Raw genomic sequence first — 144,179 nt, forward strand, 5'->3', positions numbered from 1 at the left:
CTTCAAAAATAAATCGTTTTTCAGTTTAAAGTTTCTAAACTTAGAATTCATTTTCCAATCTTTGCATGTGTTTAGGTGGTAATATTTTCCTCTAGAATGCTGTGAATCACTTACTTACAATTTCTTTCCTGATTCCCCTTTCCTCCATCAGAGGTGACCTTCTCACTGTCTTCATTCCCTTGAACTGGACATACCATGGGCACCGGGGCCATGTCTGTTGTGTGCAACTGTAGCCAGGTGTGGTGAACATAAGAGGCAGCCAGCCATTGCAGAAAGAAAGAAAGAATGAATGAATGAATGGGCAGTCCCTTAAAAATGAGGAAGTAGGGTATTCTGAGAGACTAAGGCGAAGTTCTCACTTAAGCTCACTTCCTCTCTGCCTCTTTCCAGGGACATTCCAGGACCCCAAGTCGGCCACACTCACAGGAGTGATGTCACTGTGCATTGAAGGTGATAGCCTGGCTATGGGGCTCTCTTTTTGGTGCTCGAGACTTTCTTTTCCTTCCCTGTGGTAGAGGTTGTGAACTGATACAGCACTAACATTCCTGTAACCAACTTGCTGGCATTCTCTGGACTTTCCTCCTTCTACATGACAGTGTGGAGTGTGGTGAAATTCAGGTTGGAGCTTAAAGGGAAAGAAGGAGCTTTGAAAGAAGCAATGGCTTTAATGATCAAGCTGCCTGGGTCCCCACCCAGACTGTCCTTTACTAGCTGTGTGAACTTGGCAAAGCTAGTTACCCTCTCTCTACTCCATTTCTTCTGTCAAGGGTTGATAATGGGTAGTAAATGTTTCATAGGGGTGAAAACAAGCTCATGCTTGTGAAGCATTTTACACAGTGCCTGGCATCTATAAAGTGCTTCTCCTTATAGCCACTTTGCTCATCCCCTCCCCTACTCTAAGCATTTCTTCAAGTCTTTCTTTCTCAGTAAGACCTCCCTGAGCATCATACTTCATATCTCAACCTGCTCTGCCCATGAGCCAATTGGCACTCCTAATCTGCCTACCTTGCCCTTCTTTCTCCTTGGTCCATAGCATTTCTGTAAATATTCTGATATGTTACATTTACTTTTTAATGTCATCTATATATTTAGAGATAGAATAAGGGCTGAGATGGGAAGAAGGCTACTTTTTATGAAATGTTTGTTTTTCCCTTTCAGAGATTAAAAACAAAACCTCTCAAAGCTAAATACATCCCTATGGCATCATAGCTGACGCTTCTGCTGAGCTTTAATTTAAGCTTCAAATCGCCCCCACATGGTAAGTAAATACCAGATAAATATCTGGTGACTTTGTAATGTCTTTCACATTTTCTACAAGTTCAGCTCCTCCAATCCCAACTATGGTCACTGTTAAGCATAGATGATATCTACATTGTATTTATACCCATAAACAAATAGTCTCAGGGCTCTACTTGGATTAAAAGTGTTAGTAAGTACTCTCCTTGGTCTTGGACTATTGTGTGGAGAGGCCTATTAGGGAGCACAGAGATCTTACGTGGCACACTTTTTACTGAATTGTCCTCTGAATTCCTCTAGGATTGCAGTTATGCTTACTTGGTGTTCTCCCTGCGGCAGCATGAACCCCTTTTTTGTAGTCCCTCTTATGGATAGTTGGGCCACAGGGACCAACCCTTCCCCCTCCATCTCTTTTCATACACTTATTTCTTTTAATACTCCTGTTTTACTAATGCAACAACATACGCCACCCCTTTTTCACCCTATTATAGTGTCATTTAGAAACCTACTTCTAATACCCTTTCTTTTTGGTCATAACAACTGAAACTGAGTTTTCCTTCGTTACTTTATTTCTGGTAACCTCCTGCAGGGGGGCTTAAATCTTATTTAATCTATATACACATTGTTGAAACTTCTATTGAGGTTTAATTTAAACCATGTTTCACTCCCACAAGACAAATAAATACTAGATAAATATCCGGTAATTTCTTACTCTTATAATCCTTTGGTGTTCCCTAGAAGTTTGGAGCCAACTTAGAGTTTGGTATATTTCTTCCAACATCCAGTTCAACCTTCCTTGTACTTCTCAAGTGATAGTTCTATTTTATAAAGATTTTCCAATCTTCCTGACACACTGTAATTTCTTCCTTTAGTTTAATATATTCATTTAAAATGTTGCCCCCTCTTAACATTCTTACTATCCACTTATACCTTTCTCTTTTTAGTCATCTCTAGTGTCTTATAATGTTGGTTTATTATTTAGGTGTAGTGAGGCCATACGATGAGAAGATAACTGCCATTGAAAAGAGTGGGACAACACTCTGGGACAACAGAGGTAGTGAAACGTCAGGACACCTGCACCCCAATGTTCACAGCAGCAATGTCCACAATAGCCAAACTATGAAACGGGCCACGATGTCCTTCGACAGCTGAATGGATAAAGAAGATGTGGTATATATACACAATGGAATATTACTCAGCCATCAGAAAAGAACAATACCCACCATTTGTTTCGATGTGGATGGAACTGGAAGGTATTAGGCTATGAAATAAGTCAATTGGAAAAGGATAATCATTATATCGTCTCACTCATACGTGGAATATAAGAAATAGTGAAAGGGATTATAAGGGAAAGGACAACTGAGTGGGAAAAATTAAAAAGGGAGATAAACCATGAAAGACTCTTAACTCTGGGAAACAAGCAAAGGGTTGCAGAAGGGGGAGTGGAAGGGGGGATGAGGTAACTGGGTGATGGGCACTAAGGAGGGCACTTGATGGGGTGAGACTGGGTATTATACTATATGTTGGCAAACTGAATTCAAAGGAAAAAAAGAGAATAATTTCAGCAGGCTCTGAAGAGCAGAGGTTGTCTTGAGTTGTCTGGTCCCCCACTATGGAATGATTAGGGCAAATAGATCTTGGCCTAGAGTGTAGGGACAGATAAGTGAGGTGATTGAGGGGTATGGGTTTTGGATGAATTGGTTTTCATATGAAATGAGAACTTGCAGGAAAGTCCTTTATAGTCTCTAAGAATTGGATAGTCAGGGGAAACAGTCTCTCAAGGAGTTGCAAGGCCCCAGATGTCAGAACGTCAGAGAATACAGAATACAAACAGGCATGGTTAGTATATCCCGTCTCCTAGATTCTTTTTTTTTTTTTTTAATTTTTATTTATTTATGATAGTCACAGAGAGAGAGAGAGAGGCAGAGACACAGGCAGAGGGAGAAGCAGGCTCCATGCACTGGGAGCCTGATGTGGGATTCGATCCTGGGTCTCCAGGATCGCGCCCTGGGCCAAAGGCAGGCGCCAAACCGCTGCGCCACCCAGGGATCCCCGTCTCCTAGATTCTCTTCAGATCTCTTAATGATTGGATTTCTTTCTTCTTCCCCACTTAATAATCTCCTTCTCATTTCCCACACAGTTAACTTGATATTCTATTTTCACACTCGGGAATTCAACTCTCCACCAATACTCCCACCCTGTCAGTGCCAATGGTCACCATATTCAATTAAACTACCATGACGAAGCACTGGATTAGATTAACCATACTTCACACACACTTTGGATCTTATTATCTGAAATTTCCCTTACTACCTGCATATAACTGGTCCTCCTTTATCTCTCTTTGTTTATTCCACTCAACAAGTTCTTTATGCTTATTCAAGCCTGTGATTCCTGGAAATTCTTTTAATCCATCCTCTCCATTTTGAGTTCAGGGACTTCTCCAATCATTTCCTATCAATTTCCAAATGTTATTGATTAACCCACATGATGTCTTCAGTTTAGCCTTCTATTCTTACTTTTTTCATGTAGTTTCCCTCCAACCAGAATCAACAAGCTTATTCCTTCCTCTCTCTGTATAGCATATACATGGCTACTGGATTAATCTTCCCTAAATATAATTTTTGTTATGAGACTACTGCACAAAAGCCTTTATTGACTTCTTTACATCTATTGAATGAAGAACAAACAGATTATTCCAGGATTAACGGACCTTTATGGTATGGCTTTTTGCCCTTCTTTTGTAGGAAATTTGCTTTGATATTCCCTTGCCAGTTGTGAACTTTCTCTCCAAAGGATACGTAACTCTATGGAGGCTTTAAGTATTTGCATATCATTAGACTGTAAGCTTCTTCATTACAGAGGCTTTATTTGTAACTATCTTTGTATTTTCCATAGTGATTAGCAATAAACTTTATAAATAGTTGGTGTTAAAGATTACTTTGAATGAAATAGAATTTCAAATTCTACATCAAGAATCTTAGTACTTCAGCTAAATCCTTAATTAGGTGCCATTTTTAAGAAAATAAAGGTGTTTTTAAATAAGTAATTGAATATATATACCCAAGAAATTACTCTACAAATGTTTGTTTGAATCAAACGCTTAAACAAAGTCCCAAATTGCCACATGTATCTTAGTTTGCATTATTATATTTTGTACTATAAGTTCTCCTTGTGCTTTTGGATGGTACATTTAATGCTTAGAAAAGGGTTAAATGAATGCTATGTGTTGTATCCAAGGAGGAGGGAAAGTGAGACAAATTAAGTTGTTTATATAAAAGCCAAGAAAATCCAAGACACAGAAAAAATCTAATACATCATGACCTCCCCCACATTGCAGGCTTTGAGAGGGTGGCTACATTATCTTGCTTGGAGACAGTGAGGGGGTAGAGAACAGTGGAAAATCTGATTTATGATCCTATATTGAATAGCCAGGCCACTCCCTAGATTTCTACCTAGCAGGTGAGAGGAAGTAGAAAACAAAGTCATATACTTTCAGAAGTACAGAGGTTCTTAGAGGTCATTTGGTTCAATCTTCTGCCAGTAGCAGGAGTCTTTCCCAAGTGCCACCGACATATGGCTTCTGTTGAACATCCCACCGAGAATGATGATTGCTCTATTGAGGGATCTCATTTCACTTTAGGACAGAACTAATTATTAGGAAATCCTTCTTTCTATTGAGTTGAAATATGCTTCCCATAACTTTTACCCAGTGGCCCTTATTCTATCCTCTGGAGTAACACAGAATAGATTTAATTCATCTTTCTTATAATTGCCCTCCAAATAGCTGAAGCTCACTATCATGTCCTCTATCAGTCTTTTCTAGAGGCTAAATAAAAATCTCTATTCCTTACATAAATGACAATTCCAAAGCACTTTATTTCCTTCTTGCATTTGGAATTTATATCATGTCAATTAGCATATTAATTTGTGTGCATTTCCACTCTCTTTCTTCGTCTTTGTCCTATGCTGAACTGAATTGGAATTTTTTTTCTCTGAATCTTTTATTCTCCTAGCCACCTTTCTGAAGATCCGCCCTCCGTCTTTAATATTTCCTTTAAATATAACTTCCAGAAGAGAAAGGGGTCAGGAAAGCAATGCAATCTCTTAAAAGAATGTCTTTCCAATGCTTTTAAAGGGAATACATTGATATTGTGGTAGTTAAGACTATGATGAAATTATTTTAGAGGAGTAATGAGGAGATGAAACCATGAGAGACAACACAGAACATGAAGTCTGGAGATTTTGAGGAGGGCTTCCTTAGGCAGCCTTCCAGCCCTGATACTCCCTCTCTTTCCCTCCTGGCTGGGCTCTAAGGCTCTGGCTCTCCTTCTACCTAAATTATAGAAAATCTGGGGTGACTGTGACTTCTCTTGATCTTATCAGTGTAGTTCTCTCAAGGCAGCCTCAAATTACAATTTGATTAATAAAATGAAGCAGATTTTCGTGGCTTATAGAGAGTACAGAGGTCAACTGGAGCCTTTTGGACCTGACCTTCTGAACCTCACTTTACGTAGTGGTACAAACTGGTGAAATAGCCCAGAATACTAAATAGAGTGTCTGATTTTTATTCCTGCTAAATTTTATCATGTCATTTTTCATCTCTCTCTCTCTCTTTTATTTCCATTCCCTTAAGAATCTCTTATGGCTTGATTCTGTCCTCCAGCGAAAATTTCTGTCATCTTTCATTTGATAAGTATGACATTTATGTCTTAATCTAAACTTTAGATAAAGTTATTGAATAGGATAGAACCAAGAATTAGACCCTTAGGTCTGTATTTGGGACCTCCCTCCAGACAGACGTGGGTACTTTAATCAATATCTTTTAGGTTCCAATGTCCTACCCTTTGTGAAAACATGTAATGGTATTATCAGCCAGCAAACATTTCTTCGTTTTGCCCAAAAGGTGTCCTAAGAGCTTTGTTACAGCTTTGCTGAAGTCTTTGGTAAGATTGTATTGTCTTATCAAATTTCCTTATCACAAAGAGAAGAGAGTGTATTTTGTCTTAAGCTCATGCTAGTTCTTAAGAATCATCACATTTTTCTTTGTGAGTATACCAATATTCTCATTAGCTATTGGTATGGGTGTGTTGTAAAAGACATGAACTTGATTAGTCTATAATTTCCAGAACCTTTTTCATTTAAAATTTTCATTTTCATCTGGTATATTTGCCTTCTTGAATGTCTCAAAGACACTGACATCATGATAATAACTCAAGATTCACTTAGTACCATGATTTAACTTAATGTGGGTTGGAAACATTTATTTAGCCCTTTATTATTCATCTAGATTTCAAAGTAGTTCTAGAAAGATTCCCATGTTCTAGAACAGTACTATCTATTAGAACTTTCTGTGATGTTGGAAATGTTCTGTATCTGCGCTTCCCAAAACAATCCTGCTAGTTACATGTGGCAATTGAAAACTTGACATTTTACTAGTGCAGCTAAGGGACTGATATTTAAATTTTGATTAATTTTAACTTAACTTTAAATAGCCATATATGGCTAATGGTTATCATATTAGACAACACAATTTTAGGATTTTAGGCTTTTTATTAATAATAACATTTCCACAGAGGCTTCTCTCTTTTGTATTGGGATAATTTAATTATAATATCAGATTAAAAAATTTTCAGCATGCTTCTCATCAAGGAATTACCTCTATCTTTTCATGGAGATGTTTAAAATCTGCTTTTCTTGGTATATATAGATATCTTTACCTTCTCCTCCTCTTCAGACTTCCTAGAACAAAAATTTTAAGATTAAGAATGGCATTCAGAAAGAGCCATTCCATACACAGATGGTTGAAATTTTGCTAAAAGGAATAGGAGTAGATTTTTCTCTGTTTTATGGCCATTCTTCATACACTTCTCCTGTCACCATCCTAAACATCACTGTCTCATTTAGCAGAGGATGAGCTCTTGAAGTTTCAGGGACTGAATGTAAGTCTGGAGAGGCACATCTTCAACTGGAAAAGTGCAAGATGTTAACAAGAAATTAATGCTTACAACAGTAACACAGCCCTTAAATAAATTATTTAAAAGGTTGGAGACACAGAGTGTTATAAAGATAAATTAATGCTTTTTTGAGGTCTGATACAATTAGAACTGGAAAGATTTTTACACAGAGGTATATTGGGAAGATGTCACTGGTATCCACATTTTTGACTTTGTAGTCTGGTTGTTACACTGGCATGTCATGACTTTAAGGTTATGTGTATGTATGTGTTTCTCTCTATATATATAGATGTGGGAAACAAAGGCAGAAGAAAAATTATTAATTAAGTAATTTCCTCACTACTTAGAGCCCATTGACAAGTCCTCGAAACAGACAGTGATATTCCTCTAGAGACTCAGCTGCCTTGATGTTAATACTTTGCTAAGAGCAAAAAGCAATTTTAGCCTGATCCTCCAGGACCCTGTAATCTACCTTAACATTTAAAAATTCCTTTGGAAACTTCCTTTATCTCACCTCTGTTCACCCACCCCAAGATACATGTTGGCAATCATCCTCCAAGCATATGACCTACTGATATATATCTGAAGAGTCTCATGACTAAGGTTTTACTAGACAGTAATAAATGACCTTTTCCCAACAATACCTAGCTCCTCAAGGTCCTGTATCCTTGCTTCCAACATTCCTCTGAGACTTATGCTATCCCTACCCCCCTCCCAATTTGAAAGTGTATAATGGGCCACTCCTCATTGTTGTGCCCAAGATTGCGAATCCGGGAGCCCACACCGATGCAAACACACGAGGGTTTATTTACAAGCTTGAGCTTGGGTCCAAGTACACCCGACACAGCAGAGCAGGGACTTGGACCCCGAGACTCAGAGGCTTGGCAGCTTTATAGGGGCCAGTGGCCAATGGGATACACAGAAAGTTGCACAGTCATGTCGGTCCACACGCAGGTGGCCAATTGGATTACATCTTACCCTATAGTATCCGTTTGAGCTGGCCTATTTGGTCAGAATTGGCGCGCAGTTTTGGCGGGCACAAGGCAGGGTTACATTGTTATGAGCCGATTTCCCATTAGGGTGTGCCCAGCGGCTGGACTAGGGTGGGGCAGCGCCTTAAGCAATAAGCAGGTTATGTGGGGGTCATACAGGAGGTGGCAGGTGTAGCACAAAATGGAGTTAGTCCTGCTCTGCTTGTCCAGGGGTAGGGGATTTTTGTTAAATTTCCTGGGTCCCACACTCATGACCCTGGTGCAGCTCTTTCTGCCCATGGGTCCTCTCCCCGTGCTTTAATTAATCATCTTTTTGCACCAAAAATGTCTCAAATATTCTTTCTTGGCCATTGGCTTCAAACCCAAACGTCTTTCCTACATCATATGCCGATGCACAGAATCATGTAAGATGTATAGGCAAATTTGTATCTACAATGTCTATGTTTATTCCTACCTCTGAGTTTGTATCCTACATTTTCTTATTAATAATTAATTCTTAGGACAGGAAAACTAGAAGGATCCCCAGGATTTGTTAACTGTTTTTGAAGCTGTGGAGTGAAGGAGGGACTGGATACTTAATTCTCAAAAATGTGTGGACTACTAACAGTGAACAATAATAATAGCCTGCCTTTGCTGGCTTACCTGTGAAGAACATCTTGCCATGTTCAGCTTCTTCTGGGGTGACTTCTCTGTGGAAATAGAGGTTAGGTTGGTCTGACAGGCACAGCTCACTCATTCAGTGACTCACAGTGATAAATCTGGGACACCAAACGCTCTCAACCTTCTTTTTTCCTGACAGATTTGAAAGATTAGCAAAATGACCAGGCCAATCCCCTAAGGGTATTCTGTAGAAATAAGGTATTGGTCAATGACCAAGCGTTTTGAAACAAACAAACAAACAAACAAACTCCTAAATAAAGTACTCAGTGTTATTTTATGCCTCTTGCTACACAAAGCCCATTTACAGGCTCAATTCCCTTAATTCCCTTGTTTTTTTTTTTTTTTTTTTTCTTTTTCTTTCTTTTTTTTCTCTTGACACAGTTGGAAGAGGAACAATTAACTCTGACCATTGTATTCTAAGTAATTACTGATTACCCCATACCTTCTCAGGAAATTATACAGAATGGGAAATAAAACCAAACAGTGACCTGTAGGTGGTTTCTAGTGTTTGTAGCTAACAAACTCTGCACCCCAGCTCTATTTACGCTGTATTGCTTAACTGTCCCTAGCCAGTGATGATGGACGATAGTACTTGAGTCCAGAGAAAGGAGCCCTAAGGCCCTTGCCGCATCACTGAGCTAATGAACCCTGAACTTGTTTAAGAGAGAGCAATTAATTCTTAGACCAGCTTGGCCACAGAGACTTCCAGAGCTGACTTTTCTTTGTGTCCTAGGACCAACCACTTCATATCTACCCTTGTAGGGCAAACATTTATAGAGCAGGAGGGAAATAGGAAATGTGGGCGAGCTCCCCAGCCACCCAGTATCTTTATTTTCTGCTTGATCTCTTTGGTAAATTCCCCCCAAGAAGTGGGAGTTCTCCATCCTCTTAATGAGGAGTAACATCACCTGCCTGCCTACTTTTCTTCCTCTCTCCTTTCTTCCCTCCCCACTCACTTCATAAATATTGATGGAGTATCTACTAGGGGTCAGGCACTGTGTTAGATGGTAAAGAGTGGCAGCATATGCACCCTGAAATATATTACTTACTTCGGCATAGGGATTATTTTGAGCTAAAGACACTAGAAACACAGCAGGTGCAAAGAAAGGCATTCTAATCTTCCCTTTTCTGTCTGAACACAGGAGATTAAAAATTCCCATGTGAAAGATATTCTCCTTGTATTGGGGGAAAAGAAACATTCCTCAGTGGGGAGCCAAAGCCGAGAGAATTCTGTACAAACAGACCTTGTCAAAATAATTCTTACCTTCCTTTAGTCTTCGGAATATTTTAGTTACTTTTCCACAATTGCCTCTCTTTGTTCAATGCCGTATAAAAGCATTTACGTTTTGCCACTTATTTGGACTCCCATGTCACATAAAATTTATGTAAATCTGTGTGCTTCTCTTCTGTTAATTTGTTTTATGTCAGTTTAATTCTAAAGCATAGAGGAAAAACCCTAAAAGGGTAGAGGGAAAATTTTTCCTTCCCTACAGTGGTGGTGGTGACATAGGGATAAATAAGGCGACTTCCTGAAGCCAACAGTCTGCACTATTGCTGTGCCTTTCCTAAATTGTGCACACACCCCCACCACCCTTACCCCAAAACAGGCTTACTGAAAAAAGATGTAATTTCAATAGAGGGAGGGAGGTTTACTGGAATCAGGGGGGAATTTTGAGACAGGAGGAGAAATCCAAATGGACGAAAGGAGGCAAGGCAATAATGGCTTCTAAGTAACACATTTAAAGTTTGGCTGCTTTTGTGTTAAAACCATTAGACATGATTAACACTCTGGTAACTCAGTAAATAAGAGCTTTAGTTCCTTTGAAATAATTCTGGGTGGTGGGTGGAGAGAGCAGAAGGAGAAACATAATTAGGGGGTAGGTGGAGTGGCAGGAGGGCCCTTTCTAAGTGTTTACTTGGTGGGGGGGGGGGCGGTTTGCTTTTTTAACATGTAACTCAGCCAGTCTACCCTTCCATTGTTACATGCTTAATGATGCTTTATTCTTGTTCCATAATTGAAGGAGATTATAGTTTAAAAGTAATATTTAAAAATGGATTATCAAAATGTATACTGCTTATTACGTTGGCTCAGTACATTGTGTATATAGGTTGTAAAGCATTTTAGGGATTAAATTGTAATTAATTTTTTATCACTTTAATTTCTTCTGTGATTTCTTATGCTCCTTTGCCTGCATATATTCTCTAACAGGAATTTTCTAAAGATACCTGAATATTTTTTTCCAGCAGCTAAGAAATATCTTTTGGTAAAACTCACATAGAAACAACCCAGAGGAAGATATGGTAACAGGGGGAAAAGAAACAGTTTTCCTTGACAAAGTTCCTTTTGTATATAAATTATGTTTATTGTAGGGTTGCTTGAACTAGCTGTTTAAGCTAGATTTTACCGAAAAGTTGGATTTGGGGAATTGAGTGTTGGTGGAATTTGTCTGCATAAATATGTAGGTAATAAGCAGGATGCACACTGTAGGCACTCAATAGATATTTACTGAATTGGTCATAAATGAGAGGTTTCCTCACCATGACAATTACTTTTTCACTATAATATATTTAAATTGAGGGCTTTGTCGGGTTAATGCAGTATTCTAATGGCACCCTAGAAGGGTGTTGTGTTGTGGATTTCTATAAAAAAAGTAAATGCCCAATTACTTAAAAGCCAAAACACCATGTCCAAACATTAAAAGAGATTCCATTCAAACTGGATATTTCTGGAACATCTGATTTTAAACAAACAGCCTTGATACCTCTATAATTATTTTTACTGATAATGTTAAGTTTTACCTGAGCCCTGTGTTCTTGGAAAAGAACAAAGAGGGGATCCCTGGGTGGCGCAGCGGTTGGGCGCCTGCCTTTGGCCCAGGGCGCGATCCTGGAGACCCGGGATCGAATCCCACGTCGGGCTCCCGGTGCATGGAGCCTGCTTCTCCCTCTGCCTGTGTCTCTGCCTCTCTCTCTTTCTCTCTCTGTGACTATCATAAATAAATAAAAATTAAAAAAAAAAAAAAAAAAGAAAAGAACAAAGAGTAAGAATCCTCCCACCCTTTGTGTTCCTGGAAACGATTAATCCAAAGAACCATCTTTCCTCATCTGACCTACATAAGACTCATGGATACCCCCCTTGTTTGCCCACGATAAGGCCAGACACAGACACTTCAAGTTTCCATTCTTCACCTTTTAAATGATTAGCTAAACTGTTTTGTTCCCACTCATTAACCGAAGCAAAATGCTTGTTAACTAAGCTTTGGTCAAGGCTCCCTTCTCACACTTTGCTCTACTTCTCAGCCTGAGCCTGTATGTAACCCTTCCTTAATGGCCTGCTATGGTCTGAAAGTTTGTATACTCCCCAAATTCATATGTAGAAATCCTACCCACCAACGTAATGATACTACAACGTGGGTGCTTTGGGGGGTAATTAGGATGAGATGAGTTCATGAGGGGGAAGGCTTCATGAATGGGATCAGTGCCCTTAGAAGAGTCAGGAGAGAGCTTGCTTCCTCTCTCTGCTCTCTCTCCTGTGAGGATACAACAAGAAGTAGGCAGTCTCCAAATTGCAGCAAGTTCTCACCAGACTGGCCTCCCGAAATTACAGCCTCCAGAACTGTGAGAAATAAATTTCCATGAGCCTCCTACTCTATGGTAGTTTGTTATAGCAGCCGGAACAGACTAAGACACAGCCTCTCCTGAGACTGGCCTCATGGTAAAGCATTCTCTCATCTATGATCCCATAACACCATCTTTTCATCCCACTTCCCCATATCTGGTTCTTTGTAGCCTTGTTTACTCCTACCCCATAAAAGAAGCATCCTTTCTGCCTTACTCTTGAGATGCTTATAGATGTTATGGTCAGAGTGTTCTTCCTACTGTAATAGCCCCCCTTCCCTATTCCAATAGCTTTCCCATGTTTACCACTTGCAATAATCCTTTCAAACAGTCTCTCCCTACCAAGCCCAAATTTATCTTTATTTGACATCACTTACACTTGTTAGATACCATATTCCAAGATGCTCAGACAAATTAAAAAATTTCCTGAGGGCTTTCAAGAAAATAAACCAGTCATGAAATTTTTCGTGCTGCTTTCAATGTTTTAGAATACATTAAGACAACAGGGTTACCAAAACTCTAGTTCCTCTTGTAATCTATACTTGGAAACTTCCAACCCTCCCTCTGTCTAGCTCATATTTTGTTTCCTCTCTAGGCTCAAAATCTCTGTGCATACTTTCTTCTTGGAAACAAGCCTATTGAATAGATCTTAGGCACTGAGGATTTGTTTCTAGTTTTTATTATTTGACAGCAACCCCTGAGGTCTGTGAAGTGAAGTGATCTCTAATTTTGCTAAGGCCTCATGCTCTGTGAGACTGTATGGTTTGGGAGTGAGAGATTTAGCCATCTGAATGTAGCTTTATGATCTGAAAAAATGTTGAGAGAAATAGTATTTTAGATGTGTTCACGTATTTTTGGGATTCCTTTGAAATGTTGGCTTTTTGCTGTTTTCATTAGCTTCTCCAGCTCTCGGGATAGTTCTTGAGATACTGTATACACTTAGCAGCTATTTCCTCCAATATATTATTAAAAACAACCATATCTTGGGGACTCCTGCTGCAGATCTAGAGATAAAACAGTTTTGTGGCTTTCCTCCCTGGGTTGATGGCAGAGTGAACAGATAAATAAGGGAGGTAGAATTTTTCCTCCTAACTCTCTTCTCAAGGTCAGAGCAGGAAGAGAGTGCCTGTACTCAGCAGAGCATTCTTCATGTGGTTGTTACCTATCCCGTTGGGCTTAATTCTGTTCTTAATGAGCTGCACACCTGTGTCCCTGGCTGGTTGCCCTCCACACAGTGGGAGGAGGCAAGGGAGGGTGAATTCCTCCTTCATCCTGAGTCCTAGGATTTAGAGTTGTGCCTGCCTGTATTTTGTTGAGCATCCCAAGTGTGGGTGGTATTCTGAACATCTTCCCATTATGTTAAGCAGCCAACACCAGCTTTTTTATGCAGATTGAGGTTAAAGACAGTGAAATTTCTCAGACTTATCCAGGCACACCAGAGCCCCAGCAAATTTCCTAACTGCACAAGGAAATTGTGCCTGACTTTTTTTTTCTCTCTTTTTAAAATTTCCTGTTGAGTGAATGCTTATCTAACTCAGAGAAGATGGTGGTAGAGCCCACCAAAGACTTGGGCTTCAGAGTGAATGGGTTTACAATAGAGAATGCAAAATGAATCCTGAAAGCTGAAAGACTTTTATCAGCCCCTCATCTTTTGTGGGGAGTCTTTATAAGGGTCCGGGGTCAGGAGGGAGATGGACAATAACAACTCAGATTTCTATTTGACCATTATCTCATTTCAGAAAATGGCTGAGTGAATTTTTATTGGCTACAAGATGTATTTGGGATAGTAGAACTCAAAATGCAGCCTTTGAAAAGTGTGCAGAATTCACTTCAGGGGGCCATGGGAGTATCTTAACGAGTTAAACAGTCCTTCCCTGGAGAAACTGAGACTGAGGGATAGTTAAAAGAGTCCTGTAGTGGGCCATATCTGAAGACATAGGCCAGACATATTGAAATGTGGAGAGCAGAGAAAGCGAGTCAATGGTATGACTCCAAGATCCAAAGTCTTAAATTGACAGGTTAGTTGTGGCTGCCGGTTGATGTTTGAGCTTCTCACATGGGCAACTTTATGTGGCATCCTCCAGGGTATGAAGGGGATCAGAATATGCCATCCCCAAATATGTCCCTTTGGCATAAGGATTATTTTGATTTGAAGGCAATAAAGCAATGCAGAAAGAGGTCTTAACTCTTTCCCATCTCCCTAAAAGCAGGACATATATTTCCCTTCGTGAAGTTCTCTCTTTCCCTCCCACCCCTTTCCCACACCAAGAGAAGAAGAACCCTTATTGCTGGAGAGAGAAAGTAGGCACTGAGATAAGTCTGCATAAGCAAATCTTACTAAAATAACACTTATCTTCTATTAGTTTCCCCAGTATATTTACCTTCTCACAATTACTGCCCCTAAAACACTAAGCCCCCTTTCCTTTGTTGTATCACTTCTCACAAATGTATTCCTCTTTGTTAAAAATGATATACAAATCCCCAGATCTAACTGATTCTTTAGGTCTTCACTTCTTTTCTATGAAGGCCTCCATGCATATAAAAATTAAAATATTAACATCAAATAAACTTTGTATGCCTTTTCTCCCGTTAATCTGTCAGTCATCAGTCTAATTTGCAGGCTTCATTTACAGAGCCTAAGAGGGTACAATAAAGAAGTCTTTCTCTCCCTCTCCTGCAGGTACTATCTCAAATCTATCTCTCATTTTTCTCTATGAACTTCTAATTTGCCTAAGCCATTGGTTACCAGATTTATTTTATCCTGTCCTTTTATCATCTTATCAGTAGGCACAGAACTCCACTATATGTATATTTATTTGTATATAAATTATATACTGGTAGTGCTGCCCTAGTATTTCTGTGCATTATAAAACACACATAAAAATAGAAATGTTAAATAAAAAAAATCAGTATTCTGGTATTCTTTCCTCACTCCCCGGTGGATCTTTGAAGCTTCATTTCACTTTGGAGAACCTGCTCCAAGATGTGCTTCTTTCAAGAGCCAGAGTGAACTATTTGAGATGCAAATATAATCCTATCACTCATCTGTTTAAGACTAAGATGGCTTCCCTCTGCATTATGAATGAGATCCTGTTCCCAGAGGTCGCAGAGGCCCTCCTACCCTGTTCCAATCTGACCTGTTACCTTCTCCAAGCACTTCTCCACTCCTCTGGCCCTGGTTCATTAGGGTCCTGCCATCTTGGTTTTTATTTTAGCTGTTCCAAAGCTGCAAACTCATGACTGTCACCGAGTTTTCCTGTAAGTTGGTTTGAAAGCTTTTACATCTATTCTTCCCACGAATAATTTTCGCTCATTCTTTGAATATCTTCTTTCATGTCATTTCTTCTAAGAAAACTTTCCTGACCAGCTCTCTCTTCTCCCACTATCCAAATCAGTGTTCCCTTTACCAGGCTCTCATCTCATTCTTAAGTTTTTTTCATGACACTTATTATGATAAATGCACATACTTGTGACATTTTTTACTTCTTCCAGTAATTTCTATATGCCCTGGGGCTGCACTTATTTTTTTTGAGAATTTTATCGTGGTGCCTAGCACAGTATTTGACACATAGTAGGTATATGATGCAATTTTGATAGTTGAACAAATGAATAGTGACCATAGTTTCCAAACCAAATATCATGGGATGTGGTTTTGGGGGACAGGGCCCAGCCTCTTTGGAGTAAAGACTCTTCCATAAAATCTAGGATATAGTACTGGTGAATTTCCTCTATTCTTGTCAGCTATATGTCAAGTTGGGATTTATAGCTATTGTGATATGAATGTTAGACAGAGATTATATCCAAACAATGAACACATTGCAGAATGCTGTAGGATAGTGCTTCTCCTTCTCAATGTGCTTATCACTTCCTCAGTTGTAATGCTGCCATTTTTGGCAAGGAGCTGCTGATGCTACAAGTCCAGATCTCACTTTTATTTAGTTGTCCTGATTAAACAATAACCCAGTGTTCCTAAATTATTCACAAGTCTCAGGCATTGCTGAGGTCTAGCAACTGTCAAATATGGTAATTGTCAGCCAGACAGGAAGAAGGACCCCATTTAAATGTATGCATTTAAATGAACAGGAAAAGCAGAACTGGAAAAGTGACCCCATCCCTTCCTTAAGTGCCCAGGCAATTAAATGCATAATGGATTTCCCCAGGGGTCCTGTGCCAGCTGCTCCTTATCCCCCTCAAACAGAAAGGGAAATGCCATTGCCCTTGTGATCCAGGGCAGAGGGTCTGACATTGACTGAATGAGTGTCTATAGTGTTTGGCCAGTGCTAACCTGCATAAACACATGTGATGGAAACATATTCTAAAATACAAATTGGGGGGCTTTTTCCTTCTTAAATTACCTCCTGTGATAATCAAGTTTGCTGGGCCTTCTCTATCCCAGCCCAGACAACTGTATATTGCTTTGAGGGGGACAAGGAGGCCACTATACAGTCAGAGCACAAGGTCAAAGAAACTTAGTTATTCACTTATTTCTTTAATAAATAATTAATATAACCCCTAAATTGTACTGGGGATACAGTGCACTTAAAATATTGTCCCTACCTTGTGAAGCTTACATTTTACTTGCATAGATAGACAATAAACAGAAACTTATAAGTAATCAATATAACTGCTGTAACAATAATGATAATTAATAATCATATCAGGCTAAAAAGAACATGAAGTGGGTGAGAATAGATACCTCATTGAATAAATGTCATTTAAATAGTATTGCCAGATTTAGCAAATAAAAGTACAAGATGTCCGGTATGTACGTACAAGCGCCGTGCTTACACTAAAACATTATTCATTGTTAATCTTAGGTTCAAATTTAACTGAACATCTTCTGTTTTATCTGCAACCCTACACTTAAATCGTGTCTTGAATAATGAGAAGAAGTTGGCTATGGGAAGCCCTAGAGAGGGAGCTGGCAGGCCGGGAATTCACATGTGTAAGATGCCTTAAATTAGGAACCAAGAGGAGAGACTGAGGATACGGGTGGTGTAGGGCCTGTGAGCCATGTTATGGGTTGTGGATTTTATTTTAGTGGGAGGAAAATCACTGAAAAAGTCACCTGGGAACAAGAGTGATATTTTCTGCTTTTTGTTTTAAAGATATCACTCTGACTTCAGGGTTGAAAACAGCCAGGAAGTAAGAGAAGAAGATACAAGGGAGGAAAGCAACTCTTTCTTCTACCCATCTCAGGATCATTGGGGCCTGTCAGTTAGATTGACAAAAGGCAGATCACAAGAGAAGAACAAATAGAAGTTTATTGCACGTGTCGCACTTACACGTGGGAGTACTCAGAGACTAATAATTCAAAGGAGTAGTTAGAAGCTGGGCTTTTATGGCATCTTAACAAAAAACCATACATTTGTAGAGAAGTGACAAAGACAAAGGAAAAGGACTTTGACCTTCTAGGGGTGGCAAATCAAGGGAAGGCAAATATATGAGAGAAACTGATGAAACATAAGGGTTGTTTTTAGCAAGATTGGTTTTGTAGATTATTCTGGTGCTGTCCTTGGGTTAAGAGTCTAGTCTGGTGATTCAGAATTATCCTGCCTTTCCTGATAGGGAGGGAGAAGGCAGATAGTTTTCTTACTTCTTAATTGCCTTCAGGTGAAATGAATCTTTATGCTGAAGTGACATATTTTGAGGTCGCATATTCTGTACCCCTTCCCAGAAAAACAAGTGGAGGGAGTTATTACTTGATGGTGGGACTTGAAAAAGGGTGGGCCTGGTGAAAGTGATGAGAAGTACTTAATCTAAATACTTAGATTTGGTATATCTTTTAGAAGTATACCCAATAAGAATTACCAGAGGATTGCATGTGGGGTGGTGGGAAGAGAAGAATCATGCATCTTTCCAAAGTTTTTTGGCCTAAGCAATCATTTCAAAATTTGCTAATGCCCGCAGGAACGACAAATTTTTATTCAAATTTCTACAGGAGATTTCCCACTTTGGCATCAGATAGAAGATAGGCTGGGGAAGAACTGGGGACAGACAGGGAGGAATGGCCACTTGAAACGGAAAGATCTTAAGACTGATGGATTATTCATCATCAGGAACCATATCCAGGGAGTTATATGGAATCAGAGTCACACTTGTCCTTATTGTAGTTTTCTGATGAGAAATTGATAAAAGTATCAGTTGGTAACAGGTAGCATTAGTGAAGTATTTGCTATATTTTCTGAGACTTGAGTTCTGGGATTTAGCTCTGCATGCAACCCATCCATATGAACACCTATTACATCCAATGGTCTGGGACACTCAGAGTGATTCTCTCTCTCCTTTGTCCTAAATATTTTAGAACTCCATAATGACAGTATGAAGGCAAAGCTGCCATAGCAATGGTATGGCAGGCAGGTTAATAGTCCATGAAAAATGTTCACATCTGACTCCTCAGAACCCGTAAATATGTTATGTTTTAAGGAAAAGGGGGAATCAAGTGGCCGATGGAATTAAGGTTGTTAATAAACTGGTGTTCACATAAGAAGATTTTCCTGGATTACCTAGGTGGGTTCATTATAATCACCAGGGTCCTTTAAATGTGGAAGATGAGGACGCCTGGGTGGCTCAGCGGTTGAGCATCTGCCTTCAGCTCAGGGTGTGATCCCAGGATCCAGGATCAAGTCTCACAACAGGTTCCCTGCAGGAAGCCTGCTTCTCCTTCTCCCTGTGTCTCTGCCCCTCTCTCTCTCTGTGTCTCTCATGAATAAGTAAATAAATCTTAAAAAAAAAATAAATGTGGAAGACGGAGGTGGAAGAGACAGTAAGTAGTAAAGTGATATGGGGAAAGACTCTGAAGTGGGAGAGCTGGGTTCTTGTCTCATGGAGTGGAAGAATAAATTTTGTGGACAAAGGAGAAGGAGTAAAGCAACTGAAATTTATTAAGCAAGGACGCAGAAAAAGCTCTCGGGAGTGAGGGGGTCCTGACAATGTTGCCAACATGAGCCTCCACTGACAGACTTTTATTTAGAACTGACCAGGGAGCTTGTGGCCTTATCATTCTTGTGATGTCTTTGAGTGAGGACTCGTGATAACATCTTTAATAGCTTACTTCTTTGGGGTCTGGTTATTCTTTGTTGGTCACAGATGACTGTCATAAAAAAGACACCTTCCCCATCCATACCCACACCTAGGGCAGGGTGATCTGGTTTATTCCCTTATCTCTGGTTTCCTTATACCTTAGCATTTTTGGGATTTCTGTAAGCCTGATCACATAGCCCCCTATCTCTCTCTCCCTACCTAGCCCTGCCTGTCCCTTACTCAACTTGACTTGCCATTGCCGGCTTTGGAGATGGAAGGAGGCTGTGAGCCAAGGAATGTAGGCAGCCTGTAGACACTGGAAAAGATGAGAAAGTTTTCTCTGAGAGGTCCCAGAAAGGAAAGAAGCCCTGCTGATACTTTTATGCCAGTAAGACCCTTTTCAGACTCCTGGCCTCTATTACTAAAGATACTAAATTTTGTGTCATTTTAAGCCATAAAGTTTGTGATAATTCATTACAGCAGCCATGGAAAATAATACATTGACCAACATAGATGTGGATAAAAACAGCCGGACGACTTTCCTCAAGGAGAGCAATGATAGGACATGTTTGTCCTCTTATACACAGTCTTCAAATCTGCTCTGGCAGAGGGAACTGAAAAGGAGATAATTAGCTAGATGATGAATGGAACATTAAAAAATGTCATAGTTCTTCCAATTTCCCAAATTCTGGCCTCAGTTACCAGCTACTATAGACTGTATGTTTGTGAACCCCCAAAACTCATGTTGAAATCTTAACCTCCATTATGATGGTATTAGGAAGTGGGGCCTTTGGGAGGTAATTAGGACATAAGGACAGAATCATGTATGGGTTAAGCGCGCTTATCAAAGAGGCCCTTGTCCCTTCTACCATATTGAAAACAGCGAAAATAGCACTGTCTGTGAACCAGGAAGCAGGCTCTTACCTGTCACCAAATCTGCCAACATATTGATCTTGGAGCTCCCAGTCTCCAGAATTGTGAGAAATAAATTTTTGTTGTCTATAAGCCACCCAGTTTATGGTATTTTGCTATAGCTGCCCGATCTAAGGCTAAGACAGTAGCTTAGCTTTCCAGAGGGAATCAGAAGTTTTGGGGGTTTGATCTGTTCTACGCAGAATGCTGACTTTTCTGTGACTTCTACTCTATACTGTGACTTCCACTTCTACTTCTATACTGTGAGCTCCTTCAAAGGGCAAATTACGTCTTATTCAACAGTCTTAGCCTAGTGCTGAGCAAATGGTTCTTGACAGATAGAGGAGTGAACGAATGAACAAATGAATGAATGAATGCATCCCTTTCCTTTCAATTTTGACAAATGAGTATGGTAGGCCAGTGTGGATACCAACGACTGTGTATTGGAAACTCACCAGTGAAGCTTGAATTCACGCAAGTCATTTTGCAAGGCCTGATTTGACAGATCCATTTGTTATGCAAGGTCATATTGTTGTAATTGTTGTGCCTTAGCATAAATATGGTCCAGGGACCAAGCATTAAAATGCAGTAAGTCCTTGGCATCTAATCTCTTCCTTTGTTGCTTGACCTGATCTCTGACAAGCAGCCTGCAGCCCCGCCAGACTGCTGTAAGAATGACAGCTTTGGCTCACAAATGGGAGCAGGAAGACGTGAGGGGTGATACGGTCAGTCGGCAGGGGAGACTGGAACTTAGTTAGTTGGCTGGGAGGATGGGGACAGAGGGCGAGGCAGGGCAGAGTGAGAGAACATTAGGAGAACTGTGTGAAGTCGTGGGTTGCTTCAGGTTAAATCCGAAATGCATTTGTTCAGTGATTGTTTACTCTACTGGATGCTTTGTGCCAGGCACCATGCAAAATACCCAGAGGGAGGGAGGCTACAATGAATAATCACAGCTGACGTTTACTTCCTTCTTATTGGGTGTCAGGCAACGTGTGAGCGAGTTAAAAGCAGTATCTCATTTAATCCTCCCAACATTTCTGCGTGCAGTACAACCATGACACTCATTAAAGTGATGAGGAAAATTAAGCTTGGTGACAGTAACTGGCCCAAGGGCATCCGGTAAGTGGCCAAGCTGGATATACAAAACTGAGTTGGAATCAAAAGCCTATTCTCTTAACGACAGTGCATATTGGCCTGGCCTTTAGTCACTGAACCTAATCCTCAAATTGCTGCACTTGTATCCTAGCAGAGGAAATAAGATCCACACATACAGAGGCTGTAATATGAGACAAAATGGGACAAATGCTGTAAGAAAGGAGTGAGCTCAGCATTATGGAACACAGAACTGCTGGGAAGGCAATTCAGACAGGATTTAAGAAGCAAGAGTAAGCAAACAACAGTGGTAGTTCTTGAGTGTCTACTATGCGTCAAGGGCTTTACCTTCATTTACAAAATATTTCCTGAGCTCCTACTGTGCATCTGACACCCTTCTAAGTACTTGTGATCTATTATAAAAAAATAAAATAAAAAAAAAAAGAACAAAGAGATATCTCTGCCTTCTTGGATCTTGTGTTGTAACAGAAGGAAAGAAACACTAAGGTATAGGCTATATAGATACTGTTATTATTCATGCACACGCACATTTTACATGTCAGACAGTGTTAAATGTAATGGAGAAAGAAAAAGTGGAAGAGGGCAAGAGATACCCTATTTCATGAGGTATACTTGTTCCTGAAAAATCTCATTGAATCCTCACAATACTTTTGAGGCAGGTACTATTCTTATACCCTCTTTTCATTTTTTTGTTAAATTTAAATTCAATTTGCCAACATACAGTATAACACCCAGTGCTCATCCCATCAAGTGCCCTCCTTAGTGCCCATCACCCAGTCACCCTATCCCCCCACTCACCTCCCCTTCCACAACCCCTTGTTTGTTTCCCAGTTAGGAGTCTCTCATGGTTTGTCTTCCTCCCTAATTTTTCCCAATCATTTCCTCTTCTTTCCCTTATAATCCCTTTCACTATTTCTTTTTTTTTTTTTCCTTTCACTATTTCTTATATTCCACATATAAGTGAAACCATATGATGACTGTCCTTCTCCGATGGACTTATTTCACTCAGCATAATACCCTCCAGTTTCAACCACGTCGAAGCAAATTGTAGGTATTTGTCCTTTCTGATGGCTGAGTAATATTCCATTGTATGTATAGACCACATCTTCGTCTATTCATCTGTTGATGGACACTGAGGCTCCTTCCACAGTTTGGCTATTGTCGACATTGCTGCTATGAACACTGGGGTGCAAGTGTCCTGGCATTTCGCTACATCAGTATCTTCGGGGTAAATACCCAGTAGTGCAATTGCTGGGTGGTAGGTTAGCTCTATTTCTAACTTCTTGAGGAACCTCCACACTGTTTTCCAGAGTGGCTGTACCAGCTTGCATTCCCACCAACAGTGCAAGAGGGTTCCCCTTTTTCCACATCCTCTCCAACTTGTTAGTTTTAGCCATTCTCACTGGTGTGAGGAGGTATCTCATTGTGGTTTTCATCTGTATTTCCCTGATGTTGTTCCCCCTTTTCAGATGGGGAAACAGGCTTACAGAGGTTAACCCATTTGCTCAAGAAAGTAATGGAGCTGAGAGACCAACTTGGCAGTACAGACCTAAGGACCTGAATCCTCAATGCCTATGCTATTTTCACTCTCTAGAAGGCTTTGAAAATTTTCTCCTTCTCCTTCCAGAAATTACAGATTAGCAGGTTCTGCTGTCGGATTCCACTTGACTTTCCTAGAACTTGCTGAACTGGGAGACACTGAGAGTCCCTTCTGGTGGGCCCAGCTCAGCCTCAGCTGTGGAGTCCCCACCAAAAGCTATACAAGCCTCCACAGCTTTAGCACCTACCCTCTGCCAGCCAGAAGCCACCTCCAGAACAACAGAACCACATCCATATAGCCTCAGGGCTTCAGCATTCATCTCTCCTGCTTTCTTCACCCTTTGTCACGTCTCCTGAACCATATTTGTACCTATTAGGCTCTTTGGAACTGGGTTGTGGGCCAGGAGAGGCCAATGCAGGGACTGGCTTTTGAATCTGGGCTATTGCTCTCCAACTTGAGGATGAAAAAGCTCTTCCTGTCCTTTCCTTCACCATAGTCCAATAAAAGTCACCTCCTATCAGGAGCTAGAAAGAAAACTGAATTTGAGAGCTCTAATTAGTGTCACTATGTGCTTTTCTGAAAAGTCTTGCATTTGAAGACCCTGCCTGGTGTGGTTTCTGAGATCCCTTCCTGTGTTATAATTAATCTTTATAAATGTGTACTTTTTGTTGAGATTTATAAGCTGCTCTGGGCTAGCCTAAGGCAAGATTATCAAGTAGTTGATATTTTGATTCATTCACCAAACTCAATATTTTGTCATTCAATTCTCAGTACCCAGTAAGATAGGTACCATACTAATATTCCCATTTTACGGATGACAAAACTGAGGTACATGGAGGTTAAGTTGCCCAAGGTTAAATTACTAGAGAGTAGTAGGGCTAGATTAGAAACTGAGTGCTGTCATAGCTCATATATTTATAATGTAATCTCTACATGCTGGGGACACATCTAGATTAGAGATCTCTGATTCTAGGAAACTTATAGCCTAGTGGGGAGATGGGGGGAGTAAACTGAAAATATTAACAAGAGGCCATTTCTTAAAAGAGATGGGGGAGTAAACTGAAAATATCAACAAGGGGCCATTTCTTAAAAGTAAACTGAAAATATCAACAAGGGGCCATTTCTTAAAAGCCATTTCTTAAAAGCAAATAGATCTGGTATAATAATGGGAGACAGCATCCAGGAGAACCAGGAAGTTTTCTTCTTTCTCACCCACATAATATTTGTCTCTCTGGGCACATCATGTACATTGTATGACTCACTCTCTCTGCAAAATCTGTCTGGGTGTTTTCTATCTCCTCATAATTTTTTAGAGGATCATGTTGAAACATGTCCAAATGAGGTTAATCTGTTGCCCTAAACTCTAGCTATCTGTTATGGCATAACAAGCTACTCCAAAATGCAATGGCTTAAACAACAACCTTTTTATTATCTATCATGATTTTCTGGGACAGTAATTTAACAGGACTTGGCTAGGCTATTCCGTTCTACCTGGCAGAGACTCTGGTCATGGGGTGTACACAACTGGTGTCTGAACTAGTATGGAGGGTCCAGGATGGCTTTGTTCACATGCCTGGCATCTTGGAGGGACATCTGGAAAGCTGACCTCCCTCTTCATGTAGTCTCAGGACTTCTTTATGTGGTCTCTCCAGTAGGTAGTCAGAATGCCTACATGATGCCCCAGCTATGAAGGGAGACCATGGTTAATGCTGCCAGTTCTTTTAAAGCTAAACCCAGAACTGATACGATGTCACTCCCACCATTCTTCATTGATTAAAGCAGCTAGCTACAGGCCGGGCCAGGGCCACCTCTGGATTGAAGGAATGTTAAAGAATGTATGGCCATTTTTCATCCACCATTCTTTCTAGTTGACTTTGCCTTGAATTTGCATAAAGGATTCAATGTATTTTTTTTTTTTAAGTTTTAATTTAAATTTCAGTTAGTTAACCTACAGTGTAATGTTAGTTTTAGGTGTAACATATAGTGATTTAACACTTCTATTCATCATCTGCTGCTTATCACAGCAAGTACCCTCTTTAATCCTTATCACCTATTTAACCCATCCCCCACTTGTCTCCCACCTGGTAACCATCAGTTTATTCTCTATAGTTAAGAGTCTGTTTCTTGGTTTGCCTCCCTCTCTCTTTTTTCTCTTTGCTCATTTGTTTTGTGTCTTAAATTCCACATATGAGAGAAATCATATGGTATTTGTCTTTCTCTGACTTACCTTGCTTAGCATAATACTCTTGAGCTCCATCCGTGTCATTGCAAAAGGCATTATTTTATTCTTTTTTATGGTTGAACAATATTCCATTGAATATACCACAACTTTTTTATCCATTCATTAGTTGATGGATACTTGAGCTGTTTCCATATTTTGGCTATTGTGGATACTGCTGCTATAAACATTGGGGTGTATGTATCCTTTTGAATTAGCATTTTTGTATTCTTTGGGTAGATACCTAGTAGTGCAATTGCTGGATTGTAGGCTAGTTCTATTTTTAACTTTCTGAAGAACTACCATACTGTTTTTCAGAGTGGCTGTACCAGTTTGCATTCCCCAAAAGGGTGTAAGAAGGTTCCCCTTTCTCCACATTGTTGTCAACACCTGTTTTTTCATGTTGTTGATTTTCGCCATTCTGACAGATGTGAGGTGATATTTCATTGTGGTTTTGATTTGCATTTCCCTGATGATAAGTGATGTTGAGCATCTTTGCATATGTCTGTTGGCCAGCTGTATGTCTTCTTTGGAAAAAATGTCTATTCATGTCTTCCACCATTTTAATTGGATTATTCATTTTGGATGTTGAGTTTGATAAGTTCTTTATATATTTTGGATACTCACCCTTTATCAGATATATCATTTGCAAATATGTTCTCCCATTCCATAGGTTGCCTTTTAGTTTTGTTGTTTCCTTCACTGTGCAAAAGCTTTTTATTTTGATGTAGTTCCAATAATTTATTTTTGATTTTGTTTCTCTTGCCTCAGAAGACATATCTAGAAAGAAGTTGCTATAGCCAATGCCAAAGAAGTTCCTGCCTGTGTTCTTTTCTAGGGTTTTTATGGTTTCAGGTCTCATATTTAGGTTTTTAAGGATTCAATGTATTTCTAATAAAGTGTTTTCTCTCTGAAAACCATTTGAAGCTGAGATGCCAGAGCCTTTAGTAAATATTTGCTGTTCAAATAAGACAACTAGACTTTCTCAGAGCAATGACTATATAGTGATTGTCTTTTAATATACACACTTTAACTGAATTTCTGGATGAAATTGTGAGAAGAAATGGGGATACTTAGATCTTCCTTGCATTTTTGGCAGAAGGACTCAGTGGTTTCATAGCTCACCAGCTAAAGAGCAGGATGGAGAAGAGGCAGGTTTGGGATTCATTGTGGGTTGTTGAAGGAAAACTGTGGAAAGATGCTCAGAGAGAACATGGGCTACATTCATTCTGATAAGAGGAGCTGTGGAAGGATTCCTGAGAAAGATGAAGACATCAAAGATTGACAAAATAGGATTCCCAGAGGCAGCACCAGGTAGATGACAACTTCTAGAACAGTTCCTAGGCATAATATAAGTACACAGTAAATGTTTATTTAATGGCAACAAAACAAAACAGTGAAGAGACAGGTGTGGAGACAGCCTAGATCAGGGGCCTTAAAGGGAGCAGACCTGGGAATAAAGGACCTCTTTGACTATTTTGGGAGAATTAAATGAATTATTTGAGTAAACCAGGAATGTATGCTTAGTAATAGCAGATACTCAAAAAAATATTAGTTTCTATTTTTTTTCTTCAAAAGTAAAAAGACAAAAGCTTTGCTTTGGCTCTAAGAATAAGTGGAAAATAAGAAGAGGACTAAAGGATAATTTTACTTTTGTGGGTTAAGATTTAGCACAAGCCTGTCCAATAGTGCTTACTGCAATGATGGAAAGGCTGTACATATGCATAGTTCAATATGGGAGCCGCTGACCGCATGTGGCTATTGAGCCCTTGAAACATGTTAGTGTGCCTGCAGAAGTAAATTTTACATTCTGTTTAATTTTACTTAATTTAAATTTAAGTTTAATAGTCCCTGTAGCTGGTGGTTACTATATTAGACAGAAGGATTTATTTAATGCTTATTTAAAGCAGAATCTATAATACAAGATGGTACTCATTAACCTCAGGTATATACCATTGGTACATTGAAATTTTTTCACATTCTAGCAAAATTCAAGTTTTTTATTGAGTTACATTAAGGAGGTAGGAGAAAAAGGTTATGTTTATGGCTAATAGGGACTGAATGTAGAGGCCTAAATTTAAGCTCAAAACACCACAACTGATTATAATACTGGCTTTCCTATTCAATCTTTGATGTCAATCTTCAAAACACCACAACTGAAGTAATTTAGGGACCAGCCAGTTGCTCTGGAAAAGCAAGACTTTGGAGTATGTCAAGAACTATTTATCAGAATATCATAGTTTGGTTTAGCAAAGAAGTTCAGAGTGCTTTCCAGACAGCAAATTGAGTGAAATAAGTATTATTTATATTCACCTGGCATAATTTGTTATTAGACTTTTTTCCAATGGCAGTAAAAGAACTGGAGCAGTTAAACCATGTTCTCCAGGGTACTCGTACTACTGCCAAGAGCAGAAAACTTTCATCTTCCAAAGTCTCAATCAGCCAGTTTCTCATCTGCATCCCATAAATCATCAAGAAGGAGCAAGCTCATTATCTCAGCACTAGGGACAAAAGTCTTTTACATGACACTGAACTTCTGACTACTGCAAAACATGGCAGCTTGCCATCATATCTTTAACAGGTGTGTTGGCCCCTTTTACAGACTGGGCCCAAAGTTGGTGACTTTGGCCTGAAATTTCAATTGTGTTATGTATTGTGACTTGCATGGGCCAATGTCCAAAGCTAATTGGGTCTAGTGGTCTGTGGAGTTCTCAGATGTTTGTAGTTTTAATAGTTTTGGGGAAAGAGAAATGAATCTATCTCCCTCTGAAAACATCCTCCGTTTAGAGACTAGGAACTAGGGAAACTTCTCTACTTTACTCTGGGAAGATGTTTCAATACGTCTACTCCAAAGAGCTGGGTAGGAGCTCCCAAGTACAGGCTGTTGTGCTTTCTTATACCTCCACCCTGTAGTTCTCTTTATCTAATGGAACTAATTAGGTTCTGGAACCTTCCAAATTACAAAATATTTTATTCCTGTGTCATATAGACTTTCCTATGATTATTAGTAAGATAATTATTTTCTTAGGAAGGTCTCAACTTTTATCTCCCTTTCTAGGGACGGAAATACTAGGAGTATTACATGGAGGGTGCTCTAGAAATGGACATTCTTTTATTTCCTGATCAAGAAAAGATAATTTGGTAGGAATGAAAAAGGGTATACTCTATAACAGGTATGGCAAACCTTTCCAGTAACAGGTCAGATAATACATATGTGTGGCTTTTGAGCCATGTGATCTCTCATTACTATTCAAGTCAGTAGCAAAGGCAAAGACAATATGTAAAAGAATGAGTGTGGCTGCATTCCAATAAACTTTATTTATGGACACTGAAATTTGCATTTCATGTGATTTTCACTTGGGATGAAATTCTTCTTATTTTGATCCTTTCCAAATATTTAAAAATGTAAAAATCATGTTTCATTCACAGACTGTTAAGAAAACAACAAAACACAAGTTGGCAGACCAGATTTGGCCTGCTCTAGTCTGCTGACTCTTACTCTTTAAGATGCACACATAAGTAACTAGAGTGTAAATATTTCATAAAAATTACTATAGATATTGATGGATCCAGCCTTTTAGAGTTGTAAGACAATTTACATTTGCATTTTTATATGTAGAATTCAAAACCACAATTTATTTATAATGAACGTCTTTGTAAGAGTATTTTAAAAACAGTGAAAGACAAACAAAGCCTATTTTTGTGGCACAGTGGAAAGATAACTGATCAAAGTTTTGGGAGTCTAGGATTTTCCACTCACTTCTGACATTAAATAAGGACTTATTGCATTGGATTTGCTCTTCTCTAAAATGATTATAATACTGGCTTTCCTATTCTCCTAGGCTGTTGTGAAATCCAAATGAATTTGTGCTTCTAAAAATTCTTGGAAAAAAGATCAAGTGCTACATGTGTGTAGAGTAACTTGCCAGAAGTATCCCAAAGTTCTTGGGCTGGTACAGTATATAATTTCTCTCAGTAATTGTATGAGAAAAATATTTTCATATAAATGGATAGATATAGACGGATATTTTTGTGTTCATGCTGTGATGATCTAAAGAGAAAATTGATCTACCATGAATATTTTATCTTTTAGTAACACTAGCAATCTTGCCATATGTGAATCTTTTAAAACCATGCTACAAACTGCTGTTTCATTTAGAATATTAGATTTTCTCTGATTTATCCCAAACAAAAATGGACAAAGGAATGAAATATGCCTGCGTGCACTTTATGCATGGGAGGATATAGAAGACAGTGGGTTGAGGATTGGGTTGAATAAAGACAAAGGCCTCCATATAAATGGTTCTTCCTAATATCAAAAGGTTACTAGTTGACAAATAGGAAAGACATCTTTTTAAAAAATTTGTATTTAAATTCAATTTAGTTAACATATAATGTATTATTAGTTTCAGAGGTAGAATTTAGTGATTCATCAGTTGCCTATAACACTCAGTGCTCATTCTATCAAGTGCCCTTCTTAATGCCCATCACTTAGTTACCCCATCCTTCCACCCTCCCTTCCCCTCCAGCAATCCTATTTGTTCCCTAGAGTTCAACTTCTCTTATAGTTTGTCTGCCTCTCTGACTTTGGAAAGACATCTTCTTTAGCCTTCTGCTGTTCAGAGAGATATTAGCAATTAATGATAGTGTGTGTGTATGTGTGTGTGTAAATGAAAGGACATATACAATATAGTACAATGGGGGAATAATTTCAAGGGTGAAAAATGTTCATCTTAAAATCATTCAGTTTGTTTAATTTTAGTTTAATCGATTTTGTGAAAGACTTTTTTTTTTGGCTGCCAAGAAATAATTCAATGAAAGACTAGAAAACATTATGAGAAGGGTAAATTTTTGTTTGTGTTTCTTAGAATATGAAATCACTTGTCGCCTAAATAGAGAGTCTTAATTAAAATAGATGAGAAACCAGGGAAGCGGAGGAGAAAGACATTTAAACATATTTTTCTTGTGTAAGATTTTTCATGTTTTCTTCATAAAAATTGAATTTCCCTTCTGGGCTTTGCAGTATAGTTTGTATAATTATTTTGGAGAAATGAGAAATATGAGAAGGAAAATGGAGTATTTTAGAACCAACCCCAAATAGATGCTACATCTGGCTGATTTCAGTTAACTCTCCAAGCACTACTATAATGGTGTAGATGTCACAAATTATGATGATGCAATGCTTTATATTTCCCATTTCTGACACTCGTTTTCACAGTGCTGGCATCTCTGGCCACTTGTTCTTACTCTTTCTGCTGTATGTATACTCACATTATCCTTATACTTTTTAAATTCTTTCATTTTTTTATATTATTATACTTGTGTTAATAACACACCTACCATTTTCTAATTTGGATGTATGTGTGTGATATCAGAAGTCATGCTCAAGAAATTTGACTTTGGATAAGACCAACCTAATGTTTCTCTGTAGTCTGTAGTCTAATAAAAAAGCCCTTAATAGTGGGTCAACACTAATGAAAGCTTTTCTCAGTAGGTATATATCACAGAGTGTTGGTACCGTTGTTGCTAGGTTCAAATTTACTTAGAGGAGACCATAACACACACACTGATATCAGATTCAAGATTTTTGAGTATAGAACTTGTAGGGACTATAAAACCTAATGATGCCAAATAAGAGTTCAGAAACCTCATCCACTCTACCATCTTGTTATGTCAGAAACCCCTGAAGGAACAATTAAATAGTACAAAAAGAGCATAATATCTTAAATCCCAAGTCCTTAGGCATTTTGAAAATTAGAACCAAAGTTAAGCTCAAGGAATTGGTGGTCAGTCTTGGATATTTTTGTAGATACTGGATTCAGTCTATTAAGATCAATGTAAATTGCCTGTGTCATGGAAAGGTGGTACTACCCAGGGGGTGTGAACTAAGCTCTGCAGTTAAACTTACCTGGTTTTAATCTTACTGTTTTCTGTACTAGCTGAGCAACATTGGGAAAATTACGATAGTCTCTGAACCTAAGCTTCTGCCTCTTTAAAATGGGGATAAAAATTGTATCTTTCTGAGAAAATCCAATGAAGTCAATCATATATTTATCTGATTGTACTTTATATTAGTACTTAATACAGATAAGGATTTATACAGTCCTGTACCAAAATAATCTCAATAAGTATCATTTTTTAGAAAGATTTTATTTATTTATTTGAGAGAGAGTGAGAGCCAGAGAGATCACAGAGGCAGAGGGAGAGGGAGAAGCAGATCATCCCTGAGCAGACAGCCTGATGTGGAGCTCAATCCCAGGACCCCAAGATCATGAACTGAGTGAGCCAAAGGCAGATACTTAACTGACTGAACCATCCAGGCACCCCTCAATAAATATCATTAAATATTTTAAAGATAGCATACAGTCTTTCTAGGAGAGTACAATATAAATAAATGAATTAATAGACAGATAAGAGTTATGTTTTCAAGAAGGTGATGGTCTTTCTGCAGACTGAAGCCCCAACCTCAGGAACAGTTTCAGGATCAGCAGACAAATGCATATCATTAAGGGTCCCAAGAATAGATGTGCTCAATTGGAAGTGTATTAAGGAGGAGTGAAAGATCACTGAGGAATAGAGCGTTCTAGGAAGGTTTCTTGAAGGTGGTATTTGCTCTGGGTCTTACAGAATTTAATAGACAGGTCAGAGACAGAGAGGACATTGAGGTAGGGCATTTTAGATGGAGAAAGTAGAAACCTTGCCTAATGTCTAACTGATGTGAAAAAGTCCCTGCTTTTAGACCATGATCCAGTAGCAGTCATGACAGGGCTTTTGAACAAGATGGTTAATCCAAAGATGGAAAAATTGGTTCCCTTTTAAGTATTATGTATCTAGAATCCAAATTCATGAGCCCTGAGTTTGAGAATAAGTTTGGCTATTGACTAGTTGTGTGACATTGAGCAAGATTCTTAACCCTTGTTGTTTCAATTTACCCACCTGTTAAGTGGGGGTAACAGTATCTCTTTCAGAGGAAAGTTTTAAAAGTTAAATTTGGTGTTATAAACGGAGATGCCTTGCTTAGCACTTTGTAAATAATTAAGTCCTCATTTAATGATACTCTTTCAAGTCTTTACTCATACCCCCAACCCCCTGCCCAGTCTCCTTGCTTAGGCACTGATTGCTTGAGGCAACCTATTTAGAAAGATTTAGGATTTACTTCATTTAGTCTTCAAAGATAATAGCCTTGGGGCACCTGGGTGGCTTAGTCAGTTAAGCTTCTGACTCTTGATTTTGGCTCAGGTCATGATCATCAGGCTCCATGCTCAGTGCGGAGTCTGCTTGAGATTCTCTCTCTCCTTTTCCCTCTGCCCCTCCATGCTCACATATTCCCTTTCTCTTACCCTAAAAAAAAAAAAAAAATAATAATAAATAAATAAATTATTTTTTAAAAAAGATAATAGCCTATGTTTTTGGAAGGTTTTGGCATTTAGATACAGCCTCCAATTCATATCATCTTATACTTACAACACTTTTATAAAGTGGGCAGAAAATTCCAGAAAGGAGATCCAGCGGAGTATATAGGGATTAGCTCCTTGAGGGAGGAGTCTAGACACCTTCACTTCTAGTGAAGGTATCTAGAAAGACATAGGCCTTTCTCACTTTAGCCCTGAGGGAATTTGACTAATAGCCTTCTTTCTTTCTTTCTTTCTTTCTTTCTTTCTTTCTTTTTCTTTCTTTCTTTCTTTCTTTCTTTCTTTCTTTCTTTCTTTCTTTCTTTCTTTCTTTCTTTTTCTTCTTTCTTTCTTTCTTTCTTTCTTTCTTTCTTTCTTTCTTTCTTTCTCTCTTCTTTTCTTTCTTTTTTTTCTTAGAGGCGAGAAGGGGCAGAAAGAGAGGGACAGAGGCTCCATGTCCAGCACAGAGCCCAACATGGGGCTCAATCTCATGACCCTGAGATCATGACCTGAGCCAAAATCAAGAGTCAGAAGCTTACCTAACTGAGCCTCCCAGGAGCTCCTTTTTTAGCTTTTTGTATGCTGAAGGGTTCAAAGATGGGGTGTAAAGGATAACTGCTTTGGGAGGTACTTATTTTATTCCTTAATCAGACTTTTTAAACTTTAGTCCCTTTTGGCTGCAGCTACGTGAAGGTTTACTTAGAAGAATTCGTAAAACTTTAAAATATATATCTTATAAACCTAAAGAATCTGTACTAGAAAAGTGCATGCAGAGATACACCTCATATATAACCAGGGCTCATCTCATTCTCTTTGGGCTGGCGTTTCAGTGAATGGGCCAAGGGGAATACACATTTGGTAGGTGTTGCACCCTTGGGAAGACCAGAAGGCATCTGATATAACCAAAGAGAGCAGCATACCTATGCTGGGTTGAGCCTTCAGGGCTGGCAGTGTCCTTGGAGATTGCCTTGTGCCTCCATGCTGATCAGTTCATTTTCTTCCCAGGGTGGGCCTTGACAAGTCATTTGTTCACAGAAGACACCTCCAGAGCTAACCTTCAGCATTTGCAACAGAGGATCCATTCTCTGAAGGAAATACATGCAGAATCTATCTATGCTTATTATAGAGGAAATGTTCTGTGCTGAGAGGACAAGGAACAGTTCTTTCTCCTTTTTGCTCTCATGCACGCAAACTCAGAGCCACCCCCACCCCACGCTCCCTGTTGTTTCTCGGGGGGCATGCAGAGTTGTTTACTTTATTACATTATTTATATTTTCAGATTGTTCTTGGGATTAATTGCTATTGAAGCCCAGATTTAATTAGCATAAACTTTAGTAACAGCTTAATATAAATTAAATTACAAGCCATTTCTCTTTGAGAAATATTAGGATTTATTAGTGGTCCCCCCAAAACCAATTAGTTTGAACGGATACATTTCAGCATTAAGGGATAGAGGCAGCTTTGTGTGCTATTGTTTGTAATTATATCGAACAAATTTCCTCCCTCCCCTCTCCTTTTTTTGTGTCTATTCTGGTGATTAGCCTGGGTAGGAGAGCCCTGTCTTTTTGCCCAAGGCCTTAGGAAAGCAATAATGGTCATCAAGAGAGAAATTGGCTCCACTGAGAGACAGAGGAGGGGAGGGAAGGGAAACCTGTGAATAAGGAAACCATTAGGTCACAATTCAGGACTCAAAAAAAAAATGTTGATGTAAAGAGAAATGAGCATTTTAAATCCGAGAAGTATGAAACGACTTTCTCATAAATCTCTAAATGGCTAAAGGAAACCGTAGTTAAGTTATTCCTGTTTGTGCTGTGGGCTAGGAAAAAGACAGTGCATGCTCTGTGCTGTTGCCAAATTAATCTTCTAGAAGGAGAGCGTGATCATGTCATTCCCTTGCTCAAGAAGGGACAGTTATGGGAATGGGCCTTGGAGTCAGACAAGTGTGAGTCCCAGTTTTGCCAGTTGTCCATTTGACCTTGGGTAACCCAAGGACAACTGTTGTTTCAGTTCTTCCATATGTAAAAGGAATAATGATAAAGCCTTCCTCACAAGGTTTTTGTAAGGACCTTATGAACTAATGTTGGTGAGACTCAGCACTGTGGCACATAATGAAATCAATCAGTGTTTGTTGTTATTAATAGAGAAGGTGCATTTTTCTCGGCATGGGACATAGGGTCTTTCATCATCCTGTGTCTACCTGTCTTTAAGCAGGTCTTACCCAACTTCAGAACTGCCAGTGGCTAGGAGAGTCCCTAGAAAATGCAGATACAGTCCTCCTTATGATAAGATGAGGTTTGTAATTTTAAGTCCAGGTGTTTGTAAATCCACAGTGTTTTAAGAAGCTTGCAGAGAGGCCACCAGTTTGGCCTTGAGTTTTCCCGTATGTAAAATGGAGGAGTTGGATGAGATGATTCACCAGTAGGGCTCTCTCCAACCTAAAAATGTTATGATTTTATTTACTCTATTTTAACTTCATTGTTGTCATGTTTCCATGATGCCAAACATCACCCACATCAAGATTGGAATATGAGCCAAAACAGTGATATTTTCAAATACCAGATGTATTGTATTGTATGGAAAGAGTATTTTTTCTGTTTTCCACAGGGTGCCTGACACTGGACTATTCTTTCCTGTGAATTTGACAAGGGGATGATGACCAAAATGAAGCAGATGGTTGGGGGATTTAAAAGAGGTAGTTAATCCTTACATATTTTTACATTATATACCTTTTTGAATACTCCTTCCAAGAAAGTAGGAAAGGCAGATTTCCAGCTTTTATCAATCGTCATCAGTGGAGCTACCCTTTCCTCATGGAAGACCTTGGAGAGAGTGTTGACACCAGGATCACACTCCCTCTTAAATGAGAGGTGGGTCATTAGTCATGTAGGTGATAGCTTCACAAAATTGCGGGAAGTATTCATTTCCAAATCTGTAGCTGATCTCATCTCTAGAGGTGTGCTGATGAATCAGATGAGGCGAGCGTTTTCTGGAACCTAGAGTAAATAACTAATGTTGAGTAAATTGCCTAAATTACTAAATGGGACACTGAATTCCTTGAAGAATTGAATTCACCTCATGTGAATGAGTGAGCAATTTCTTTCAGCAGGTAATTTATTTAACAGTAAGCTCAGCCAGCATATGGTAATACAGGTCAAATCCTATTGTAGGAAAAGAATTTGCATTTTAAACGTCTTTCCCATTTCTAAGCCAGTGGCATGATTCGCACATCTGAGTGCCTAAAACCAGTAAACAAGTGCTTTGGTCAACTGCTCCTACGTGGATGAAACAGCCTTAGTTCCCACGTAATTCTTTCATTCTTTTGGTAGAAGTATTGAATGAATTATTTTAGAAAGTCTTTTTTGTGTGATTCAATGTGATCTTTAATTCAAACTAAAGAGTGAGAAAGCCAACAGATACAAAATATGGATTATAGAATGAATTTAAAGAAATTGAAGTAAGGCGGCTTTATTTTTTTACATTTTGTGAGCTGGTATATTTGAAACCTTAACTGATGCCTCTCACCCTGATATTCTTTGTTGCTCCAGCCCTTCACGCAATTTGAGCTTTAGTTAGAAGATATAATACAAGTAGCACCTATTTTTATAGTACTTACTATATGCCAGACTGTGCTCTGAGTACTTTACATTTATTAGTCCATGTAATCATTACAAAAGCCTCAATGTTAGCCTCATCCCTATTTTGCAGTTGTAGTACCTATAGAAGGCACAGAGACATTAAGCCATTTGCCCAAGATCACACAGCTCGTGAGACCCAAGCAGCCTAACTCTAGCAGTTAACCTTGTACCATGTTTGTCAAGCTTGAGCATTCATCAGAATCACCCAGAGGACTCCTTGAGTTACAGATTGCTGGGAGCCACTCCCAGAAGTTCTGAGTCAGTAAATCAGGGGGAGAGCCTGAACATGCATATTCTAACAAATTCCTGGGTGGTGATGATGCTACTGGTCTGAAGGGCACATTTCAAGACCACTGCACCATCCCTCTCTCTAATGCCCATAGGCCAGAGAAAGGTTGTTAGGGCAGAAACACAGTCAAGGCTTTTCCATTTTGAAAGTTCAGATGGTTAGGCCACTGAGGGTGTAGGAAACATGTGATCATATTTATCTGGCTCTTTTGGGTTATGAGACTAGAAAACCTTCCCAGGATAGACAGGATGGAGGAAAGCATAGGTGTTGGTGGGTTCTTGAACCTGTTATTTCTGGGCTCTTCTCTTAGCAGGGATGGGAGGAAGGTGGGGAATAGAAACCCCAGAAAGGGTTGGTAGATCAGAAGGCAGAGAAAGCCTATGTCTGTTGCCAGCTGAATCCTGTGGAAGCTGCAATCTTGGTGCCCCATTGCTCAGCATGTTGGGGAAGCTGAAGTGACTACATCCAATGTCTTGGTATACAGGTTTGAGAGCTAGAGACAGGAACAAGAGTCAGAAACATAAATCATACTCAAGAGGCAGGGAAATCATAGCTTTGAGCATTTAGGAGGACTCAGCTATGGCTTGCAGAAAGCCTCTGACATGATGAGACCGTGGGGTTGGAACGAGGTTGACCAGCAGTGATCTGTACTGATGGACAACCAAACACCACAGAGGGACAAGGATGTCTCCTGGGTGCTGAGTGGGCAGATAGCTGCAGAGAGGACCAGACGTCCACCCTCTGCCACCTCTACTACTTTATAGAAATCAGATATATCTCCCAAACCTCAGAGGCATCCTTGGAAAAAAGAGGTAGGGGGGGCTCTGGTGTTTTAGAGCTCAGCCTTTCTTTCCTTGGGAAGCAAGGATTACATTGGAGTAGTATCAACCCAGACCAACGAGGTAGTGAGAGGCTATACGCACTCCAGATAGTGTCCATCTTGACTTTGGTAAAGCAGTGGCTTGAGACCTCTGTGGAAAGCCTATATTTTGAAAGAATATAGGAACCCCCAATCTTTCAAGCCCCAGAGGGCTAGGCATTAGCTAGGCATTAGCATCTACGAGCTACAGTTTTCTTACCTATAAAATGGAAATACCACCTCTCTGACGGAGTAGTTTGATTTTTATATAACACCAAACATATCACACTTGACATGTAGCTGTTACTATGTTGCTTCTATATTCCGAAGATATCAAGAATAATATGTTTGGCATAAAGTGAAAGGTAATCATGCTTAGAAGCAAGCATATAAATTATAAGGCAAAAAGTGAAGGTTGACATGAAAACTACTTTCAGTTAAATAGAAAATTCTTGATTGTTTCAAAAACATGAGCATTCCAATTTTACTTGTTATCTAGGATGTAGACATGAAGTTTTTTGACTATAGATATTTTACAGTCTGTTTTTATGGAAGGTGTGTATCACAATGTGTGGCCCATTATCCTTCTCTTTCTAAGTCATGGAACTCCTGATTTATTAATGTAGAAATATACTCAACCAAAAATCTGTATTTCTCAGACTCCTTTACAGGTAGGTGTGTCCATATGTTTAAGTTTTGGCCAATGAGATGTGAATTGAAGAGTTTTATAGTATTTCTGGACTGTTCCTCAAAAAAGCAGGTTATGGGAGTTTCAGCTAAGTACACAGGTTAGAGGGAACACAGTGCACACAAGACTTGCCTCACATCTGACACCAACTACAAGTTCAGGGGCTTCCCAAAACACCTTCTGGTCTGGTAGTTCACTATAAGGATTCACAAAACTGACACAGTAAAGCTGCTGTATTTACATTTACTGTTCACTACAGGGGAAGGAGACAGATTGAAATTAGCCAAGGAGGGAGATGCAAGAAGACAGAATCTAGCAATGAGCCAACTGCAGAACTTTCTGTTGTTGGCCCCCCATGGAGTTATGGATGGCATAAACTCCTCCTGGTCATGATGTGTGACAAGATGACAAACACACGGAGTCTTTTCAGCCAGGAAAGCTCACCCAAGCCTTGGTGTCCAGAGTTTTTAGTGGGGTTCCATCACATACTGATCATTGGCTGGCCTGAAGTCTCCAGTCCCTCCAAGAGATTGGGCTCCTACCTATAGTCTCCACTTCCTCTGGTGGTTGGAATGTATACTGTGTAGGGCCCATCACAAGTCACACTATTAGGCTGTCCAATGGTCAAATCCCATGGCGCAAACAGTTCTATCATGTGGAGAATTTCAGGGACCAAGAAATCACCTCTCAGTAGCTGAGGGCAAAGACCGAGTCTCTTTTTTTTTGGTAAGGTTAATTCTCCACTACACAGAAGGTCAGGGCTTTCTGTCCCTCTTCCTTCCTCCTGCTGGCCAGAACACCCATTTAATGGATGGAGCTCTCTATCATTGGGAGGAACACACCACATTTTAGAGTTGCTGGCCTGGTGTCTGAGGAGGAATCTAGACCTCAGACAACTTCATGTGCCAAAGTCACCCATAGCGGGGCCTGCTTAGCTCTAAATTCTTTTATACAATTGAGAAATAAAAATTGATCTGATTGAAGCCATTTATTTTTACTTTTCTCCCCACTCACAATCATTAAATATAATCCTAACCAAAACTGCATATTCTTGACTCTCCAATTTAGAAAAATAATGCCTACTCTTTTGCTTTAAAAATGTCCGTATTTGAGAAAAAAAAAATCTCACTAATTGTCAGGGAAATATGATTCCAATTTCCAGTCCTCAAAATATAGATTCTTGAAGTATTTAAATTGCATTTAGAAAGACATTTCCTTATGAAGGCAGAAGTTCTCTCCATGTTCAGTGTTTGAGTGGTTTCAAACTTTCATCAAAGTAGTCAATGTTCATTTTTACTGAGAATACATTTGAATGCTTCAGGCAGTCTTAGTTCTGGCAATTTTTACTTTCATATCAAGAATAACACTTCCTGAAGTCTTATTCATTATCTACTTATATCATGGTGGCTCCTCTTTCCTTCTCACTTTTTTGTAAGGGGAACATTTCAGTGGCAGGTGGCAATCATTTTCTCTATAGTCACCTTTTGGTGTGCTTGTACATGCTGTCCCCATCTAACCATGCCTCCCCCCCACCCTCCGCCATCAGTCATAAAAGAGTTATAATAGCTGTAATTCTCTTGCAATCAGTCAATTGCTGCAGTTAACAAATGGTTTATTAGAGTGTTAACCTCCATTAGCTGAGAGGCTAGGTCATTAACTGCCTCTGATAACCATTTCTCAAGGTTTATGACTTAAATAATCACTGAAATAATGACTTTCATTCTTTTATCTGGATTAAAACAAAGTTTCATAAGAACTTAGAATTTAGGGATAAAATGAGCAATATTTGTTAAGAAATATCTGCAGACTTTTATCTCCCATTTTGTTTTAGGACCTGGTGTTTGTATTAGAACCTCTAAGCAAAGATGAGATACAGACTCTGTAGCTGTCAGGCACCAAAGAACCCTTCTCAATGACAATGTGTATTTGTCTTCTGGGAACTGGAGTGTGTAGGTAAATTACATGTTCTCCTTTTACCTTCTAATTTCTTGTCCTGGAAATTCCAACAGTTTTGACATCAACTATGTAGTCTCAGTAATTTTAACATAAACCGTGTAGCCTTTTGTGACTATTCACTGTGAAGCAGTGGTGCACTACCTACACTTAGCTTTCTGTAGGAAGAAGGAAACTCAGAGTGAAGGGAGCTGTTAGTGCTAATCTCTATTTGGCATTTCTAGTGATTCAGGATGACAGGTCATGACATGAAAAGGACAATGAGATTCACAGGCTTGATCGTGCCACACCAGTGCTCACAAACCTCACCAGTTATCAATCGCTGAGGAATGAAGGTAGAGAAGGTGGAAGGTTTGGGGTGCAAACTCATAGAGTGTCAGTTTTCCTATTTCTAAGGCAAAAATGGCAGTGTGAATATTTTCATTTCTAGATATTTTGAAGATGAAATGAAATAATGCTTGTGAAGCATTTATGAATGGGATGAGAGATTAAAGTGCCTCCTTCTATTTTCATATTGCTCATATGCCTAGAAATGAATGTTTTAGACCACCGAAATGAGTATTTTCTCATTACATCCTCTCATTCAATGATTTAGGTACTTTCAACTCTGCAAAACTAATAAAACATTTCTTACTTATAACATGGGCCATAACCAGTCTTATATTGATTAACTTGGCTCTTGTGCAAAAGAAATTATTTATCAAAGGAGGAACATGAACCATTTCTTATTCATCCCTGTAGCTACTCTGCCTGGCACCATGACTATCTCACAATAAGTTTTAAACAAATATTTGTTACATTTCTTAAATTTACCTAGCCAAAATTAATCTCTCTTTTTGTGATCCTTCAATGATGGTATCTTCATGGAGGACATTTTTTTTTCTTTTATAGTCTGTCTTCTATCTGTTTTTTACACTTTGCGTACTCTGCTCACTTGTAGGCTTAGTTGGAGCACCGTCTGTCTGTTTCTCTTTATATCCATTATAATGCCTAATACTATAACTTGCCTATCGTGTGTCATTTCCCAGAGGGTTTTCCATTGAAAACATAATAGAGTGTTGTATTAGTATCCCATTGTTATTGGAACAAGTTACCACAAACTTAGTGGCTTAAAACACTCCGAACTCATTATCTCACAGTTCTGGAAGTTTGAGGTGAAAAATTAGTCTTACTGTGCTAAATAAGGTCAAGATATCAGGAGGACTGGTTCCTTCAGAGGCTCTAAGAGAGGATCTATTGCTTATCTTTTTCAGCTTCTAGAGTCTCTCTTATGCCTTGGCTTGTGATTTCTTCCCACACCTTCAAAGCCAGCAGCATAGCATTTTCAAATCTCTCTTTGCTTCCATGGTAACATTACCTCTCTCTGTTTCTGACTCTCCTGCCTCCCTCAGGGACACTTGTGATTAATTTGGCGGTGCTCCCGCCCCCAATAATCCTGGATTATCTCTTCATCTCAAAATCTGTAATTTAACCACATCTGCAAAGTCCCTTTTGCCAATTAGGTAACATATTCCCCAATTCTGGGAATTAGGATCTGGACTCCTTTGGAGTGCCATTATTCTGTCCATCATGGATATTAATAGGTAATAAGAAGGAATCAAGGAGTTTCATAGTCAGATAAATCTGGGAAACATTTGGTATCAATAGCACTGGACATGTGACTCTTAAAGAAGGATTTTTCTGAGCCTTTATTTCCAAAGGAATTACTTTTTTGGTAATGGATATCTTTTTTTCCTCAGAGTGTTTAATAGACTAGTATATATGGTGAAGTCATGGTGGAAGTAGAAAAGAAATCTGGAAGCTTTGGCTACTATCTATTACTTATAGATGCACATAAAATGAATATTAAAATTTCTAGAAGGACCAGTGTTTTAGACATTGGCTGTGTCTGATTCATCAAACTTTAATTTATTCTTTATTAGTTTCCTCACCAAATTGTCCTTATCCAAAAAAGGATGATTTCTTCCAGTTTCAGCTTTGACATGTACAGAACTTAGAAGTTGTTACCACCATCTTTTCAACAAGAAAGGCCTGGACAAAGTGAAAAATCATCCACTTTGCTTGGACACATCAGAGAACTGAGGTTACAGGGCAAAACATCACCCTGAAATCTGTAGAGACAGGTGCATACAGAAAGATACAGCCACGGAGATCTGCTTACCCTGGAGCAGGAGCTACTGGAACTATAAACCGGTAGGAACATTTAGTGGTAATTTCAACAAATTGCTGCAGGCTGAGTGTGGACTAGCTTGAAAGTGAGAAATCCTAAAACCTGGCTTTGTGAAAGATTCTCTTGTGACTTTGGCAGAGAGAGGAGAAAGGTAACCATTGTTAAATATTCCCTAAGACTCTTCCATGACATAGGTATTTTCTCCAGGGGAAAGGACTTTGCCAGGGTGCAATTTTTATCCTAACAGGAGGAAAAGAAATTCTCTCTATTCCCTTGAACTCTCTTCATCCTTCCTGTCTCACCTAAATGGGTAACAATAAATATAATTGCTAGGGGGTAGGGTTTCAATGAAATAAATTCGGAATGCTTCAGCTAGGGAAGGGAACAGAAGCAAAAAGCTATACACACCTCTGGAGGAGGGACAGAGGCATTTGTGAAGGCCCCAGCCTGAGCCACAGGCCTGCTAAAAGATGTAGACATAATTTAAACATTATAGAGTGATTCCCTCCCATGTACCCTACCTAACACCACACCAAAAGTCTCCATGTCTCAGCAGTGGATTGTAGCTGAACTATATATGATGATACCTCAAAGCCAAGAGGGAGACAAAAACAAGGACATTGGAGGGATTTGAAGTCTCCGGTTCTTTCAGTTAGGGCAAGCATTTAACACAGGCCATCTCCTAGCCAGCTTAGCACAAATCCTCACACTAATAGCCTGGTTAAACCCTCAGTTCCTGTTACCAATACTCCATGACCAGTATGCAACAAAAACTACAGGTTTTGTGAAAAGTCAAGAAAAATTCAAAGTCTGAAGAGAAAACAATCATTACAACCAGATTCTGATGTGCCACAGATGCTGGAATTATCAGACAAGGAATTTAAAATAATGATGATTAAAATGTTAAGGGCTTTAATGGAAAAAGTAAACAGTATGCAAAAACACATGGACAATGTGGAAACCATAAGAGCCAAAAGAAAATTCTGCAAATAAAAAATACAGTAACAGAAGTGAAGAATGTCTTCGGTGGCCTCATCAGTAGACTTGACACAGCTGAGGGTAAAAGTCAGTAAAGCTGAAGATAGGTCAATAGGAAGATCCCAACTTGAAATACAAAGAGAAAAACAAAAGAATGAACCTTGTTATGTCTTGTGTTTTTGATTTTAGCTATTCTGACAGGTGTAAAGTGACATTTTTTTGGTGTGTGTCTCCCTGATGATTAGTAATGTTGAGCATCTTTTCATGTGTCTGTTTGCCATCTGTCTGTCTTCTTTGGAAAAATGTCTATTGGAGTTCTCTGTTTTTAAATCATATTATTTATGGGGTTTTTGTGTGTGTTTAAGTTGTATAAGTTCTTTATATGTTTTGGATATTAACGCTTTATCAGGTATATCATTTGCAAGTCATATACATTTGCAATGTATAGAATTTCCCATTCAGAAATGTATAGAGTTGTTGAATTACTTTATTATACATCTGAAACTGATATAACATTGTATATTAATTTTACCTCAATTGAAAAAATGAAAAAACCTGTAAGATAATGTCAAAAGGTGTAACATATACATAGTTGGAATACTGGAAGAAGAGACAAGAGAAAACAGAACAGAAATATTTGAAATGATAATAGTAGAGAATTCTCCAAAGTTAATGCCAGGCACCATCCACAAATCCAAGAAGCTCAGAGAATACCAAGCAAAATAAACACCCCAAGCCTCACAACTCAGTGTATCATATTCAAACCACAAAAAAAAAAAAAAAAAAAAAAAAAGACGAAGAGAAAAACTTCAAGGAAGCCAGAGAGATAAAATTGCCTTGCCTATAGAGAAAAAAGGATAAAAATTATAGCAGACTTCTTATCAGAAACCATGCAGGGAAGAAACAGTGCAGTGAAATCTTTAAAGGGTTGAAAGAAAAACTCTTACCAAGCTAGAATATTATATTCAACAATGTTACTCTTCATGAGTGAAAGAGAAATACTTTCACAAACAAACAAACAAACAAATTAGAGACTTCCTTACCAGCTGACCTGCTCTGCAAGAAATGTTTTAAAAAGTTCTGCAAGCAGGAGAAAAAAATGATACAGGTTAAATACTTGAATCTGCATAAAGAAAGGAAGAGAGAGCAAAAATAAATAAAAGTAAAATATATATTTTTTACTTTTCTTATTCTTAATCTAAAAGTAATAGCTTGTTTATTTTATTTTTTAAAAATGATTTTATTCATTTATTTGAGAGAGAGGGAGCAATCAGGGTGAGGGAAGAGGGAGGAGCAGACTCCATGCTAAGCAGGGAGCCCTATGTGGGACTCCATTTTAGGAGCCTGGGATCATGACCTGAGCTGAAGGCAGACGCTTAACTAAATGAGCCACCGAGGCACCTGATAATGGTTTGTTTATAACAATAACAGAGCAACATATTGGTTGATTATAGCATAGGGATCATCAAAATTAATGACAGCAATGTCAGAAAGGGCGGGAGAGAGAAATGAGAGGATACTCTCCTATGAGATATCCATGCTGCATGTGAAACAGTATGGTGTTATGTGAAAGCTGTCTTAGATTATTTTAAAATGTGTATCATAAGCTCTAGGGTAGCCACCAAAACATTTTAAAAAGAAGTATAAATGATATGTTAAGAAAGAAGCTATAATGGAATTCTAGAAAATGCTAAGTTAAAAATTAATAACCAGAAAAAGGGGGAAAAAGGAATCAAGGAACAGATGCAACAAATAGAAGACAGTTACAAAAATGGCAGATATTAATCCAACTATATACATCAAAGCTATTTATTTATTTATTTATTTACTTACTTATTTATTTATTTATTTATTGGATGAGCACAAGCAGGGGCAGGGAGACAATCCCAAGCTGGCTCAATCTCACAATGCTGAGATCATGATCTGAGCAGAAACTGAGTCAGACACTTAACTGACTGAGTCACCCTGGGGCACCTCCATCATTCCTTTAAATGTGGATGGCTTAATGTACCAGTTAAAGGACTGAGATTCCCAGAGTGAATAAAAAGACAAGACCAAAGTACATGCTGTCTCTGAAAAACATACTTTAATTATTAAAATTCAGGTAAGTAAAAAACAAAGAGATGAAGGAAGATGCTATGCATATGCAAATGAAAAAAATGATTATTTTAATCTTTGGAATCAAGAAATCTGGTTATGAATTACAAGTTCTATCTCTGAATGATCACAGACAAGTTATTTAACCTCTCTGTGTCTCAATTATAAAATGCAGACAAAAACATCTGTTAAGATTATTCTTAGGTGCATGATTAATGCATACAGCATTCCTAGTACGATATTGGATTTATAAGAGTTGCATAGAGTAACACTTATTTTTCCTCTGTCGTCTCATATGTTCCTTTCTTGGTCTTCATCTTTCTATTTTGTAGAATTTCTGTGTTCCTCTCCTATTATTGTTTTTAAGATTATTATTTCCACATAATACATTATATCCTTCTATCCTGGGCATGACACTATTATATATAGTGGTGATTTGATGAAATCTAACATTTAGACATAGAATTGGCAATAATTAGGAAATGATTGTGGCCATCAATAACAAATTGGGCAGATGAGTTCAAACAATTCTGCAGAGTTAACTTTTTCCTTCCCTGGATGAAAAAAAAGAGAAAGAAGTATTTGGGGAGAGTGCGTAGCTAGAAGAGGCTCTGCACTGAGATCAGTGATTGGCATAGTGTAGGAATTGTGCCTGTCAATGTGATCTGAGAATAGACGGGAAAACTATCCCTTAAAAATTAATGACAAGGATAAAGAGGAATGATACAGTCCTCCAATGAAGTCTGAAGAAAATGGGTGGAAATTATCTCCTAGTGGCCAACGGTAAAGTAAATAAATTGCTTTTTTTCACACTTATGGCTTGGAAAATAAAATTCAAATCCTCAAACTCCCAGTTGCCAAAATGAATAACAATAATTATAGGAAGCTTGCTACATAATGGTCATTTTAATTACCATGTTTTGCTTCTGTGATATAATTAGTTGTTTCTTATTTTTTATTTTTTTTTGAAAAATTTGAAGGAGAGATTTTCCAGCTGGCTTTAGGTCTTGTGTATTCTAATGAGTATGATTATACATTCCCAGCAACAATGTTCAGAATCCAAGGAAGTAAGGAGGATTAGACCCTGAACATCTTGTATCTCAAGAGTATCCGATGACAAGTTTGCTAAAGCCAGTTCCACAGGACTTTTTCAGTGATTGAGCCAGTGGAGGACAAAATAAACTCCGATCTCCTTTTGTCATTGGCAGAGATGACTGGCCGTGCTGAAAGTTGTGCTCTCCCGGGTGAGTGTTCCACTTTCTCCCCTCTGGTCCAGGTTAAACTCTAATATTGAATTCAATGACGCTCTAAGCAGTTATTGAACAGAAGGCTATAGAATCCTCCACCAAGATTACCCATCCTTCATTGGCAGCTAGAGTTTTTAGTTGGTCTCGATATTGTTCTAAACTGTATACATAAAGAGCCACCACTGTCTCTGTCAGATCATTGACAAGACCATGGAGAGGCAATGAAGGGGCTTGCCGTAGCATCGCTCTAGCCATAAAGAAACAGCTATAGACCACTTTAATAAGTAAGAGGCCAATTGCACAGTATGCCACTCTGGAACGTCCTTTCTGATCACAGTCCATGAGCAATTAGAATGGGTTGCAAACTCTGGGAGGGGCCATCCATACCTTTTGTACTATGTACTATGACTGCAGTTGCTCTCCTGGAGATACATCTAGGGCCCTGATGTAATGCCCCATGATAGCAGTTTCTAGAGGCTAATTAAGTATTGCATAGAAAATGATATCCCTATATCTGCGTTAAATTTGCTGCCTGTTAATTTGGAGCAGTCCCTGGTTCTAATGTGATGGGATAGTGCAATTAGAAGTAATTTATGGCTCATTTCTGTACCGTTTATGGCTTTATGACTATGGCAGGATACAGCTTCCAGTTGTTAATGAGGACCCCTCCTGAAATGAGAGATAACAAGATGATAATGCTTTCCATTTGTACCATGCCTTTAGTCATGGCACAGCGAAGGACCTCGCTCAGACCCTCTCAATTTCCTCATTGCGTACTGGCCACACAAGGGGCACAGGTTAAAGGGCAAGGTGTACCAATCATACTCCTACAGCACAGAGGCCAAATTGCCTGGCCATGGTGACCACCAGGACTCATGGTATTCAGCACCATGTAGATTGCTTCTTTGCTTTTCCACTCTTGTTCCCCCCTCCCCCTTTTTCTTCTATTAGAAAATGTGCAAAAGCAGAAAGGGGGAGGCAGGGAGCATCTCCTTGTATGTTCCTCCCTTACTTGAAAAGGAAAAAAAAATTCTCGTACTAAATTTTCCTTGGGCTGGAACTAGGTCTCACACCTACCCCTACAACAATCACTTCCAAAGAGCTGTGATGTTACTAGGATTGGCTTAACCCAATTGTGGTTCTTCCATTGGGATAGAGTATATTGCCACTGAACAAAACTGGTGTTCTGATGGCCAGGACAAATGGGAGGAACGAGTGACGTCTGGGTACCGAGAAATTGGCAGCCAGAGCTGCTTACTAACTGTGGTTTCTTCAAAAAGTCTCTAGGCTTCTGTTGTCCTTTAGGTTTTCATGGCTTTGTGCACAGATGTTGAGGCATCAAGGCTTTCAGGATACCAGGCTTTCTCTTAGGTTTCTTTGTGCTAGAACAAAGTTGTGGCCCCCACAAAAAACAGAGAGAGTGTAGTCGCTTTTCCAAAGCAACTTTGTGGTATTCATGCTTCAAATTTCCTCACATGAAGAGCCCCTTCCACAAGGCCTGAAGCTCCTCTCTCACATAGATCAGAGCCAGGCCTTTGACTTGGAGCTGGGAGCAAATAACTGTGCTTCCCCGACCCTGTCTTTTCCAGCAGAAGATTGTCCACCTACCTAAATATTTTAGATGCAATTCTATATCATGCTACTTCTACAATGAGTATTAGCAAGCCAAAACTCCAGATGAAGCCGTGAATTTTAAGAGATCAAACTTTAAGGTTAATAAGATAGAGGAATACTCCCAGAATATTTCACTAGAAGAAACAAATTATAAGTTGTTATACATATATTTTAAAAAATTAAAAATCTTGTTTAAGGAGCTTGGGATATAATTAGGACAAGCTACCCCAGAAACATCTGGATCTGGAAACTGGTCAGGCTTACTAGGGTGGGGTACTCCTATGACTTAGGCCAATTTTCATGAGAGGAAATTCATGTTGGGCAAATATAATAGTGATCCTAGCAATAGTATTACCATATAGAAATAATTAGCATCAGAGATGCCAACCAGTAGGTTGTGGAGATGCCAAGAGGCAGGTGGAAATCAGGGAAACCAAGCATATAGTAAGCAACAAATGGTTAACTGACATTAAATTTGCCACTAATATGTTTGTTGGTAACATGAATGCATGGATTTAGCATTTAGTATCAGATGGTCCTGATGGTGGTGAACAGAGCTTAGGACTACTCTCTCTCACTATAGATTCTCCCAGTGACATGTGCCACTCTGTCATAGCCCTGTCACCATGGAGATTTAAGTTTATTTGGGAGAAAGTTTGGCTACTGTATACTTTTGTCTGTAGGCTAAGCTCCATGGCTGCTTTTGCTCATTATAATACCCCCATTATAATTATCATAGGGGCTGGCTTAATAAAATATTTTAAGTAAATGAATACATAATAAATAGATGACTGGATAGATTTTAAGGTAATCCTTAGTTCCTTGGGGAGAATAGTGAGAGTGGAAGAACAAGGGAAAGCTGAAGCTTTCATTATGAATTGGATACAAAGTCAGATTGAACCACGTCCAAAAGAGATCGGAAACTGAGAACACCAGCACTAAGGGGGTCAGTTGAAAGGGGGAGATTGAAAGTCAAGGAACCCCGACCTTCTGGGTGGAGATATGGACTCGAGAAGTTTTTAGGTCAACATAATTATTTGACAGCTTGTCTCACTTTTCCTACTTAGAGGTTCTTTAAAAGTGGATGCTTTGTTTGGTTGATATTTCCATTACTTTATGGGTCTTGCACACACAGGTAGATGCACCATGATTGTTGAATGTATAAATCAATCAATAAGTGAATGAAAACATTTCCAGTCAAAACTATTGGAATATAGTACCTGAATGCAAGGTGTGGAATTTACATATGTACAGCCACACAGTACAGAATATATATATCAGATGAATATATATTTTTTCGCTTGACATCTGCAAGTGACAGGAATTTCTCATAAAGTTAATAAATCGTAGGCTCAGGTGGTTTCAATATTTAACACAAATGGTAGTTAGATTTTTGCCAAATACATCAGTGAAGATCTCTAGCTATGTGGCATCTACATATCCTCATGAGTGGGAAATAGTGGTTGTTACCATGCTGGAGGAGTTTTGGATACTTGATAGGAAATCAGAAGGAAAAAAAGAACATAAATATTAGATGCTATTGGTTTCCTACCTAATATCCACTCTCTACGTCTACTTTACTAAATTGATGTATTTTTTTGGTTTGCAGTGTACTCGAATAAAAACAAATTCTTAGCCTCTTTTGTAGCTGGCTATGTGATAGTTCTGAGTTAATGAAATATATGAGGACATTGCTCTCTACCAGTATAAAAATTGGCAATGTGCTTGACTTTGTTCTTCTTTTTATTTTGTTACAGTGAAATATATATAAAATTTGCCATTTTAATATATTTTAAATGTATAATTCAGTGACATTGATTATATTCACAATGTGCAATCATCACCACTATTTGTTTTTGATACTTTTCCATTACCCCAACAGAATCTGTGTACACATTCAACAATAATCTCCCATCCCTCCATAATCTCTAACATACTTTATATCTCTATAAATTTGTCTATTGTGAATATCTCATGTAAGTATATTCATACAGTGTTTCCTTTTGTGTCTGACTTATTATTTCAAGGTTCAACCATGTTGCAGCCTGTATAGAACTCTAATCTTTTTTTATGGCGGAATAACATTCCATTGTATGTATGATATCACATTTTGTTTATCACTTCACCTATTGATGGACATTTCAGTTGTTTTTCACCTTTCATCTGTTGTGAATAATGCTGCAATAAACATTGGTGTTCAAATATCTGATTGAGCCTCTGTTTTCAATCCATTGAGTATATGGCTAGGAGTAGAATTACTGGGTCATGCGGTCATTTTATGTTTAATTTTTTAGAAACCTCCCCTACTTTCTATATGCCTGCACCATTTTACATTTCTACTACCAATGAAAGAGGGTTCCAATATTTGCATTCTCACCAACATTTGTTTTCTGTTTTTTTTTTAATTTTTTTTTTATCTTTTCATTAAAGCTGTCATAGTAATTGTGAAGTGTTATCTCATGGTTTTGATTTGTGTTTCCCCAATGACTAATGATGTTGAACATGTTTTCAAGTGCTTAATGACCATTTGCAAATCTTTGGAGAAATATTATTCAGTTCCTTTGTCCATTTTAAAATTGGGTGGTCTTTGTTGTTGAGTTGTAGGTGTTCTTTATGTTCTAGGTAGTAAACCCCTATATTTTCTCCCATTATGTGGGTTGCCTTCCACTTTGTAATAGTATCCTTCAATGCACAAAAGCTTTTAGTTTGGATAAAGCCCAATTTTTATCTATTTTTTCTTTTGTTGTTCATGCTCATGTCATATCTAACGATATATGGCTAAATCCAAGGTCATAAAGATGAAAATGTACTTGACTTTAACAGTATAATGTTAACTTACATGAGTGGTTTTGTTCCTTGGATTATCACCAAAGATTGATTTTCATTTAAATCTTAGGATTCACCATGTAATTAACCTCCCCATCAGTTATCAATACCACAGCCACACACAGAATGGAAAAAAAAATGGGTTGAGGTAGGAAGGAACTGGTAACGTGAAAATTTGGTTCCTGGTGCAGTCTCTGCCAGCATGATAAATACTTGTTGACCTTCCTTTATCCATTTTCCTTCCTTCTGTTAGCAGCATCTGCTCTTTGAGACTCTCTACATGCCTCTAGTGTTCTCAGTCTATGCGCTACTCCTGGAGTACCACTCCTACCTTGGAGCTAGACACATGATTGAGTCACATTCTAGGACTGGCTATAAGCAGGACATTTTGCTTCAAGTAGGACATTTTATTTTCACAAAGACATCAGACACAATTTTTTTCTGATAATTATGATACAGAAGCAGTTGCTCCTTCCTACTGGATTTTGACTCAAGAATAAGAGAATAAGGTCTGGAACTACTGGCAGACACCTTGTAGTATAAGGAGAGAATCTACCTAAGAATAAAGCCAACTTAGAAGGTGGAGAATGAGGAGCCCGGGAGAGAATTAGGTCTGATGAGAATTTTTGGGACATTGCATCAACTTAAGCCTGGAGCTAGCCTTACTCTTAAACTTGAACTAGTAATTATTTTTGCTTAAACCAGTTTGGGATGGGTATGTAGTCACTGGGAGCTGAGAATCCTCCTAGACACAGCTAGTAACCAGCTATGGGACCTTGAATATGTCACTTCACATCTCTGGGCCTCTGCTTGGAATCTGACATACAAGTTCTGTTTTGGGAACCAGGAAATAAAGACACTGCAAGGTGATGTAACTATCTTCAAGGTCACACAATACAATCCCAGGAGCATTGAAATCTATAAGCTCATTTTAAATGTTTAGTTCTAGTGCAGGAAAAGCAGTTTTTTATTAAGCACAAAGCTGACTGATGATGTCTTCTGCAGACTTGCTTAGACTTGAAAATTCCAGTATTACAGAAAGGAATCTGAATCTTTACCTAAATTACTTCATATGTTCACCCTGCTGAGCTGTGGATGGACAGTACAGAACAAAATGTACTAGGAAGAACGCATGTACCCACACTTATGTCCTTTGAGATCTGCAAATTGTACTTGACAAAGGAAATTAAACTTGGCTCAAAGAAAGCTTTAGGCAGTCCTGAGATATTGAATGAACTCTCTCTCTCTCTCTCTCTTTTTTTAACATCTCAAGTTCATGAACTCATTTTCTTTGCCTCACATTTCATCATCTCCCTAACAGATGGGATTATTACCCACATCTTGGCTGAGATAAGAATATGACTGCCACTTTCTCTGGGACAGTTCCCTTTTCCTGCAGGTTACATTCAACAGGCATACACCTGCTTGGTTGGAAAGGCCCTTTCTTACACCATAGATGCTAAGGTTTCTCTTTCCTTTCTCCTTCCATCCTTCCATCTTTCCTTACATCTTTTTTTCTTTTCATCCTTCCTTATAGCCTTCCTTCCCTCCAACCTTCCTTCCATCCTTCCTTCCATCACTTCTTCCTTCACTCATTTCTTCCATCTTTCTTCCCATCATTCCTTTCTTCCTTCCTTCCTTCCTTCCTTCCTTCCTTCCTTCCTTCCTTCCTTCCTTTCTTCTTCCTTCCTTCCTTCCTTCCTTCCTTCCTTCCTTCCTTCCTTCCTTCCTTCCTTCCTTCCTTCCTTTCTTTCTTTCTTTCTTTCTTTCTTTCTTTCTTTCTTTCTCTCTGTCTCATTCTTTCTCTTTCCTCATTTCTTAGAGAAAAGGCTTCAGGATCCCTCTCTACTCCTGCCTCTTCCTGGCAGGAAAGAATTTTATCTTGTCACTGTCTTCCGTATGGTTTATGGTGTCAGTAGTGGTTCTCTCTTTAGGGGTAACTAAGGGAAATTAGTTAAAAAAAAATTTTTTTTTTTACAAAGTGATTTTTCTTTTTGCCTGAAACTTGACAAAAAAAGAAAAAATAAATAAATTTGGATTTCTACAGAGCCAGAATTTGCGGAGAACAGGATCAAATTATGAAGAAAATCTTAAAAATCTGTATCTATATTTTCATTCTACAAATGATTTAATGAAAACCGGAGTGACAACAGGGACTGCTCAGAATTATGCAGGTAATTTCTGCTAGAGTTAATCTGATCCAAACAAAACTTTTGCTGATCCTCTGCCCTGAATAGAGCCAAAGTTTCTTCTTTATAGAGAAGTCCTGAGGTTTCTAGGTTTTAAATTAGAAAGTATCTAATTAGAATAGAACCATAGTATTCTGAAGGATGGTGCAGATGGCCAGTTTTACGTAATATATTTAAAACATGTATGATTGTTGAGTTATTTGCATAACCTCTGGCTTTAGTTTTTCAATATTCAAATTTATTCTACTTTATCTTAAAATATATTTATATATACACATAGACTTATAATTTTATATAAATGCATAATTGCTGTATCTAATCTACTCTCTGTTTTCTTGTTTCTTTCTTCCTTTTTCTTCCCACTCAAGTCACTCCTTACTAACATTTCGGAGAAAGTAATTGCTTCCTTTTATTCTCATGCTTATATATTATATGAAAATCATCACTGCACCTACATAAACATTGCACACATACACATTTCCCTAAAAAGCATTTTCAATGCTATATTACAAAAATAGGATGATATTAGACATACTTTAATACATCTTGCTTTTAGCGACTGGCTTAACTCTAATAGTTTAACATAGGTATGATTCTTTTGATTATAAATGGAAGGAAGCCTTGGGTGTATTAATCGTAAGTCATTTCTAGTCCTTTGCTAGTTGTCTACACCCTCTTTCACATGCTTCCCCTAAGGTTTTTCACATGCCTCATTTCAGTTAGCGTAGAGATAAAGAAGACATTGCATATTGTAAGCACACAATTAGTAATTGTCACCTTGATGGCAGAACTCAAATTCTAAGTGGAGACAGTACAGTACTTCAGACAGTACTGTACTGAAGTACAGTGTCATAGGGAAATGGTGAAATGGATTGGGTGTGAGATTTGTCGAGTGTTGTAATTCAGGTTGCCTCTGTATTCCAAAGCAAAGAATATTGAAACCTGAAGGCTTGGCTCTACTACTCCAGTGTTTCTCATATTTTGAGAGCATAAGAAAACACTTGCCAAGAAAAATGATACTCTTGGAGTCTGATTTGATAGCAATAGGTGTGACCCAGGAAATGTACTTTAAAATGCTCTTCAGGTGATGCTGTAGATAGGTGATCCTCAACTAGATTTTGAAAAACTCTTCCTTGAGAGACAGGGAAAGAAAGATCTAAAGATTCACAGACTTGCCCAAGGACAAACATTCATATTAAGTGACAGAAATGGGATTAGAAACTAATTTTCTTCTTTAAATGGAGTGCGAGTGACTCTTAATGTGCCTCAAGGTGTCTTATTTTCATAATCTCTGGGAAAGTCTTTAAAAATGTTCCCAGTAGCTTCATTTCCCCATGTCTTCATTTGGAAGAAAATATTCTATTGAATGAGATGAGAACTTTAAAGCTTGAATAGTTCTTGGGTGATGGGGACTGATCTTATTATATAAGTTATCCCAAAATAATGCTACTTTTCAAATAATCAAAGAAAAGAGATTTTGGTAAATGACTTGCTTGTCCATCCAGAATATGCTGTCAAAAGAATAATCTTATCTCCTACCCCACTTGCTGCTTGGTTATTCTCACTTAGAATTTCAGGAAAATAACTCTGTTGATATCTTTGAAACTGACTTTGAATCTTCTCATTTGAACATGGTTTCATGCAGGTGGAAGTAGGAATCATTTGGTGAAATGAAATATGGGTTAGTATTATTAAACTTGTGGGGTTATGTTATGTATTCATGGCTCATTATGAAATATTTTTATATCCCTCTGTGCTTCAGGGGATGAATAATATCATCGATACAAATTTACAAAGCTTTATGTTTAACATAAAATAGTTTAAGACCTCATGAGGCAATCTAGTTTACAATTAAAATGTCGCGGGCAGTGAGGCCCTCATTAAAAACGCAAAGTAAAACTTAACTCACACTATTAAAATACCTCCATTTGTTACTACAAACATGCACCATCTGGGGTTGTTTCGTGCCTCCCAATTTCTTATTAGCAAGGGAGAGATCTGGGTTGACTTCCTCCAGAAATCAGTATGTCTTACATAATGCAAACGCACACTGCTGATTGCGAGTGGTCCTTAATTACTGATGGGAGCCTCTGACCAAGTGGTAGTGCTGGAACATGTCCTTCACCAGTGCTTTAAAAACGACTCAACTTGCAAATTCCTACTGAGGTTTACTTTTCTTCTTAATGATATTGCCTCTTATGACTAAAAAAGATAAAGTTTAATTATTAAAATTTAAAAAGAAATACCTATTTTTTCCTCAGCTCATAATAATGGTAAAAAGAGCTTCTTGTTTCTGGGTGCCAACTTCTATGTACTGGGTACTATAGCAGCATGATCTGTCTTGTTCTCTCCACAACTCTTTTGGCTAGGTATTATTGCCTTCCATCTTTCAGATGGATAAACAGGCTTACAGAGGTAAATAGCTTGCAAAACGAAATAGCTGGTGAGTCGCAGATGTGGGCATGCTGCTTCTCTGGGGGACATTATGTTGTAAAGGTATTATGAGGCTGCTCTTTTGGGGTAATGGCTATTGGTGTATAAAAGATTAATGTATAGTGATTCCAGCTGCTTCTAAATACCAGGTATCTCATATGTTCCAGAAGCTTCTGCATTACCTGGGCACTTGTTAAAAATACAAAATCATAGGCACCATCTGAGACCTACATCAGAAGCTGCATTCTAAATAGGTCCTCAAATGCTTTGTATGTATCTTAATGTGTGTGAAGCGCTGGGCTAGATGATCTTGAATTTACGTTTTACCAGTAGGACGGTGGTTTATGCAAAGAGGAAGACTCTACATCTCTGTTATGTATCATACATCTCTTGAGAATAGCAGCCCTGTCTTATACAGTGATGTAGCTCCCACATTTAGCATAGGACTTTCCCTAAGTTGCTTAATGCATTCTTGATGAATAAATGACTTGAATAAACAAATGGCCATCTTCCATATGCAAATGTAATGATGAGAAACATTTAAATATTAAAGCAGTCAACCTGGATGCCAAAGCCTTTTCAAAATTGGAGAATAATTAATGTAGTAGAGTACTATATTATAATGTTATTATTAGATTATAAAGTTAGAGTGTATACTATATAATATGAAGTATTATAATGTAGTATAGTACAGTGTTATATTTGGTTCAGGTATATAACATTGATTCACTAATTCTGCATATCACACAGTGCTCACCACTATCTGTGTGGTCACCATCTGTCACCACACAACCAAATTACAATATTATTGACTATATTTCCTATGCTGTGCTTTTTATCTATGTGACTTATTTATTTTATAATTGGAAGGTTGTACCTCTTAATCCTCTTTAACTATTTTATCCTCCCCTTTGGCAATCAGCAGTTTGTTCTCCGTATTTAAGAGTCTGCTTGTTTTATTTGTTTTGGTTTTTAGATCCCACCAGTGAAATCATATGTCTGTCTAAACATTTAATTAAAGCCTCTAGATACAGTAGCTTTCCATTTCATCTTTTACAATTTTCCAGATGTTTCAAGGCAGGAAAATTTTATTTAGTATGTAAGCCTAAACATAAAACATTTAAGACCGAGGCTCCCAGAAAAGGCAAGTCTTTTCCACTGTGCCTGTATGCCTGTAACTGACTCTCCCCTAACTCAGAGACAAATTGCAATTCCACCTTCCTCATTATCTTGTCCACATTATTGATTAAAATCAGCCTCTAATTTGTATCAGTCTTATCACTCTGTCTTTTGACTAATTTCTAAGAACTATGAGTAAGTAATTTGGGTTTCCTGGCCAATCCCTTATCCCCGTATTTACTGTGGAAGGGATCCATTAACAAAGTGGGTGCAGATAGAATTGATAAGAGTTCCCCCACCTGAACACCTGCTGCATCCAGAACAGAAGACTGAGACTGAGACTTTCAATGAAGGCACAGACAAAATAATCTTTTAAATCTATTAAAAAATGCAGGACGTGGCATCTGGATGAAGGAATAGGTCTGGGAAGTTACCTTGTGTGAACATTACTGAGATATGTATCCTGAGAACATCCAGAGAGTGCACGGCAGAGAAAGAACAAGCAAGACTGAAAGAGAGTAGGGTCCTTGCATAGGCTTCTGTGAACCTGAAGTGGGCTGTTCAACTGTAGAGGTCAGCCTCAGGATAAATACCACTTGATGCCTGAGGTTTGAAACTCCTACAGCTTGTAGTTGGCGGCTGGGAGCAGGTTTAGAGGAGGCAAAAGATAAATTAAAAGTGTGGAAGAGGGAAGGAATAGGATGACTAAAGCTGGTCTGATTTTTCTTTTTAATTTTACTTCATTGCCATAGGGTAAGGATTGTTGAAATTGGCATGCTAATTTATGTACAGTAGATATAAATTCTTGTTTGGTGTTAATGAGTGCTGTTTTTAATAAACCTGAAAAGCAGAATGCATAAAGGTGGAAGATTTAATATATATATGTATATGTGTGTGTGTGTGTGAGAGAGAGAGAGAGAGAGAGTGTGTGTGTGTGTGTGCATATAATTATTTTTTACTGCTCATTATTGCAAGTGACTTGAGAAATGAGGTTGGGGTGGGAAACAGGTGTGTAGTATTTCATCCTCAGCTTTAGGAACGCCTCAGCTACTGTATTTTGGAGCACCATGCTTTGGAAAACCACCTTCCCCCAGCTCAACGGTTTACTCTTCATTTCTTTCTACTTCTATTCTTATGCTCAGAAAGCAGACAAAGGAAATTTAGGAAAGAACTCTTTATTAAATCACATGAAGAAAATCATTCTGATTCTTCTCTGACTTTTCCTTTCCCCTTTATTTTAAAGGTAGTCAAAAAAGATCATACCAGCTCATACTTCAGAAGTTGGGTTGGAAAATCCCTTGAATTTATTTGCCTCTAAGCCGGCCCCAGGAGTTCTGTAAATGATGTCCTGGTTAGCAGAACAGCATTGGTTAAGAGTGTGGACTTGGGGGCTGACAGTCTAGGTTCATTCATCACCTCTACGGGTCCTAGCTGTGAAGCTTAAACAAGTGATGTCCAGATTTCTTCATTAATAAAATATTATTAGTGGTGCCTAGCTCCTTTGTTATTAAAGAAAATTAAATGAAAGTACTTAGCATAATACCTGGTACATGGCAAAGAAACATTAGCCGTTGTTATCATAATACTCATGTCACCTACTATTCAGTTATTCACAGGATATTAGTGAATATTAATAAGCAAGGATATGGGATCCCTGGGTGGCGCAGCGGTTTGGCGCCTGCCTTTGGCCCAGGGCGCGATCCTGGAGACCCGGGATCGAATCCCACGTCGGGCTCCCGGTGCATGGAGCCTGCTTCTCCCTCTGCCTGTGTCTCTGCCTCTCTCTCTCTGTGTGTGAATATCATAAATAAATAAAAATTAAAAAAAAAACAAGGATATTAGAGCAAGGAGGCCTTAGAAATCACATCATCTATCACCTCTAAGTAACTGCACACCTTCACATATGTACAGGATGCTGAAAATAGAAGTAGAAAGATCTAGATCCACGTGAAAGGAGACTGAAGACATCTCATCTAAGTCTTTTCTGATTCCCAATCTATAATGAGAGACTCAAGGTGATTCAGTGATTATTTTTCTTTGGCTCCAATCATCCAGATTCAGTGTTGGCCACATTGACAGCATTTCTTTGTGGGCTATATTTTATCGGAGCTCAGAATAAGCCAGCTCTGAGATATTGTTTTCCAGAGTGATTATATTTGAGCTTCAGTGGAGGATATGGAGTTATGTTTTTATTGTGTTGTTATCCATACCATAGGTGACTATTGATTATGTACCAAACAGTTGCACGTTTTGAGAATCTTTACCTCTAATCTTTGGATAACTGGAAGGTTCTGTTTGTCCCAAACTATCAAAGGCTACAGGATTTAGGAACTCTGAAGGGAGTTAGAATTATAAAGGCATAAATTGTCTGTGGAAATAGCCCTATGTCTGGTTTTTGGCTGCTAGAATTTAATAGAATTATCTCAGGTTAGCTGATAAATCTGTTCATAAGCATCATAGAGAAGGGGTGAATTTTCAGGATCTGACTTAAATATTCTGCAAATATTATGTACATACTCTGTGTCAAGATATGTGTAATATATTTCTCTTTACCAATCTTTTTTCCGCATTCATCATAAGTATCTTAAGAGATGAAGTTTTTATTTCTCAGATAAAACCCCCCCTGAAGATCAGGATTATTCAGTGAGCAAATGACACAAGTGGGATTGGAACTTAGGTCTACCATCAGATCCTCTAATTTTTTCTCTCTGTTTCATCCTCCCACAGGACACGGATATGGGAACCTGGCTTTGGTTAATTGAGGGCAGCTTCTTCCAGTAAGTGATGAAACTGTATCTGTCAGAGTTGCTAATAAGTTTTCTACCCTGTTGGTTGATTGGACAAAAAGGATGAGATCAAGGACTCAGAAGTTAGTTTTTGACTCAGTAAAATTGTCCTGAGACAACATCAAGTGATATTACATGGATTTCTAAGAGAGTTTTGTTGTTAATAACAGAAATAATTTCCTAGAATTCATTTAACAAATATCTAATGAGTTCCTATTATGTGTTGTACATTATTCTAAGAAAAAATACAGTAATAAACAAAATTTAAAACCATCTCTACCTTTAGAATGCTTTTCATGTATTTTTTTCACATCATCAAATGCTGTTGCTTATAGATGACTATTTGAAAACCATTTTCACAATTACAGCTTCTTAGTACTTCTATTGCCTGCTATAAGGAAACTTTTATTAGGGAACTTTAAATCTCACCTGTTTACCACTTACTAATTATTGAATCAGGAACTAACAGACAGTAAGAGCTTTAGGCATTAAAGCAAGAGTAAACAGAATTTTATCTTGTGAGATTGTTAGGAGAAATAGGTCTTCTTCTTCTTCTTTTTAAATATATGCCATTATAAGATGAACATCTCAAATCTTATCTGTGGAGGTTTCTAGACATTGCCTTTCTTTTTCTTTGTTTTTGCATTTAAGTCTTTTGGAGCTGTCACTTTGCTAACTTTTCTTCCTGTCGTTGTTCTCCAGTTTAATCTTCAGATGATTTGTGTTTGCATGAGCTAAAATACTTACTGATCTCATTAAAAGTTCCTTACATGGTCTAGTACTCAGTAAAGCCAACTAGGTTTTAGTCCTAGAATCATTGTTTACTAGTGAAATAACATGGGACAAGCCACTTAAATTTTGGGGGGTCTGTTTTTTCTCATGTTTTTGTGTTTTCTTGGAAAATTTAAGAGAGAAAAGTTGACAAGGGATTTTTTTCAGATGCTCCCCCCACTAATATGGTATATTAATATATAGTTCAAAGACTTTTATTTAGATTTTTTTTGAGGTGTGAATTCTTTGAAACGAGATGATCATGCCTTTGATCTCATAAATATTGTCATATACATTTTTGAATCCACTATTGCTTTGAATAAGATATGTTTGGCAGTATTTTGGTTGGCTTAGGACAGAAGTAAGATAATGTAAGGAAAGATATCACTTACTTTAGCTATTTGCACTTGTAGATACACATGGGTACTTTTCTGTTTAGGAGAGCAAGAGGAAGTTGGTGTTAGGAGCAAGAGTAGGAGCTAGGTGTGTGAGAAGTAAAATGGGAAATGGCTCTCATTTGGTAGCTTGACTGGTTTCCAGCTTCTGTGGAGAGAGGGATTGGAGGCTGGTGTTTAGGAATAAAAGGAATTTTGTTGGGATCCAAATGCCAAAGCAAGGCATTATTAGAGGAGAAGCTGTTCTTAACTTTGTCAGGAGTTCAACAGTACTCGGAGATGCTAATACCTGGGAGCTTTGAGACATACTGAGGTCACACTTTAATGATAGATAGTGGCTGTCTAGTGATAATTTTAGAAAAGGTAAAGATTCTGTGAGCAACTCCTAGGGGCAATGCACAGGGACAAGTGTGAAGGTGAGGAGTTTGTTTGATAACTAGAGGCTGTATCTAACAGACTAGTTTGAGGGCAAAATGACATAGATTTTCAGCATTCTAAGGCATAATATGAAAGGCTAATTTTTTATTCAAATATTGGGAGATGGGATCCCTGGGTGGCGCAGCGGTTTGGCGCCTGCCTTTGGCCCAGGGCGCGATCCTGGAGACCTGGGATCGAATCCCACGTCGGGCTCCCGGTGCATGGAGCCTGCTTCTCTCTCTGCCTGTGTCTCTGCCTCTCTCTCTCTCTGTGACTATCATAAATAAATAAAAAAATTAAAAAAAAAAAACAAAAAAACCAGCCTAACCTATCTTCCAAAATGGCTTTATCATTTAAAAAAAAATATTGGGAGATTATGCTTTCATAAAAAGAGGCCACAAAAACAAGGATGAAACGGAACTTCTGCTCAGGGAAGATGGAATAGATATATATTTTTCCATTTCTCCCATTAGGTACAACTAAAATATTAGAACAAATGCCAAAGAACTCTTAAAGGTGGAGAGAAGAAGGCTAGGGACCTCAAGACTTAAGGAACAACATGGTGATGAATTCCTTGGGTTTTGACTTGTAGCTAAAGAAGCCAGCAATGTAGAAGTGCCAATGGTGCAGACTTCCCCCTTCCCTTATCCCTATGGACAATATTCTAGTCTCTCTAGCAACAAAACCAGGAAAGTGAAGCCTAAGAGGGCAGAATACTTGTAGATTCTATTCCTGCTAAACACCACAGAAAAATATATGTTCCACTCTTACCCCTATATGTACCAGCAAAGGTCAAGGGGAGAGTCTATACTTCAAGAACTCACCAGGCTGAAATGAGGAGCCCCCCTACCCCCTCCAACTCCTGCCAATGCACACCACTGGGGTAGTGTCAGGGACTTTTATCACTACCCAACAATCATGGGGCCACACCTTCCCACCATGGTGTCAGTAGAGAACATGTGAGGTACAATAATGCAGTACTCCTACTCCTCCTAGCCAGTATCAGTGGACACTTGGTGGGAGCTAGAACCTCCACCTCCATTCAGCTAGAGTGGCTTCAGAAAAAGTCATCTAGACCAGAGGTTTAAATGAGATTCAGAGTTTCATGATGTAATACCAAAATGTCCAGGTTTCTGCTGAAAGTTACTCTTCATAGCAAGATCAAGGATGGTTTCAAACTGAGTGACAAAAGCCAATCAGTAGATTCTAATATTGAGATATCAGAGATCTTAGAATACCGACAAGGAATTTAAAGCAGTCATCATATGGGTTTCTCGTGGGGAACCTATTTCTCCCTTTGCCTATGTCTTTGCCTCTCCCTCTGTGTCTCTCATGAATAAATAAATAAAATCTTTAAAAATAAATAAATAAGTCATCATTTTTTTGCAATGAGCAATTATAAACATGCTTGAAACAAATAAATATAAATATCATTAGCAAAGAGATAAAAGATTAAAAGAAGGGGATCCCTGGGTGGCTCAGTGGTTTAGCGCCTGCCTTTGGCCCAGGGCGCGATCCTGGAGTCCCGGGATTGGGTCCCACATCGGACTCCCGGCGTGGAGCCTGCTTCTCCCTCCTCCTGTGTCTCTGCCTCTCTCTCTCTATCATAAATAAATAAATAAATAAATAAATAAATAAATAAATAAATAAATCTTTTAAAAAAATTAAAAGAAGAATCAAAGGAAATTTCAAATATAAAATAAAAATACAGTAACGATAATAAAAAACTCAGTTGATAAACTTGATGGTAGAATGGAAGGGATAGAGGAAACAATTAGTAAGTTAAAAGATACAACAATAGAAATTATTGAATCTGAACCACAGAGAAAAAATAGACTAAAGTAAATTAAAAAAAAAAAAAGGAACCTTGAGACCTGCATTACTATAACAAAAGATTTAACATTCATGTCATTGGAGTCCCATAAAGAAAGAAGAAAGAGGGTGGGGCTGAGGAAATAAATGATGATGGAAAACTCCCAATTTAGAAAAAGACATAAACCTATACATTCAGGAGAACTAAGTGAATCCCAAACAGAATAAGCCCAAAGAAATTCATATAAGATATATAGTCAAATTTCTGAGAAGGCAAAGAAAAAAATTCTTAAGGGGACCTGAGTGGTTCAGTTGGTTAAGTGCCTACCTTCAGCTTAAGTCATGATCCAGGGTCCTGGGATTGAGCTCCGTGTTGAGCTCCCTGATCAGAGAGGAACCTGCTTATGCGACTCCCTCTGTGTATTCTCTCAATAAATAAATAATAAATAAATAAATAAATAAATAAATAAATAAATAAATACCATCTTTAAAAAAAAAAAGAAAAAGAAAAAATCATGAAAGAAGTAATAGAGCCATGACATCTTGTTTATCAAGGAGGAACAATATGAATGATAGTGGGTTTCTCATCAGAAATCAGGGAGGCCAGAAGAGAGTGGTACAAAATTTTTCAAGTGCTAAAAAAAAAGTACCATATTTGATATCCAGAGAAAAACTGAAAGGGGAATCAGCACATTCTCAGATTCTAGAAAAGTAATAATTTGTCAAAAGAAAGAAGGAGAAGAAGTAGTAGAAGAAGAACAATAACAAAGAAGGAGAAGGAGGAGGAGAAAAGAAAAAACGAAGTTCTCCAAATAGAAAGGAAATGATGAAAAATAAAGAGATATTTTCCAATGTTTTAAAATGTAGAATTAAAACTGGAGATGTTCATTTTGCTGGCCTCGATGTCCTTATTTTTAAAGGTAGTATTGGACTCTAAGTTCTCCTTTAAATTTAAAGGTCTTCAAGATGATTTGGTAACTGTAACTAACAATTATTATTAAGCATTGATGGTAGTTTATATTTAAATTATAGCCACTTTATAAACCCTCTGGTTCAGATTGCCTCTATACTTCTTCATTTACCCAATGCCTACTCAAATTAGCTTTTCACAAAATAGATGTTCACTTAAGTTTTTATTGATGACTTCATCAATGGGTTAGTAATTTAGGGCAAGTGCTTCCCAAAACAAGTATCCATTCTTACATGCACATAAGATTTAAATGCCAGCTTTTAAAAATCTCTTCCTATGTGATAGCCCACCAGCTGTTTGAATGTAATTATGTGCTGTTTAAATGTTCCATATTAGAAGCTCATGTAATTCAACTAAATGTATTTTTAAATCACACCATTTTTAATTAATCTTAACAACTAAATAGCAAATATTATAAGCATCCATATTACAGAAGATAGGACTCTGGAGAAATCATCAAGCTGAAAACCAAATCTATGACGTTTTAGGAGGCTTAGAAATGCTTCCAGAGCTGGCAGTCCCCCAGTTGATTTTTCTCTGATTTTCAAAGTAAACTTTTTATTGTCCTAGGTATTTTTTAGTAAAATATATGCTGTGCAATTAATAAAGACGATGCAATGGGTGTCTGTCATGATTCTCAGACACGTGGTGGAATTGTAGAACTAGTGTCTATTTAGGAGACAAAGTTGACTTAGTTTGGCTTCACCTCTATCTGCCCTTTTCTTATGACTATGACTTTGTCTAGTTACCAAGAGATGCCATATGGTCTAAGGGTTAAGATTCAAGGCTATACTTAAAAAAGTATCCCCTAGCTCTCATGTGGTATCAACAGATTCTTTCTAGATAATGTTATAAAGCTTATTTAATTATTTTTAGAGTTTAGAGAAGACATTAGAAGAATTGTTCTGACAGCAGCAAGAATGGTCTACAAACTTTCTAGCAGTGTGGAAAAAAAATTACAAGAAAGTTGCCTGCACTACTTAAGTCTCCTTCAAGTCTTACTTGGTGGATCTTAGGGCAAGGTGTTTTTTAACAGTTTTCTCTAAATCAGCTCCTTAGCCCCTTGTGTCAAATGGCAGAACCTCAGCCACTCCCTTTTCTCTACTTCTTTCTAAAATGTCCTGGGGGATGGGGTGTGTGTGGGCCTAGCCACCTTTGTCAACTATCTTGACTTCCAGGTTTCTCTGCTCCAAGTACTTCTCTTGACTCTAATTTTAGCCAGTATTGGCTGCTGCTCTATTAGCCCACATTGACACTGCCTGCTGTCACCTTCTGAGCTACCAACTACCATTAGATAATCAGTCTCCCTGTCCATGGGCTGCTGATCATGGTGCAAACCTCAGTATTCTATAGTCATGACATACTATAAGTTAAATGATGTGACTAAATCCACTGTAAAGAGGAGAATTCCTAGGGCTGAGGAAAAAGAGCTACAGAACTTGATATTTGTTGTTGTTGATGTTGATTAGAGGCAGGTCTCATTTCAAATATCATAGTCCAAAAACTTCTCCAAACAAAATATTGATTGATCTCATGAAAATAAGAAAACCACAAAGAATCAGATACCATGGAGGTGTGTTATCTAATTCCATTTGCTACCATATGTGGCCTAAAGGTCTGACCTAGTCAGGACCATTGAACATATATTTTTTTTGAAGGGTAAAATCTCAAATTTTACAAAAGCCTGAGACTCTTTGTAAGCAGGGAAATAGTCTTTTCCTCCCTAAATTTTCTTACAGGTATCACAATATTACTACATAATACTGTTAATACTATTATATAAATATGATAAAATATCAACAAATATTAAAATTGTCATTTCTTTTTATAATCAGAAGGGTAAATAATATTTTCTAGGATAAATTCTAATCAAAGTGGGTTGGCCCTAATACATGCACTTTAATATTTATAGTGGCATTATCAACAATAGCCAATTATGGAAAGAATCTAAATGCCCATCAACTGATGAATGGAATTTAAATATATAAATCAGGTAAACATGATACTTCTTAGGTTGGATTGGGGCTGAAGTACCATTAAGGAATCTTAGGGTTCCATGGAACTTTGCTCGAAAGGCATTGAATATTAAGCTTTGGATGAGGACTAGGTAACTCCAAGATCCTTTCCTTTCTGAGAATTTACGAACAAAATAAAACTTTACACATAATTATTGAGTCACTCTCTAAACTTCACATCTGAATTTGAACAAGACGAATGATCTTATTCAGTCTGTTTCTTTCTTTCTCCTTTTCTTATGTCTTAATGGAGCTGAAGGTGACTAATGAGGCAATAATCAATCATGAAGTTTTTATTGAACTCCACCCCCTCGCCATTTACCACCGCCTTACTCCCTTATTACTAAGAAAAGGAACAAATGTGGCAAAGAGGTGAGGAATGAATGGGGACCCGTTTGACCACTAAAGCACTAGAGCCTGGCTTCCATACATTTTCAGAATTTTATTCCATGATCTGAAGTGTGTTTGCTATTGCCACAAATTTTATCCTGGAAAAGTATTTTGCATTACCTTTACTGCGGAATTTTGAAAGGTTTTTCTACTATGTCTTAAAGATTGAGGCTGAGTAAGGACTTTGTGCTCAAAGTGGAGGAAACCAACTCTTTTAAAACTTATTTTACCTAATGGCAGTCCTACAACTACTGTATTTCATTAAGTTGGCCTCCCAAAGGTCTTTATTTACTTCCAAATGTCATCTCTAAATTATATATCTTCAAAGAATCTCATCAGCTTACCTTCCCCAAAGCTCCATGGTGCCCGTTAAGTTGAACTATAATAAAAAAAAATGACAGACTGGAATTGGAATTTTATTTTCAGTTTGGATTAATTCAAAGTTCTCCTGAGAACGTAAGAGTAGGTGAAATTGAAACGTCAGTACCTGCCAGTTGCTTTGTCAAGTTAAGGTTTAATTCTCCAGAGTGTGAATTGTTTCCTGCTTTTCCCCAAAGTAAAGCCAGTCTATAAGTTAAGTTTTTGAAATCCTGGGTGACCAATGTGTATCTTTATGAATCCTCAAGCATTTATGGATACATACAGCCATATTTTGTTATTTTACTAAAAGAAACCCTACTCTATGTCTTGGGAAACAAAAATTTTCCAAGTAGGAAATAATAAGAAACTGCTCTGTATTTATTGATCAACAAATATTTATTTATATTTATTGAATATGTTGATATTGTACTAGACATTGGGATATATCTCCTCCCAAATGGTGATTAATTTCATAAATTATTATTTTATTATAATTGGGGAATAAATATATAAATACATAGATTTTTAAAACTATATACCTTAGGTTTCTCTTGACATTGGCTTTAGTCAACTAGAAAAGGAACAGATTTATTTACAAACTGATAGAAGCTGATAAATGGGATTTCCATTCTAATGGAAAGAATTACTTAATAATTCTAAGAATTACTATTCTAAGAATTACTTTTTCTTCTCCCTATAAATCAGGTGTGTTGACTTGCATTCATTCACACACTTAGGATGACCCAGTGGCTTATCATCCAATGGAGATTATTCGCATAACCTGGGCACTAATATTATAACTATTACCATTTAGGGAATGTCTATATGTGATTATTTGAGTGCATTATCTAATTAACTCTCACAATTATTATAGCAAATCCTATCATTTAACTTTATTTTACAGATGAGTAAGTAGAGGTTCAAGGGTCATAGTCTTACCCAAAGTGAGAAAACCAACAGTGTCAGAGCTAGCTCTGCTTGGTTCCAAAGCCCACATTCTTTCCACTGTGCTGGTCTGCCCACACTGCCATTCCCATGCCTTGTTGATTGTCAGGACCTCATGACTGAGCAAGTATGAGTGTTCCTCAATTAGTGTCTGCTACTGGAAGGCAAAATTCAGAAGGGATTCTATAACTTCTCAGTTGGGTCAGAAATGAGCCCAGGTTTGGGGTATTCCAGAGAGCAATCCTATGTTGCCTTGTGACCTGCAGAATAATCTGCTCTGAATGTTTTCTAGTGGTGGTAAGAACGCCAGGAACTACTCTATACCTAGAGTGTTTTTGGAAGAATTGGCTGGACATGCTTTGCTTGAGTTGGTTTAATCTCAGAGAACTCCGAGCCTAGGATGATGCATTGTCTTCCAGTCAAGGGATGGCATGATCTCCAGATTGCTCATAGAAGGCTGTTGGACACAATCGCTTCTCGGCCTTTTGGTTAAGTTCAAGTGTGGAAGGCTATTGGACACAACTACTTGTAAGGGCTAATGTTTAATGTGTGGGAAGGAATGTTGCAAAGTGGACTCATCAGCACCTGCTAGTGAAATTCTGTGTTTCAAAACAAGAAAATACTTCCACATTGACACAACAGGGATTTTGTTTCTGAATTTTGTAGAATTTATCGGTTTAAATTAGTACAATTAGTGCAAGTTATTCTTTATGGATGGGCCTTAGTTCATGAGTTATTTGGTTCCTAATGAGTTTTCTTTAAGTGATCAGAGAGATGGATGTTGCTTTGTGTGAATTTGCATCCTTGCCAGTCAATATAGCAAATTGCCCCCATCATTCACTATGGTGGCAAGTAGGCAGGAAATAGAAGAATGGATAGGAAAAAGACTGGATAGGAAAAAATATATCGAGGAGTAGGGTTTTCCAAGTTCTGATGTTGAAAGTTGCCTTTCCACTAGGACTGAAGCCTAGTGGAAATCAATTAAAACTATGCATGACTGAATCCTGTCCCCACCCTCAAATTAGAAGGAATTTATATCTTAGCTATAATTAAAATTCCATCTAAAAAAAAGGAAAAAAAAGAGAAAATACTAAGAACTTCATCTGAGATTTCAGGATATTGTTATTACTGTTCTCTCCTAACTTTTACTGGATTTCCCCATTGGGTTGTATTTATCTTTTGATATTCCTCTTATCATGCTGGAAAACCATAGAGGTGCTATCATGGGGATATATTAAAGAAAGGGACAATTTAAATGTAGTTCATGTAACATCACTAGCTTTACTAGTTATTAGTAGTTATTAGATTTGTCCAAAATCAGTTAACTCTTTCAGGAAAAAAGATGTGTGAGTGCCTCTTTATAACTTCTTAAGTTCTTAAGTATTTGACCTCCAAAGATCCTTCCAGAATTAACTTTTTGAAAAATATAAATCCCCCTCTCTTCTATTCATTCCCACTTTAGCTCAATTGCAATGGAATACTTACTATTATTGAATCTGCCATTTAATTCATGCCTTGTGTCTATGCTCATGGTACCACTTACATAAATTCTTCTAACCCTTAAGTGCTAAAGTGCTACTTTCTCTGAGAGGGCTTCTTTGATATTCAGTCAAAAGTAAATACTCTCTCATTTGGATTCTTCCATCAAATTAAGTGTACATGATGTCACCCTCCTGCATTTGGGATAGTTATGTTATATGTTGGTCTTCCTCACAGATTGTAAACTCCTTGAAGCCAGTCATTTCTGTGTGACTATAGGCTCCCAACACATTTCTGCTAGTTTTAAGTGAGACAAAAAGACAAAGGCAAAATGTAGAATAATTGATTAGAAAGTGAAACCCAGAGTTTTTGGCTTAGGTGTGAAAGAACTTTGTAGAAGAAACACAGACAGCATTGCTTTTTTTCTATTTCCTTGAAAATCCAGATTTCCTCTTCTCCATTTTCTTTCCAAAAATAAATGTTGAGAAGCTTTTTCTTTGTGAGTAAAATTTAATTATGTCCTGGTAATTTGTTGGAAGAGGCAAGAGTTTACTGGGTCTCCTGATACTGCATAGTATTTGGGTCCCTTGTGCAATCACACTCAGGGCCCCAGTATGACACCATTGTGCTCCTAGATAATTGGATCCATGTTCAGAGTTTGATATACTTGCCCAGGGAGGATTGGCTTAAAGGGAGAGGCAAAGTTTAAAACAGTAAAAGTGGAAGGAGTAAATTAGAAGGACAGTTTTTTTTTTTTTTTTAAAGTTGTTAATTGAATCATTAAAAATGCCATTTTGGAACAGGGCAGGTAGTGTGTATTAATTGCAAGCATTAAAAGAGCAATAAATGTTACAGCACCTCTTTTAGTCATGACTGTTGAGAGCTGTTAACAGAATTTCACAAGTGGGAGAGTCCACCCACATGTATTTGGTGATCATTTGCATGCTTGCTATGTGCCTGGTATTGTCTCAGGCTTGAAGAAACCTTATCCTAAAAAAGCTGAGATCTGTTGTGGGACACAAATCAAACAGTTAAGGGGTGTACCTAGAACTCTGGAGGCCCAGAAGAAGCAAAATAATTCTCCCCAAAGAAATCTGGGAAGTCTTCCCTTGGGAGTTGATATCTAATGTTTATATTGAAGGATGGATTTACTTGGCAAAAAAACAAAACAAAACTTGAGCAGGGCATTTCATGCAGTGGCTGCAGATGATGCACATGTGCATTCAATAGTGAATGATCCAGTGCAGTTAGATGCAGGGTTAGGTGGTGGTATTTCCTGAAAAGTGAAGCTGGGAATGTACAGTAGGGAGTAGTGGTAAAGGGTTTTCTGTGCCATGATAAGAAATCTGAACATGATTACAGGAGTAATCTGACCATATGCCTTCATATCTTATAAGGACTTTTTGTCATATTAGTTATTTTCATTATTTTAGTCACCTGGGACTGAATTCACAAGCATGAAAGCAGCTGCCTAAATCAAAAGGAAATGTCAATGCTTGAAGGCTAGAGCTACCATCAACTAAATAACTAGCAGAATTGGTGAGGGTGAAATCATTCAAATCCTGTCCCTGAGTGGGTTTGCCATTCTCTTCTACTTTTCCCCAGGAGTACAAATTGTAAACTTTCAGGGAAATTATCTCTGCAATTAAAACGAGAGAGTCAGCTAGTGCTAAATTATTTAAACCTGAATAATTGCTTGATCACTCGTAATTGTGGACTTTGGGAACTTTTACTGAGTTAAACTTAAGGACTCTGAAAGGTCATGAAGATTCCCTGAAGTTTTTCCCACTTTCGAGCCTTTTGGGTCTTTATAGCTGCAAGTCCTAAGTGGGTGAAGAGCAATGACTGCTATTTGGGGGCTGACGAGAATACATCTAAGATGTAATAATGGAAGCTGTGTGAGGCTCTTAATTTCCTCTCTTCCTCTGGAAACAGGCCACATCTCTTACCACATTGAATTGACGGGCTGGGAATGAACAGCTCAATTAACAACTCCAACCTCCAGTGGGAGATCAGTAACTTTTCAAAGAATCTTTGTTCAATGTCTCCTCCCCTCCCCCCAGCCCTTTGGCTAAACAGACAAAAACTAAAATTCATTTTCCCCTTCCTTTGTATCTGTCTTCACGGGTCTTTTTGTATGTCATCTATTGCTCGTAATGTGGTCTGTATCTTGAGATTCTATTAGGAAGAACAGGAGGATTTGGGCAGGGTTAGAAGTTGTCTCTCTTGACTTCTCCATTTCAGCTTTACTTGAGAAATCATAGATGCAGGTGCGGAGCCGAGAAACAATATTAAGAGTTTAACTTTAGCCTGCCTTTCCCTTTAGACCTCCTGTCCGTCCCTAAGGAGATGAGAAAGTGTGAATTTTGAGACTCTTTCTAGCCCAATCCCTTACCTAATTGGTGCCGAGATGAAATTATGGTAAACAAACAAAACACAACTCTGATGATAAAACTATATTTTTTGAATGTAAGACATTTAAATAAAAAAAAATTAAACCCACCAGGTGCAAAATTGATGGGGAAAGCATCCTAAAAAAGACACCATAATGACTGTAGGGTGTGTACAAGAGAAGTAACTAATCCCAAAACATTCCCTCTCTCTCTTTTTTATCTTGTTAAAGGCTCAAAAGAGGTGGGGAATTAAGCTTTCTCCACAGGCTGAGTTAGATAGAGTAGGGAAGCTGAGGAGGAGGCAATGGGTTGGCTTTGGAGAGTGTGCTCCTTATTTTTCTATAACCTGTGTGTGTGTGTGTGTGTGTGTGTGTGTGTGTGTGTGTGGTTGTGGTTGTACTATTTGAGTTATGTCTGTTTCCTACAGTTCCTAGGTCAGAGGGCTTAAGTTGTACTTAAATGATATTGTTTTGACCAAGTTGTACTTAAATGATATTACTTTTGTGGTGATTACACCTTTTAGTGGATTGTAAAGTATCTAAAAATTATTATTATAAGTCTCATCTTACTGCCAAGATTAAATTTACAACCAACACCCTAATCAATTCAATTCAGCAAGCATTTATTGAGGACCTCCTTTTTTACTGGTGCTGCTTTTAGACCAATGAATAAGAAAAAGGCCTCACCTGTAAGGAGATCAAGTCTCCTCAAGGGTGAATTATCCAAAAGAGCTTAACTAAATGTTACTAACTCTATAGGTGTTTGGGGAACATGGATCCTAGAAGGTATTTTTGGTTTTCTTTTGAGGATGGTAATATTTTTTATGGAGGGCGGAGCAAACCTAACTACTGGATGACATGTGCTGAGTGACAACTACAAGTTAATTTTAACACTAAGTTAATATTAGTCTTAAAAGAACACCATGGCTTCCTAATATAGAAATTGGGGTCATCCTTGTACAATAAAACTTTCCCTCTAATTATCTTAAGTTTAGTGACTGGGACATGCAAATTAAACTGATTAACAACAGGAGAAAAGTTTATTTGTGCGCATATGGAAGCTTACAAAAGAAGTAGCTCTTTAAATAGTTAAAGTTAAGGGCTTAGCAGGGGAAATTTAATAGGGGAAAGTGGGAGGGGGAGAAAAGACTTCTATGGGAAGAATGAATAGATTTCTTTAGGAACGACAAATGAGTTTTTAGGAGAACAACTAGGAGATAAGAAACTTTGTGATGATGTTTGTCCATGCAGATGTGAATGGTCTTTCCATCTTCTTCAGGGCTATAAAACTCTCTAGAGTGAGGGATTTATGGCAGGTTTACTGTCCTTCTTCCTCCCAGAAGTAGACTCAACACGAAAAGATAATTTATGGCAGCCTCATTTCCCAGAAGTTGCTGCTTTTAGTCAGATAAGGGAAGTTCTGAGAAAGCTTCTTTCTGTATCTGTTGAATCTCAAATATCTTCAGTTTAAAATAATCTTCATATTAATTATGAGCTTCCAGGTGAGTCCCCACAATAGGAAGAAAAGATTTTCCTTTGTTGTTGTATTTTGTTTGTTGGCAATTGAGGGTGGGATTCTTTCCAAGGAGAGGCTTGATTTTATTTTGGGATGTAAAGTAGTGAGCATGTTAGATTTTGAAGATTAATCCCTTCAAATGTAGTCTGAACTTGCTATGGGTTGGGTAAATGGCTCTTCACTAGACTTAATGGTAATTATGAGTGTTTGGAATGAATAGGCTCCAGGAGGAGAATGAGGAGTTCAACAGAGAGGAGCTAGAGGCTCAATAATGTGGCAGAAATGAAGCTTAAGGGAAGGAGGAGATGGCCAGGAAAATCATTCTGGAATAGCTGAGGGACCCTGAGAACGCTGATACCTGGTATCAATGTCGATTATTTAGATTTAAATTCTTGGCTGGGATATTCTTGTGGGGAAGGGACATAAATTTTCCATCCACCTTCCCAACTGTCTGACTACCTTCTATGTATAAGATTGATTTCATGGATTATCAATATGTACGTTCTGAGATATTGAGAGAGAAATAAGGCTAATTTTCATTAATATATTTTTCACTTGCCAATATGAAAATTTGTAGACATATAGGGAAACTGGGGAACCCCTATCGGCAAAATGAGGTTATTGTAGAAGTCCCAGGTGAAGTGGAAAGTGGAAATACGAGTAATACAAGTGGAAAGATGTGGGCAGATTCTGACAGTGTTTCAGTGCTTAAATTGGTGCAATTTGCTGGTGGAATAGGTTAGGGCATGAGGGAAAGTGGGGATCTGACAATTGTGCAGCTGGACTGGTGATTGGAGGTGCATCTACTAAGAAAGGTAAGATTCTTTCATCCTTGGGACTTGGCACCCTCCCTGAAAATATGGGAAGGAGGAAAAGGCAGCTGGTCTTTCACACTGTTGTTCCTTCAGCCCAGCCAGCCTACTTCTGCCCAGAAAGCTCCCATGCCTGCAGTTCACAATGAAAGATGGTGAAAAGGGCAGGAAGACAGTTGTGTGTGGAGTCATGGGGTTAAAAGGAGGAAAAGTGGGTTTTGTTTTTTTTCTTTCTTTCAGAAAGCTCAGTCAATGTGACTTGGAGAGAGCCTGAAGCCAATGCCTTGAGTGAAAAGGTGACATTTCTGCTCAGGCTCTTTTCTGAGATAGCAGGCAATTTTAGTCAGATTCCCACCTGGCTTTTGCCGTCACTTTATCCTCAGGCACAATCTTAATCTCACATTGTTCAAGCCAGTCAGTCACTGTCACTTCTCTTTGTTTCAGCAAGGTATTTTTGCAGGGCTTTCTGGTTTTCTTCAAAATCTTTTCAAGGACGATGTGCTGTTATAAGCGTGGCTGAAGGAAGTATAAATGCTTGATTCTGAGGCCAGTCTTGTCTTAGGCTTTCTAAATGGGAAATACAGTTATTTGGACATATGGATTATCTTTTATATGATACCTTGAATAAAAAAAGAGCCAATCATTTTGCAAAAACCTACTAATAATGTGGCCAGTTTCTAGCGCTATGCCTTCCCATATTCCTCCTCACCCCTCCTTCCCATAAATCCTTGGTCCCCTTCAGAGGGCCTGGGAATTGCTCTCCATAACCTCTCCAGACTCATTTCCTATTTTCCCTCTGAAATTACTTTGCTCACCTCCAAATTCAGCCCACTGGCCTTGGAAGTGGATTCTTAAAATCAATTTTTAAATTTTAGAATAGTGTGAGATTGGCAGGAAAGTTGCAAAGGTTTTGTACAGAGTTTCCACATACCCTTCATGCAGGTCCCCTATTCTTTACATTTTACATTACTGTCATTCCTTTGTCATTCTGAGAAATGAACTAATGTTAGTTCATTACTATGAACTAAACTCTACATATTCTTTGGATTTCACTAGTTTTTAGAACAATATTCTTTATCCATCAAACATACCACATGACAGTTAGTCATGTCTTAGACAACTCTTGGCTCTGACAGTTTCTTAGCTCTCCTTGTTTTTGATGACCTTGACCATCTGGAGGAACATTGGTCAGATATTTTGTAGAATGTACCTCAATTTGGATTTTTCTAATGTATTTCTCATTATTAGGTTGGGGTTATAGGTCTTTGGAAGGAAGGTCACAGAGGTAAAGTGCCATTTTTTGCCACATAATATCAAGGGCATGTACCATCACGTGACTTATCCTTGTTTTTTTAATTATTATTTTTATTTTAGTTCAGTTTGCCAACATATAGCATATCACCCAGTGCTCATCCCATCAAGTGCCCCCCTCACTGCCCGTCACCCAGTCATCCCATCCTCCCGCCCTACTCCCTTTCCACTACGCTTTGTTTGTTTCCCAGAGTTAGGGGTCTCTCATGTTCTGTCTCCCTCTCTGATATTTCCCATTCATTTTCTCTCCTTTCCCCTTTATTCCCTGTCACTATTTTTTATATTCCCCAAATGAATGAGACCATATAATGTTTGCCCTTCTCCGATTGACTTAATTCACTCAGAATAATACCCTCCAGTTCCATCCACGTCGAAGCAAATGGTGGGGATTTGTTGTTTCTAATGGCTGAGGAATATTCCATTGTATACATAGACCACAGCTTCTTTATCCATTCATCTTTCGATGGACACCGAGGCTCCTTCCACAGTTTGGCTATTGTGGCCATTGCTGCTAGAAACATCGGGGTGCAGGTGTCCTGCTGTTTCACTGCATGTGTATCTTTGGGGTAAATCCCCTGCAGTGCAATTGCTGGGTCGTAGGGCAGATCTATTTTTAACTCTTTGAGGAACCTCCACACAGTTTTCCAGAGTGGCTGCACCAGTTCACATTACCACCAACAGTGCAAGAGGGTTCCCCTCTCTCCACATCCTCTCCAACACTTGGTGTTTCTGTCTTGTTCATTTTCCCCATTCTCACTGGTGTGAGGTGGTATCTCATTGTGGTTTTGATTTGTATTTCCCTGATGGCAAGTGATGCTGAGCATTTTCTCATGTGTTTGTTGGCCATGTCTATGTCTTTCTCTGTGAAATTTCTGTTCATATGACTTATCCTTGTTGAAGTTAACCTTTGCACCTGACCAAGGTGGCTGTTGGTTCACTTTATCCACTGTAATGTTCCTTTTTTGTTTTACCCTTTCTATATTCTGTTCTTTTGAAGTAAGTCACTAGTTGCATCCACACTCAAAGAAAGTGGTAAGGGAATTAGGCTCCACTTCTTGGAGGGGAGAGTATTCTAGGGGGTCAAAATATGTCACCCCAAAATATGGCACTTTGGCAGATGGGTTATCTTGCAGTAGGGGCATTTGGGATTCAACAGATGCAGAAAGAAGCTACCTAGTTCTTCCTTTATATCTGAACTAAAAGAAGAAACTTCTAGGGAGTGAGGACTGCCATAAATTTCCTCTCTTGGGGAAGTTTTACAGCCATGAAGAAGACAGGAATTTGGTAACAAGACGAACCTGCAAAAGCAGCCCTTATCTTCCATTGGTTCCCCCACTGGTTTACTTTACCAGAGTTTGTCACTCTTGGAAACCTAAAACCCTTTTCCTTTGTCTTGCCACTTCTCTCTACAAGTATTTTTCTTTGCTAGTAAGCTACATAAGCCCAAATTCTAACCATCCCTGGAGTTACTCATCCCTGAGCTTCTGTCCTGTGCATGCTCACTCCATGTGTTAATAAACTTTTGTTCCTGGGCCGCGTGGGTGGCTAAGTGGTTGTGCATTTGCCTTCAGCTCAGGTCATGAACCTGGGGTCCTGGGATCAAGTCCCACATCGGGCTCCTCACAGGGACCTTGCCTTTCCCTCTGCCTATGTCTCTCCCTCTCTCTGTGTCTCTCATGAATAAATAAATAAAATCTTTAAAAATAAACCAAAACCAAAACCAAAACCAACTTCTGTTCCTTTTTCTCATGTTCACTTTTTTTTTTTTTCATTCTAATTTATGTGGACTCAGGAAAGAACTTGGGAGAGCAGAGGACTTTTTCCACCCCTACAGTTTCTACTGTATTTTATTATTTAGAATTCTTCTGTTAGAAAGGTTTGTCTCTTCTACATTTATTTATTTAATTATTTATTTAAATCACTGGACCTGATCTTTATCCCCCTGCCTAGTCTCTCCTGTTAGGCTGGATTTTTTCAGCCTACATCCGGATTCCCAAGCCTGCTTTCCTTTGGATACTGTCTCTGTCATCAATTCTCTGTTGTCTCCAGACCCTTCCATACTTATTTTTTGGGAGGAAGATAGAGGACAGAGGGGGTCCATAAGCAAGAAAAGGAAGTGTCACATTGTGGGGTTAAAAGGTATGGAGGGAAGAGACTATGGCTGGACTTAAGATGAGTTAGCTGATGGAAGATGCAGTGGATGCAGGAAATTAGAGCAAGAGGTGACTATAAGAATATATTTCTCCAGGGCAGTCCGGTGGCTCAGCGGTTTAGCCTGCCTTCGGCCTGGGGCGTGACCTTGCGGGCCTGGGATCGAATCCCACATTGGGCTTCCTGCATGGAGCCTGCTTCTCCCTCTGCCTGTGTCTCTGCCTCTCTTTCTCTCTGTGTCTCTCATGAATAAATAAGTAAAATCTTAAAAAAAAAAGAATATATGTTTCTGGAGAACTGGCAGAAAACGTGGAAAGAACGCTGGAATTTCCACACTTTAAGGTAAAAGGTGATTCTGGGAGAATTCTGTGGGCATTTGGGTGGCGAACATCTAGGTCACATTTAAGGATAAGGAAATAGAATCATCGGGGCCTTAGAGATCAACCTATGGAGTTCCTAGAGATAAAGAATCCCTGGACCTTGAGTTTTAATGGATTGCCTAAGGTCAAAGTTATCCCCAGAAGAGCTCGAATTAGAAGTGAGCCTTCCTGATTCCCCACCTAATTCTTATTCCAGGATGCTGCAGCTGTTGCCTCGGAAGCTGATTCAGATACTAATAGAGTGAGGCTTTCCACTCCCTTGGGAAGTTTGAGGCTATAACGAGAAATAGCCTCAATGGGATATGAACAACTTAGAGAGGCCAAATTCCCTTTTTGGTGATTTAAATGTTAATACCTTGGCACTTCTCCAGGCAAGTGGGAGATTTGGAGGCAGCTCAGGAGCTATGCCTATTCTAGGAACCCCAAGTCCCTGTTGTCGGTTAAGGGACTCTTTACAGTCCTTGAAGACAAGATTAGAGGCTTATAAGAGATTCCTAATGGAATCCGGGCATCCTTTCATCTTGTGTCAATGGCAATATTTCTTTCCTTCTTCCTAGGCCAGTTGAGGCATCCAGTAAGCTACTGTACCTGACATGCTTCTATTAAAAATCTAGACCTTTCTTTTGGAAGCAGCTAGTTACTCTAGCATGGATGCACTTTGGACAGTTGCAAGGTTGACTTTTGTGTGTGTGTGTTTCTCTGCCAGAGCCTCCCCTGCTCCGCTTCTTCAGCAAACTTAGCTGCTGCTGTTTTGACACCCAGCTACTTAACAGCCAAAACTCCAAGGGGGAAACAAAGCTGAGCAGTTAGATGTTTGGTGACTTAGTTTACTTTCCAGCAAGCATCTAGGAGGTTGGAACGTCTGGATTGTTTGGTTAAAACCTTCAGTTTTCATCTGGTTAGGTGATATGTATACTTGTTATGCCTTATCTATTTGGGGGTGTTTGCCAAGCCTTGATCCTGGCTGAGAGCAAGCCACCAATCAACCAAAGGTGGCAATAAACTTTTGCAAAAGAACACTTGGAAAGTACTAAGAAATAGAAGGAAGGAAGTAAAGAGTTCTAATTTTTCTATTATCAAATATAGTAACTATTTTTACACTTCAGTGATATTTTCATCTTGTTATCTTTTCTCCCTATAGGGTCTTATTAGAACATTGTTCTTACAAACACATTATACATCTCAGATTTGTATTTTGTTTCCTTACACAACAAATCAGCATTTCACATGCTAATAAAATACTAAAATACTCTTTTAATTATTGTATTAGTTATATGGCTACATCATAACCTACTTAATCTATTCTCTACCACTATTTGTTATTTAGATGGTTTCTGATATTTAACTGTATAAATAGCTTTTTTCTTAAGCTTTTTTCAGATTTTGGAACTTTTATGTGAATAATCACCCAGAATTAAAATTGGCTATTGACTTTTAAAAGGTTTCAGTAGACCACATCTTAAAGAGATTCTTGTCTTCTGGATTTTTCCCACAAGGTCAAAATCAATACCCAAGTTTTGATAGTGATTTGCAAACACTTAGTACCACAACTTTAAAAAGATACTTACATATTTTATCTTTTAAACTGCTTTTGTCTGCTTCAAAGAAAATTATCATGTAAGAAGTGATTTCCATATATATTTGCCATCCAAGGCATATATAATGAAGTACATCTTCATCCTCTGTGTTTTCACAAATTAGCAAGATGGGTCAAATAACTCAAAGTCAGGATTTGGGTACATCCACTTGAGCTGTATGTTTTTCTGGTTCTATTAGATTGGAAAGAAATCCAGACAGAGTGGGAAGTAGGGGTTCAAGATTGAGCTAAATTCTTTAGGGACAACCAAAATTTAAGGTTGGGGAACCAGGTTTGTTGTCAGGTCAAAAGGGCAAGAGGACAGTGGTGGCTCCAAGATATCTCTATCAAAGATAATTAAACCAGGAGGATATTTTGTATTTCAATTTTAAAGTGCAGAGACAGGACAGTTTCAGGGTTGTACAATGGGTTGGTGATGTCACATAGGATCTAAATTCTTTCTAACTTATTACTCTATGATAACCAGCATGGTAGCTTTGTTTTTATGCTTGTCTACGCATGGTCACAAGATCACATCACATTCTTTCCAAAAGGAGTCCAAAGGGGTCCCAAAGCTTTCAAAGACATCTACAGGCAGGAAGAAAGAAAAATTTCTTATCAGATGTCTCTCTTTCTTAAATCACAGAGTAAAATATTTTCTAGAAGCTCTTAGCTGACTTGCCCTCAGATGCCACTGGACAGAAATGGATTGTGTATATACATCTGAGCCAACACTGGCAATATAAAATTGACAATCAGATTTCAGTCCCTGGGGAAGGGAAAATAATCTTTTCTGAGCACTTTACTACCTATTTCTTGAACAAAAGCACAGTTCTTTTAGCAAGGAAGTAGGGTGGATTTGCTACGGATATAGAGAAAAACACATACTACAGCCAGTATTTCGGTTTGAGGAGGAGACCAGGTAGTTTCTTTCTACTGTTTTTGAATATACATATATATAGAATTCATTCTTAAATTTTGAACTTCTTCTCTTTTGGAATAATTTTGTGTGTGGGGGAGGGAAAAAGGTGATGAAAATTATGAAGGCTAAAGTTATTCTAAAACCACTCCTAGTTCCTCTACAGAAAGATGGGGAAATAAGCACAATATTCAAGGTAGGTTAAGTGAAGTGGGAAAGGAATAGACTTTGAAGCAAAATAAGGAAGTTAGAGGTATTTTCTATGAACTATGTTGGGGATACATAACTTAAAAGGTCTATCTTCTGAAGTATGCCGCCTCAGACTGGTAAAGAAAATTCAGAGTCAGAGCAGCTAGTAAACTACCAACAAGACTGAAGAAGATTCATTTGATTTTTTCTAGGTTGTTCGAAATATTGGAATTAGTTAATGGAGCCATAGGAGTGTGGGCTGCTGGGATGGAAATCATCAAATCCATAGGCTTCCAATTTTCTTTCCTGTTTCATGTCCCACTAAATTCCATAGGAAGGCTTTAATGTTACACAACAGCTGAAGAAATCGGGTTTACTGTAAGGGATGCTCCTGTTTGCTCCTCCAAGATTAGACAGTGTCTCCTCTGGCAAGCTTGTCTTGATTTTCAAGGTGGTGATTGGTTCTCTTTCTGTGGGACCTCTTGGCAACCTGTGTAATCTCACCCCTCTGGGTACACTTGTTACCCATATTTCTATAGCTTGTGGTTTAGTGCAAGAAAGACATGGTAGTTACTATATGAGTAATGGAGATTGAATTAACACTTGCATGAAATTAAATAAATGAAAGAATGAATTAAATAATGATAGTATGAAAAAAAGAAATTCCTTTTGATCTTTTGGAAGAGTCAGGGTAATCAGCATAGAAGATTGAAAAAATATACATATACAATAGCTTTTCTTGAACATTCTTCTTTTATCTCTTGTAATCCTATTTAAACAAATCCTTTATTTCTAGTGCAGTAGAACTTCACTGAGCCTTGAAATTAACAGCTAAGTATTCAAAAAAATAAAAATAAAAGGGACAGATTGTGTTATCAGATTTGTGCCCTGAAACCAACCATCCCCTGCCTCTTCTGTACAGTTATAAAGACCTAAATATGTTTGGAAAGAGCCTGTTTACTCAATCTGCTTGCTATTAAAGATGGAAGTCTGGAATTTGACCTTTCTTGTTTAAACACATTTTATTGGAATATGTTTGCCTTTTTAATCTCAATAATGAATAAGATAAGTTTTGAATGTGAATTGCTAAAAAAAAGCCTCAGAAACCTCAAATGAGATTGTATTTCATATATTAGATATTCCCAGAATCCTAGCACATGCTAATATTTATTAATAGCATTATCGTACAACTAATGTCTTTATAGTTCATATAGTAGCATCCTTATGCCAAGTATGGAATCAGATGGTTAAAAAAGATATGAAAATGACCAGTGTTGCAGGTTTTATTCTTGGTAAATTTTGCACAAAATAAATGTTATTATAGTTATGTAGAGAACCTTTCTTTTTTTTTTTTTTTTGAGAACCTTTCAATACAGGACAATCATCTGGGAAAGAGCACTGGCCAAGGAGTCATGATAGTCAAGATTAGGTCCTGGCTGTACATTAGATCATTCACTAATTCCCTCTAAGCCTCAGTTTCCTTCTCAAGAAACTAAGGATAATGCTATAGGTCTTACCTATTTTATTAGTAGTTTTTGAAATAAAATGAAGTGTGATTTTTATCAAAGGACTCTTAAATCTGTAAAAGTTATAAAATTGACAAATACTGTAATTATTAGTCATGACAGCCATAAGCACAGTGGTGGAAGGGATATATCTATTATCAAGAGAAAAAAACACAGTAGGTCAGTGGAATCATATCCATGTACAAGAATAGTGCTTACATTTTTATAAGGAAAAAATCATTGATTAAGTGTTATATATTTGCTATCTTGTCTTGTCTTAGATGTTATTTCCATTGTGACTTGATCAGAGAAGATGTGAAGTTAAGCAGAATCTAGGAAGAAAGGATCCAAAGTTTGCTACGCTTAAGAGCTAGTGAGGAAACATAAAACCTAGAAATATAAAGAGAAAGTGGAAAGATGGGAAGGCAAGAAATCTATTTTCTATTAAATAGTGCACATAATCTCCTCGAAGTGTGTATGTCTGGCAGGAGGGATGAGGAAGCCAAAGAAAGTAGAATAAGAGCACACTGGCTTTTGATCGCTAAGGATGAAGTAGAGCTATTTAATCTCCAGATTGCCCTCACACTGTGTGCATCTATTGTGCTGTGGTTGAACTCTAAGAGGCAGTACTGTTGTGCCCATTAATTTCAGCACAGTGTGAATCCCCCCCTTACTTAAAGGGAATGGTTAGTTCAATTGATGCACATTTCTCTGAATCCACAAATCAATAAACCACTTGGAAAAAAAGTAAAGTGTGAATCTTCCTGTATGGTCTCCTGATAGGAGAGACAAAGAATGGCAATAAGATCTGAAATCCCCAACTGGGAGTTAAGCCTGCTTTCACTTGCCTGGCTTAGCAGATGACGTCAATTGGCGATGACTTATGAATGTTATCTCTATAACGCTCTTTCTATGGGCCTCTCACTCTTGCAGCTGAGTGTCTAAGGGCTGGCGTACAATTTCATATCATATCTTGAGAATCAGTGGAGCATGGTTTTTAACTTACAGTGAAACTGGGCAGTGGGACAGGAGCTGGTGGAACCGATCCAACTGTAGGGTCTGAAATATGAAGTAGTCTGCTGGGTAAGGCACAAGATCATGGAGTATGGCAATCTTTGGGCATAGTCCAAACCACGGACAAAAACCAGTCTGCATGTGGTCACAGGGCACATAACTGGGCTGGGGTTAAAAGGCAGGATTCCAGGAATGGAAGCCAAGGCAGTAGTCCATTTTATCAGCCAGACCTCTTGATTGAAAGCAGCAGAAACTTATGCTGGCTATCTAAAGCAAAAAGAAAATTTATTATAGGGTTATCAGAGACTTCCAAAATTGATTGGAGGTTGGAGACCTGGTTCTGGAAAAAAAAGTGGGAGTATTCACAAATAATCAATTCCCAGTGGCTTATAGACTTAAAAGTGAAAGGTAGAATTATAAAGCATTTTAGAAGATAGTGCAGGAAAATACCTTCATGAAGTCAGAGTTGGGAAGAATTTTCTTACAAGACACACAAAAATACTATCCATACAGGAAAATACTATCCATATTTTTTCTACTCCATTAAAATTAAAGACTCTATCCATCAAAAAGAACCCCCAAAACCAAAAACTAATACACCCAAACTCTTTAAAAAGAGGGAAAAACCAAACTACAGAGATGGTATTTGTAATATTTAACTACCAAACGCCTAGATCCAAAATATACAGAGAGATCCTACAAATAGGAGATAGGAAAAAGACATATGGATCAATAGAAATTTGTACAGAGAACTTGAAAAGGCATTTAACAAAAGAAGAAATTAAGATGGCTAGTAAGTACCTGAAAAGGCTCTCAGCCTCATTAGAAATAAGGGGAATGCAAAATAAAACCACAGCGAGGCATCATTACACACTCATCAGATTGGCAAACATTAAAAAAATCAGATAATACCAAGTGGAGGTAAGGATGTAGAACAGGACTTTCATCTCTGCAGGCACATAAATCTGTACAAGCACTATGGAAAACTTGTTCCCATTATCTCCTCAAAACTGAGCACATGTATACCTAATCACACAGCAATTCCAGTTGGAGATGTTAATCTGTAATTGAATGAATCTATAAATAACTTTACAGAATAAAATGCATTCTATGCACAGCAACATAGACAAATCTCACATACTACATAAAGTTTCAAAATAGGCAAAGAGAGTAAACTGAGTTATTTGGTAATGAATCTTTAGGTGGTATAATTAAAAGAAAACCTGGAAAATGATGGGCACAAAAGACAGGACTATGGTTATTTCCAGGACAGAGGAAGGGTATTATAAGTCATGGGAGTGGGGAGCAGGCACTGGTAATGTTTGCATTGTGCCAGTGAGGACTAGTCACCAGGCAGAGCACATGCCATACCTGCTGGGGTCAAGAGGATTGACTCACTGATGCATGAGTATCAGTGCCCCATGTGCAGGCTCCTGGGCAACACACAGATATCTAGCAGAGCCAGATGTAAGACTCTTGGTTAGGGATTGCAACCCTTGGGCTTTAGAAATTAATTGCAATGATAAAACTGTGGCCTCGTTCCTTTCCCATCAGCTTAGCCCTTCCATTGGAGGTAGCACCATACTTTCACAACCCGGGACTGGTCTAAGCCTGGTAGTTATGGCTCTACAGCATGGCAAGTGAGTGACAGGACTTGTCAAACCAAAATTCATCATCTCCTGGGAGATTCAAAAAGTCTGCGAGCCAATTCTTACTATTGACCAAGATCAATCGCCTTTAACACCAGGCTGCTGCCCATTTCCATGGAACATTGCAGAAAACCATTTTTTTCTTTCTAAGAGGCCAACTTATAGGAGAAGTAGTCATGGGCAAATTCAGCTTCTACATTTGGCTTTAATTTTCCTACCTGTTGATGAAGTTTCATTGTTGTTTGTATTATAATTATTTGCCAAATTTTACACACCCTTTATATACTTTTCTTATGTATGCCTTAGTTTACAATTAAATAAAATGCTCCAAAATATTGAAATCAGGAGGACTCTAAGAGCTGCGGGGCAGCACTACACCACAGCCATGATTCCAATGTCAGCTGACACACCCTTGCATCACTCACTATTGACTCAGAGGCTCAGGACAAAGGAGAATTACCTGGTAGTAAGAGCTTCCATATGTACTACCAGGCGTGCTCTCCCAGAGGTCATAGGACAGAAAACCTCACCAAATTAAGATGCTCAAATGAGATGACCAAATTAAAATGCTCAAATGAGATGATTTCTTAAATTGATTTAAAACACACAGTGAAAAGCAACGGGAAAAACCGAGGTAAGTTAACCCACTTAGGATAGGTATATGTGGGAGGGCCACAGAATCTGAATCTCAGGGTATGCAATATTCATACATCCCATCTGTCTATACCACATGAGTCTTCTCCACCAAAAGTGTGCGTGCAGAACCAAAACTGAGGTTTGAGCAAATGCGCCCATAGATGTGTGATGCCTTGATCCAATGACACACACTCGCTCTCTTGGATATACACAGGGATAAGTGCAACCAGCCACAACTTTTTTTTTTTTTTTTAAGGTAGAGCTGTCTTAAAGGATGTTTATTTCCTGCCCCCTTTATACATAACTAAGACTTGAGCATCCTTTTGACAAAGACAGTTTTCTTTCCCCCCACTGGTCTCCAGCCCCCAGGATGCAGGGGTGTTGAAGACAAGTGCTCTGGGAGCCAGGACACGCTGGTCTTCTGTCCCGGATGGCAGTTCTTATGGGGAGGTCTCTGGGGTCTCCGGGGCTTCCTTAATCTGCTTTCTCTTGGGCTTTGTATTGTGAGGAAGTTTCCTTAGAGAACCTTTTTCTGGCCCGGGTCAGGGATGTGAGCTCCCCCAACAGAGAGGCCTGGAGGTATCTGGAGAATACCAGATAGTCTAAACAGCAGTCATGGGTTCTAGTTGTGCTTCGTGGACAGAAAATACAAGAGGCCAGAATGGGTGTCACCACTAGGTGATAAGTTAAGGCATCGTATATATTAAATGCTCATATATAATGTATCCTGAATATTTAGTTCTTTTTGTGTATTTAGTTGCATGTGTACTTAGCAACCAGGTGCTATAGGATATTAGGTATCTATTGGTTCTTTAATTCTCCTCTTTGTGGGAGACATTTGCTCTATTTGCTAGCTTCTTATCTCATGCTTATCATACCCTGTAAGATCTGCTTATATCCCACAAACTTTTTGCTTACTAGCTCCTCACCTATACTGAAACACCTTAAAAGGGCTTTGCCTATTTTTATAAATTACACATTCATTTATTTGATAGAATTGAATATTCCCAAAAGCAAATGCGGGCAGCCCCGGTGGCCCAGCGGTTTAGCGCCACCTTCAGTCCAAGGTGTGATCCTGGAGACCTGGGATTGAATCCCACGTCGGGCTCCCTGCACAGAGCCTGCTTCTCCCTCTGCCTGTGTCTCTGCCTCTCTCTTTCTCCCTCTGTGTCTTTCATGAATAAACAAATAAAATCTTAAAAAAAAAAAGCAAATGCATGTGACACATCTGATTGGCTGAGACTAAGTAATGCACCCATCTCACTGGTTATGCCAGGACAAAGACTAAGTAATGTCACTCTCTGGTTGTGAGGTAGGAAGTCAGCTCTTTTTCTTACCAAAAATCTTCATAAAGAAGAATTTCCTCATAAAAAAGATCAGAGTGCAAACAGAAAGGAGAAATTGTATACTAGATGCCCCGAGTGAATAAAATCCCACCACATGTAAAAGGGCTATTAGCAAGGGAACAAGCTTTGAGAATCAAGCTTAAACCTAGTTTTTGGAAATGCAACATTGCATTCATGTTGTCTAAGTAGCAGGAATGGTTTGAGTCTGAATGCCAACATAATGAACTGGGATGTTTAAGAATCTCTTTCTTTAGGTCAGAAAAGCTGCATGACTGTTACTGTGAATGTTGGGCTGAGCTTGGAGACAGTGATCAGATGTTTTCAACTATTGAGAGTAGAAGAAATAAAGTAGCTATAATTAGCCTGCCTGAGAATATCTCTCAGATTCCTGGAGTCCTGGCCAGCCATGAATTTCTGCATTTCTGGTAATTGTTATAGAAACTTGATGAGAAGTAGAACAGTTTCCACCCATCATGCCTCTGGAATGTTGCTTAGATAATGGAGGATCTATCTTCTCTCTTTCTGTCACTCTCTCTCTCTCTCTCTCTCTCTCTCTCACACACACACACACACACACTCATATGCTTTCAAAAGGAAGCTATCTATACTAGAATTATCTCTTAGCAGAAGATTAAGTGGTGGCCAATAACTACCTTCAGATGATACCTGAGGCTCTGGACAATTTAGTCTAGAGGAGCCTTGGGTTCCTCAGCAACCTGATTTTGTAGTTATTCTCTAAAAGCTGTCTTGGAAAATTGCTTAAAATTCTATCCCAAGTTTGAGTGCCACCTAAAATTTGAAAAATCTTTCAAACAAACAAACAAACAAACAAACAAACAAACAAACAAACCTCTCTATAGTCCTTTGCTACTCTGATTGATTAAGATACATCCCTTGATTAACCCCATCCACAAACACTCTCCAGAGTGGCCGTTCCCTTACCCTCCTGCATACAAATTATAGAATTGTGCTCTATTGTAGAACTGTTGCCATATCTACTCTTTAGTGTCTGAACAATGATGCATAAGACTTAGCAAACATTGAACTTTCATCTTCCCACATTTCTCTCACAGGACAAGTAGAATTAAAGGCCTGTGAATAGCTCTTTAAAAAAAGGTAAAATAGGGACGCCTGGGTGGCTCAGTGGTTAAGCATCTACCTTCAGCTCCGGGCATGATCCCGGGACCCAGGATAGTCCTGCATCGGGCTCCCTGCATGGAGCCTACTTCTCCCTCTGCCTCTGTCTCTGCCTCTCTCTCTGTGTCTCTCATGAATAAATCTTAAAAAAAATAAAATAAAATTTTAAATTTAAATTTAAATTTTTAAAAAAATTAAAAAGGTAAAATAATGACAATTATACAGATTTAAAAATGAACATGCAAGAATGATTTTATTATACTCATATATGTGGTGAAGGAGATGAGAGTATGCCACCCCTAAATATACCAAGGATTATTTGGTATATTGAAGGCAACTGAGAACCAACAGATGCAGGAAGAGTTCTCTGCCTTCCCCTTACCTGCCTAAAGCAAGATATAAGACTCCCTTTGTGAAGGTGACCATCCCCTTCTACCTGTAGGTTTTCTATTTTCCCCACCCCAGAAGACAAGAACACTCTTATCACTGGAGACAGAATTTGTACTGCAATGAGTTTGTAAATAGATCTTACCAAAATAAGACTTTTTTTTAAAAAAAGTTATTTATTTATTTATTTATTTATTTATTTATTTATTTATTTGAGAGAGAGAGAGGCGCAGAGACATAGACAGAGGGAGAAGCAGGCTCCATGCAGGGAGCCTGATGTGGGACTCATCCAGGGATTCCAGGATCACATCCTGAGCCTAAGGCAGATGCTTAACTGCTGAGCCACCCAGGCATCTCAAAATAAGACTTTATCATCCATTAGTTCCTCCATTTCCCCCCCAAACTTCCCTGTGATTTATTAGCTCTTGAAGCACAACCTTCTTTGTTAAAATGGCATATAACTCCCCTTAGTTTAACCTCTTATTTGCATTTCACTTCTTCTTTGTGAACTCCAGTGCCCATAAACATTAATAAAAATTGTATGCTTTTTCTCCTACTGATATATTTTATTAGGTTAATTCTTAGGCTTCCTGGTACTGCAACTATGAGAATAGAAAGAAAGACAGAGGGAACCACACAGATGTTATAAGTGGTTCAAAGGAGAAGTCAAAATACTGCAAACTTACCTGGCAAGCAAAGGAATGCTGAAGTGAATATCCACTGAAGGCAAAGAACAAAAACAAAAACAAAAAAACCTTTTTACCTTGGGGATAAGGAGAATCAATTAAATCTCTATCAGATTGGACAGAATTTACATGTTTATCAGTTATTTATAACGCAGAAGGATTGCAACATATCAAAAATAATAAAAGGTTAGTATCTGATAAACTGGTAGGATGTGCTGTATGTAGACAATGCATAGTTTTCTCTGAAACACATTCTTTTAATAAATGCAAAATAGCTAATACTGATTTTTTGTTGACTTCTCAACTATCAGTATTTTCTTGACTCAACCTTTTCTTTAACAGGCTAATCGTATGTCAGGGTTTCATCCTAGAGACTTTTAATATTCTCAAGGTTAATATGCGGGAGGTTTGAGAATTTTTGGAAGAACACTTTGAGAAGCCCTTAGGGTTGCTTGAGATTGGATTTTTAGGTGCTTAGTTTTAGAGAACTGGGAAATCAATTACTATGCCAGCTTCCTCGATGTCAAAAATTGGCCACTGTTTCACACAATCCCTGCCAGGTAATAAAGCAATCAACATTTCCCCCATTCACAAATCGTTCATACCAACTATTCAACTTGACCTTCTCCTTAAAGAATACACAGTATTTGTGAATTCTCTAGCTCCTTGTGCCTCAGATCCTTAGAATTAAAAATGTTTGTATTATATATCCTGGCAATGCTGATCTGTTTGTGTTATCCCCACAGTGTTATTTGTTGCTTATGCAGCTTCTGGGGAAAAAGAGATACAGTCAATCCTCATTTTTCCCAGATTCTGTATTTGCAAATGCTTACCTTGCTAAAAGTGATGTGTAACCCCCAAATCAATACTTAAGGTGCTTTTCTAGTCATTCTTAGACATAAGCATGGCAGGATGGTGAAAATTTGAGTCCCCTGGTACATGTTCCCAGCTGAGGAGGACCAAGGTGATAGTCTGTCCTTTTATTTCAGCTCTCACACTGTAAACAAGTATCCTTTTCACGGTTTATTTAGTGTCACCTTTTTCACATTTTGTGCTCTATGTGGGTGATTTCTCTGTTTAAAATGACCCTCAGGTGTACAGCTGAAGCGCTGTCTAGGTTTTCTAGGTATAAGGGGGCTGTATGGTGCCTTATGGTGAAAACATGTGTGTTAGACAAGTTTCATTCAGGCATGAGTTATAGTGCTGTGAGCCAGAAGTTCAATGTTAAAATCAACTGTATATATTTTAAAAGGTATCTTTAAACAGAAACACACATGAAACAGGTTATGTATCCATCAGTTGACAAAAATGCTTTCAGGATTCTACCTTTGGATTTCCCCCAGAAGCAATGATTTAGTATTCACTAATTCAGTGTCTGCAGTGACTTTATAGAACATGAATATCAAGAACAAGAATCAATTATATCTATCTATCTCAGAGGATGTTGGTATGGGCAGTGATGAGTTTTCTTCCTGGGTGCCATGGAGTCCTCTCCTTGGCTTTCGTTTTGTGACTGGAATTTACATCATTTGGTTTGTTTGAAGAGATTTGCTTGTGTCCAAACTTTGTCAAGAGTTGGTTAAGGTAAGAGAGCGGCGTTCTTCTGGAAAAGTGTTTTCTCTTCTTTTTGAAGGGATGGAAATAAAATTCAAATGCTATGTTCCTCTTGTTCCAAGTTGTGCTGAGTTACTAGTGAATTAATTGCCTGAATACTTCATCTTTAGGAGTTTGTAGAGTTTCGAGTGGAATCCCATTTATATGATTTTCATTGCCCTTCTAAATTCTGATTAGCCTTTCCATTGACACCCTGGCTCTTTCACTTCTTTGTGGGTCTTGAAAAATTGTAATGAATACACGAGTGCTGGGCAGACCTCATTTATTTTATAGCCCTGTGCACTCATTTCTTTGAAAGGAAACCAAGTGCCCCACCCCCTGCACACACACACACACTAATTGGGGTCATATGGGAGCAGAGAGCTGGAGACGGGGAAGGAGGGAGAGATGACAATATTCCAAAAGGAAACTTGTTAAATACCACTTCATAGAACAGCTTTAGATAGAACAATTGCTCCTGCCATTTTCAACGAGGCCCTGAGGGGTTAATACCAGCTAATAAGAGGTGACTGTTGTAATAACACCCCCCTCCAACTTTTGACAATAAAATGCAAACCAGATTGGAGTAGTGAGGGAGAGAAAACCATGTAGATAAATTGAGTTAGGGACCTGACTTCTCTCAGGCAACCCCAGTTTTGTTTTGTGCCAGCCTCCCGTTGAACCACTCCAGTTTCTCTTTAGGTGAAAATAAATGGCTTGACCTCTTTTTCTACTCAGTGAACAGGGTCTTTTCTCTGTCATTATCACCTTCACACAAACCAAACTTTTTAGTTTTCTTCTCTCGGATATTTTTCATTTTTACGTTATCATTGCAATGTGAAAGAATAGTCCTTTCCTAAAGAAATTCCAAGCATGAGTGTATAGATGGAGACAGGAAGAGCTCTACTTTAAAAACATCAAAAGTATGCCAGAGAGGAGATGATCTGGTTTGGGACAAATAAAAGCCAGCAACACTGACTTCTGAGGAAAAATACAAGGTAGGAGGTTTAAGGGTCTGGGCTATGTCACTCACTCACTGAATTTGGGTAATTTTCATAACCTTTCAAAGCCTATTTTCTCATCTATTACAGAGTTCAACAAACCTTATCTGTAAAGAGATAGATAATAAATATTATAGGCTTGGTAGGCCCTCAATCCGGGGATCCTGGGATCACAGCCTGAGCTGAAGCTGGATGCTCAACCACTGAGCCACCCAGGAGTTTCTCAAAAGTCATTTTCATTGCATTTTAATTTTCTACAATTTTACACAGCTGAAAATAGCTCAAAGGTAATGAAAAGACAGAATCAGGTGACCCTTAGTGATGTGCTCTAAACAATGCATAATTTGCCACTGGAGAAACCCAGTAATCTTACTTGCTGATTCTAATTTTCTTTATACACTCAAATCTTGCCACTATCATTGCTGCTCACATGTCTACTAGGGTTACCCTGTTCTTTGAGACTGAAATGGAATTGGCTTAAATCTCATTTGTGCATGCTCTGGAGTGTTCTTCAAGTCAAGCCTGATTTGAAGTTCCTGATTCTGTTGTGAAAGTTCGGTGGGTGATTGCTTCAGTGGAATGCATGGTGTTGTTCAGTTTTGGTGTGATGTCCCCCTTGAGATGAGTTCCCAGTGACTCCATGCCCTTGAGATGTCACCAGCCTGAGAGTCTATGAATAAGAGGGGCAGTCAAACATATACATCCTAACAACGCAGTTTAAAATGACCACAGCTTCCATTGGCTTCCCTGTCATTAGGGATTTCCTACTGGCTGACATTTGTTAGACTCCAAGTCAACTGATTTCTTAGTTCTTTTTCTTCTACATCCTCCGACCCACCTTCCTTTCTCTAACAGTCTTACATTCTTGTTCATTTCTTTTTTTTTTTTTTTTAATTTATTCATGAGAGACACAGAGAGAGACAGAGAGGCAGAGACACAGGCAGAGGGAGAAGCAGGCTCCACGCAGGGAGCCCGTGGGACTCCATCCTGGGTCTCCAGGATCAGGCCCTGGGCTAAAAACAGAGCTAAACCGCTGAGCCACCCGGGCTGCCCCATTCTTGTTCATTTCTTATGTTAAACAGTTTAACTCTCTCTCTGTTTTATAGTCTCCTTAGAAAGTATGATTCCATAGTCTACCTTTAACACCCAAAGTAGCTTATCAAGTTATTGAATTAAACAAAAGGTCAAGTACACAGCAGAACATACTGGGATCTAGTGTGGTTTTAGATAGAAGTTTTTTTCTTTCTTGATTATTACTGTTATTATCATGATCATTAGGAGGAGATAAATCTGGGGTACATATGGTATTGTTTGGCTAAGCAGTTATTTCTTCAGGGTGCTATTTGGCTTTCCATGTTTCTTAGTTACCTTTTCCCTGCTCTCTCTCTCTCTCTTTTAGCGTTCTTCCTACACAAATTAGATATATTTTTAAACTGTGATTAAAATCTTTTTGCCTCCACAGGGAGAAACCACAGACATACAGAGGCAACATCAAATCTCAGCAAGTCTCTCCAAGTGTTGGGATACCTTCAAGGGCTCCTTAGGCATTCTCACTGCCAGAACCAGGTAGGCCTCCTCAGATGGTACTCAAATATGCAGAGAAAGTAAATGAGATTAACAACTCATTTTTCTTTTAGGAAATCAGTGGTAGGCTTTTGTCAGTCTGTGGAAGTTTAGACTTGGCTCTAAAGGTTGGATGATGGAACAGTCTTCTTAGGTTAAATGGTCCAAACTAGCAACTTGGATTTAACTATTAGTTATGGTTGGTGTAAGGAAAAATTGTGACTTGTTAAAATGGTAAAGAAGACTTCATTCAAGACTTTTGCAATAGAGGTATTGTAGCAGGAGAGAAAGATTGGACTCAACTTCAAACATAGCAAAGACAGTTGGGAATTTATAGCCAAGAAGCAGAGTGACAGAATAGGTGGGTGGAAAATCACTAAGAGGGTAGCTACATCAAGGATAGGGTTGTTCTTGCTATCTTGGCCTAACAGGATTCTTGTTAGAGGCAGACCAAGAACTTATTCATCAACATTGGGGTATGAGAAACTTGACTAAAAATCAAGGGTGATCAGATACCAAGGATCAAATAAACCTTAGCAGGATTCCTGCTAGTACTGTGTTGGGCTGGCCAAAGATGGGTTTCTTGACTGAAGCCAAGGTGAGAAAAAGACTGAGAGAGCCTGATTAAGTCTGACTAAAGACAGAGCTTTTGTCACTGATTAGGGTAAATCTCTTTGAAGAAGGTAAGTTTTGAGCAAAGGCTTGAAGGACAGAAGATAGTTGGCCTGGCAGATATCTGGGTAAAATGCATTCCAGAAGGAGGAAACCACAAAGGCCCTAAGGTAGAAGTTGACCTGCAACATGAAGGAATACCAAGAAGGCTAGTGTGACTGGCCACACAGTATATCCATCTCACATATGCTTCTTACAATGTGATATTAATATTCTTTCCATTTTTCTGGCCAGACTTTGTGAGCGTATTACATAAATGTTGTTTTATACCACAAAGATTTGGGGTGGTTTGTTATGCAATAGTAATAACTAGAATAACTACAGTGACTGAGATTGAGTGAAAAAGGGAGAGAGTAGTTTGAGGTGAATTCAGAATGGTATTAGGGGGCAGAAAATGCAGGACATTTTTGGGCCAAAGTAAAAACTGTCTTTTATTATAAGTGAAAAGAATGAATGAATGAATGAATGAATGAATATTTTTTAATTATTGGGAAAGATGAACTCTTAAAAGAGAATAATTATTGTGTCTCTATTAATCAACAGGCTCTACAGTGACATGAGAAAAATCACGTAGTTGATTTTCAATACTTCCACTTATGGTTTTAGTCATGGAAGAATTATTTAAATATTTGAGCCTTATTTTCTTCTGTGTAAGTTATGCTATGAGAATTAAATGTTACAATACTTATAATAAGCATCCAGTGTTTGTTAGTTTTCGCATCTGCTCCCTTTAATATTTTGAATATGTTTAGATTCCCATTAAAGTGAAAGGGATTGAATTTAACCTGCCTCGCCATTCATAAGAATTAGGTGTAGTAGAATGGAAAAGACAAAGAGGCATATTTTAGCTCTGGACAAGGTTAATAACTTATTATTGCATACAGTTACCTGACTCTGAATCTGACTCTGTATTTACTAGCTTTGTGACCTTAGACAAGTTACTTAAATATTCCAATGCTCATTTTCTTTATTGGTAAAATTCTGCTAATTATAGGACCTGCCTCATGAGTTTGTATTAGATTTAAGTGTGGTAATCTATCTAAAGTGCTTACCATGGTGTTTGACACTCAATATTTATTAATAATTTACCTCCACTTGTAACAGGGAATGCCTAATGAAGATTAACTTCTCTTACTTGCAATGTTAAGGGAAATATTGCATGCTATCTAATGAAGTTTCTTCATTGACCAATTCTAGTTTTAAATTCCATCTTTCTCAGTTCCTCTGATGACATCTTAGGTTTCTTTGATCCATAAGTATATCAACTAGATTTTCTATTTTCTTTTTGTGCACATGGTCCTAAATTATGAGACTGTATTGGTTGGGATGGGCTAAATTTTGCTATAATAACAATTCCCAAATCTTACTGGCTTAACCCAACAGAAGTTTATTTCCTATTCAAGTTAACATTTCCACTGTGGGTTCACTAAGAGCTGAAGGTAGAGATGGGATGGGGATTCCACTCATTAGTTGCTCTTGGATTCAAATTAGTAGAATGATCATCACCTTGATTGTCATTCATAGTGCCAGACCAAAATGAAAGTTCTAAACTGTACTTTTTTAAACTATCTGAGGTAGGAGGCCAATTTTCATTGATTTATTTTATTCTAATCTGTTAGGGACCAATACTTTTATAAAATATGGTAAAGATAAATCATTGACCACATGTTTGGATGTTGTAGCAATACTAAATTACTATTACAGTTTATAAATATTTATTTCCATCTTTGTACTTATCTTTTCATGGACTGGGAAAAAATAGTTTATGGAATACTACTGATCTGGAAGGTCTTACTCTGGTAAACAACATGTTATTTCCTTTCAAAATTCATTGGCTGATGCTAGTCATGTATTCCCTCTCCCAACAGTGAGAGTCAAGGAGTTCAATCCTGTTGAGTGCCCTCAAGATGGAGAAAGGGGTGAAAGGAACTATTATAGTACTTATGATTACCACACTGATCACAAGAGCCTTTTTATAAAATATAGAATTCCAGGAATAAGCTTGGGAGACTTTGATTCAGTAGGTAGAGGAGGAGTAATTGGAATCAGTTCCTAAAAAAAATCTCCCGGGTGATTTAGTTTATTCATAGACCTATTGTTACAGGTGAAATGCATTTTAATTATATCACAGATCATGAAGATGATTAAATAGTGAACTTGGTATCATCTTATATTAGTCCACGTCCTCTGAAAAGCAGGTACAAAGACAGGACTAAACATGTGTGGATTTTATTTGGGAAAATGTTTGTCTGAAAGGAAATGGAAAGGGAATAAAAAAACTGGAAGACCTCCCAGACCACATAATGGAAGTCTGATCCCAAGTGAGGGAGAGAAGTTTAGGTCAATATGACATAGATAGCCATGCAGTCTCAGGATGAAGCAGCAAAGTTGTTGGGGACTCTGAACTAAAGTTGGATGACAGCAGAGTACTCTGTCTCCCAGGAATCTGAGTCTGTCTCTTGTAACACTCCCTTCCTGCCCCCACTCTTCCCATACTCAGTCATTGTCTGAGAGCAGCCTTGGCATAAGCCAGTCAATGAATTTCAAAGCATAGCAGCTGAGGCCCCTGGTTGAATACACTTTCCATGTTGGAGGTTTGCAAGGCGTATGCTCATGGCTGCCACATGCCCTCTCTAGTCTCCCGCCTTTAGGAATTTTAAATATTTATTCCCATTTTATGAATTAATTACTGAGGCCAAGGGCGCTTAGTGGATTAAGGTATTGGCGTGAGGTCCAGAGCTATTAAATTTGGAAACCGAGACCAGAACTACTTATACCCTACTGTCCCTAGTGATATACTTATGGCTTCCATAATTGAAAATATTTTTAGTGGATATTAAATTATTTTTAATTTTTAATCTGTCAAGCACTTCTCCTTTCTGCTGGAAGCAGCACTACCTTCTTTCAGTCATGAAATTTTTGCCTGGTGTGGTCCTGCCTGCCTGAATTTAGCAAGTCCTCCAGGAAGGAATTGGGCCAATTATGTTCTTCCCTGGGACTTTTAAAGCTTGAACATCCTGAATGCTGGAGGTAGAAAGCAGAGGAGTTGTTGGCAGTCATGTTCCTCATTCTGTGGTTTAGGTTAGTCTCTGAGAATGGAATTAAAATGTACAAGGAAACAAGAATGAGAAAATGGCAATACCAGTTGTCCTTGGGGTTCAGCTGCACTTCTTTTCGTCTGGCCTTCATATAAGACATCTCAGTATCCTTTCAATAATTTCCCTATTTTGCCTAAACTGCAGTGAGCTTCTATCACTTGCAACTAAGAGACCTTGACTGATACATTTCCTTAGAAATGCAGACTTGGAGATCTCTTATTGTAGTGCTAACACAATGGGGTAATTACTTTTTTTCTATTTCCTACTCTTTTCTGTGTATTTTTTAAAATGCTTTTGGAAATAAAATGCCTTTGATCAGCTGTCAGAGACAGTGATTAACACCTAGATAGGCAGCAGAGGGTTCCACCTAGCACTGGGAGGGCAAAGAGGTTTGGCAGACCAATGAACCATTAGAAACTCATTGCTCTTGCAATGAAGAGATCGATCCTTTGTTAAAACTCCACCTAGCTTCACAATTAAGTCTTGTGCAATTAAATGCTGATAGCATTGAGTGTTCACTGAAAAATCAGCATTTTATTTCTGCAGGAAAAAAAGAGAGAGGGATTGTTAATACAAGCCAAGCATATGGAATGAATTTGTTAAAAAAAATCATAAAACAAGTAGACTGTTGTGACTAAACATAAGACTGGTATTTCCAGTTTGTGTGTCATTTTTGTGTGCCCATGGAATCTGTATCCTGAACAACTAAAACCTAAAGATAAATCTTTTTAGCATCCTAAATTTAAGTAAGTAGATTGCATTCTAGAGATTAGAATGGCCTGAATCAAGAGAACTGCATTGGTGCCCAGGTTGGCTTTGAATATGGATATGATCCTCCATGCCAGTTAGGTTCTTTGGGTCTTTATTCTCATTTTTAAAATGGGGCTACTAGAATAAATGATCTCTAAGGTTCCTTATAATTCTATAATTCTTTTACTTAAAAGAAAGTTCTATGTGTGAAGAGGGTATTTCTTTCTTCCATCTCTTGGCCCCATTTTGTATATAGAAATTAGAGACCTAGAGAAGCCAATTGAATGTGAGGTGGGACTTTTTGTCTTCGCTAGAAGAATGGATGCTGCCCTTCCTGGGATGGTAAAACAGCTCAGTTTTCTTAACAATGACCCACTTTATGGGTCTGAATAGCTGTATCCATCTTCTTTTTCTGTGATTTCTTTGTTGTTGTTGTTAGCATCTATTTTGCATGTTTCTGTAACTTGAGTCAACGGCAAGAAAAAGGGAAATTTAAAATAACTCTGGGAAAAAAATAACTCTGGAGGTGATAATAATAACATTTATAGTAGAATTAATGTAATAAATTGTAGTTCTATATATGCATACTTTACAATATCTTACTTAGTATTAGAGTTCAGTCAATAGAACATGTAACTCTTGATCTCAGGGTCATGAGTTCAAGCCCCATCCACACTGAGCATGGAGCCTACTTAAACAATGGGTGGGGAGATGGGTAAAATAGGTGATGGGGATTAAGGGGTGCATTTTCTGTGATGAGCACTGAATGTTGTATGGAACTGTTGGATCACTATATTGTACACCTGAAACTAATATCACACTGTATGTTAACTAACTGAAACTTAAATACAATTTTAAAGTTTAAATTTCAATTATTTAAAAGTTTTCCATTTAGTTTTCAAAAGTTTTCTAATATTTGAACATTGGAAGAATTTTTCTACTTTAAAAAGCTGCATGTATTTTAAGTTGGTTGGCCGGGTAAGATAGCAGAGAATTAACCTCCATTTTTTTTTTTTTTGGAAAAAAATTATTCATTTGAGAGAAAGTGAGCACAAGCAGAGTGAGAGGCAGAGGGGGCAGGGGAGAGAGAGAGAGAGAGAGAAAAGCAGACTCCCTGCTGAGCACAGAGCTTGATTCAGGCTCAATCCCACAACCCTGAGATCATGACCCTGGCCGAAATCCAGAGTCAAACCCTCAACCAATTTAGTCACCCAGATGCCCCACCTTTTTTTTTTTTTTTTTAAATGCCTGAATAGACCTATTTCTTTATGAAATATAGCCAAACCTCATGCCAGGACTTTTTCTATTTGGGGTTCATTCAGACAAAAATGATTAAAGTTGGTTTAAACAATAAAGTAAAAAAGAATATTGCAATTGTCAATTTATTTAAGAAAGGAGGTAAGAAACTTGAAGAGAAAAATGAGAAAAAAGCTCTAGACTGAAGGAAGAGCTTGACCATGAGGTCAAGGGCTTTCTGGGAAGTCTTAATGGGTGAGGCGAAGGTGAGGTGACCTTGAGCCATTTTGTATAGATAGTAAAGAAAAAGTAGCCCAGAGGCAACCTATTTTCAGCATGAAGAAGCTGAAAAGGCCCAGAGAAGTCATCTGACTTCTTTGTGGCTAGAAGATACTATAGACTAAGAGAACAAAGGGACAGTTTTTCTGAAGTCCAACTTCATAGCTCCTTTCTGGATAACAGAATACACCTGATGACCTTCTCAAAGCAATTGATTAAGTTACATTTCTGAGTAGATGAAGTCATCATATTACCCACAATAAGTATTCTTTCCAATATCGAGACAATTCCCTTATGTCCCATTCTATGTAGCACTTGCTCTGTGTTTATGGAGTTAGCACTCGAGCCTGGAAGGTACATCACTGTGTTTGAGGCCAACTGGCAGAGAAATCCAGCTTTCATAGGCCTTGAAGCCTCTACAATTTGGGCAGGGGCTTCTTTAGGGAAAAAGAATAAAAATTCACAAATATAAAATTAGAGATAAAAGTGAATATTTATCTGGAAAAAGAAATCACAACCAAGTACACAGTTTTTAAAAAGGTGGCAAATATCACAGACATAAAAAATACAGAAAAATAATGATTTTTACATTATTTAACAGCCTGCCACTTGTCTTTTATACGTTTTTTCCCTATATGTTATTTTGACAGCTTCTTCACATAACAATATTTTGTGATATCATTTTCTATGGAGAGAATGGAAAGATAATTCAGTCTTTCCTCTAGAGATGTTGATTGACACTTTTTTATATTTTTGATAATAATAAAAATATAGATGTACTTCTCTGTTTGTAGGATGACTATAGATTTGCCCTCTTTTACCACAGGATTTCTGTTTGATCGTTTCTTTGTTCGATTCTCATCAAAAAAGAAAAGACATGTATGCTGTTGGAAACTGCATCTTGTGTATTATTGAGTATATTCCTGATAGGAGAGAACTTCTGTTTTAATTATGCATTTTTGAGTACTGAATCTATGGATAATGTCACCTGTCTAATATGTAAAATTATTCACATTATTGCACATACCAGCTTCTGGATCCAGAACTTTCAAGTTTGTTTCTCCTCTAATTCCCTCATGCTACTGGTTCACATCATGGTAATACTTAGGCCCGGGCACCATATTCACATCATGGTAACACTTTGGCCGGCACCTTTGTGTCTAGTGTAGGATGCGTTGGCACAGTGGGCAGAGGGAACGTTCCTGTAGGCCATGCCTACAAAAGGAAAGCTTGCAGTAACTTAACTATATGCAGAAGTGACTGAGAACCACATACATATATCACATCAATCCAAACTAAATGTACCCCTAACTGAACTGCTATTTAGCCAGGTTGTAAAAATGCCTATAGCCACTCGAACATTATCCAACACAGTTGGAAGTCCAATGATGAGAAAAGCAGAGTGGAAACAGATAAGTCTTAACCAATTGTGATTAAAATTCTTATTTTGGCAAATCTTCAAACACATACTGACCATGTGAACATATTGTTGGAGTTCCTCCCAGAGCCTTGGAAGGGGTTTGGGCAAGTAAAGTAAAGCTAAAGCTTAAACTTCATTAGCTTCATGGTAAAACTGGTTCAACTAACTGGTCAAGTGATTACTTATCAGTTGCATTCCATTCTGGACCAAATTCTTTGGGTAAAGGTATATATTCCAAAAGCATGCTATTGTTCACTTCGGCTTTGTTTTTGTTTCCTAAGAGAATTTTGGCTTTGGCAGGTAGTGGTGCATAATGAAGACTTGCTTACTTTTCTCCCTGGTGAGACTGTTATGATTAGATGTGATAAACCTAATCATAGCTTTAATAAGAAACTGCTTTCACCTTATTATTTGCCCAAGCTGTGTGTGGGATTTTTATTGGCCATAAACTGTGTTTACTAATTCTTTGGGTTCATGAACAAAGAAACTTGGCCTTTTTGGAAAGCTTTCTGGCCAAGTAGTTTCTGGGCAGATCAACTAGTATGTTCATATGCTTCAAAGAATAAAAAGGGGGCATTGACAGCAGAGGCACAAAATTGAGAGGGGTTTCCTGGCAAAATGAACAAATTTTTGCTGCTCATCAGATTCAGCCTTATTAATTGTGCCCTAATAACTTTTCCTCCTATTCCACCCTCTGCCTGCAGTATATTATAGTGGATTTCTTTATTGCCTTTGAAAAGTATTTGTAGAGAGACTTCTAAGTAGACTGAATTAGCCAAGGTCTTAATAGGAAGAGAGAGGATAATTGAAAACAGCTTAGTAAAGGGACTTTTTTTTTTTGCATAGGTGTAGGCAATGATGATGTATATTGGATAATGATATACCCACCCCTACTGCAGCAATAACTAGCCCTCACATTTGTAATCATGGAGGGTCTAGTGGAAGGAGCCATTATTGACATGTGGAGAGAGCAGAGTAGCTGTAGAGGAGGGATGTGTAGCAGAAGCAGTGACTTGTGTGGGAATACCACTAATCCAAAGCCTGGCAGTGTTGCAGCAAGGGAATAAACACCCTGACCTTCCTCTCCTATTGCCCTTTGATGTTTTGCAGGTGATTCTCATTGGCTGAACTGAACAGCAAACCAAAGGTCAAGAAAGCTTATTGATATAATCAATAAAGGTCAGGTGAAGGGTCACAGGTGAGGAAAGAGAGTGGATTTAGAGGGGCAAAGAGAAAAATATGCAGCACAGAGGGTTATTAACATTGGGGAAGTCTTACCATTACAAGACTGGCCCAAGAGGAAAAGATCTCTGCATTCCTGTCTTAAGAGTTAGGCTTGTGTTTTTGCCCAGCTCCCCAAATTTCTCTTTCTCTCTCTTTTTTTTTCTCAAAGAGGGCCCAGATGCCCAGCTTGAAGGAGTGCAGTCATCAGATAACCTCAAGGTGTCAGCTCCATTAGGGTTTGTCTCCGCTGCCAAGAGCGGTCCTATCCAAGGTCAAGTTGTATTTTCTGGGGGTAGGCTTAAGTTGGATAAAATTAAATAGTTCAAAACTCTTCTTTTTACATATCTATTACAAAGTGTGCCCTATTAAATATTGTCTTAACCTTCACCACTTTCATTACAGAAAACCTGTTCCAGGAATGATATTAAGGCTTTCTTTTAAATATTTTTACTGGAGCAAGTCCTTCCTCATTTCAATGACTATAATAAAATGAATTTTTCATATGTTAGAATTATCTTTTTCCCTATTTCAGGCAGTGATATTTTTCAAATTCCATGTATTTTAGACATTATTTCTTCAGTTTTCTTGAATTGGAAGACATATGTCAACATTTATCTTTGGTGTATTTTTTTTTTTTTTTGGCTCTTTAAGTTTTTATTTTAATTCCAGTGCTATATTAGTTTTAGGTGTACAATATAGGGATTCAACAATTTCGTATGACACCCAGTGGTCATTGCAATAAATGCACTCCTTAATCCCCATCACCTGTTTAACCCATCTCGCAACCCCCTTCCCTCTGGTAACTGTGTCAGTATTTATCTTGGTGAGAAATTCTAATGAACAAATTTATGCATTTCCGAATGCATAAATGCATTATGCATTTCCATTGAAATGGACTGAAATTCTCCCCCGCTCATTCTGTAGTGCTTCATGCAACTTATTGAGAGAAAATACCATTTGATCATGGTTCAGTCTGGTCATTGAATATTTCGTAGTGTCACTTTATGATCTGCAGTGGACACTATTACCTTATGACAGGAGAGCTCTGAGATACTGAGGACCATTTTGTGTTATCTATTTTGTGTTATCTATTCCTCCATTAATTTTCAATCATGCTGATCCCTTTTTCATCTTCCTTAGGGAACTTATAAATTTTGTAACTGATAAATTTTATAAAGAGCTTTCTGAATGCCTTAATTTCACATCTTTCTCCAGGTCTTGTCATGTACTGATATTGACTCTAAATTTCTTTCAGAGTGTTTTACTTTCTTTAAATGCATTCTTTAGTTTTCAACTTTTATTTTCTAGCCTAGGTTTTTGTTTATGACTGAAGTTGGGAAATAAATATGGATCTGCCTGGAAAGCTGTAGAATCACTTTATAAAGCAGTATAAAATTTGGTGAAAAGACACGTTAATCAATGTTAAAATTTTTCTGTGTTATATAAAATAAGAGGAGTCAATGAAAATGGTTTATTAAGAACAATTTTATATAGAATTCAAGTAAAAAAAGTGAGCATATTGTAATACCACTGAGATAAAGTTTCTAGTAGTACGAAAGTGCTCTATGTTGTTTAGTATATGTACAAACATACAGTACATATATACATACTTGAAGTAAATTTATAGAGACATACTTGAGTATGATACATATTGAATTCAAAAAGTTTTAGGATGTGGAGGTAATAGAATTATGAATGGATTCACACAGACCTGAAGTTCTTTTTGTATTTTTCATCTCTTTCTGTAAAGCTTCAATCTGGCTATTTTCTTTTTATGTATCTTCTAGTTTACTAATCCTTTCTGTAACTGTGTCTAATTTGCTGTTTATTGTGTTCTCAGTTTCAGTTACTGTATTTCCAGTCCTACGATTTCCATTTTATAATAGTTTCCAGCTTTCTGCTGAAATTCTTCATCTAATTGTTTAATATCTGTCAAGAACTGAGAAGAGTCTGAGATTTTATTTTGTTTTCAAGGTAACAAATTAGCATGCCACAGTTTCATGGATCTTGACAGAAGATACAGGGCTCATTGGATCAGAGAAATATCACACTGTTACTTGTAGCATGGCAAGATGCTGTGCCTCATGGTGACATTGATTTTCTTTGCTCCTCAAATACCATTTGAGGTGCAATTTAGTTGGGTACTGCAGTGGGTTTATGTCAATAGCCAAATATCTCCAAATTGGGAAATATAACTCTTTTATAATGAACTATAAGCAAATCCTCCATTTTTCCTGAAGGGAGACATCTTTATTATTCTATATAGAAAGCAAATCTTCCTGCTGCTTCAGAGGGAGAAATTACCATTCTCTTCCAAGGCTGCTTGCTACATTAGTATATTTTAAAAGAAAGTCAAGAACAAAAGCTGTCATTATTTTCCTTGTAAGATGGACAGAAACTCAGGAGACCCATAAAGAATTATATTCCAACAATTTCTTGAACTAAATCACATACTTAAAACTATTTTGAATATTTGCATCTTCCACACCTATCTTATTATCTGCTATTTGCCCTCAGTTTTTAGTACTGAGGTACTAATCTGCAGTAGTCATAGAAAGTGATTAAGAAGTAATTTTTTTATGTTTTATATCATTGAGGTTTTAGGGTTGTTTGTTACTGTGATGTACCTTAGCCTATCTTATCAGAATGTTATTTTTATTGTAATTACTCCTACTACTATTGGCAGATCTTAATGAGTTCTTCCAGACACAAAATGGAAATGTGGAAGACATAAATTCAGATAGCAAAGTGTCCACCTGCTTCCATGAGTAATACATCTAGCCCTACTTTCTACCTTTTACTTACTCCTTCTCCAAGAAGGAGGGCATATTTGATTGGTGACATAGGGTGAAGCTTTCATAAACTTTCATTTGGAGGCCCCTCCTCCCTTTTTGGAACATCCTGAGTGAACCTTCTGCCATAAGGTGAAGAAACACTGCTTGACGAGCAATCTTCCACACAAACTGAAGAGGAAAGAATGCTCTGAAAGCTAACAAGAAGGGTTCTGCTACGTATATCCCATGGATTGTTTCCAATCTCATTAATCCAAATTGTCTTCTTTTTCTTGGATAGGACTGAGTAAGGGAATAAGGAGGAAAGCACAAACTAGAAAAGAAATTCCTAATATTTCAAAGAGAATAGGAAGTTCTATTCATAAGAACAGCAAAACCTCCCTATGAGGCAGAAACACACATGTTTCTCTTCTCTTACTGCTATAAGTTACTGGGAGCAAAGACTTATTTCTGTCTAGTGCTCTGCTATGACAGGATAGATGTATTTCATTCTAGGAGGAAAATGGTGGGAAGCCTAAATGTGGCAATAGACCAAAGTGCATTCATTAAACCAGTTTACTGGGAACCAAATATGTCTTGATACTTCATCTGCTTATGCCTTCTGTTCTTCAGTTGGTTACACTTGGTAGCAGAAATGGTGCAATTGTCCATCCTAGGTCCAACATATAGGACACAAATCTATCATTTGCTTCTTGTTCTTTCCCATTTAGGGAGCCATCTAGTATATTACTTCATGGAAATTAAAGCAAACCAACAGAGGAGTAGAGAATAGTGCAGTCACATTGAGAAGTAGTTACTGGGTTCAATCATTAACTGACTCATTTCAGCAACCTTGCTACCCAGCTCTATTTATGCTGGGGTTTCAGCAAAATGACAACCACAAGTCAAAGACCTTCAGAAGTTGCTTGTAAGTGATCAACAACACAACTGCTGAATTCACAAATGCCAAGGGTCAACTGTGTGCATGCACTAGTGTGTGAGTGAAACCAGTCTAGAAATAGCACAGGTATTGTAATCCCCTTAGCCCACTAATGGAAAGTTAGAGAAATTCAGACCAGCACATGGGGTTTACTCTTTTTGCCAGAGGGCCTTTCTCTTCAGAGTTTTTCTTTTCTAAGAACCATAGACATTTATTTTATTGCCACTCTATTCCACTGCACGGTTTTTCCCTGGGCTAAGAATGGAATTACTAACATTGCTTGTTCCATACCCTGAAAATTGCTGTCAGGTGTGAATTAAATGTTTTATTTGAAGATTTGAACTCCTTCTCATCAGTCACAAAGGGAATTTTTATGGAATAATACTCGTTGGCACTAATATAATTCTTTTCATCTTAGACTCTCTAAGTGCTTTGTAAACCTTCTCTCTCCGCGATCTACATTTCAATGAGTCTTATCACCCCTCCATCTAGCATCTCTGACAGAAGCTTTATACTAACTCCCTCAACTCTTCGGAGCCGCTTTCAGTTCCATGTAAGTGGCAAACATTTGAATAATTGTTTCTGGGTACTTAGAGAAAGGAGCAAGACAATTTTGATGACCTTCTGGCATATTGTGAATTCAGAATTTAGGAGAGGTGCTAAGAGTAAAACGTGTCCCTTGAGCTGACAGGGTAGAGAGAAAAAAGAATGTTAATAGCAGGTTAAGAAGAAGCAAGCAGCCAATTACCACCTCCCCCCCTCGCCTCCTCCTGCCAAGCCTACCAAAACTTTTTTTGATCTTAAAAAGATCACAACTAGGGACGTTACGGTTTTTCACCATTTGGGCTTTCAAATCATAACTGTTTTCTAGTCACTTATGTCATAACATGTTTCAGTTGGAAGGAATGGTAAACGCAACTCATAATCATGAATAATCCAGCCAAATCAATTCTATAGTTGAGGCAATGAGGTTCAGAGACATCTACTCTTTTATTAAAGATCAAGCACAAAGTTAATTAGTGCAAAGCTGGGTTCCTGGATATTTTTTACTGCTCTTCACTCTCACAACCTCATACCAACTATATTCTATGCCCTTTCCTTTCCTTTCCTTTCTTTTTCCTTCCTCCTCCTCCTTCTTCTTAGGCTTTGTTTTCATTTTCTTCTGCATACCATAGCTAGATCTTTGTCACATGGACAAGAGTGGTTTACAAGAATGAGAGAAAAATAAATATGAATTAAAATGCAACCAATATCTAGAAGGAAGAAAGGACTAGACTCTCTTCCTTGTCATTGAGGATGGCTTTCACTTGCACATTCTGTGTCATTTAAACCTTATATTATGTCATAGGGCTTCATCCCACTAAGGATTCTGCAAAACACAGGTTGTCATGTGAGGATAAAGCCTGAAATGTATCATATACCTTGAAATAAGAACATTAGGAAAAATGTTTTCAGAATATGATATAAAAAAACACAGAGACCAGGTTCTTCAATGAATGGTCATTCTTACCTTTTATCCATAGTAGTTTTATCTTCTTAGCTTCAAGTCATCCTTTAGAGTTTGGGTCATTTAAAAATGATTTTATTTTTTAAAATCCTGTGGAGAAAGTGATATTAGATGTTGAAAGTTAAGGAGGCAATACGCCAAAGAAATTAACCCGTTGGCTAACGTTTTGAAGGAGATGCTTCTAACTGCTTTTCCTGAGTCATTCCTTCTTACTTCTGTGTGATTTATATAACTTTCAATTACTGGGTAGCACCTGTAAAACAGAATCATACAATGTTAGTGTTGGCAAGGGACTAAGAGATCCAAAAACCTTCGTTTCATTTGATGAGATTCGGAAGGATGAAATGACATATCCAAGGTCACCTTGTAACTCCTCCCTTAAATTTGATTTACTTTGGATATGAAGGTAGATTGTTCTTTACATTCTGGAAACATGGAATTTCAATATAAGACAAATCTTTGTGGCAATTTGGCCCCAGAGAATTTACATAGAGCAGGAAATTTCGAGTTATGATTCCCACAACAGTTTCAACTTGGCAATAGTCAGCATGCTCATTAAGACAGAGTCTCTGGGATTACTACATTAGCAGGTTTTCTTTTCTTTTTCAGTTTTAAAAAATTTTTTAATTGAATTTTTGGTTTTGTGTATCCTTGGTAGCTGCATTCATTTGGGGAAGACATTTCTTGTCAACCAAACACACTGCCTTAGGAAAAGGGAAAAAGTAACTCCAGGGAGTTAGGCTTGTTTAAACAAAGAGCCATCTCCGGATGTGGGATGCACAGAGCTGAGTCCAGGCAGAGCGCCACTGAGCTACTTTGCCAAGCTCATTAAATTCTTTCTTGCCTGCCACAATCACCAATAAGTTAAGAGGGTGTTTTGTTGTTCTCATCTCTCTTAGGCATCAGAGTTTTAGGAATTCTTCGCTCCTAACGTGACAGTATTTGTGGTGCTGCAGTTTGGCCTTCTTTTGATGGCTGTGTAGCACTTCTCAGAGATTATTGCAAATCATTCTAGAAGCTTGGCAGCAGTTAGAGTTTAAAAAATCTTTATAAAATCAATTTGAATGTGGTTAAATGAAAATATACTGCATCCCATAATAAAATAAAAGTTCAGATAGATTTTTTTTAACTTCTTTTCCTAAAATCATGTAAGAGTTCCCTTATGAGTCATTTATTCCCACCCCCACAATTTATACAAGTGGAACCAGGGCTGTGGAGGTGGTAGAAATCTTGGCCTAAATCAAGAGGGGCAAAGAAAACACCAGAAGCCTAAAACCTAGCATAGAGCTCAGGCCTTGAAAATATATTGTAGAATGAATCAGTTCCCAGTATTACTTTTCTTACTGCATCGTGGTTACTTGGTTACTTGCCCATCAGGTAACTCATCCCTGTCCCTCAAGTCCTCACTTGCAGATGACCCCACTGAGATGGACTCTGGCTGACCTGCATTCAAGTTGAGACATTTGAGTTCTGATGCACCAGGGCAGTCCCAAGTTCTACATCTTTCCACATGGCTTGAACAGGCGCTTCAATCAGTGACTTAATTTGGGATGGCTGAGAGCACAGCTCCCTATCTACTTGTTTCTCTTAACATGGACATTTTTAATCAGGCGCCTAATTTGGTCCTGGGGGATCTCACTCTGCTTTAATAATACATGTGACAAAATTTACCTCTTTGCTTTCAAAGTTGTTAATTATGGAGTGCATTTCAAATGAGCTATTGCAGCCAAGAAATCATCCCTTTTGGATGCTTACATACTTTAATGCTGAGAAGGAGCAATAAACATGGAAGGGTTATGAAACACCTCTCCATATGGACAGTGGTGCTTTGCAGGGGACCAAGCAGGGTAGTCATGAAGATTTTTTGGTGATGGGCTCATATTAAGTTGTATTTCAGGTTATGCTACAGACTCTGCATAACCCAGAAGGCTTAACCTGCTTTCAAAGCAGAGGAAAGAGGAGCAGACAAAGACAAACTTTAAGTGGCTAGGTCACTGAGCTTTTTAAGGAAGTAGACTTCACTTCAGGAAAAGACAGGTTTGTTTGTTTGTTTGTTATGCTTTCTATGGTGAGGATAGCCAATTGCAGATTGCTCCAGGCTTCCAGTGATCTTTGGGGTGTGTTCTCAGACTCACATGTGTTGTGAATCCTTATGGTTATTAAAGCTGTTCCTTCTTAATAAATTGAGTTGGTTTCTGTGAAATTTGTTATAGGTCTTCTGGTCTTCAGACATACAAATGCTGTTTAAATACTGATGTAGTTAAAAGGACTTAAACAATCACCTAAATCACTGTGCCTTAAAAGCAACAGAACCGAGCCAACCCATTTGCACGTTAACCTCAGAAGATGGCTTTTAGTGGCTGCGTTCCAGAGCTTCCTCTATTATTTTCTCATTACCTGAAATGATTACTAGGCTTTGCAAATGACTTTGGGTGCCATACAAAATATTTACTTTAACCCTCTAGGGTACATTGTCTTAGAAAATATGATTGCTCAGGAGTTGGAGTAGGAATAGGTCTTCATGAGGTGGCCATTTTATGTCATCTACTCAGAGGCACGCTTAGTCTTAAATTGGGAGCAAGATAGAAGACAGAGCTAAGAAAAGCTTTCTACTTTGTTTTATGAGAAAAGCCAGGGATTTTGTTTTTTATAAATTTCGAGTTGAGCTCAGATTTACTAGGCATTACAAAGGCCTTTGGAATATAGTCTGGTGGACCAGTGTGATGTGATCATGTCTTTGTACTCATCAGCAACCAAAGTAGAAAATAGATTAATTTTTGAACATGTGGGTGGCAATAATTCTCCTTCTGAGAATTGACCTAATAGAAATTTTGCCAGTAGAAACTAGGTATTTTGCAGAGTAATAAAACTATGATAAAAAAAAGAGTAAAAGCTGATTACTATTTGGCTAGATGAGAAGTTGGAGAACCATCCCTCCTGTGCTATGTAAGGAGAAACTACTGGTGACTATAAATGGCTGCTCATGTGGGGGGACTCCCTTAATATCTTGGCCTTCACTTTCCTATTTCTCAAGTGAGAACTTTGGAGAAGATGGTGACAAAGGACCTGTCTACTTTGACTATTTTTATGGTCCAGATGGTTAAGATGCTAATGTAGATAAAATAACAGATAATGCTGCTCAAGGTTTTAGAAAATCTGGTAATTGCTAAATATTAAATTATTGGTACTCCTTTTGGTCATGTAGAACATTTGCAGTTTTTCACAAGCCATATGGGATATTTTTGTACATGAATCTTTTTCATCCCAGTAAACTCCCAAAGCTAGATCAAAAGTGGTCATTTATAAGATGTTTACTATATTACCAGAACAAAGCCAGCAAATTAAACTTTCACCAGGTATGTAATTTTGCCCATGTTATTATAAATTTCCCTCAATGGATATTATAACAAAAAAGAACCAAGATCAATATGAGAATTTTGAAAATGAATTAGCAATAACAAAAGATATGAATATATATTTTTCTATATGTAATATTCCTCTCTTTATCTGACACTCAGTTTCCTGCCTTAATTTAAATTATCTCACTTTATTTATATGAGCTTTCAGCTTTTGGTAGCCCCTTTGTGATACATCAGTGCAGAACTCAATCAAGGTTGAGTGCAAGTATTCTGTTTCCAAGACTCTGGTGTTATAATGTAAACCTCCTATTATAGGAAAAAACAAACCTCTCCAGCAATATATATACCTCAAATCCTATTTTATAACACGTATTCCCAAATCCCAATCTAATCTCTCTATTATGCATGAGATATGTAGAAAGGATCTGGAGTATCATATAAACAAAGTTCCTTATTTGAATTGAAACCAGAGAGGCCTAATGGCTTGCCCATCATTGCACAGCTCTTCATAAATAGAAGTAGAGGATTCTGGATTGAAGAATATTCATGAAGAGTTGTCAGGGTGACAGATAAAAACGAGTAATATGTGTGGCACTGAAGGAAGTAAGATACTGTGTCATTTTTCTTTTTAATCTTATTCTTCTTAAAAAAATACATATTAGACTTTTAAAGTCCTGGCGTATCATTTAGGAGACTTTGTACAAGTTAATTTATGTCTCAGGATCTCAATTTTCTCAAATTATAAAATAAAATAAAAAAAATCTTAGATTGACTCAAACCTCAACTTTCTTCTAAAGTTAACATTGAATTATTTTCTTTAGGTCATACCAGTGACTTATTAAAAAGGCTTTTTTTTTTTTTTTTTTTTTTTTTTTTAAGGAGAGAGTTGTCATGAGTTCAGGAAACACCAAGATTTTCATCTTTGTGCATTTTTTCTTAATTGCCAACAAGCAAAAGATGGCAGATTAAAGGCCTAAATTTTATTTTCAAAGTCATATAAGCAGGCCAGAATTTAAATGCGATATTGAAGAATAAAATATCAACTTAATCTATTGAATTTGGATTTGGTTCCTATAATAGAAATTATTATACTGCATGGGGCAGAGAGTTCTTAACCACATGTTTTCAGGCAAATGTTGGGATTTCCTCAGCCATAGTGAACTTAACAGATTTTCACACAGTTTCTGAGGGGCCTATGGTAGAGTGTGAGTGCTTTAGACAAATCACCAAGAAGTCTTATTTTTTTTTCTTAGATTAATTCTACAGAAAAGTGTAAGATGTGGCACCTTGGTGGTTTAGTTGGTTGGGTGGCTGACTCTTGGTTTTAGCTTGGGTCATGATCTCAGGGTCATGATCCTTGGGTCCTAGGATTAAGTCTTGTGATGGACTCTGTGCTCAGTGGGGATCTGCTTCAGAATACTCTCTCTTTCTCTCTGCACTGTCTCCATCCCTAAAATAAGTAAATAAATCTTTAAAAAAGTTCTTAAGACACTGACTCTGATCTCAAGGAGCAGGGTAGTACAAGAGGCAAATATAATCCATAGTAATTATAAAACAATTTAATAGACAAAGTAATGGAGATAATATTAAGATATAAAGGAATAAGGATGTCCCATCTATCCCAGATTTGGGAGAAGAGTAATCAGAGAAGGTTTCTAGGGAAGACAATCTCTAGAAACACTAGGTGCTTTGCCAAAGACCACACTGCTAATTAGTAGCAGAGCAAACATTGGAATCTATATTCAGTCACTTTCCTGAGTATCTAAGTTATTTTATTTATTTTTAAAGATTTATTCATTTTAGAGAGAGAGTGTGTTCAGGTATGTGTACAAGTGGGGAGAGAGAAAGAGAGACTAGAATCTTCAATCAAACTCCCTGTTGAGTATAGAACATGGGGCTCCACCATGTGCTCTACATGGGGCTCGACATGGGGCTCAGTCTCACAACCCTGAGATTATGACCTGAGCTGAAACCAAGAGTTGGATGCTTAACTGAGCCATGCAGTCACCCCACTGAGTGTCTAAATTCTAATCTACTTTAAAGAGATGGAAAGGGAAGAATCTTAGATGGTGCAGTGTTCTTTCCTCTATGCTATACAACTCCCTTAAGTACATTTAACATTTTTCTGCTTACAGTAAAAGAAATTTAAGTAACTGCCCTGTTCTATTATTGTCAAACTTTTCTTTCTTTCATCAGTTGGTTGCCTGTTTATTGACTGGGTGTTATCCAAGTGTCTTCTATTGAAGAGCACCACAGTGTCCTAGTTTTAAGGAATGAATTATATTTCCTTGTTTTCTTATACTTAACCTATCAGGTCTGATGGTCTGAGGGGATGCACGTAAAATGCAATGGGTAATTACTTGCTGCTAACAATAATCAGTGTATATTAGCTAATTTTATTGTTAGTTCTTACAGAACCATACTTAGGAAGGTAAATCCATTGTTTTATAAAGGCATTAAAAGTCAAAGAACCATTTTTTTTTCCTTTTCACTGTCTAATCTGAACTATTCTTTATATCTCAACATAGATAATTCATCATCTCCTCAAGGGCAAAGATAATTCTTTACTCATTTTTTTTTTTCCATCTCTCTAAAGTGTTTTACATGAAATAAATGTTCCAGGTAGCTACTCCCTTTTAATTTGGGATACAGAGTGAAATACACAGAACATGCCTTATCCTGACCTGGAGCCCATTTCAGCTGAACCCCAAAGGACCCAGAAACTTGTGACCGAGAAATGTAAATGTTTGATGTTGTATGACATTAGGTTGTGTGTTTATTTGTTATTAAATATTATTATAGCAACAGCTAACAGATATGAACATGTAATTGATGCCCCAGTATACTGAATGTTTCTGCAAGTTAGACGTATCAGTTTCTGCCACCTTTGTGTTATACACTAAGAGTCAATTGTCTTTGTTTCTATATTTTAATTTCAATTTCACCCATTATTTGAATTACATAAATTACTTTATGTTATAGTAGTCAACAAATCATGTTAGAGAAAAAACTTGTTTCTATAAAACTAAGTTGAATAATTCTTAAAGACTTAATGAAAATGCATTGTTAAAACATTTTAAGTCAAATGAAGTGTTGGTAAGAGCTTTTAAAATGACTGGAGAGGGGTGCCTGGCTGGCTCGGTCAAGGGAGCATACAACTCTTGATTTCAGGATTGTGTGAGCCCCACACTGGGTGTAGAGATTACTTAAGAATAGAGTCTAAAAATAAATGTTAAAAAAAAAGGACTGGAGCAAAATAATTAGAAAGATCTTAATTCAGATTGTTCTTTCTTCCTTAAATTCTCCTTTTCTCTTTAAAGAAATTAAAACTGGGCATTTTAGATGATGCTACATATGGTTTTATGAAAGAAAGATGAGTTAAATTTAAATTATTGGAGTTAGCCTCATAGAAAAGGTTTTGACCCTTAATGAAAGATTGCCGGAAAAAAACAAAAACAAAAACAAAAACAAAAACAAAAACAAAAAAAACAAAGAAAGAAAGATTGCTGAGCACATGCTTATTTGTGTATTTAAGGTAAAATAAAATGTCTATCTGTATTTGTATACATTTTTATGATTTTATTTTATAACTACTTTTTCTGCTTAACTGAACAAAAATCATCTTAATTCCTTTTTATTAAGAATGTCACAGTTTTGCAGTTTTGACTTTTTTAATAGTAGTTGACTGAGTTTCAGGAACGCTGACTGTTTCTGGTTATTTGAACATTTTGTTGTTGTCCGTACAAAATCATACCTCAGAATCATCTGGATTTGAATAAATCCATGAATAGAAAAGAAAAGATGGACAGAGTTACCATGTTTTCACCTGATTTTTTGGTTGCCACCAAATGAAACCACCATATACATTATTTACCTAAAAACCTAAATCTTTGCAAAGTATGCATGAAACAGAGCCAATTATAAGAAAAAAAAAATTGCTAACATTTTCCATGCATCTGTACTTGGCTTGAGGTTTGGGAAAACTTGGATTCATTTCAGAGTTTTAAAGAAAATATTGCAGATATTGATTGATGAACCATGCTGCTGGTAGTGGTTTCTGGGATGCTGATGGTCACCTCCTGGGAACCATTCTGAGATGAATGCTCTGTGACATTTTAGGATCAAAAATCAATCTATAGGTGATGACATTCAATCACCACTGACTAAGGTTGGAATTGAAAAGAGAGTTCCAATTGGAAAAGCAAGCTTCACACCACATTACCCATAAGTCAATGGCTTGGAGTGTAGGGACTAACTACACAAAGAAATCCAAGAGCCATTCAACACCAGCTCACCAACAGTTTGGGACACATGTGAGTAATTTGCAAAGAAAGAGAGTTCTGGCTCAGACATTTGGGTTATTCTAGTTTCAAGAGTGTCAGTTCTCACCTGGACAGAAAAGGTAGACAGGGGGCTTGGCTTTAATAAAGTATACAGACTCTAGACAGTTTCTAATACAATGAGATTATCATAGGCCCATAAAACAGCAGATTCAAAGACACTGAGCTATGGTTAAAGAAAGTCAGGTGGTAGTTTTCAAGGATGTTGAATATGTTCTTCCACTCCAAGATATTGTTTTGCATTAGGGTTTTTGTTTTTTTTTTTTTTTTTTTTTTTAATTCTTCAGATTTTGAGAGAATGGGGGAATTGAACTATTTGTTCCAGGCAGGTATGAAGAAATTCTTGGGTCAGAGATATAAAAATTATGTGAAAAAAAAGTGACTATGGGTATGATGTGTTGGCATTTATAAGCCTGCACAAACCAATTCCAAAATAGTAGGCTGGTAAAACTGAAGATCTTAGGTTGTCGTTGTTCTCATTTAATTAATAAACTAACACCAGAAAATATGTCAGGGAGATTATTTCAATATTCCCGATATAAACTGTGCCAATGTAGGAAAGGAAACATTTTCTTTTCCCTCCACCTATTTTGTGTTCACTAGCTGGAGCCGTGCAAAGTAGACTGACAGAAAGAGGGGAGATTAATAAGAGAAAAACACACAGTTTATTAACATGTGCAGCATCCATCACATGGGAGAAAACTCCATGATGAATAACTCAAAGAAATGGTTAGAACTTGGGCTTATACAGCATCTTAACAAGAACAATAAATTTATAGAGAATTGGCAAGACAAAAGAAAAGGATTTTAGGCTTCCAAAGGCAGCAAACTGTGGGAAGGGAATTATATGGAGGGTAACTAATGGAAGTTAAGGGCTAATTAATAAAGGTTGTTATGCAGACCCTTCCAGTACCCTCTTTGGGCTGATGAGGATCTAGACTTGTCTCCGGTGATTAACTTCTGTCCTTCCTAGTAGAGAGGAGAGGGGGGCACCTTTACAGACTTATGTCCTGTTTTAGGCAAATAGGTAGAGGACAAGAGTTTTTCTGGTATCTGCTTCTTCTAAATTGTGGTCAGCTCAAAGTAGCAGATTTTGAGGTGGCATATTCTGTCTCCCTCCTTCAAGGAAAATTGTTCTTGAAGATATCCATGTAACAATAAAAAATAACCAAAATGAGAGATCTATGATACAGTGAAGAAATTGCTGAAATGGGAATAAAAAGAGCCACATTTGTATGTAGTCTATAATACTTCCTACTCTTAGGACTTTTGAGAAAATTTTTGAGAGACCGTATTGTTATTCGAAAACTATCAATGCAATACAAAGTATCAACACAACTGTCATCCAGTTGTTGAGAACATGTCACAATGTAATACATAAGAGCAACCTGTATCCTACCTAATACTACCTTACATTTTTTTTAAAAGATTTTATTTATTTATTTGAGAGAGAGAGAGAGAGAGAGAGAGGCAGAGACACAGGCAGGTGGAGAAGCAGGCTCCATGCAGGGAGCCCAATGTGGGACTCGGTCCTGGGACTCCAGGATCACACCCTGGGCTGAAGGGGGCACTAAACCACTGAGCCACCCGGGCTGCCCACCACCTTACATTTGATTAGTATTTTACAATCAATTGAATGACACAAATATTGACTTATTTGTATATTCACTTAGTGCTTAGACACTTCAAAGTCTCCAGCTATTTGATGGAATTATTTCCTTTTAATAACAGGTGTTTAGCGTCTTGTGGATAACACTGGAAACTGTGACACTGATATTTGCCTAGAGGGAGGGGTGTAAAGGAACTCCATCGCTGACTCTGCACAGGGTTCAGTGGCCTGTAGCCCCTATAGTTGATAAGTATTCTTGAAAGAAATGGCTTTATTAAGCACTCTGTTGACAGGCTGCCCTTATGATCTGAGCAGATGGCAGTCACTGGTCTCTTTGCTTCTTTCCTCCCATAAGCCCAACTGTCTTTATACCTAGAGAAATCAAAGTGAATAATATATAGCTATTGGTAACGGAAAAACACAAACTCCAGACTTTTTCTATTTTAATTGGACCCTCAAGCAGGGAAACAGGAAGACAGTGGCAGCTACAACACTCAGCTTCAGATGCTTTGTCTTCTGCATATGGAAACAAAGAGTCCTTTATTCTGTTCTCAGCATGGTTATTTTTCACACAGGAAGGGATGGGGCAGTTGATACAGAGACTTCATCATTGTCTGATTTCATTCCATCACATCTCCATCATTCCTTTTCTTCACATTAATTGTCCTCTTGCTGTTTTCACCTTAGAAATATTTGTGGATACTTTTTATTGCTATACTCTTTTAACTGATAATGAGTCAATCTCTACACGTTCAATTATTTTTATTTTTATGAATTTTGCTCAGTAATGAAGGGAAACAAATGGGCTTTGGAATCAGATCTGATTACAGTTTTCCTCATTTATTTTGAAAAATACTTAACATTGAAATATAACTCCCAAGACTCATATGTCTCACTTGAGCAAATGGGGCAGTCTCAGGACCTTTCTCAGAGGATTCTGAAATCATTACATGAGATAATTTCTCTGACATGATTATTCAGTCCCAGATTGTATGCTAAAATTTCAGTAAAAGTTTTATGAAAAATATTTCTAGCTCTTATAACTTAAAGACTTAAAATTTCCCAACTTCAAGCGGGTTCATGGGTTTAGTAATTCATTTGTAGTATATAGAAGGATAAAAGGGGACTTTGACATTCATGCTGGTTGGTTTCATTAAAGTGGATGGTCACTCTCAGTCCAAGAGATTGAGACAGCAGCTTTTCTTAATCCCCCATAGGGAAAATAGCAGCTGCTAAATGATAAGGCCTAACTACCACACAAGAGAGAAGAGCTGTGTGTGGAGTCTTCTTTTAAGGGTCATCTTAAAAAATACATGGAGTCAGGGAACTTTGAGGCTCTTCATTAATTTCACAGCTTGAAAAAGTTATGTTAATGTGCACTAGACATGGTACTGTTGTAGGATAATCTATCTGCTGAAACATTCTTGTGTCATCCATTAAACTTGTTACTCAGTGGGATATCTATACAACTGATGAAAGAATGAGTGATCTCACTGATTTTCTTTTGAAGCAAAATACATTTTCTTTCTAAATTTCAGTGCTAAGATTTTATTTTCTTAAAATTAAGTTGGATTGAAGCAGAGAAAGGAAAGGATGATGCAAAAAACAAAGTGAAACCACATAGTACTGTTTTGTGCTTGCCATGTCTGCTCTTTGGGACTAATTATGAATGTAAATTTCTGTTATGAAGAAAGTTTCCCTTTGCCTTGCAATTTTCCCCTTTCTTTTATGCCCCACCTGCCAGTACAAACCTGGCAGGAACCCCATAGGGTTATGGAAGAATGAGCTAAATTCATTTCTGAGTTTTTGGCATCTCATATTCTATAATCCAAATTGGTCTCTAAATCTCACAGAGTACCTAGTGGGCCTCAGTGTTCATGGTTGGAGAATGAGTAGCTTGGAGGCATATCTGTTTCACCTTTGTTTAATTCAAAGGTCAGCATGAATTTTAAAATTAGTACATACCATTAGTCACAAAGCTCTGATTGAGAAAAATTGAGGAAGTAGCTGGGAGTGAGAGAGGGAAGTGGGATCATTTCACTGTTGGGGCAAAACCCACGTCAAACTGGTTCTTTACCCCTTTTGTCCAGGATGGACCTTTATATAGATTTGAGGAACAGAGTGCTGCTCCTCAAGGTTTTTTTTCTTCTTTTTTTAATGTACTGTGATAGAAAAAGGAAAAAAAAAAAGTGATGGCCATTTGAGCAGTTTTATAAGCTAAGGCTATGAAAGCTATAATTTGAAAAACTACGTGGGTGGCAATGTTGTTTAAGAGGGAAAAGAAAAGATAATTATGGGAAAAAAAAACACTCAGACACACAAATCAGGAGATGCTAATTACATAAGATGGTTAATTTAGGAAATACAGCTGAATTAGAGTCAAATTTCATATGACTCAGATCTTAAAGCAGCAGCAAAATAACCATAGAGAGCCTGGGGCAGTCTGGCATAGGTTTTGGAGGTATAAAAACAACAATATTTGTAATAGCTAATGTTTGTTGAATGCTTACTATGTGCTATATATTGTGTTTTTAAATTTTTACCCCATTTATTTCTCCCATCCACATACTAACCAGGCCCAACCCTACTTAGCTTCTGAGATCAGACGAGATCAGTACATCCAGGGTGGTATGGTCATAGACTACCCTACTTATTTCTTAAAACAAACTACTAAAAGAGTATCATTTCCCTCCATTTGTCAGATTAGAAAACTGAAGCACAAAATAGTCACATTATCCAAGAGGTAGGACCAGAACCTAGATCTTTCTGACCACAAAGCTTCTTATTTATGAAGAGCTCCTTCTCAGAGAATCTTCTATAATTCTGCAAATCAGAGGTCTTCTCCTGGGAGCTAAATCCAAAATCCTGGATTCAAAAGAACAAGAAACCTGGAAGAAACCTGTCTGTAATTTGCTTCTGTATGTTATCTTTAATTTTGTTCTTACCAACCTAGGGCTTACTATTAACATGAACCAACTTACTAATATCAAAACGTATTCTTTAAAACATTATTTAAAAAGCAATAAGGTATTATTTCTTAACAAATACTTAATGTAATACCTTTAATAGCTACATGAAATCAAAATAAAGTCTATCTTTGAGATGTTTAATATAAAGAGGAGTCTAACTGAGCGACATGGAAGAAGTTTGCTCCAGGGAGAGGTGAAAGACATCAGTATGTGATGTCTCTTTTGGACTCTGACTGTGATCTCATTATTATCTATTCTTCTCCCTCTCCCACAGAAGTTTGGAACCATGATGACAGATGTGGAAAGCCTCATCTCTATGTGATAGTGTCTATCCTCACATTAAGACCAAACTCATTTCAACTCTTCGGAAATGGATTCACTGGTTTCAGCACAATGACTCCACATTTTTTTTAGCACCTCAAATATTTATACCAATTTGTCAGCAGCAAGTATCAGTGACAAGTGGAGATAAAGTATTATTTATGCTGATATATCCAATTTTTACTTGTTTGACTGCTTTCTTGAAAGATGATGCTTTGGAAAATAAAATGTAACATTTATCATTGTTTGGTTGACTGTGGGAGGTGGGGCTTGCTCTCTTCACTGTGATCCAGTTAGTTCACAGAACTGAATGAACCTTCACAGACCATACCCCATTCAGCCTATGGCTCCACAGCCCCAGCACAAGAGAGACATTTGCAAGCCACTTTTGAAAGGCAGAGTAAACTGGTTTTATTTTATTTTATTTTATTTTATTTTTTTTTTTATAAACTGGTTTTAATACAGATAAAGATAAGTTGCTTTCTACAAGTTGCAACCTGTTTCAAAGCCAATGGATAAAAACCATTGCAGTTTTCAGATTTGCAATATCACATTGTTGCTATATGGGGAGGAGGAGAGAGAGTGAATGGCAGACAGAAAGGAAAAAAATGGTTGACAGTTTCAAAAGGTAATAGAGAAGACTGTCTATATTCCCCCCTCACCACAACATTATTATTTATGGAGTATTTAAAAGAATAATTTAATTAATTCACTTATTCAACCAATATTTGTTAAACACTTACCACATCCTAGAGACTATTCTGCAGTATAGGGATATAATAAGGAACAAAAGAGTCACAGTCCATTCCCTCTTGAAGCTGCTATTTGGGTGGGAGAAACAGATAAGAAATGAATAAGCTAGAATTTAGTATGTTACATAGTAACAGTATTATAAAGAAAAATAGAGCAGGAGTAAGAGGAGAATGAGCAACACCATTGCACACTGTTGTGTGGTTTGTTCACTGCACAAATGCACTCAGTTGAGGGGCTGAATGGCAATTGAAATTAACAAACATGTTGAGTCCCATATGTGCAGAATGATTGTCATGGTCTGAGGGTGAAGGATGGAGAGATTAGCAAAGGTTAAATTAGAACAATTTAAAAAACAGTGTTGGGGAATCTACCCTCTACAGGTTGCAACCTGTTTCAAAGCCAGTGGATAATAACCGTTGCAGTTTTTGGATTTGCAGAGGGTCTGCAAAATCACACACTACTAAATATTTGGGGATGGGAAGAGGAGAGAAAGACTGTGAATGTAAAGGAATAAGACGGCTGGTGAAGTTTCACAGGAAGGGTACAGAAGTTTATTTATCTGCATTTGGCCCTCACCTTAGTACTATTATTTATGGAATATTTTGAAAATTAATGTAATTTATTCATTTATTGAACAAATACTTGTTGAATACCTCCAACTAGACCCTTTGACACTCCCCAATTCTTGATTCAATATTTGATGGATTTTATTTGAAGATAACATTAAAATCATACTTTTGCTAAGTTTAATTTTATTAAACTTTGTAGTCTGGGGCTTCTCCTCTTTCTGTTTTGCAAGATGCTCCTTATTTGGGGGATTTCTTTCCAGTGACTTTTAGGTGACCTAACGTGAGTGTTTTCATTTTCATATTTGGAGCCTCAGAAAACATAATGGTGGTGAAAATCAAAGACATCTAGACTTTTTGTGTGAACAACAGATTTTTACGAATGCACTGTGCTATACATAAATTGCTATGTTAGTTTCTTTTTGAATATTTAACTTTTAGTCTGAAAACTCTGAGGAAGACTGATAATCATAGCCAGTTGTGGGCTTAGTTGACCTTATTTTAAAGCAGTTACTTACCTTCTATTTTTGCCAAATGGTTGAAAATGACCTTAAAACATCTCCATGAATGACATGGTAAAGAGAGAACAGGGAATTTATATTATTAATATTATTATTATTATTACTATTATTATTATTATTTTCCTCCTTTTTGTCTTTACCAATTATTCAATCAGTTGACCAATTTCGATTTGGTACACATCATAGGTAGATGGCATTGTGCTATTTGTGTATGCGGTATTTTAAAAAGGAAGACTGAGCTCTAATATGTAAGGAGCTAAATGGTGTTGGTTAAGTAAAACTAAGTTCAAAACATTGGGGTGGATATGTAAGTAAATGCTTAACTTCTGTAGTTTGAAGGTCTTGAGTTATTAATTCATAGTTCTTGGTTGTAAGCAAGGGAAGCTGAGTCTAGTAGACTAGGGAAATGGAGTTTAAACTTATCATGTGCCTCATAGATCTACTGGGAGAGCAGAAGAATAAACCCTCGAATAAACTTTGAAAAAGGCATGGCTTAGAACACATCTGATGAGTAAACTGCTGCTTCTGCTGCTGGCCATCAGATTCTAGAATTGGCATGATTGCTAATTATGGGTCAGATGTTCAATCCTGCATCCACTGCAACCCTGCTGCCACAAGCAAAAAGGGAACTCTTCATCCCTGCTCTCTGGTATCACTAGCCATGGGGGCCAAGTCGAGGATGGGTAACTCTGAAAGAGCTCGTCACCTTCTGAGTCTGAGGAGGAAGGGATGCTATGAAAACAATCAGCTCTCATTTCTATTTTCTAATGGTGGTCTTTGCTGTCCACCCAAAATGATAAACTGTGGAATTCTCCAAACATAAAAAGGGTTCTGATGCTTTGTAGCCAAAATAAGTGATGAATTGTCACTACAAGAATCAAAGTCAGTCAGAGAAAGACAAATACCATATGATGTCCCTCATACGTGGAGTTTAAGACACAAAACAAATGAGCAAAAAGAGAGAGAGAGGCAAACCAAGGAACACACTCTTAACTATAGAGAACAAACTGATGGTTACCACTGGGAAGGTGGGTAGGAGGATGAGTTTATAGGGGATGAAGGAGTGCACTTGTTGTGATGAGCACCGTGTGATGTATGGAAGTCTTGAAGACCTATATTGAAACTAATATTACACTGTATGTTAACTAACTGGAGTTTAAATAAAAACTTCAAATGAACAAACAAACAAAAAGAATCAAAGTCAATATTTTTCTCCCAGGCCTATTGATTCATATCCACATATGCTGAATAGGGTGGAGGGAATCTTAGATTTCATATTACTGGTCTACTCTTTGTAAGGCTACATTCAGCCAGCCAACCATCCCATTTTTATCCTTCTACCTCATCGTCTTATGTGAGAGGTTCAGAGATTATTTCATATACCATTTACCTTTTTAGAGAGCAAATAGAAAACCACTGGACTGACATAGTAGCACTGATAAGTTTTGAGGATTTGAGTATGTGTTATAGAAACATTCTGGCAGATGACAGAGTAGTCTTTTCTAAAAAACTCAACTATTCTAGCTACAAAAGCATGTTTTTAAAGAAGATTCAACCTTTGGGATGTATTAAAAAGGAAGAATAATTAGAAAGCTTTTAGAAAAGCATCACCAATGTCAAGTGATATAATAGAACATGTACAATTAGAAAAACTTTTTGAGGCCCCAATAAAACAGAAATATAGGATGGAATATACTCTAAAACTTCCAGATAGTCTCTATATTGAACAAACTAGGAAAATGAACATCTGAAGTTGAGACTCATCTTTAATAGATATTATAAAAAATGATGTATGGTTGACAAATGGTCACTATACTTACCGTGATGAGCACTGAGTAATATATAGATTTGTTGACTCACTATGTCATACACCTGAAGCTAATATAACATGGTAGGCCAACAAATATTTCAATAATAAAAAAGGCAAAAAAAAAAGATTTTTGATCCTTAAAAACTTAAGAAATAAAACATACACGAGAAACCACTTAATATAGTGATATTCAAAAGTAGAGCTGAAACTAAATATTCACTTAAGTGCTGAAACTAAAATAATTCTTCACCAAATGCTTTCATTTAGAAGAAATGTCTCTTTGGACAGACATGTTCAAGAAGCAACATCGGTGCTGCTGGCTGAAGTTCAAAGCCACCCATTTTAGAGGGCATCACCAGCACCACTAACTTTAGAATGAGCAGAAGCATTGTCTTCTTAAGACTGTAATACACATAAGGAAGAACAATTGATTGGGGACTGAGTTTGTCATCCCAAGACATGTATTGTTGGTTGGATATCAGACCCAACTTCCCTGCACATAGCTGAGGCTTTATTAGCTTTATTGAATGACACTCAATCCCAAGACCTATGGAATGTATCCTAATTCCCTGAATTGGATTGTTTTACTTTATCGTGAAATGTTCAATAACCTTCCATTTGTCTCATTACTCTCTGAGGCCATGGAGATCCATGAGATGAACAGCTGATACCTAACCACTGTTCCCGAGTAGGGGAACTTGACATTGCAACTTTCTTGGAGCTCACAGTGCTGTCTACATGTAGTTTTTTCAGTACGCATAATCTAAGAAGCAGTTCCTGCAGTGGGATGCCTGCTTGGGCACAAGGAGAGGTTCTACAGCTTTCTCCGTTGGTGTTTCTGGTTTTGTTTGCTCAGGTGAAGCTTATTCCCAAAAAGGTTTGTGCTGGGAAACACAAATGGCAAATATCAATGGTTTTTCTCACTGTTTTTAGTTTTCTGGGGCTTCCCTTGGTTCTTCCGTGGAATCTCAAGAGTCTTTCAAGGGATGTCTGGATGGCCTGGCTGCCACCTGCTCCAGGCAGTTCAGTTCTGCTTTCATCTTTTATATATTTGGACTTGGTATGGTTTTATTTTTGAAACATAATTCTACTGCTAAAAAAAGGAAAAAAAGAAGCTTTGGAAATCACCGGCATAAAGAAAAATTCTAAAGTCTCTTTCTCTTTCTCCTCCTCCTCCTCTTTCTCTCTTCCCCTTTTCCTTCTCCCTTCCTTTCCCTTCCCTTCCCTTCCCTTCCCTTCCCTTCCCTTCCCTTCCCTTCCCTTCCCTTCCCTTCCCTTCCCTTCCCTTTTCTCTTCTTCTCTTATAGAATTTTTTATTCCAAATATTCTTTGCTTCTGCAATAATAACCAACCTATGGTGCTTACTACACATGAGGCACTATTCTAAGGGATTTGCATGTATTAAATTCACTTAATCCTCAAAACAGCTTCATAAACGAGGCATCGTTTTTACCCTTACTTTATAGGTGAGGAAAAATGGGAACAGAGACATTTTAGCTTGCCCATGATTCATACATCCAGTACATGGCAGGGCTGGGATCCGAAACCCAGTAGCACAGTTTCAGAATCTGTCCTTAAATCTACTTCGTTATATACTTCTCCACTGTATGCCACTATTTTTCTCTCCACTCCTTAAGTTTTTGAGCAATGACGTGGTCTCTGATCTAAATGAAGTGCTTAAGAGGTAGGGACTGGCTATAGATTTGGGATTAATTTTGTGACTAAAACAGCATCCTGCACAATTATTAACCTTTTCAAGAAATTCCTGAAGCTTATTAAAATATATTCATAGGGGACATGTCAGAAGACTTATGTATATGGCATGATTATTTTCCGAAATCTTCTTAATGGTTATGATTATAAGGCTAAGAAAGTAATTGCTTAAGACTATCACGTGCTTGCAGGTATCATCTATTGACATAAATAGGAAGTGGTCCTTTCCCTATTTCTATTTACCTTCTCCCTCCTAAGAACATAACTTTAAGTTCTCCAGGATCTGCATATCTACCCAAATCATAAGTGTCGCTCATAAAACAAATATAAGGGACTAAAGAAATGATCTGAGTCTAATCATTTAAAATCTCCATATACATCCATTCTTCCAAATTCTCGGCCTTAGAAAATAATTTCCCCATCTTTCAGGTTGTTATGAAAACTGAACTGGAATTAGCATATATTCTGCTATTCATCTGGACTGAATCAGTGCAGAAATGCTCTGATGTGTGCAGCTGTCTTTCGCTTTTAGGGTTGCCACGTTTCGTTCTTGTCATGGTCTTCCCCGGGGCACAAAAAAAGTGGATCTCTAATTTCTCAGAGAAGCTTATGACCCAGGAAGGTTGTTCTGAGAAGTTTCCCCCTTCGATACCACAAACTGGAGTTGTTGATCATTCTCACATGAAGGAAAGTAAGCAATGATAATGTTAAACAGGGGTAAGAGCTAGCCTTTATTGAGAGCTTGTACCTCAGGCATTTTGCGGGCAACTCTGTGCATATGATCACATTTAATCCTCATGCCAGCATCTCGGTGAATGACCCTTGAATAAGAGACGAGCAATGACACTATGAAGTGAACGCAATTGTCTCCCATTTTCTATAAATGGAACCCTAAGGTTCAGAGGGGTTAGGTAACTTTCCTGAAGTTTCCGCCAGGTAGGAATGATTAATTTGCTGTGACAACCAAAGCCTCCATCGGAGGAGCCAAACTATTATGGATCTCATCCAGCTTCCATGGGGATGAAAGTGAATTGAGGCTCATTCAGACATACCAGGGCTGAAGAAACAAGGGGAGAGTGGCATCTCTTTTTATTGGTAAAACCCCTAGATTATGGGCGAGGGCTGCTATTAATTGGTTTTTAGCACAAGTTACATTTGGCTCCCTGACTGGTGGTAGAAATCCCTCTCCGCTGGGAATTTCTTACCTAATAAAAAGACTATTTCCCCTCCACCCCCCACTTTTGGTCTTGAGAGAATCCAGAAGCGCCGGTTGCTCTTCCACCGTGGACCAGTAGATGGCAGCAAACGTCCACCCTAAACTCCCGGAGTTTTGCTTCTAGGCTCCTACACGGTGCAAAGCTGGAGGCAGTTTTTAAAAATACAATCATCCACGCTCCTTACCTGACGCGTTGGAGGGGCTGATTTTCCAGGTCACACATGTCTTATTACTTTCGAAAATAATCATGTGGAAAGGCTTTTCATTGTGTTTGCTGCTACATTTCTGCACAGTGGAGACTGTCAAGCCAAAATCAAACTAATAGCAGGGGGAGAGAAAAAAAAAAAAAAAAAAAAAAAGACGCCTACGACCCAAGAGAAGTGCAAATAATTTCCGTTAAGAATGCTTCTCATGGGTTTTCAAAGAAGTTTTCATCACCCAATCTGATCAGTGAAGCAGTCTTGTTCATAAATTATTTATCAGTCTCTGTTCTCTGTTCTCATCTTTCGCACCATCGAAACAAGAACATCCAACTTTGGGTGAATTCTTTTTAAAGAAAATCTGGAGAGAAACATTTCTTACCAGCCTTCACTGTCAGAAATGAAGCACAACCATTATATAAACCGTTCACGGCACAAGGATTGTTTGGATGTTGTTTTCTTTTCATTAGAATTTTCCTTTTGAAGAATGTTAACCCTCGGCATTTAGTCTTAGTGTTAATTTAATTTTCAGCCTGTTGTTGGTTCATTGTTCTGGGCAACGTGCTATGGATTTTATGGACAGTGCACCATTGTTGGTCTGCATTTGAACAATTGGTTCCCTGACCTAGGAGAGAAAGCTCTTCAGGGTAGGTGCCCTGTTGCTACTGCTCGGCTATTTGGCAAGCACCTAGCATCTCCACGTTTTGTTTCATTTTCTCTAAAATGGAGATCTTACAGAATTTTTGTAAGGATTATGTGAAATTAAATGAGTTAATGTCATGAAACCTTAGCTTAGTGCATGTTAAAAATTCCCTGTCCGCTGAATGTGAATTGAGACGGTAAGGCTGGTGAGAGCTAAGAATTCTTCCAGTTTTAAGGTCTAGGACTCTGATTAATTTCTTTCCATTCAACCTCATCCCAAGAGCTACTACGGATGTCCATCCTAAGAAGGGTAGGGGCACTTGACAGATGCTGAGAGGAAAATGTTCTAGAGGATGAGAGGTTGATCCACTGTAGAGAAGGGCAATCCTGTTTTTACTACTAAGAGGTGGTTGTAGGTCATCGTTGACAAAAGCTCATCATCCAACAATTGAGAACGAATGGAGAAAAGAAAAATGATTTCACGACGAAGAGAGAAAATGAAAAACAAAGGCTCTGAGTAATAGAAAGGGGATTGGCATCATTACCTGCACTTTGTCACCTTGAAGAATATTTCCCAGTATCTGAACCAAAGGAAATGATGTTTTAAGAGCACTTCAAGAACTAGGTCAATTATGTGTTTAATATAGAGACTCTTAGTCAAGAGCCTCTTATTTTAATCTTGCATCAGGAGATAACGTCCTGCATCAGGAAGATAATATCATCCCTCCCTGATGTCTGTTTGGCGATCCATCTTAATGGGTTTGGTACTTTGCCTGGCATTTGGGACAATCCATCCTTTCCATGCCATGACATTTTCACAAACATTCCATACTGAGTCTTTGTAAGGTCAAGGTCTTCAGGGGTTTTAAGTCTCATTTTGCCGATGAGCAAACAGAGATTTCAGAGAAATTGATTTGCCAAAGAGTCCCAAGTTAGGATGAGTTCTGTGAATTTCTCTTATTGCTGCTGCTGCCACAGCTACAAATACAACTAAGAAACAGTGGTCAAGCCTGAGGCCTTTGATGATAGAGTGACAGCTTGGGTCTCTGGCTCCATTGCTATGCCCAGGCTGTGCGACTGTGGCCACATTACTTATCAGGGGGTTGGACTTCATGGACAGCATGGACAAGGGTGACCATGTTTTTACCATGTAGAGGTGGTTATAGTTCATCTTTGTTCATCCAGCAATAAGCATTAATAAAAGATAGAATAGATGATACCTCAAAAGAAAAAACAGAATGCACTTTTAATAAGATTTATTTATTTTAGAGAGAGCATGTGCACTGCATGCACAAGTGGGGAGAGGGGCCGAGGGAGAGGGAGAGAGAATCTTACTGGGCATGAAGCCTGATGTGGGGCTGGATCTCACAACCCTGAAATCGTGACCTGAGACAAAACCAAGAGTGAGGTGCTCAACTGACCAAGGCCCCCCCGGTGCCAAATCATAAGGGTTTTGAAGGAGATGGCAAGGGCACTGTCACTATTTTCTGCATTTAGGAAGTACAGATACAATTGCCTGGAAGCTGAACGAAAAGGAAATCAAGACTGGCCCTGAGTGAGTTCCTGGTGGAAAGCCCGGCTTCTCGTTAGCTGTGTAAGTTGGCTACCTCTCAGAGCTTCTCATCTGAAAATGGACATGGTAACAGGACAGGGATAGAGTTGTTTTAAGTACAAAATGAGCTTATGTGTGGTGAACTGCTTCCCACAGTTCTGTCACATAGAAGATGCTTGGTAATACGTGTTCGCTATCACTACTTGCGCCATCTACCACTGCATGCTGCCACCACTAGTGTTTAACGTGCAGTTTTTGCCAAGGACTGAAAACTAATTTGACCTTGAATGTTCAGCTCATTCATACTTAGTGTAATCAATAGCAAAACTTCCAGATTCTCAACAAAAGTACTTTTTTGTTTGTTCATTTTTGAAAGAAATCCTTCTATATCAGATACAGTGTTAAAGGTTTATCTTGGCCTTAAACTTGGAGCACATCCATGGGATCTGTATGCTCTCATTGTCTCTCTTTGCCAGTTAGTGGTTAGGAATTGAATTTCCTGCCCAAAGGAAGGGTCCTGACAGTAAAAATAAAACAATTATGACATAGGGCTCTGACCTACTTTCTGAAAACACATACTCTGTTAAATCTGAATAATATAATTAATGATTTAATATTAGATTTTTTTTTTTTTTTTTTTTTTTTTTTTGGTGAACCACTGAACCTGTTGGCTCTGTATTTCCTTATCTGAAAATGTGGGGGCTGGCCTGGCCCTAGTGATCCTCTTTTGAGCGTTTATTCTGTGGCCAAGTCCTGCAGTAAGTGTGTTACATACACATCCTTACTCAACTGACAGCAACCTTGTGAAGTACAGGTTGTTTGTGTTCTGTAAGGGAAGAAGCCAAGGGCACAACATCTACGTGAGCAGCTCAAGGCCCCGTGGCTGGCATATGGCCACGGCTGTGATCTGAAGCTCGTGTTTATTACAACTGCACAAGTCTCACACTTCCGTGAAAAATGCTTTCATATCTAACATCGTGAGATCGTACTCAGGATACTCTTTCCTGTAGTTGGTGAATGTATTTTGCCACATTGCCTTCAGCTTGAGGGGGAACAAGACAGTTTAACAAAATAAACATAGTGGATCAGGTATAAATTCATGCATCACCACTCAGGGGCACAGAACTATAACTTTTTCATTTTCTGTAACTCAGCTCCATTTTGTCTTTAGGTTCCCTGAAGCTGCCTAGAGCACAATTACTTTATGGCATTCTAGAATATTCTATTCAATTTAGTTGAATTTGCAGTCAAATGCCCAGTTTGAAGCTTCCTGACTCTGGATGGCAGTGGGAGGGGGGGACTCGCTATTGCAGGCTTTGCTACCTCACTTCCATCCTTCTCTTTTCTTTCTCTGTATGCCACCGGGTGCTGGGAAAAGCTATGGTCCATTCTCCTGCAGGGGAGTGGTATCTCTGGTTAGGGCAGGAGTGTCTGGATCCTTGCTGGTCACTGTTGGTAAGGAAACTACTCCTTGTTGGCCCATGATAGGGCCTGATAGCCGCTACTGAAGATCCGGTTTCATAGACTCTACAGCTTCTTTGTTGGCATTCAGTAGATTTGTAGCTCATATTTATCCCTCCCTGGGGTGTGTGGAAACTAGTGAATCTGCTGAAAGCCACAAACAGATGGCCAATGGAGTCATGGGAGGACCTCCTCAGTCCCTCTCTCTGTCCCACCCTTCACACCTTCCTTCAGTTCCACCCCTGCTGCCTCAGGTTGGCATGCCTCCCAGCTCTAGGCCAAATGCCAGAGCTCAGTCGAAAACAGAAGCAGCATTTAACCCTTGTTTTGTTTCTGCTAAACCCCTCTTGGGTTTTTCAACCCACTTCCCATCTTTAATCTGGAAGAGGATTTCCCTTCACTTATGGGGAAGAAACATTCTTTATATCATATCCTAGCTCCTTCCTGCTCTACATTTACTCTGTGGTCACATCTTCATGTTTTGTTGTGCATCATGTAAAAATCCAGCTTTCTGAGTTTTCAGGAAAGCCTTGCTTTTGGGAATACTATTGAACTATGGATCTATGGAAGTCTACTTGGATCAAACAGATAGTGAACAATGGCTTCCTTATTCTTGGCCTTTGTGCCTATTCCTGGAAGCATTTGCAAATATTTTGGCTATAATATGTTGAAGGGCAATGATTCTTGGGGCAATTGGAAGCAGTTGGGAGTCCCAAGTGGGGCAGAAAACTCTAGCTCCACTAAGATTTTTGCTCACATTCTGTAGTGTAGGGTTTTTGCTGGAAAATCATCCATGTGTATCACTTATCCTTGCATTTAAGTGTGGCCATGTGACTGGTTCTAACCAATAAAATATGAAAGGAAATTGGTGTGTCAATTCTAGGTTGATACAGTTTATAGAAGACTGTAGTTACTCTGTGCTCCTTCTTGCTCCCTGTCACTCGCTGGATGATGTTAGCATAGTTAATGCTGACCTTGGGAGCCTTGTATTAATACTGGTTGATCCTCTGTCAGCTTGGATTCCTGCATGACTATATGTAGGACATAATCCCTGCTCATCTTCCTATGGGGTAAAAAAATAAACTTGTCTTTTCTAGTTAAGATTTGGAGGCTTATTCTTTATACCAGTGAGTGCTACTTCAACTAGAAAAGCTACTTCAACTAGAAAAGATATGAGTGTGCTGTATTTTTAAAAATTATCCCTTTATCCCTGCTATAATAACCAAGTAAAATTTCCTATAGGGATAATCTTGAAAACAAAAGGAAAAGTCATTTATTTCACTCTTTATTTGGACTATACATACCTAATACCTGTTGATGTTGGGTAAAAGGCACAGGTTAGTAAACTCTGGCCTGTGGCCTGTTTTTATATGGCTAATGGGCAAGGTTTAGTTTTTTGCACTTTTAGACGGCTGTAAAAACTAACAACAGCAGCAACCCCCTTCCCCCCAACCCACACACAATCAAAAAAAAGAAAAATATGTGACAGATCATATGTGGCCCTCAAAATCTAAATTTTTATTATCTGGTCCTTGGCAGAGTATTTGCCATCCCCTGGTATAAATGGTGGAGAGACCAATGAGCTTAAAATACATTGTATTGACTATTCTGAGCATAAAGAATTGAGTATGCTATCCTAGGTTGATCTGTGATGTTATGATTTAGGCCTTTGAAATTCAAAAAGCTCTATGGAAAGCATACACATGACCTAACACTGGTGGAAAAGATTTGCTCAATCTTCAGTTCCTGTGTCTGTAGAGCTAAGAGCAGCTTGACTTTTTTCATAAAATTGACTGATTATTTTTGAAGCTGATAGTCAATTTGGTATTATACAGACAGAGCCAGAGAGACGAAACTGTTCTTTTTTGTTTATTTTGGATTCGTGGCTCCCTAAACCAAGGCCAATGACTCCTGGATTTATAGGGTGGATGAAACATTTTTTAACATTCAATTAGAAAATGAAATTCTCTTGAGACTTGAATAACTGCAGCAGTAATAAACTTCTCTTTTCCATTTATAGCCTCAGAAAAGTCAAGCACATTTGTCCAGAATAATCTAGATTAACCATCAGTTTCTAAATTTATTATAAATATACAATTTTTGGTAGGTGCTGCAGCCAAACTTACCCATTCTATCCCCTGAGTCATTGATAATAATTAAGAGGCCATACTTAGTTTCCAAGGGGGACTGAAATCAAGACTGTATTATGATTAAGATTCTGCTTATGATATGTGCCAATGAGCAAGATTTGTTTAAGTTGGCAGATTTTAATGCTTGCGTGAAATACTTAAAAAAAATTTTTTTCCTGCCACTAATTGTGTTATGATTAAGTTACAACCACTAGAGTGTAATTATCTATTGCATAATACTTTTTACACGTGGGTCCCTAGAAATTTGCCACTTCAATAGTGCTGACTGAGGGTTTGCTACACCTTCTTAATGATAAAACTTTCTTTTACACAGTTCGGTTTATCTTCTTTTCCCTAGGAACTCCTTAATAATCATTTTCAGAAGAATAAAATTCTAGTCTAGGTTGTTTGTCTTGTAGATAGGATTTTTCATTTGGCCCTTGTGAATTCTGGGGGAATCATGATTGTGTTGAGCTCCTGAGTGGTAAGGGTCCTACTCAGCTGTGGTGGTGAGAAGTTTCTCCGAGAGATGGCACTGAGAATTCATTTTTATTTTAGTTTCTATTTTGATAGCTTTGTGTTTTTCCAAGTCACAGAACAATGGAACTGATAGGTAGTTCAGAATTGACACTACCTATTTCCTTCACTTTCATATTTTATATTCTGTGCTTCAGATAGCTGTATAATTTCCTTTATCTCTGAGACTCTGGCGGTGTTCGTTAGTGCACTGGGTGTGGGGAGTAATGTTTCCCCCAACACATTGCAGGGTTTGTTCCTTCTTTCCCTTTTTCCTCCATATCAGTCTAAGAGTCGTCATGGCAAAGACCATGTCTGTCTTTCCCACCATTTGTAACTTTTATTATCTGGTCCTTGGCAGAGTATTTTGCCATCTCTTGGTATAAATGGTGGGGAGACCAATGAGCTTAACATACATTGTATTGAGAAAACTATTCTCAATAGTGTTTCTCACCCGACAACTGTTGGCTGAGAGAATTAATTAATCAATTATCTCTCTGTTGCAGAGGCTTCTGAGATCCTTCCCCAAAATGGTGTTTTAAATTCTGGAGTTCACCATATATTTCTGGTACTTAAGTGGCTAGATGATGTCAACATTTAGTTCTTTTGCCTGCTCTAAGATTCTATGATCTTAAACATGTACCTTATGATTGATTTATTTTGCTTGTTCATTCAATCATTCAGCAAAATGTATTATGCACCTACTGTGTGCCAAGGTATGTTGCCAGTGCAGCGATGATCACAGTTTAAAAGGTCCCTGATTGGGATCCCTGGGTGGCGCAGCGGTTTAGCGCCTGCCTTTGGCCCAGGGCGCGATCCTGGAGACCCGGGATCGAATCCCACATCGGGCTCCCAGTGCATGGAGCCTACTTCTCCCTCTGCCTATGTCTCTGCCTCTCTCTCTCTCTCTGTGTGACTATTATAAATAAATAAAAATTAAAAAAAATAAAAAAATAAAAAATAAAAGGTCCCTGATCTCATGGAGCTTCTATTTTTATTGGAACGAACAGCAAACTAAACCAATCACAGAAGTTTTAGGTAGTGAGTGATGAATGCTCTGAAGAGAATAAAAGCAGAACACTGTGAATGAGAGTTGCTGGGGTGCCCTCACATTGAGGGTTTGGAGAAGGCCCCTCTAGGGAGCCAGACATGCAACAATGAGTTGCAAGAACATCCTTTGCAGAAGCAGCAGTGAAGGCAAATGGCTCCTAGCAGGAACAAGCCTGACACACTCAGAGAAGGCCAGCAAGGTTGGAGCATACACAACAAAGGAAAAGTGAAGCTGTGACCAGAACTTGAGTGGGTGGGTGGGGGTCAAAGTGGGTGGGTAGAGCCTAAAGATAACTTTAATGATTCAACATCAAAACACTAGCAGGAATGGCATTTGAAAAGCTTTCTTGGGATGAGGGGTACAGGCTGGAAATTAATCTTTGGTCTTAGTTCATCTTCTGCATTAACATTCTTGGAAGCTGGACAAAACTTGCACCTCAGTCTGGGGCACTGTACAAAATACCCTTAAAGAAGGGCCGGGAAAAAAAAGGAAAGAAAAAAAAAACAATTCTACAATGCTTAATCCAAAATGGATCCACAGGGGAAGGTCTTTCTTCTTGAAAGCAATTATACTTTACAACGTGTTCTTTTCCCTGGTGTTTCAGCTTCCCATGATGCCTGACTTCATTAAAGCAGGCAGGAAACAGGATTTTCTGTGATGTGCTGCTCAAATTATATCTTCTGAGCTGCAACTAATTGTTTTGATGAAAACAAAAAAACACAATATAACACTGGATGAGAAGAAGATCAATGCTCACACATGGGCAAACTCAGAAAGAAAGGAAACAGAAAAATAATAACAACGGAACACATTGTTTTATCTATCACATTTTGTTTATATAAAATATGAAGCTAGGAGAAAGCTTGGCTTAATGACAGATCAGGGTGCCATTTGAGAAAAACCTCATTGTAGCTTTACCCATGTATTTCAGTTTGTGTGTGCATATTGTGTGTGTGTGTGTGTGTTCTCAAGCAAATTTTTTGCTTATTTTGCTACTGTTTTGATTTCTTTGGTTGTTAAATTGGGAATAGGTGTGTTCACCTATTCTCATGGAATATCTCATGGAATGCTGACAAGATACTGTTGTAGGGAAAAGAGATGGAATAACTAAATTGTTATTGTGCCCTCTCTGCTTTTCAATACTACTACTACTACTACTACTACTACTACTACTACAAACTCAAAGTAAACCAAGCACTTCCTTGTAGGTGTGAGAATAGTTGGGCTCCGGTCTTTGTTCTGCTATCAGTAAAAGTGAGACCTCATCCACTCTCCCCCACTCTGGGAGACCGCTGGAGATACTTATGATTTGATCCAACCAACATTGAATGCCTTCTCTGCTCTAAGATTTGTGATTATAAATACATATTAATCCTTAATATTTTCACCTCGTATTTTGGCTATACAACCACAGGGACCCATGATTTATCTACCAATAATATTCTGATAATTGTAACCAAATGAGGATAGGAAATGATTACAGAAGAGACTCTTTATTTGGAGTCTATCTTCAGACAACAAAAAGCCTTATATCTACCAAATCCTTCTTATTTCTTGTCACTATAAAAGGTAAACAAAATTATCACTGGAACTAGAGGGGTGATTGATCTGATTGAGATATTTGCTACTCAAGTATGGCCCAAGGAACAGTGGCATCAACATCGCCTGGGGGCTTGTTAGAAGTAAAGAATTTCAGGCTTTGCCACAGACCTACAGAATCAGAATCTTCATTATATCCAGAATCCTAGGTGAATCATTTGCACATTAAAATTAAAAAAAGCTCTATTTCAGATAAGTGGCCAATAAAGGAGATTATTTGGCAAGTTATCTATTCTAACCCCAAACAGAGTAAAGATATCATTACTGTGAGAAACCCAACTGTAGCACACTGGTTGCCCTTGGCCATATCTCAAAATTTGTCTTCCAACTCACTTACAAAATGCTGTACTATCCAAGAAGTGGTATTCTTCAACTTCTGAACTGAACCAGTGACCCATTTTGCTGTTAGGAGTTACCCTTCAATCTTTCAAAGTGTAACTTATACCCACTTGCTGAGATGAGCATATTTCTAGGAAATACTTATGCTGGAAAAAAATTCACCTTCAGGCCTCATCTAAGGGCTGTAGAATTAATAACCAACTTATTTCTCTACTTGTTTTTAAAGTATAGTCAAAATCATTCCCCTTCTCTTGTGCATGACTGGATACAGAATGTGTGTGTGTGTGTGTGTGTGTGTGTGCATGTGTGTATATGAAAAGAAGTAGGTAGGTGGCTATCAGCCCCTGTTAACTGAAAATATTCTTAGATCTTATGCACAATGATTATCTTGAATGGATACCCCTTTTCCAATTATTAGGGCCTATAATCAAATAGGTGATTTGATTACTTAAAAGTAAGCCATCTAGAATGTTGTTTGTTACTCATTTCAGTTGAGGTCCACCGTGACTCTGGGAGATTATTTGTACTTTCAACGTATCTCTTGAACGGTTTGTTTTTGTTTTGTTCAGAGAAAAAGGAGTAAAGAATCTCAAAAAAATGTATGCAAGCTGTGCCCTTGATTTAAATAGACCAATGACCACACAGTGCAGAAGAGAAGAGAATCTTATTGGCAAGAAATGGGAACTCTTCTGAAGTCATTAGGGCAATATTTGAATTGGATAACAGTAGAAGTCAATAAACCTCAGGTTTTAGCTTTAAAAGCTGAGTATGTCTTAATTGACATCATACACATTATGAGTCTGGAGACCTCATTTATTAATACCACACAGTGTTCTGATCAGTCCATATAGGAAGAGGGGGGCTCTTCAAGATATAGGAAAGCACATTGTTAAGTCTTTTGAGTTCAAGGCTCCAACAATAACCTGAAACATGTAGTTCTTTGCTTCTGAATGGCTGATGCTATGGAAAAGAAGTAAGAAGGACAATTGTGTAATTATAATCACATGGTTATGGGCTCAACCTATGTTAGAGCTTCATAACACGTTACATTTCTTGGAAGAAAACTTGAATAGTCAGTCGTTAGTTAATCCATTTATTTTATAGTTTAATGAACAGATGAGGCTGAATGATGTGCCAAGTTCACAGAGTTTGGTGGCAGAGCTGGGACTAGAGTTCAGGGTTTTTGAATTTCAGGGCATTGAAATATCTGCTACATTGGGTAGGTATAGAATAAGTTTATAGGAGGACATAGGATATGCCACAACATGTAGGATCTGAGCTTTCCCAGCCTAATATGGGGATATAAAGGCTTCTGTACAATTGAGCATCAATGGACATACTCATAATGAATCACATTAAAGAAATCTGCTCAATCCCAAGATGGGAGGTAGCATGTAGGAAGAGTGCTTCCATCCCTTTAGTGTGCATTCACTTGCTCAACAAGCCTATCTTGACTATGAGCCAGCATTTAAGTTAGGTAATAGTAATATTAAAATGAATGGGACACATACTCTGTCTTGGAAAGCTTATAATCCAGTGGGATAAACAGATAGGTAAATATGCAATTTACTTGCTTAATATAGTTTCTGAATTCTGTGTCAGGCACTGTGTTTGTCATGAGGGATACAAAAAAGGACAGGTTAGACACAGTCCCTGCACTCAAGGAGCTCACTATACAGTCAGAATAACAGACATGAAAGAGACTTATGAATAATTAGTACAGTGATAATGGGTTACATCTGGATTTGGGGAGCACCGAGTAAGGGTATGTGGTACAAATTAGGATGGAGTCAGAGAAATGTTTTACTTGATTTTGGTTTTAGAGAGAAGTGATGAATTAAACAAGAGATACCTCTTAGAGCTAATGGTGCCCCTAGATTTTTTTGGGCCTTTTTCATAAGGCATGGAATGTCCTTGAGAACACACATAGATGAAGATAGACTTATTTACCTAGCTTGAAACAATTCCTTCTCACTAGGGCCCTGGGAGTTGAATGAAGCAATCACTTCTTTTGATTTCTTTGGCTAGGAAGAGAGGATTTTTGGCTCTTTCCCCAGAAGGCTGTTTTTTTGCATGTATCACTTTGTGTGACAGCTTAGCCATATGATTAGCAGGTACTGACTTAAGCAGGAAACATTCTGCTGGATGTAATTGGACTATAGGGCTTATTGTTTTGGGTTATTTCCTTTGGGATAATGGAGACCTCAGATGGTTTGTTTTTATTCTCTTTCCCCAAATGCTCCTGTCTGAGGCTTTGAGAATCTGAGTCAGGCTCTCAAGGACTGTTAAGGTTTCTGGAGAGTCTATAGATGCTAAATAGAGAAATTTAACTCAGAAGATTGTTTACAGATGAGGGAACCGAAGTGCAGATTGCTGAAGAGAAACTATCCAAGGTGAGATGGGAAGTTAGTGACCAAGCTGCCTGGCCCACAACTGTTTCCTGTACCCAAGAAACTCTGCTTTGCAGAGACTGGACTCAACTTTGCAGTCATTTCATAAGCAATCCACCTGGCAGCATTTCTTGTGGAAGTTTAGATGAGACACCAGTCTGGGTATGGATGTTTAATGTTATTGTCTTAAAGCACAGTGGTAGCAGGACTTGGGTATATTTCATCTTTGGGTCTTTAACTCTCAACACAGTCTTGATGTGTAGTAAGGTTTTAATATGTGTATTTTTAAAAGATTTTTATTTATTTATTCACGAGAGACAGAGAGAGACAGAGACACAGGCAGAGAGAGAAGCAGGTTCCATGCAGGGAGCCCGATGCGGGACTTGATCCTGGGACCCCAGGATCATGCCCGGGGCTGAAGGCAGACAATCAACCGCTGAGTCATCCAGGCGTCCCTTAATACGTGTATTTTGAATTGAAAAAAAAAAAGGATATAATTTTGTTCAATGGAATTTGAAATCTTGTCCCACTGATGCCACCATATATTAGTTTTTCTTTTCTTTTTTTTTTTAAAGGATTTTATTTATTTATTCATGAGAGACACACACACACACACAGAGGCAGAGACACAGACAGAGGGAGAAACAGGCTCCATGATGCAAGGAGCCCAACGTGCCACTATATCTGCAGACTCCAGGATCATGCCCTCGGCCGAAGGCAGGCGCTAAACTGCTGAGCCACCCATGGATCCCTTAGCTTTTCTAAACTACACGAACATTGGGAACACATGACGTCTAGTTACTAATCTCTATTGAACTAGAGTTGAGGAAGTATTTCCAAAGAAGGTATTCAGATTCATCTTGAGGGATGGGCCGAAATTAACCAGAGAAAACTAGGGAAGATATTTTAGTTTAAAGAAATAACATGTACAATGGTGTAAGCAAAAACTTCTGGGCCATTTAAATATTTTCTCATGATAGAGTAAAAGTTCCATCCATTAATTTAAAAAAGGCTTATTATGAGTCAGTCACTGGGGGATACAAGCTAAACGAAATAGACATGGTTGTAACTCACATGAAGTTTAACATCCAGAGGGGGAAGACAGACATTTTTCAAACACACAAATAACTATAACACTATGACACCTGCTGGATGATTATTAAGCCACCTCTCCATCTCTAAACTCATATGTCATTCCCAAATGTTGTTTATGTCACTTCAATCAGCATGTTCCTTCCTGTCTTCCTCCATCATGTAATTTTCTTTCAGGTTTTTGGGAGCCAATGGATGCACCTCAATTGTATGGTAACTCCTATGTTCTATGTTTGTCTGGTGACTTAAAGAAATAAACTATTTTTGTTGTTGTTAAGACTTGTCTCTATAGTTTCATCTTGCTTAGCATCAAGTGTGAGATGATATTCAATAATATTCAATATAGTTTCCAGAGTTCAGATTAGATAATTTCTGCTGTCTGCTAAGAACTGCTGAATTCTAATTAGTTGGATTACTTCAAATGCAAAACACTTATTACCTAAAGCAAATGAAGTCAGCCTTTTCCCTTCAATTCCCCTCATGTGTCACTTGTGTATTGCACTGGATTAAGTGATGGCAACTGAGATGGTCTAACATCAGACCATTGGTCTAGTTTCTTTGGTAGAAGAGTTATGCTTCACTTACAAAAACTTATCTCGCTTAACGTATTCTTTGTGTCCAATACTTCCTCCTTGTTTTAAAAACAAAGAGCTAATGGAAGCATTCCAATGCCCACCTAAAATAGTCAAATCTTATGTTGGACTTTGATCCTTTTTAAAGGCAAAGTAAATATAGATTCTAAATATTTTCATGTTTACCTTGTGTATTCTTCTAGGGGCCAAAAGGGTGGGCATGAATGTCTTCATAAATCATCAATATTAATATTGTTTGACAGTGTAATTATAGAAATACTGCATAGTGATAATGAAAACAGAGAAAATAACATTTGGTTTGCTCCCAAGGTCAAATTATTTTCCTTAATTTTATACGTGAAATGTTATTTTAAAAAACTCCGATCCTTTCTAAGATTTTGCTGCTTGATTTATGGATTTAATTGTGAAATGGTACTTCCTTGTGTATCACTGCACTAAATTATCTTGGTCATGTTTGAATCTTCCAGTTGCATTTCAGAATTTCATATGTGTTTGGTGTAAAGCAAGGGAATGCTAATGTTTGACTAATATATTGTTTTGCATTTCTTAGCCCTATGAAACTACTTCCAGTTCCTGGAATATGACAGACGCTTTTATGCCTCTGGTTTGAGTATGCACTCCTGTCTCTCTGTACTGTAATTCCATCCCTCCTCTTGCCTGTTAAACAACTACTCATCCTTTAAGGTAGCTCAGGAGTCATCTTCACTGGGAAAACTCTACATTTCCCTAGTCATATGTGCAACTTCTTTCCCATTCTTATAGGATTACATATATACTTGTCATTACACTTATCAAAATTATTTATTCAATTGTTATACTATATATATATATATATATATATATATATATATATTTATTGTATGGGGCATGGCAATACTACAGAATTGCCTCAAAAATATTCTCCCCAGGGGCATCTGGGTGGCTCAGTCAATTAATTGTCTGATTCTTGATTTTGACTGAGATCATGATCTCAGGGTCATGAGATCCAGCCTCCTTGGGCTCTACACTCAGTGGGGAATCTGCTTCAGATTCTCTCTCTCCTTCTCCCTCTCCTCCTCCCCCACTTATTCGCTTTATCTCATAAATAAATAAATAAATAAATAAATAAATAAATAAATAAAATCTTAAAAAAAAATTCTCACAGGTCTGTGAGCTCCTCCAGGTAAGAGCTTCTTCCCTGGCATGGAGTACAAACTCAGCAAATGTTTATTGAATGTATAGAGCAGCAATTAGGTGTGGCTAATCTGTATTGATTTATTATTTTCATCTAGGCCAAGCTCCTTATTTTCATCAATTTATTTAATGTTCACAGCAAAACTTTGATGTTGGTATTATACCCATTTTACCTTTAAAATATCTAAGACATGCCAAGGTTAATTAGTCTGTCCAATATCATCCAACTACCAAGAGGGGAAGCTAAGATTTGATCCCTAGTTCTATATTATTCCAAAGACTATATAATCTGCCTCCCACTGATATGATTTATGTTGAAATAACAGAAGCAGCTGGGCAGAAAAAGTTCGAGTGGTGATTAATAATAACTCACATCTGAGTGACATTTTACCATTTACATAGTATTTTATTATGCATTATATCATCCGATTAAAAATTATAACTTCATTATATACATAGTACTTTTCCAGTTTAGAGGATTTACAAATAAATCACAAATAAATCAAAGGAAACCACCTCCAAGTTTCACCACCTAGAAATAAGTCTTGTTAATGTTTTTCATCAATATTTTGTTGTCTATTTTCTCTTTCTCCTCCCTTGTATTTGTGTGTGTATGTGTGTGTTTGCATGAGTATTTGTGTGCATGATGCTATATACAATGTTCCTTTAATGACATATCAATAAATATCAATAGCTCTTTTTCATGTCTACAGTAGTATTTTATGGTATTCCATTTTGGGGTTGTGCCATAAGCTGTTTTACTGGCATTTATGTTGACTCACTCACTCTGATCCCTCGGGTTTTTGCTTCTTTGTAATACTGCATTCAAATTCTATCCCCAGGAGGTGGTAGCTGGACCACATATTGGTCATTTGTACATGATTTTTCTCATTGTACTATTTTAAAAAAGATTTTATTTATTTATTCAAGAGAGACACACAGAGAGAAGCAGAGACATAGTCAGAGGGAGAAGCAGGCTCCTTGTGGGGAGCCTGATGTAGCCTCGGACACCAGGATCAGGACCTGAACCAAAGGCAGATGCTCAACCACTGAGCCACCCAGACACCCCCTTTTCATTATATTTGTTAACATAGTAGTCTATGCTCAGACTACAGTTCAGTCTTTGGCAGATGCTCTGCTTACCTAGGTCAAACTCCAATTGGGTTTCTTACTCTCTGTTGTCCTGTGTGAGCCAGAGTGCAAATACTTCATGGATTCCTCTTTATTTGTTACTTTACAAAGCGCTTGTTGACTTGTACAAATTTCTTGGACTTCAATGGCTTAACCCACTTTTTTTTTTGTCAGTTAAACTCAATTTATTTTAACCCATAAAAAATTCTTCTTTTGATGAATAGAGCCCCTCAAAAATTAGGTTGTTTACAAATATGATTTAATTTTTACTAAAATTATGATGTCTGTAGGCAGATACTACCATCATCATGTATTGACACCTAACATTATGAAAGTCTCAAGACGATTAAATGACTTAACCAGTGACATTAGGTAGCAAATGGCAGTTTCAAAGCCCCACCCAGGTCTCCTATTTCTAAATGTGAATATTCCCCCTTTCACCACATTAGTTCTAACGGTGAGCAATACTATTACAAATTTACAGACTGGAAGAAGAATATATAGCTATCATTTTTGCTCACTGAATTACATCATGTTCTCAATTTCAGATTTTAACTGACTTGAGAAGTGGTTAACTGGTTGTAACTAAGTACAGAAACTAATATGGGTTTTATACTCTAAATCTTCTATTAATCAGGTTTAAATGACATTTTATTGCTATTGCCTGTCTTCAGGATAAAGTTCAAAGTTCTTAGGCTGGCATTTAAGATACTCCACTCTCTGGGTCCAATTTACCCTTTCTCATTTTATCATTTATTATATTTTTTGAGAAATACTATGTCTTATTTAAACTTATCTCTGCACTGTGGTCCAAATGTTTTCTTCTCTATTTCACATAGATCTGTAATGCTCTCTCCCCCATTCATCTACTAGTATATGCCTAACATAACAAGACTCAGTCCAAGGCTACTGTCATCTATGTTATGAAATCTTCCTTTACCAGCTCAGGTAAAATAAATCACTTATTTCTTTAGAATCAGAGAGGAATTGGCATCCCTTAGGTCAGGTACCCTTGAATGGGCTTATGTATTTAGAAAAGTTCATTTGTACCTCAATGATATCTCGCCAAGATTATCTACTTGAGTGCATTGCATTCTCAAAAAATATTTCTGACTGGTTGACTGCTAAGACATAGGCATCAGGGGCAACTTTAAGTAGAGAGGCAAACAATTGCTTAATGTGATTTTGAGGGCTCCAGATTCCACTTTCTATCTTAAAGTATCTTCTTTATTTCCAAATTCTCTAAAAATTCAGTGGAAGTCATGGTAGCCATTTGGAAATAAAATTATTTTGGATTCTCATTTTATATCTTATACCAAAATACATTGTGGATACTGTGTTTGTTTTCTATGCTGAATAAAAAACTAACATGAATTCAGTGAATTAAAACTACATACATTTACTACACCATAGTTTCTGTGGTTCAGGAGTCTGAACCCAGCAGGGGATGGGTCTTTTGTAAGGCTGATAAAAAGATGTCTGCTGGAATTCAATTCTCAGCTGGAGAATCAACTGGGAAAACATCTACTTTTCAACATCCAGAGGCTGGTGGCAGAATTTATATTCTTGGAGCTGTAGGGTTCATGGCAGTTTGCTTCTTCAAAGCCAGAAATGAGAAGACAGTGAGGTGAGTCTCCTAGTAAGAATATTATATAATGTAACATAGTCATGGGAGGGACATTCCATCACTTCAGTCATATTTTATTGACTAGAAGTAGGTTATAGGTCCTGCCCACATTCAAGGGTAGGTGATTATACTGGGTTATGAGCACCAAAAGGTGGAGGCCATGGGGACCACTTTAAAATCTATCTACCAGTCTGTCTTCTGGCCTCCAGTGATTCATTTTCCTCCCATAGGCAAAATACATTCATCCTCTCCTATGCTTCCAAGAGTCTTGTTACATTAAAGCATTTGTTTAGAGTAAAAACAAAAAATCTTATCATGTAAATCAAGCGTGGATGATATTTCCATGTATGATCTGTCCATTGTAGCTCCTAAGGCATAATTCTTCTCTCTGGACTTGCAACACTACAGAGACAAATTACCTGCTCCCTTCAAGAGACGGTATCTATCTATCTATCTATCTATCATCTATCTATCTATCTATCTCACATTTCCTTTAGTCATCCATCAACAGACATTTAGGGTGTTTTTTATCTTTATTATTGTGACTGGTGTGGCAATGAACATGGGAGTGTAGATATCTCTTCTAGATCCTGATTTCATTTCCTTTGGATACATACCCAGAGGTGGAATTACTGATATTATGCTAAGTGAAATAAGCCAGACACAGAAAGGCAAATACTGCATGATCTCACTTATACTGGAATCTAAAATAGTCAAACTCATAGAAGAAGAGAGTAAAATAGTGGTTGC

General features: G+C 38.0%; 2 long non-coding RNA genes across 2 annotated transcripts; one reads left to right on the forward strand and one right to left on the reverse strand.

The window, feature by feature from the left end:
- Nucleotides 1-59,481: 59,481 nt before the first annotated feature.
- LOC140639462 (uncharacterized) lies at nucleotides 59,482-119,594 on the forward strand. Its single transcript, XR_012036174.1, has 3 exons — nucleotides 59,482-59,534; nucleotides 92,760-92,863; nucleotides 119,309-119,594. It is a non-coding gene; the product is annotated as an uncharacterized lncRNA (long non-coding RNA).
- On the reverse strand, nucleotides 60,713-79,653 carry LOC140639461 (uncharacterized). Its single transcript, XR_012036173.1, has 3 exons — nucleotides 79,228-79,653; nucleotides 66,658-66,692; nucleotides 60,713-61,400 (listed from the first exon to the last, which is right to left on the reverse strand). It is a non-coding gene; the product is annotated as an uncharacterized lncRNA (long non-coding RNA).
- Nucleotides 119,595-144,179: the final 24,585 nt, after the last annotated feature.

This window comes from Canis lupus, chromosome 9, assembly GCF_048164855.1.
Source record: "Canis lupus baileyi chromosome 9, mCanLup2.hap1, whole genome shotgun sequence".
Taxonomy (NCBI): Eukaryota; Metazoa; Chordata; class Mammalia; order Carnivora; family Canidae; genus Canis; species Canis lupus.